The sequence below is a fragment of the Physcomitrium patens genome, chromosome 19 (assembly GCF_059467195.1).
Source record: "Physcomitrium patens ecotype Gransden chromosome 19, ASM5946719v1, whole genome shotgun sequence".
NCBI lineage: Eukaryota > Viridiplantae > Streptophyta > Bryopsida > Funariales > Funariaceae > Physcomitrium > Physcomitrium patens.
The window spans coordinates 12,919,720-13,042,500 of NC_143428.1; the positions used below are offsets into that span (position 1 = coordinate 12,919,720).

General features: G+C 32.4%; 10 protein-coding genes and 1 long non-coding RNA gene across 20 annotated transcripts; 3 read left to right on the forward strand and 8 right to left on the reverse strand.

Annotated features, from left to right (window-relative positions):
* The first annotated feature begins 46,890 nt into the window (after nt 1-46,890).
* Nucleotides 46,891-49,394, forward strand: LOC112272652 (uncharacterized). 4 transcript variants are annotated; one of them, XM_024500626.3, is made up of 3 exons: nt 46,891-47,257; nt 47,441-47,595; nt 47,738-49,394. In XM_024500626.3, the coding sequence occupies exons 2-3, from the start codon at nt 47,580-47,582 to the stop codon at nt 49,057-49,059; spliced, it is 1,338 nt and encodes a 445-aa protein (XP_024356394.1). In that variant the 5' UTR covers nt 46,891-47,257; nt 47,441-47,579; the 3' UTR covers nt 49,060-49,394. The 4 variants fall into 4 exon arrangements, with proteins under 4 accessions (XP_024356394.1, XP_024356395.1, XP_024356396.1 ...); XM_024500627.3 differs by having other exon boundaries at nt 47,449-47,595; XM_024500628.3 differs by having other exon boundaries at nt 47,536-47,595.
* Nucleotides 49,395-49,458: 64 nt separating this feature from the next.
* On the forward strand, nt 49,459-51,931 carry LOC141044531 (uncharacterized). Of its 2 annotated transcripts, XM_073529056.2 has the most exons (4): nt 49,459-49,579; nt 49,935-50,271; nt 50,459-50,776; nt 51,305-51,931. In XM_073529056.2, the coding sequence occupies exons 2-4, from the start codon at nt 50,209-50,211 to the stop codon at nt 51,338-51,340; spliced, it is 417 nt and encodes a 138-aa protein (XP_073385157.1). In that variant the 5' UTR covers nt 49,459-49,579; nt 49,935-50,208; the 3' UTR covers nt 51,341-51,931. The 2 variants fall into 2 exon arrangements, with proteins under 2 accessions (XP_073385157.1, XP_073385156.1); XM_073529055.2 differs by having other exon boundaries at nt 50,459-51,931.
* A 14,985-nt stretch (nt 51,932-66,916) lies between these two features.
* On the reverse strand, nt 66,917-68,372 carry LOC112295960 (uncharacterized). Its single transcript, XM_024548006.2, has 3 exons — nt 68,255-68,372; nt 67,906-68,042; nt 66,917-67,534 (listed from the first exon to the last, which is right to left on the reverse strand). The coding sequence occupies exons 1-3, from the start codon at nt 68,328-68,330 to the stop codon at nt 67,256-67,258; spliced, it is 492 nt and encodes a 163-aa protein (XP_024403774.1). The 5' UTR covers nt 68,331-68,372; the 3' UTR covers nt 66,917-67,255.
* Nucleotides 68,373-69,304: 932 nt separating this feature from the next.
* LOC112295959 (ruBisCO large subunit-binding protein subunit alpha) lies at nt 69,305-73,624 on the reverse strand. Of its 2 annotated transcripts, none has more exons than XM_024548004.3 (9): nt 73,182-73,624; nt 72,638-72,854; nt 72,258-72,379; nt 71,727-71,934; nt 71,468-71,613; nt 70,945-71,251; nt 70,526-70,776; nt 69,969-70,169; nt 69,305-69,802 (listed from the first exon to the last, which is right to left on the reverse strand). In XM_024548004.3, the coding sequence occupies exons 1-9, from the start codon at nt 73,323-73,325 to the stop codon at nt 69,509-69,511; spliced, it is 1,890 nt and encodes a 629-aa protein (XP_024403772.1). In that variant the 5' UTR covers nt 73,326-73,624; the 3' UTR covers nt 69,305-69,508. The 2 variants fall into 2 exon arrangements, with proteins under 2 accessions (XP_024403772.1, XP_024403773.1); XM_024548005.3 differs by having other exon boundaries at nt 72,638-72,888; nt 73,182-73,613.
* A 2,504-nt stretch (nt 73,625-76,128) lies between these two features.
* LOC112295962 (calvin cycle protein CP12-2, chloroplastic) lies at nt 76,129-77,345 on the reverse strand. Its single transcript, XM_024548007.3, has 2 exons — nt 76,896-77,345; nt 76,129-76,348 (listed from the first exon to the last, which is right to left on the reverse strand). Exon 1 carries the CDS (start codon nt 77,306-77,308, stop codon nt 76,928-76,930), a length of 381 nt encoding a protein of 126 aa, XP_024403775.1. The 5' UTR covers nt 77,309-77,345; the 3' UTR covers nt 76,129-76,348; nt 76,896-76,927.
* Nucleotides 77,346-83,785: 6,440 nt separating this feature from the next.
* Nucleotides 83,786-86,926, reverse strand: LOC112295761 (uncharacterized). 2 transcript variants are annotated; one of them, XM_024547690.3, is made up of 6 exons: nt 86,456-86,926; nt 85,756-86,046; nt 85,169-85,495; nt 84,898-85,013; nt 84,399-84,482; nt 83,786-84,164 (listed from the first exon to the last, which is right to left on the reverse strand). In XM_024547690.3, exons 1-5 carry the CDS (start codon nt 86,786-86,788, stop codon nt 84,425-84,427), a joined length of 1,125 nt encoding a protein of 374 aa, XP_024403458.1. In that variant the 5' UTR covers nt 86,789-86,926; the 3' UTR covers nt 83,786-84,164; nt 84,399-84,424. The 2 variants fall into 2 exon arrangements, with proteins under 2 accessions (XP_024403458.1, XP_024403456.1); XM_024547688.3 differs by having other exon boundaries at nt 84,849-85,013.
* A 3,530-nt stretch (nt 86,927-90,456) lies between these two features.
* LOC112296154 (uncharacterized) lies at nt 90,457-92,430 on the forward strand. Its single transcript, XM_024548404.2, has one exon. The coding sequence runs from the start codon at nt 90,651-90,653 to the stop codon at nt 92,238-92,240; it is 1,590 nt and encodes a 529-aa protein (XP_024404172.1). The 5' UTR covers nt 90,457-90,650; the 3' UTR covers nt 92,241-92,430.
* On the reverse strand, nt 92,418-94,694 carry LOC112296155 (uncharacterized). 2 transcript variants are annotated; one of them, XM_024548406.3, is made up of 2 exons: nt 92,991-94,694; nt 92,418-92,845 (listed from the first exon to the last, which is right to left on the reverse strand). In XM_024548406.3, exons 1-2 carry the CDS (start codon nt 93,967-93,969, stop codon nt 92,778-92,780), a joined length of 1,047 nt encoding a protein of 348 aa, XP_024404174.1. In that variant the 5' UTR covers nt 93,970-94,694; the 3' UTR covers nt 92,418-92,777. The 2 variants fall into 2 exon arrangements, with proteins under 2 accessions (XP_024404174.1, XP_024404173.1); XM_024548405.2 differs by having other exon boundaries at nt 92,418-92,848; nt 92,991-94,625.
* A 3,237-nt stretch (nt 94,695-97,931) lies between these two features.
* LOC112295804 (uncharacterized) lies at nt 97,932-100,102 on the reverse strand. Of its 3 annotated transcripts, none has more exons than XM_024547761.3 (3): nt 100,052-100,102; nt 98,854-99,329; nt 97,932-98,537 (listed from the first exon to the last, which is right to left on the reverse strand). In XM_024547761.3, the coding sequence occupies exons 2-3, from the start codon at nt 99,239-99,241 to the stop codon at nt 98,362-98,364; spliced, it is 564 nt and encodes a 187-aa protein (XP_024403529.1). In that variant the 5' UTR covers nt 99,242-99,329; nt 100,052-100,102; the 3' UTR covers nt 97,932-98,361. The 3 variants fall into 3 exon arrangements, with proteins under 3 accessions (XP_024403529.1, XP_073385138.1, XP_024403530.1); XM_073529037.2 differs by having other exon boundaries at nt 99,657-100,102; XM_024547762.3 differs by having other exon boundaries at nt 99,508-100,102.
* Nucleotides 100,103-100,219: 117 nt separating this feature from the next.
* Nucleotides 100,220-100,709, reverse strand: LOC149987401 (uncharacterized). Its single transcript, XR_016498563.1, has 2 exons — nt 100,577-100,709; nt 100,220-100,361 (listed from the first exon to the last, which is right to left on the reverse strand). It is a non-coding gene; the product is annotated as an uncharacterized LOC149987401 (long non-coding RNA).
* A 17,589-nt stretch (nt 100,710-118,298) lies between these two features.
* Nucleotides 118,299-121,633, reverse strand: LOC112295844 (putative inactive receptor kinase At2g26730). Its single transcript, XM_024547845.3, has 4 exons — nt 120,454-121,633; nt 119,457-120,295; nt 119,035-119,336; nt 118,299-118,899 (listed from the first exon to the last, which is right to left on the reverse strand). The coding sequence occupies exons 1-4, from the start codon at nt 120,924-120,926 to the stop codon at nt 118,519-118,521; spliced, it is 1,995 nt and encodes a 664-aa protein (XP_024403613.1). The 5' UTR covers nt 120,927-121,633; the 3' UTR covers nt 118,299-118,518.
* Nucleotides 121,634-122,781: the final 1,148 nt, after the last annotated feature.

Genomic DNA, 122,781 nt, shown 5'->3' on the forward strand with positions numbered 1-122,781 from the left:
AGACTTCTTTGAATGTGAATTCCACCTTAGCATTTAATATACGTTCTTCCAACACCCCTTTCAAATTTGTTGCCGCTTCAATGTCAGAAAGTAGCTTATAGGCAATTGATTTGCCCTTATCTTTTGTCTCCGTTGTTTTTTCTCCCAATGATGATGAGGTATTCTTTACAGGCAATTCTTGTGAAGCTGCCTCCCGAGCCTTATCTCCTCGAGTTTGCCTCTTAAAAGAATTTCCTTCTCTAGTATCATCAAAATTTCCTCATCTTTTTTCTACCATCAAAGCTTCATGTTGGCTCTTAGCAATATATGCATGAACTGAAAGAGACTCAACAGGATTCTCCCAACCTGTTCTTCCTCGTATTGTAGTTGCAGTTCTCAATATCGCTTCTCGAGGTAATTTCTCTTTTTGTATTGTAGAAACGGTAGAAGCCCAAAACTCACTAGTTTCCGTACTTCCACCAATTGCATCATCTACTCTAGCACCATAACTTGCACTTTCTCGTACTACTGTTTCATGCTCTTTTAAGTAATCTTGAACCAATGCTTTCATTCTTCCCTTGCCAAAATTGGTTTGAAGAAGATCATCCCTATCTTTCAATGCTATCTTCCCATCTTTCTAGCAAATAATTCCCTGCCGTATCATATTATTAAATTCATTGCAATCTTTTCTAGTGTGTGAAGCATCATCACACCAAATGCATCTTTGTACATATCCTTGTTTTGAAACATTCTTCGAATTATTTAGAGAAGTATTCTCTTCAAGTCTTGCCAATTTGATTTGAAGATCTCGCATTCCTCGTATAATTTCTTCCATACCCATATCTGCTTTCTTTGACAAGGATGTCGAAGGTTGAACTGTAGGCATTGTCGGTGGTGTTGTACGTACTGGAGCTTTGGGTGCTTGTACTGTTTTCGGAATATTGCTCCTATCCTTCCTCTTTTCTTTTTTTGTAAGCAACCCCACCGCATCTTCAACGTTCTTCCACTTTGTTGTCAATCCTTCATCTTCTTCTTTGTCTTCAAGAAGGGGTTCTAATTTCTCTTGCAATTCTCCATCAGCAGCTTGAAGAAATAGATCAACTTTGTTCGGCTCCAATGTTAATTTTTCTACCTTCGATAATTGAGAGTATTGCCTCTCAAATTTCCTTAGTAGCTCTGTTGCTTGCAAATTCTTATTGGGCCATTCAATCCATCCCAGAAACAGCTTCTTAGTAACGCGATCAGCATCTTCCAAGAAATATTCGTCTTTCAATGCATGTGAAAAATTCTCCCATGAATTCCCACAACGATCCGTAATCGATGTAATGTGGTCCCTTATCTCCGATATTGTGGCAAGTTCAAATAGTGCAACCATTTTTCTCTCAGAAACCCGATTTAATTCCATTTCACGAACATAACATCTTAAATATCTTGAAATATTCCTCCCATCAAATTGATCAATTTTATTGACCACTGCTTGCAATGCTTTGGTTGCCAAAGCTTCCTTTCGATCATTGCTTTGTTGTTGCTGCATTGACAATGAGAAGGCTTGAAGCAAACTAGCAATAGACGGATCCATGTGCATACCTTGTCCTTTAGAAGACTCCCCACCTGAAACTTCTCCCAAAAATCCTTCAAAATTTTTATTTTCGTTTTCCATAAAAATAAAGATAAAATCAATCGAAATCCAATACCTTTCACCTGAAGCTTTCACGTCGGGTTCACCACTTATGTCATATTACGTGCTTTCCTGCTCGAGAACGCGCCGGGCGTCTGGCTGTAGAAGGTAGTATGGAGATTCGCCGATAGTCAAGCAGTCTATCAGTTTTTGACTGCTGGAATATAAATGACTGCAACAATGTACCGTAAATCTATACGGGTGCTCTTCGACTGCTTGTCGAAGTCCTTTTTGCCCCAGCCGATAGATCTCTAGACGTTACAGAGAACCCCGTACAACCCAAACTGTTAACCTTCAATACTGCTTTGTACTTACGATCTTGTATCCACTGACTGTCTTGTTAGATTAACCCAATAAATTTCATTCACTCCGCATACTCAATCCTATAGACACCCTTTTAATCCTTCAATCACAGACGTAACTCGATTTCACAAAACAGTCAAGAGTATTCAAACCCACTTCATTTAAAAATCCCGATTCACCATTACAACACTAACTTCAGCAGCGATTGCCTCAGTCTTCCCAAAACTCTACGAAGAAGAAAAATCCAAATTCTATGTCTTTCCTTCCCCGACCCAAAGCATGAAGCTCCTCTCTCTAATTCCCTTGATCTTCAAAAACCTCCAATGAAAACCAAACTGGTAACCTTGCAAAAGCTTGAAAACTCGCTCCCCCCCCCCGATTTCCTCTTAAAAAAAAAAAAATCCACACCCAAAACTATATCCCCCCTAACCTTCCTCCGAATTTCTTCAATCTTCCGTCTTAGATCCGGAATTGGCTCCTACCTCAAGCTTGGATCCGAAATTGGCTCTCACCTCAACTTGGATTCGAAATTGGCTCTCGCCGCCAAGCTTTCTCCTCCGTTTTTACCTTTAAAAAATCCATTTACCGAAAACAACGTTCCTTGAGACGGCACTGAGAACAGGACAGCCTGAAACAGAATCGAACCCTGTAATCGGGACCACATTGAATCGCCCAACCAATTCAGGTCCTATATTGGGAAAGATGCCCGTAGTAACCTGGATGTTCCCGTAATTGGGTCAAATTGGTCCTCGCGTCAGATTGGCTAAGACCCGTAGTAAGACCTGGATTTCCCGTAATTAGACTGCACTGGGTTGACCGGCCAATTCAGGTCTCATATTGGATAAGAGGACCCGGATTGGATTATCGAAATTGGATCCAATTGGCTCCTCGAACCCGTCTTGTGAATTGGTCCTTCTCTTCCTGCCGGCTCCCGTTATTGGAATCGAATGGAGCATTTCAGTATGCCCCGGCCGACTGTAACGGAGTGACTGAACCTGACCACTCAGTATTTGTACTGGAGTTGGTCGATGCTCCCAATATTCGAGGTAACTAAATATTAATAAAATTCTCCTTTCTTTTTATTTTCACTGTATAATCGTGTTACAACACGACAACGTGAGCGATCGCACAATGAGCGTGGCTCCATAATCTACTTTTAGGGGCTTTTCGGGTGCGGATCCCGATCAACATTTGTCTCAATTTTTGACAGCATGTGTAGCCAATAATGGAAGAATTGAAGATATTTGGTTACAATGGTTGCCAACAACCTTATAGGACATGACGTTTGAATGATACAATCACCAACGAGTGGGTCAATTTTTGAATTGGGAAGCATTGAAGAATAAATTTTTAGCCCATTTTTGACCAATTGGTTTTGAAGAACGTCTTAGAGAAAAATTAATGAACAACAGAATGGTATTAGGAGAAGCGGTACAGTCATATTATGGTCATGTAGCAGATATACTTCGAAAATGGCCAAATAACCAAATGTCAAAATCGTTTGTGTTGTCCATATTAGTTAATGGACTACACCCACCAGAATTGAAGATGTTTGTAAAAGAGGGCCAATCAGCCACCATTGCATCATCTCTTAAGCAAGCAAAAGTATGGGAGGAATGTTACTATGATCAAAACTTAACAGTTGAAGCCACCATGATTCCATCTCAAGGAGGTTATCAAATGACAAATTGGAATGACACATCGGAAAGTTATCTGGGAAGGAATGATTATGATACAATTCTACAGAGAATAGTGGATGTCGTTCCATTACACGCTGTACCACCATCATCATCACACCCATATGTGCCTTATTTTGCATATCAAAAATCAATACCTACGAAGGAATTGCCAAATGCATTGGTATTAAGGGATCCCAATAAGTCATTGCTCTTAACATTGACGAAAAAAATGGATGAAATGGTTGTGAATCTGACTAAGGATTAAAAAAAAAAAAAAAAAAAAAAAAAAAAAAAAAAAAAAGCATAAACCAACCAATACGCGTTCCAATGCCTAGTACAGCAATTATAATGGGTAAGGTCATTTAGTAACAGAATGTCCTTCACCACCCCAAATGACTGTATAATGTACCTTTCGCGGGGGCAAGTATATTACTACTAACTGTTGGAATTTATAAAAGCAACAACAACTCAGTAACTAGGTAATGATCCAATCGACTTTGTGAGACGTTAACCAAATTCAGACAGAAAATAGGTTTGGCTAGAATAGAAATCGTTCCAATAAGCCGAATAGAAGTTTTTTCAAATTTTAAAATTTGATATACAATCAAAATACGAAACCAATACTCAATGAATGGTACAAAACCAGCAAGGGTATTCCAAATATCAATCTTTTTAGCAATCAAATTCGGATTCTGTAGTACCCACTCAACAACCGAGATCATTTATCCATCCGACCTGGAACAGATCGAGCCGATACATCCCAGTAGATACATCCAATATTCTTGACAATATTGAAAGGAGACCATTTCGATGTTATCATTGTAGACAAATTAGACATTATGCTAGTAAATGTCCCAATCTAAGGGCCAGTGATGACTATGCTCCAATATGCAGAAATTGTAAGCAGTTTGGTCACACTTATCAGCAGTGCAATGCACCCTTTAATTATAATTATCGGGACCAGCAAATGCAAACAAGCCAACCGGCGGAGGATAAAGATCTTATTCAACAGGACTCACCAGTACATCGTGTCAAGGTAGTGAACGCAGTGCTTATCAGAGGTCAACAAAAAGACAAGAATCTAATTCAGGACTTGCATGAACCAATCACAGGAGAGCAAGTAGCACCGTCCATGGGACTAAATGAACCAATATCAGTATTGGAATGTATCCAAATATTGAGACCTCAATAGACTGAGGAACCCAATTCAATTCCACATGCCAATTTATCGAGACCATTAAGATCGATCCCAACTGACCAAATACCAATACTTGTATAGCCCAATAAAAGATCTTATGCATTAAAAGAACCTTTAGTTGTAGAAAAGTTGGCAAAGTTATCAACGGCAATCCCAATCGCCAAGAAGGAATTGTTGCCAAATGAAGTAAAATCGAAACCAATGAAATGTAAAAGAACATTGAGATTTACTCTCAATATAGAATCCTACAACATTTTGAAGGATTTGGATGTTATTCAGCCTTCAATTACAATGAAGCAACTTTTGGTTGTAGCACCGGAATGTCGATCTACATTGAATTCAACGTTAATACGATGAAGATCTCGTACTAAAGAAATTCACGAAGTTAACTGAAACCCAGATCGGGAAGCACCAATAATCGATGTATCAATTGATGGCATTTTAATTCTAGGGATACAAGTAGATGGTGGCTTTAGTGTGAATTTAATGAACGCAAATACAATGGAAGACTTGGATCTAAAGCAATTGCTACCTATGACATTGGTCTTGTGAATGGCAAATCATAGTCGGATAAAGCCAATGGGAATCTCATGCAATATTGCCACTGTAATCACGAGATTGACATACAAAATCAAATATATTGTATTTTGATTACAGAGTTCTACATTATCATATCTCATTTTATTGGACAGACCTTGGCTTTATCAATCCAAAGCTAAGAACGATTGGAGCCAAGGCACATTGATAATTGAAAAAGGCCATGACTAGATTGTTCTACAGATGTACCCAATACAATATCATGGAAAATCTCAATTGCCAAAATCAGAATTTACATCAGACAACGAGAGTCAATCGATTGAGGAAGATGACGATGCTATAGGTTCACCGCAATTTGGGGTAGAACAAAACACTTCAACAGCAAAAGCATGACTCTACCAATGTGGAAGTCTCAGTGAATATTTACTGCATCAGGAGGATGCGACTAACCCGGATCATGTTATTACCGAATGGATGACCAGATATGATGTCAATCATGTGAATGCAATGAGGTCAGAAATGAGCAATCAGCTCTTGCTCTCTCCTATGCAAGATGATGGACCAATAGGCAATTTTAAATCGGTAGTTGTGGAAGAACTTGTTTTCTAGTCTATGAACTTAGGCACCCATGAAGCACCCTAGAATATAAAAATATATACGGGTATTCAAGGTAACAAGTTGAGTAAGTAGAACGAATTCTTTCTCAAGCATAAATCGTCCTTTGCTTGAACGTATGCAGATCTGAAGAGTATTCCAGTAACTATGTGTGAACATCATATTATTTTGGAGAAAGATGTTATGCCAGTTTATTTAAGACAACATCGACTTAATCCAAAATATTTCCTTTTAGTAAAAGAAGAATTGGATAAACTTCTCGACATGGATTTTATTTATCCTGTTCCACATAGTGTATGGGTGTTGCCAATCGTGATGGTATCGAAGAAGAATGGAAAAATCAAGATATATCAGGATTTTTGAAAGTTAAATGCGACTACTAAAAAGGACTATTTTTCGTTATCATTTACAGATAGTATTTTTGACATAGTGGCCAGACATGAATGTTACTCATTTTTGGACGGATTTTTGGGATATAATCAAATTAAAATTACCGTAGAGAACCAGTTGAAGACTACATTTACCACAAATTGGGATATATTTGCCTATAAAGTAATGCCATTTGGGTTATGTAATGCCCCGGCTACTTTTCAACAAGTAATGATACAAGTGTTTCAAGATTACCTACGTTTATCAATGGAGATATTTCTAGATGATTTCTGCACCTTTAGCACAACGGCTGAACATCTAGCATGTCTAGATAACTATTTGAATCAATGCAAAAAGTTTGGAATATCTCTAAATTCGGAGAAGTATCAATTTGGCATACCAACGGGGAAGCTATTGGGACACATTGTCTCTATTGACGGTATCGCTATGGACCCCGATAAAATTACTCGTATATTGGATTTACCAAAGCCAGATACAGTGTAAGGCGTGTGTGGTTTCATCGACCATGTCAGCTACTATCGGTGTTTTATTGAATCTTTTGTGGTTATCTGTCAACCGTTAATCAATTTGTTATAGAAACCCCTGTCAGACGGATCTAACCCAATATGGATTGAAGACTGTACTTTGGCATTCGACAAATTGAAATGGAAATTGGTATCTGTTCCAATTCTTATAACACCTTGTTGGACAAAATTGTTTCATGTCTATGTGGATGTATCCAATATTGCTATTGGATCCATTCTCAGTCAAAAGGATGAAAAACGATTAGATCATCTCATATATTATGCGAGCCGACAATTCGTTGCTGCAGAACAAAATTATAATACTACCGAGCAAGAAGCCCTCGGAATGATCTACTCTATATAGAAATTCTGCCACTATCTACTTGGATACGCATTTGTGTTCCACGTTGATCATGTTGTATTTAAGTACATGATAAATAAACCTCAATTGAGTGGAAAAATTGCTCGATGGGTGTTACTTCTCTAGGAATTCAACTTTACGATTAACGTTTGATCCAGCAAGAAACATGCCAATACGGATCACTTATCCTATTTATCTAATATACAAGGTAATGAGCCAATAAACGATGCTCTTTCGGACACACAACTCTTTGTTGTGGATGTCATTACATCCGAATATGATAAATTGATCCAATATCTAATATTTCAGACTTTTCTAATTTCTTATAATGAAAAATAAAAGAAGCGTCTGATTTTAAAAAGTGTGCCATATATCATGATTGGAGATGCCTTGTACAAACAAGGGCAGGATGGAATTTTACGCTGTTACATCTTTCAAAAAGAAGTTTGTACAATTTTGAAAGGATGTTATTTGGATAGCTGTGGAGGAAATTTTACGGGTGATAGTACCGCACGTAAGGCTTTAATGGCTGGATATTGGTGGCCAACAATGTTTTCGGATGCACACCAATATGTTCGTCATTGTGATCCTTGCCAACGAATTGGTCGCCCTACAGGAACTTCTGTAATGCCATTGGTACTAATTTTGGCATATGCACCATTCAAAAAATGGGATATTGACTTTGTAGGACCAATTGCACCTGCCTCTCGAAATGGACATAAACGTTATATTCTAGTAGCCATCGATTATGTCACCAAATGGGCGGAGGCCATCGCAACAAAAACTGATAATGTCAATACCATAGCAACATTTTTATATGAGAACATTATCACTCGTTTTGGTTGTCCGAAAGAATTAGTTAGTGATCACGGAAAATATTTTATTAATGTAACAATTGAAGCATTAACAGTGAAGTATGAGATCAAGCATCGCAAAACTACACCTTATCATCCACAAGCCAATGGGCAGATAGAAAAGACCAATGATATCCTATGTAAGATCTTAACAAAGACTATTTCAGGAGCGGGAACCGATTGGGATACTAAATTATTTGCAGCTTTACGGGCATACCATACTACATATAAAGTAACTACCAATTCTACCTCATTTCAATTGGTATACGGTTAGGAGGTAATTCTACCAATTGAATTGGAGGTCCAAAGTTTACGAATTGCATTGGATGAATGTAAGGGAGACAGAGAATCTCTTCAATATAACTTAGTCCAATTAAAGAAATTGGATGAAGCTAAGGCTATGGCTCTCTTGATCATGGAAGCTATACAATGCTGCAGAAAGAGTTATTACAACAGTAAGTTACAACCAAAATATTTTATGTCTAATGATCTGGTACTACTTTATGATAGCCGCTTTCACAATTTTCCTGGTAAATTTCAAGTATGATGGCATGGACTATATCGGGTGGTGGAAGGATTCCCTAATGGTTCAATTCAATTGGAAGATTTTTTCAGAACCCACTTCACAACATGCATGAATGAGAACCAGTTACATTTGTATTATATGTAAATCCAAGATGGGTTTACTCAATAGAGGGAAGGAGTCTCCGTAATAATGATTACTCGACAAGATTGAAAAGGTTATGATAGCTAGAATAGGATTGATGGTTAGTTTTGGGTACTAAAACTGACTAGTGAGGAAATTAGACATTCTTGATTAGACATGAGATTAAGGTACACTAGATTAGACGTTCTTGATTCAGATCTCGAGTAAGCAGTTAGAAGCAAGGCATCATAGCAGATTTTATTGTTACAAATTTCAGACATTGTGCTTTGAATTGTAAGCTTTACGATAGTAATAAGCAATAGTGTTAGCACGAGGAAGTATTCAGAGTTTGATTTTCACAATGTCGATGGAAAGAGCAAAGAGAGTACCAAAATGATCGAAAAGTTGCCGCAATGTGAGGTCTAAGTGCGATCTGGGATCGCCGTCTCTTGTAGTTATCACCAACATAGAACTGATGAAGTTAGATATCTGTTGGTCATTGAAAAGGCAAAAAGATTTTAGAAATGCTTAGTTATTTACGTTTTTGGGAAGATCGGATAAACTACCACCAATTGATGTAGAACAAGTGGTAGAATATATAAAAAATTATGATCCAGAGGATGGTTCGAGTGTGATAAGAGGAATTCTAATTGGAATAGATGAGAATATCTTATATAAGGTCTTGCATTTACCAACCGGAGAGCTTGAGGTAGGAGGAGACGCATCAAATGACTTCAGGCCAGCAAGCTACTTCAAAAGAAGAATGTCGTCTCTCGAGTGAAATCAAGGATGGAAGGTATAGGAGGCACGTACGCCCGAACTTATGAAATAGATATGGTTCATTCAGAAGTGGTTAGCATTGAATCGGCATACTACCTACCTGGCAAAGCGATTACTGTTTTCCGCGATAGGAACACTGGAAGGCATGGTATTCAATTGGACAACTTATGTGGCCACAAGGATACATGTAGAAATAGGAGCTAAGTTGAAGACGGGAAAGTTTGCTTGACTATTATGTTCCAATTATGTAATTCGGTCGACAATAGAGATGATGACACCAATACCAATTCCAAGAGAAAGCAACCAATTAGAGTTTCAACGGGATGTAACAGAATGGTGGAATCTTAAGAAAGTTATATTGGGTCAAATTTCCTAGCTGTAACTTATGGTGAGTAAGCTTGAAGATGAGGGTAGCTTAAAAAGGTAAGTGGAAGCGAGCAAGAAAATAATATTGGAGCAAAATTACAAAATCAGGGAACAAGAACAAGTCATCAAGGTAGAATTAGAATCCAAGATACGAGTGAAGCGTGAATTAGATGAGAGAGTGAAAAATTGGTCAAAGGAGAAACAGAGGATTCGGCATATCCTGGAAAATCAAAGGCAAGAATTACTACAAACTCGCAAATCATATAGATTAAAATAGGAGAAGATGAATGCTCAGTTGAAGATAGCACAAGAGAAGAAGGAGGTATTGGAGCTTGAAAAGAAATAATTGGATGACCAATATCGAAATAAAACGGATAAGCTATAGGTAGAAATTGTTGTTTTGAAGGAAACAGAAACGAAATTGGAGAGTGATTTGGTCAGTATTCGTCAGTCATAGACATCTGCTTCAATGGGTGTAAGAATTGAAAAATTGGAAGAGAAATTGCAAGAGCAGCAGTAACAGCTGGAAGCTAAAGATGCTAAAATACTCCAATTGGAAGCTTAGGTTCGAGAATTTGGAACGTATAATGAAGATTTAACAACTCAATTAAGGGCAGAGATTCAGGACAAGTCAAAAGAAGAAGATATAGTGTTGGAACAAGACCAAATGGAACCAGTGCCAAAAATTGAAGAGATTGAAAAATCCAATTAAAAAAAAATTTAAAAAAATTTAAAAAATAAAAATAAAAATTGGTTTTTTTTTATCAATATTGTGTTTGCGGAGATGCTACACAGTTAGGAGTGGGGCTATGTAGAATAAGTAGTTATTTTTAGAATATAGATAGCTAGTGTATAGTGTAAACATTGATAGATAACTACTAAAAAGATGGTTCAGCAGGTAGAATGGATGAATAGTTAGAAAAAGTAGTTATCATCCATAGTATAGGAGTTGGTATCTTGGGGTAGTATAATGAAGATGGGAGAGAGGAAGAAAATACCAGACTATAATAGTACTGAGCTGGGATAAGCTTGATGCTATCTCTTCTTCTTAATTTTCTTGTTTCTTTTGTGTTAGTGTTGATTCTAGTGAAGAGAATTAATTTAATGAATCAATGTTTGATTTATGAAGTTATTTATGGATCACTATTTATCAATTATTGTCAAAGATTGATGATGTATAGAAGTTTCCAGTCACTATTTATCGCAAGGTTGTGAATTCAGTGGAGAGGAATTGTAATCGAAGGAATTATCTCGATCAGATTCTATGGATTGGAAGTTATTCATTCCAGGGTTTGGGTTATGCTTGTGTGTGATTCTTTCTTGAATTGCTATAAATCTACCTTCTTAAGATCTTAACAACACTACTTTAAAAATGGACAAAGTGGCATATAGGCAATCAATGTTGTCACATTTGTCCATATTTTTTATAAGACATTATTGCCAAATTTAAGAAAATTAAATATATATTTTTAATTTTTATTATAGATAATTTCATAAATTCTATGATGAATCAAAAGCTATATAGTAATTCTAATATTCTAAGTTCTTAGATACTTTGATTAATTATTCAATTACTATTTCTTTCAAAGTAGCTATTGTTATTTTTTATTAAAGTCATCAATGCTTACTCAATCTACTTTTTATTGCTAAAGCTTGATAATATGATTGAATATGTCTTGTAATAATATTATTTTATTATATTCTTTTTTCTTTTTTCTTATCTAGCTTTAATATTATAGTACTAATTTTTATTACAATCACAAATTTCTTGTATTTGGAGTAATTCTAATTAAAACAAAGACGTCCACCATCTTGCATTCTTTATGATTTGCCTACCTTCTTCCAAGCAACTAGCTCACTTAAACTTTGGTTGGCTTCTCCATTATACTTTATTCTTATATGAGCATTCTATATCTACTTTAATACCTCTTCTCATTTTTAAGAGCTAACCTTAAAACTATTGATTTATTTTTCTCAATATTTTGGTTAATTCAATAAGCTCTTATAATAGGTACATATCTTATCCTTTGATATTTAGCTCTCTATAAATTGATAACTTATCAACTGTTATTTTTTTCTTTCAAATAAATAAATATTTAAATTAATTCATCCATCAACTTCTTAACTCCTTGAGGAATAAAAAATATCATATTGATATTATCAAAAATAATAAATTGATCAACTTTTTTCTTCTTTTTTTTTTTCTTTCTTTGAATTATTTTAATTTTCAATATTTTTTTATAATAATCACTAAGTTAAGATGTAATCTACTTCATTCAATGGTTGGATCGTTTAAGATTGTTCTAAGCTATTTTTTAAGAAATTTTAGTTTTCATTGTCATGTTGTTTGTAATAATATTAAGACTAGTAAATTTAAATATTCTATTTTTTTCTTTATTTTATTTTTATTCTTAATCAAGGTACATGGATTATTCTACTTAGCTACAACCTTAGAGATAGTCCCATCTTCCATGCTTTTTTAATTTTCTATATAATTTTTTATTCTGAATTTCATTAGAGGTTTGTATTTGGATTGTCATATGATAGAATTGACTACTTTAAAAAACCTTTTTGATGACGTATTAATTTTTGATCTTATAATCTATAAGAATTGACAACCATCGATCATTGCAGATATTTGTCTCACTCCCTTCATAGAAATACTACCTAATTGTCATGAATATACACATATAAGCTAGTAATTATCTCTATAAATAAGTAGAAGTAGATAGAAGTAGATAAAAGTAAATTAATTCTATAATATCTTCTAAAGAAGCTTCTTAAAAGCTTCATAGATACTACTTTAACTTTATAGGTATCCATTATTGATTTTTAGGTTAAAAACGTGGTCAAAAACTTAATCATGTGCCACACATATTGATAGCTTAAAGAACAAGCTAACTATGTGACGCACATATAGAAAAACTTGCCTTGTAAGTCAAGGCATGTATCCTACAAAATCAACACATATTGGGGGTTCTATAGAACATCACCACGTAGCCCCTAGTTAGATAGTATATATAGAGACAAGAATAAAGCATTCTTCACTATTGTCAACTCCTTTCTTATTTCTAGTCTAGTTTTAAGAGTCTCAAGTTTTCTTGTCTTTTGCTAATAAGCCATTCCAATTTATTTTTAATATATGTACTTCCTTATTTCTATTTTTTTTACTTTTTCTTTGAGATGGATTTCATTAGTTTATACATCATCTTACAGTTTATGTCCTTGACAAATTGACAAGAGTATACTTACAATATCAGAGCTTTGTCTTCTCTTGATTAAGAGTGGATTATTTCTTTTTCATGATAAGACATAAGCATATTAGAAGTTATGGATAACCTTCTTTTAAATTGATATTATTCTTAATATTTTCTTTGTCCTCAAGTCCTTTTTTTTACTTATCTTGAGTGGTATTAGATATTTTTTTGAATGTAATTATGGTAGAATTTGTTGAAATAAAGAGTATAATAGCAGAAATATAAGAATAAATGATGAAGTAAAAGCTTGCAATGCATCAACTTAGCTTACCACCACAAGGATCAACAAGAATGGTATGAAGTGAGGATATAGAGATGATTAAAATTACATCAATATCTACACCAAATCATATTCTTCTACCCACAATGGAACATCCTTCAAATATTAGAGAATCAAGATTTGCCCTATTTGAGAAGTTTGATGGTAGAAGATCTAAATTTTGAGGATTTATCAATCAAGTATAGCTTTTGATTGAACTTCAACCTCAAAGCTATCTAATTCCAAGATCACAAATTAGATTCATTGGTACACTTCTTTCAAATTTAGCACTATCATGATTTTCATCCTTTCTTGAACAACAAGATCCAATATTAGATAATTTGGAGGCATTTTTTGTGAAATTTTAGTCTATGTATGGAAAAAATGATACAACTCGTGTTGCAACCAACAAGATCCATATTTTGCAATGAGATAATTGATCTATAATATTATATGCTTCATAGTTTTGACAACTTATAACTGATATTAAGTGGGATGATGTTGCACTTATTAACCAATTTTTCTATAGATTACAATATGACGTAAAGAAATTGATGCTCAACTTATTTAATCCTCAAATATTGAATGAAGCAATTGACTTTGGTGTGAAGTGTGACAATCAACTTATTAAATTTTGATTTGAGAGTTGCTCAAGTGGGCCTCAACATTACTACAATTCAATAGCAACACCAACATTTCTTCAATACATACATTCAGAAGTAGAGGATATGCAAATTGATGTACTACGTTTTAAACCTCTTACCGAGCAAGAAAAGACTTCTTGCCATTAAGAAGAATTGTGCTTATATTGTGGAGAACTATATACATTCCTCAATATTATCCAAAGAAAAGACAAAACTACAAAATGAAGAATATAGTTGTCAAAGAAGATAATGTATTATAAAACAAATTTGTCCAATTACAATAGGAACCATGCGGTTGGAATCTTATATAATTTCTAATGATGGTCCTATTCTCTCCTCAAAATCATCTCCTTATTATATAATAGATGTGCATTTAGGACCTAATAATTATAAAGCCTCTGCCTTAATAGATTCAAGAGCCTCAGCTTGTTTCTTAGACAAAAAATTTGTTAAAAGTTATAAAATATTGTTTGTACAAAAAACTAAACATGTTCATATCGAAATCATAGATGATTGTCTATTGTCTTTTGGAGATGTTATTCATGAAACACTTCCTATACATATAGCAATAAATGGTCATAGTAGTTGCGTAATATTTAATATAATTAGATCTCCCTCTAATCTAGTCATTTTAGATTTATCATGGTTAGAAAAGTATAATCCTTACATAGATTAGATTTCTCGTACTCTTAACTTTTTTAAAGCTATAACTAAGAGTGAAATTAATCTAGCAGAAAGTCATAAGTCTAACACAATAAAACCTGTATTTGTAGGTGCGAGAACTTTCTTGCATGTTGCCAAAGAAGAATCACCTTGTGTTATTTATGCCACATATTTCTAATGATGCAAAGACTTGAAGTGGCATTCTAAGTCAATATCAAGAATTTTAAGATGTATTTGACAAGAAGAATGTAGATATTCTTCTAGAATATCATTCTTATGATTGCTCTCAAAATCGTAAGAGATGTCCAATACTTTTTGAGCTTTGCAAACTATTATTGGATCTTCATCAAAGATTTCTTTCAATTTGTAGCTCCACTTACATGTTTGACTTGCAAAGATAAATTTGAGTAGACTAAAGAAGTTGAAGTATCTTTAAAAGATTTGAAGCCAAACTTTATTTTTGTATCAATCTTGTACAGTATCGACTTTTCTAAGGCATTTTTTATAAAAATAGATGTATCAAACTTTACTTTGGATACCATATTATCAAAAATGGAAACAGATGATAAAGCTCACCTAGTAGCTTTTTATTTTAAAAAATTTTACATAACCAAGATTAACTATGAAATCCACAACAAAGAGCTTCTTGTAATTATGGATTTATTTCAAGAATAGCATCATTATCTAAAAGATGTTTTCAATCCAGTCACTATTTATATGGACCATAAGATTCTTGAATATTTCATGTCAGCATGTATTTTGAATCATCGCCAAGTCCATTAGAGCATGTTTTTATTAAGATGTGATTTCAAGATCATATATTGATCCAAAAAATAATAAGGTTTGTCATATGTTCTTTTTAGATGTTCTTATATTGTACCAAAAGAAGGACATGATCCTTTTTATCAACAAAAAATGATTTTCTTGAAGCCAAAGCATTTTCATCTTCAAGTAATGAAATCAACATTGACTGTTGATTCAACCTTTGTGAAACAAATTCAATCAAGTATGTCTTTTAATCTTCTTGTTCACAATATCAAGAATCTTTCTTTTAAGTCCTAAGATAATTCTAAGTTTGAATTCAAAAATAATCTACTATATTATGAAAGTCGATAATATGTTCCAAAATAAAAAGTATGATTATTTGTTCTTCAAGTACATCACGACTTTCTAGCAGCAAGATATTTTGGATACAACAAGACTTTGAAACTTATATTTAGAGATTTTTAGTGGCTACAAATGTAGAAGGATGTAAAAGAATTTGTTCAATTATGCAACATTTTTTTAAGATCAAAAACTCCCCGTTATCGACTATATAGACTTCGTCAACCATTATCCATTCCAAAACAACCATAGTATTCTGTTTCTATGGATTTTATCATGGTGTCATACTGTAATTGCTTATAGTATGTAAAATTTAGTTAGAACATATAATGTGTTCATAAGTCTTGGTGTATGTTAGAATGGTTAATAGATTAATTTAAATAAATTAGATATAAAAAACTTTATTTTTAATTTTATCTATTATGATTATGATATTTAAAATATTATAGGAGCTAAATATTTAGTATAAAGCCTTAAGAAGAGATTAGAACCTAAAGATGAAAATCTAAACTAGTAGGAGGCTTATTGGAAGGGATGAAAGCAAGGCATGGTTGGATGAAGGCAAGGAATGGAGATCTTCATTCCTATTGATCAAAGGCCATGTCCAATGGGCTTCAAGGAGGCTGCCCGAGGCCTTCTTAGGAATTAGGGTTTTCTTTTCAAGGTATTTGAGCATTTGAGGCTAATGTTAATAATTTTAGGTTTTTGGATATGGATTTGATGCAAATTTTATGTAATTTTGGAGTTTTTATGAAGGAGTTATTGGTGCCAAAGTTAAAGTATCAATTTCATACCTACTATCACTCTTTAGGACATAACACACATTTATAAAGAACAACAAAAGATTGGCAATTAAGGTTAAAGAGAGCACTTTTTCAACTACACTTTTCATATAGTATTTGATGAATTTGGAATTTAGATAAAGAAGTTATAGAGAGTTGAAGTCAGTGCATCCAAATCAAAGGTAGTAAGTAAGTGATTTTATTCATAGTAATGGTTGGAGCCATATCTTAAATTTTTGGACGAATTTTTGGCTCAAATCCTCAAAAATAGATAGATTATTGTATTAAGAAGATATACATATAAATTTTGTAGTATTTAAGTACTTTATTTGTGAGATATAAAGAAAATTGCATGTACGTATATAAATATTAGGATTTGAAGCTACTATTAGGATTTTGATAATATCTTATGATCTGCAATGAATTTGTAGTTGAAATTTGTTATGGTAGTTTTTAGAAGTACATCAATACTTTATGTAAAATTTGAGTATGTTTGAACGATCCGATTGGAAGATATGAGTTTTTAAAGTTTAAAAATAATACTTTATAAGAATATATAAGGATTTAGAGTTTTCTTTTATCATATTTTGGATGATTTTGGGAACTTAAGACTTATAAATTTGGTGTAATTGCTCTTAAAAGTATTATACATATATACAAATTTGGTCTTTCTTATCTCAAGACTTGATTGAGCAATTAGTGGCAGCTAGGAGCCTAGTGCTTTCTTGAGGCTTAACTTTCTATATCCCAACAACAAATCTTCCAATTTCATATTCTTATGACTCTATATTCATGATAGTAGATTATTTTACTAAGATGGCACATTTTTTACTACAAAAAAAATCTATTAGGGGTGAAGAAATAGCAAAATTCTTTCTTCACAACATCTATCGCTATTATGGATTATTCAAAGATATTATATCACATAGGAGAACTTAGTTTGTATTAAGATTTTGATAGACTCTTTTTAAGATTGTAAAAGTAGATATAAAACTATCTTTTTCATTCCATCCTCAAACTGATGGATAAACGGAGCATGTTAATTAAGTTTTGGAGTTGTTTTTAAGATGTATCATCAACTATCAACAAGATGGTTGGACAACTCTTTTACCTTTCATAGAGTTTGCTTATAATAATACGTTATATTCTTCTACAAAATAAATACCTTTCTTAGTCAATTTTGGTTATTATCCACAATTTGATACTTTTGACTTTTCAAAAGTTGATAATCTTGAGGCAGAAGATTTGGTAAATTATTTGTCAGAGCTACAAGCAACAATAAAGGCATAATTAAAAGAAGTTCAACAACAATAAAAGATCAATGCAGATGTCTATCGAAAGGAATAACCACCATTCTACGTGGATGTCAAGGTATGGTTACTTTGTCGTAATATCAAGACTACTCATTCTTGTGATAAGTTGGACTATCGTAAGCTTTTATCATTTCTTATTTTTATACAAATCAATCCAATTGTATATTGTTTACACCTATTGAAGTCAATTAAAATCCATCTAATATTCCACGTGTCTCTTCTTGAACCATATAAGACAGTGGACATAGCAAGAAGAAGAAAAGTGCCACTTCCTCTTATAGAAGTAAATAATAATAAAGAATTTGAAGTAGAAAAAGACTAAGACTCAAGGCGGTACCAAAATAAGTTGGAATATATTGTTCATTGGCACGGTATTGTATTACATACTATCTAACTTGAGAACGCAGCAGACGTCTGGCTCTAGAAGATAAAATGATGTTTTGTAAGTATCCAAGTAGTCTAGTAGGATTCAACCATCTAAATACAAAATATTTTGGATTTCAATGTAAAAGCTTTATTCCAATACAAAGTACTTAGAACCCTATTTTTATAACTTTTGAATATTATAAGGACAGATTCTTTTGTTATTTGTTATTTTTTATTTTTTTATTTTTTATTTTATTTTTTTTATTTTTTTTTAAACCCTAATCCTAGACAGCGAGCCCCATCAAGTTGTAATTATCAATCTGACTGTCCCATTGTTGTGAGACTTCTACCACTAGTATCTTTACAAGTCTTCTAAATGTTCAAGAAGTTCAATCCAATCCAACTTACAGATTGCAAGAAAACACTATAAATCCACACTGAAGTCCCTTGACCATCGCCTAAAAGATTGATGATGAGTTTTAACTTATAATTTTTCCTTCTATGATCATTAATTCCTATTCAAATTTTGTGTGTAGCTCCGCCTTTAAGTCCTCAATTTACCGCATCAAAATTCACCTTATTCCAACAGATAGATCTCAGATATTACAAAAATCCTAAACAACTCTAATATGCCAACTTCTAATACTTCTTTATACAAATGATCAAATATCTTCTATCCGTACTGTAAGACTAACACAAATTTTTGTATGCACTTAGTATATTCAACCATCTAGACACCTCTAAAATTTCAATCGTAGATGTCTCTCCAATTTTATAAAAATAGTCAAGAGTATTAACCTTTACTTTATTGTAAAAATCCAATTCACCAATACAAACATTGACTTTGAGCAATGATTGCAAAGTCCTCCCAAACCCTATGAAACCTAATTCTATACCTTTCGGAGGAGCTTGAAGCTAGCTCTCCGACCCCAAAATCTTGATCTCTGAATGCCCTCTTTTTTTTTCTCTCCTCTCCTTTAACTCCATGAGGTTCCCTATTCTTCTGCCTTAGACTCCGAGTTGGAACAACAGACCCGCCTCCATGAAATTCTTGCCTCTACGAGGATCTTTTCATGGAAAAGATGTTTCTCCGAAACGGCATAGAGAATGGAAGAGCTTGAAATGGAACCAAAGCCTCTGTATTCGAGACCTCATTGGGTTGCCCAATCGAGTTAGGTCTCATACTGGGTAAGAAGCCCATACCAGGACCTGGATTGAATATTCTCGTAATTGGGTCAAATTGGCCCTTCACATCAGACTCACTCAAATATTGAATTGGTCCTTTTCCCTTTTGCTGACTCTTGATAAGAACGGCTCGGACTCATTCCACCCGATTTATCGGAGAATCTTGAGGACCTCGATTTATCTCCTCAATTTTTCTTGCCTTTAGATCTGTTGATCTCAATTATTGAAATTAAATAGAGCATTACATTATTGATAAGTATGCCCCGACTACTTGTTATTCCCACACACTAGCATGTAATTATCACTACCTCTAGGATTGAGACATTCACTAGCATAATGATCAATCTATCTACAACGAAAACAACGAAGTGGTCTTCTTGCACCCCCATCAGGCATATTGGGTGTCTCCACCAGTATATACCTATTAGGCTTATTCTATGTAGGGTTAGAAAATGATCCTAGTTGTCCCGTTGGTGCGGAGGGTACTTGGTTTGATGACGTCGGTGGAACATACGCTGTTGTCACGTTCGATGGTACAGCTTGCAATGGGGTGACATTAACTGGCCCCTAAATATTGGCACTAGAATTGGCCACTGTTTCTAACATCCAAGATGACTAAATATTAATAATATCTTTTCTATTTATATTTTCACCATATAGTTGTATTGCAACAGGACAACGGATACAATATTAATGAATGTATATGGAAGCAAGCAAAGAATCTTGCAAATGTAGCAAAGAAGGTGGAGGCTTTTCATCAACGATATCAAGATGAAGACCTTTCTTATAAAAAAAATAAGATCTAGGCAAGATGACATTCTACTTTCAATCCTTGTTTGTAGCTTCTTTGTATTTGTGACGATGTAGAGATGGAGAACCAACTACTAGCACAATTTGATTAAAGAGCCTTTGTTTGCTAACCTGCCAAATGAGATATTGCAATTGTCAAAACCTTTAAGTTGACACAATCAAGATGAAGATCTTCACGAACGACATTTTTTTCCTTGAATAAATGGTGAGATACAAAGCGTTTGATATCACGACCTTGAAAGAGACTCCTAATATTTGGTAACTTTATTAGAGATAGGAACAACTCCTAATCATGTTCCAAATATTTTATTTGAACGAAGTTATGAAGGCCTCAACAATGACCAAAAAATAAGGTGGTCTTTCCGCCCTAGTATGGAACACTATTGATAGTTGAAAGGCCTTATCAACCAACTTCAAAGAGAACAAAGATCTGAGTATGTGGCAAATATAATTTGTCACATCATAGATTTTTTTAACATATGATAATCGCTCTTCGTGGAACTCGACCCTTGAAGGGGAGATAATGTCATGAACATATACATGTAAGCCAATAATTACCTATATAAATAAGTAGAAGTAAATAAAAATAAATTAAAATAAATTAATTCTATAATATCTTCTAAGAAAGCTTCTTAAAAGCTTTATAGATGTAGCTTTGACTTTATAGGTGTCCATTGTTGACTTTTAGATTAAAAACTTGTTCAATAAGTTAACCATGTACCACACATGTTAATAGCTTGAAGAATAAGTTAACTATGTCGCACACATATAGAAAAATTTGCCTTGTAAGTCAAGGCATATGTCCTACAAAGTCAAGACATATTGGAGGTTCTATAGAACATCACCACATAGCCCCTAGTTACATAGTATATATAGAGACAAGAATAAAGGACTCTTTACTCTTGTCAATTCTTTTCTTGCTTCTAGTCTAGTTTTAAGAGTCTCAAGTTTTCTTGTCTTTTGGCAATAAGCCATTCCAATTTCTTTTTAATATATGTACTTCCTTATTTCTATTTTGTCACTTTTTCTTTGACATGGATTTCATTGGTTTATGCATCATCTCACAGTTCATGTCCTCAACACTAATGCAACTAAGATTTTTAGCAAAAGAATATTATTTAATTATCCATCAAGTATATTTTTGATAATAAGCATAGAATTAGATATATTTATAAGAAAAAAATAAAAAAATAAAATAAAATAAAATTATAAGAATCTAACTTGACTGAGCTAATAATAGCTCTAAAATTGTACAACAATCATGACTTCTATAATTTTATGGATGATTACTCTAATTATAATCAAATAACAATAGCTCCTAAAAATTGGCATAAGATTGTATTTATATCACTTTTGAAATATTTTAAATATGTAATAATATCTTTTGACTTATACAAGGCTCTTTCAATTTTATAAAGAATAATGACCTATATATTCTTATACTTTCTTCAAAAAATTATATTAATTTTTATTGATGAATTTAATTTTAAAATATCAAATAATAATCACCTTAAAATCTTTTAATTTTAATTCTAATGTTGCAAAAAAAAAATAAAAATAAAAATAAAAAAAATCAAATCAAATCAAATCAAATCAAACCAAAAAAAAATCATTTAATAATTATAAAGAGATTTTTATTATAATATGTCATTTTAAAAAAGAAAATAATATGTAATTTTAAAAAAGTAGAGATTATTATAAATCTACTATCTTTAAATAGAATAAAATAAATTAAAAAGATTTTGAAATACATAGATTGGTACCACTACTTGATTGAATCATATTCTATCTATGCCTCACTATTGACTAATTTTTTGAAGAAGACTATCAAAGTTTAATGGACCTCTGAATGTGAAGTTGTTTTTGATGTAATTGAAAATAAATTTCTATTATATTCTTTCTGCTACCATCTAATTAGGTTCAATTTTTTTGTATCTATTAAAATACTTCTAAATTGGCAATAGGTAGTATTAAGAATTCTCTTATTTAATAGAATGAAGAAAGACATCAAGAAAGAAATTGATATAATAAAATAAAAAATGAAGTTTCTTAGATTTGCAAGAGTAAGATACTACATAGAGCTTTGTTATTACAAGATGTCATAAAATCTAATACATTTAAAAGAATAAAAACAAAAAATTTCTTTTAGAGCCTTTATTTCTAAAAATTCCCACAAAGAGCATTATTCCTTGACTTTGCTTTATAACCAATCAATAGAGTCATTGTAGGAAGAGTTATTGTTCTTCTTAATCTCCTTCCATTTATAGCAATTAAGAATTAGGTTCCAAACTATAACATGTAGTGTCTTATGTCAATTAGATGATAAGCATTTAATCTATTCTATTGCATTTGTTAATAAATAATTAATAGATATTAAACACAACTATACAACCACAAAACAAAAATATTTAGATGTGGTCTTTAGTATCAAAAAATTCCACCATTATTTTTTAATGAAGAAGTTGGTCTTCTTTGTGAATCATATGGCTCTTAAATATATTATGAATAAAATAGAATTAAATAATAGATTACTAAGATGGATGTTACTTCTAATAGAATTTGATTATAGAATGTAATACAAATTGAAAAAGTAATACAAATTAATTAATCACCTCTCACAATTATTTATAACTATAGATATTCAAAATATAGATGATAAACTTTTCTATTGTCTATTTGTTCCATATTATGATCACACTAGTACAGTTTAAATATATTGCTAATTTTTTTAATATTTAAATACTCAATGCTTTATCAAAAAAATAAATCCTAGAAGATTAGAGTAACTATTATTCATTTTGTTCTTATATCCAAGAAATTATATTACTATAAAATTGACAATATATAAAGATGTTATCTTATATATAAATAAATACCATTTTTTTCAAAATTTTGTCACTTAAGTGCTTGTGGTGGTTATTTTTATAGTTAATTAAAATTCAAAAATTTCTTTAAATTAGCTATTTTTAGCCTATAATATTTTTGAATTTAGAATCTTTTATAAGATCTTGTAATTCTTGTTAACAATATGTATGCAATGATTTAAATCTCACAATGCTTTTGATTCCTTACTTCTTCTTATTCTATTTTTAAAAGTGGAATATAGACCATAGTAGATTTGTTTATGCTACTTCTTCATATGAAATACAATATATCATTGTAGCTATAAAATATTTGACCAAGTAAGCAAAGAAAAAGTTATTAAGATAGTAGATACTAACAAGTTGTCATATTTTGTATAAAAATGTTATAGCTTATTTTAATTATCAAAAAATCCTTATAAGTCACAATTATATTTTTTTTAAATAAGGCTATTAAAAAAATAACCACATTATTTATCATCAATCATAAAAAGACTATTATCTATTATCTGTAAATAAATGATTAAAAAAAAATCATCCAAACTTTAATTTGGATATAAGAAATAATTGTGATAGATTCTAAGTATAATTAGAATCTTAAGCTTATTTCTATTTTTTTGGACTCATCTTACTAATTACAAAAAAAATCATAAAGGCTACACTTTTTTTTCTTGGTATATGGAATAAAATCCAATCTACTTGTAGAATTTAAAGTATCATCTTTATGCATTTCTATTGACAAATAATTAGATACTTTTTAGTCTTTGAAAGAACTACTAAAATATTTAAAAAGACTAAATGAAACTTAAAGTTTTTCAATCCATTATATAAAAATTATTTAGAAGAGAAGAAAGAAGATATCTAATAATATAAATAAATAAATAAATAATCTTATTCAATGGATATAGAAGATGGTCCAGATTGCTAAAAAATTATAATTTTTAGCCAAACTTGATGCACATTAGACATAATCATATTTTTTAAAAAATATTTGATAATAATTTAGTCTACTTCAAAATATCAAATAGAGAATACATTCTTATACAAATTAATGGAAGTTTTGATAAGAAATATAAGATAAAAGCTTAGATTACAACAATAATCTAGTCAATCATTTTTATAATTGTTCTAGGTCAAATCTATAGATTATTTTTATCCTTAGTGTATTATATCTATATGCTCAAAGCAAAGATGGCAAGCATTTTTAAGTATTATTTTCTTTAAGTCATGGTTATTTTCAATGTAGCTAATACAATTGGATCAAATTATTAAGAATTTATAATCATGTAATTCTTAATAAAAAAATTTGATAGAAAAACAGATACTATTCATAATTTAGCTAATAATTAACTAAGAAATTTCTAAATATAGAAAAATATTAAATCAAATACAAATAAAAAAATTATTTTTTTTTTAGATCAAAATCTAAATGTTTTTCTTCTTAGATTTTATTTCTCTAATAGATTTTAGTATCAATTTTTATAATTTTTTCTACTCTTTTCATTATAGATTGTATCAAAAGAAAGAATAGTATTATCTCTATTCTTAAAAATAGTCCCAATGGTTTCCATGTATAAGTCCTACCAATAGATTTTAATTAGTAGAATTATTAAAAATATAATTTTAAGTTATTTAAATTTTATTATTCACATTCTATCTTTAAAATATTATAATATATATAAAACAAATTTATTTTTTATATTATTATAAAGATTTAAAAAATAATTAAATAAAAATATTTTTTTATTCTATTTTTTTAATAGAATAAAATGCAATAAATAGAATTTGATTAGTTTTATAGTGTACAATTGTTTGATTACACTTATTTCATTTATTTGTGTTATTTTTCTTCTTTATTTTTATTACGTCTTTCACTTTATACCACCAATTACAAGCAACTCTTAATTAGAATCATCTTATAATTTGGTATGAGTAATAAATTTATGCTTACACATTACCAAAAAAACTTTAATTTTTTTTACCACTCTTCTCAACAATAATCTATAATGCAAAATTTTATTAAAAACATAGTTGAAAATGAATGATTTTTGTTTTCATTCAAAGATATTACTACATTTATATCTATATCAATATATTTCATTTATATTTGATATATTTATCCTAATATTTTATCTTATTAGTGGTATATCAAAAATAATAATAAAAATAATTGAAATTTATACTCTGTATTCAATACACACAATAAAATTTGCAACAAAGATTTAATGCAAGTTGCTTTAATATAAAGAAGTATTATATATATATATATATATATATATATATCTGTATGTGTGTATTAAGATTTTTCGTAAATATTTGATATTGAATTATGTATTATCAAATATTTGGTATTAAACCATATATTATTAAAAAAATTATTTCTACTAAGTTTACTAAAGCATATGAGACTATTTATTGAATCAACCAAATATTCTTCTAAATTCGTATTAACATTATGAATTTCTAATAAAAAATAATAATAATAACTTCTTTCAAAAAAAAAATTATAATAATTACCTTTAAAAAAAATATAATTATATTGAAAAAATTAATGAGTCTTTCTTTGTTAAAATAGAATAATATACGTCACATGCACTACTACAAATATATATATATATATATATATATATATTTATTTATTTATTTATGATTTAAGATAAATATAGAGATGCATCCAACAATCTAATTCATGATTTGTGATTATTTAGATAATATGTGTACATCAATACCTAATGAGTGTATATTTTTTTTTAAAATATTAATTATTGATATTTATTGAAGTTAGGTAGGTAGTAAAGTAATTGAAGTAATCTGTTAGTTGTAATATGTTTTAAAGTTTAATATAGACTAAATTAATTTTCATCATTATTAAATATTAGTATCTAGTAAAGTATATTGTTTGTAATAAGTAGTATTTTAGCTTATTTAAGTAGTATATTTATTAATTGGACTACTTAACTAAGGTCAATTTAAAAGTATTAAACCAACAAAGGTATTTAGACTAATAGGATTTGAACAATAAAAGGTAGGTTGGAAATATCCAATTCAAGTAATAATTAGAATTCTTAAAGTTTGAGATAGAAAAAATTAGATCAACTACTAACAAAAAATCAATTAGCTACTTGCAATTATTTAAAATAATATAAGTAGCCACAAAGATCAAGAATTACATGTGCATACAAATTTGACAAGAGAAAAAGAAATTAAAAAGTAATAAGTGCCTAGTACAAGGCTAAATATTTTATTACTGTTTTTATTAATATAAAAATTATCTTTAAATTATTTATAAATTTGGACTATTTTTTCAATTCACTAGTACATCATTTTTATTTTTTTCTATCTAAGTTTAATTGTTGTAGTCTTTATTGAAGTTAAATTCTATGTTATCAAACTCAAATTAGTAATTGGTGTAAAATTCCTTGGAATAAAAAATTTATCTACAACTTATCAACTTTGATATAAGAAGGGTAGTCATTAGATATTATTACTTAATATCTATCAATAAATCTTATTAATATCTATCTCTTCCATACTATTTATTACTATCATAGATTTCCAATTAATATTATATTTGATTGAGAATCTTAATATGTGCCAAAGTTTTGGATGACGTTTTTTAATATTCCAAAAGTTGATATTAGTTATATTTGAATTTTCCATTAATGTAATGTAAATTTGATGTTACTCTGGTATATTTGATGGTACATTTATGTAATAGTTGTAATGTACCATCAAATATATTAAAGTAACGCTTGTTGTTTTGCTCTTATTAGTGTAGCACAAGGCAGCATTCCTTCGTCTTCTTCTTCATCTCGCATTTGGTCTCGATCCCATTCGTTCGGTATGCAGGGCGAGGATGAGCCAGGCTTGCTGGAGCGGCAAGGACGGATCCATTCTTCTTCGTTGTCCTCGTCCTCGTATCACCGTCTTCTTCCTTAGATGCTGCTGCTGCGAGTGGGAAGCTTTTGTTTGCTAGTGTAAATGGAGGTTCATTCCCTCTCTTTCTCTCGCTTTATAGTGTGTGGACTCCGTGCCAGATTGGGAGGGCGATGGATGGCACTCTAGACCACCGCCGAGGAACATTAGCTATCGCTAGGTTCTCCACTTCACCACCTTCACCACGCTGCGGCAGCAGAGCATCCGCTACGTCCCTCCGCCCATCCATCCCCACCCCCCCCCCCCCCAACTCCCATCATTTTAAGCTTTGCGCATTGATTCCCGAGCTTTGTCCAGGCAATGATATGCTGTAACCTAATTGCTGTGAGGAATGTACCAAATCACAGCGACACGCAATCATCACCTTGCGTTATCCAGTGCCGACATTTCCGGCCTTTCTTTTTCATGGAGATAAAAGCTAACCCTAATTGTGGATTTTGCCGTTTTCTGCGTGTCTGCATCCCCTCGTCGTGCATCAATGCTACGATGCTTTCCCAAGATTCTTCCAGGTAGGCTCTGCTCTGCTTCGTCAGCAATACGATGCAATTCATTCAGACGTCAAAGCCGAGGTTTTGCTGCGTCGGAAATCATCTTTGATCTCATTTCATCTCATCTCGTCTTCTCCATTGTGAATCTTTCAAAATCCTCGGAATGCGTTACTTTGATCGATATAATAAGCAATACATTGAATTTTGTTGCAAAAAATATATATTTTTTTTTTATTACACACCTTGTGGAAATAATTGAGAGATTTAAAATATCGAATCTTGTTCATCATGTAACTAAGAATTCATTTTCTTTTTTTCCTTTTTTTAAATTTGAATTATAATTAAGCAATCATAATAAAAAGATAATTATACTTGTAAACAATATATTTGATGGCTTCTATGCAGTGTATATATATATATATATATATATATATAAATATGCAAATATGCATTTGGTCCCCTTGATCAACTTTAAAATAGCACATAAAAGCAAACAATGAAGTAAATAAAGAACAATATAAATTGGATGAATACATAGATGAATAAATACATACAAGCATATATTTTTTAAACTATTTATGATATTAAAATAATATATAACAAAAAATATATAATAAATATAATGTAAAATAAAAGTATATATATATATATATATATATATAATTTCTTGTGATGATTTGAAATCATATAATGTTTTCATATGTTCAACTAAAATAGAATTTTCATCTTTTTAATAGTAGAATATTCAACAATCATTTTAGAGAAACTATTATAGTGAAATCACAACTACAAATTGAATATTCTATCACTTTTTTTAATTTACTGATTTATTGCATTATCAAAATTATATTTTTTTATTTTGATTTTGATTTTTGAAAAATATGTTTCTCATATGTATTCTAAAACTAAAACATATATATATATATATATATATATATATATATATGTATATATATAAGTTTATAATTTTATTTTTTAAATATTTATATTCTTAAAAATAAAAAATCATAGTAAAATTTATTTTAAAAATAAAAATTTATACAGTTTAAACCTAGTAGATTAATGACTCTTTAGCACGTCAATACTAAGCAAATATGTTATTATAGAGATTGTGAGAATTCTTCTTATTTTATAAATTGTAATAATTGTGTTAAGTAGCACCTGTGTCTATAGTTGAATAAGTAATTATAATATGAATGCATAACAAATTATCATGTTTATAAAAGTATCAGATTCTATTTGCAAATATTATGATGAATATATGAACTAATTCATAAATAAATTTTTTCATCTATCAAATATTGATGGAAAGAAAATTTTAAAATTATTATTCTCAAACATAATAGTCGTATATTTATTTGCTAAAAATTGTATATACTTAAATAGATACACATACATAGACAAAAAAAAAAAAAAAAAAAAAAAAAAAAAATCTTGTACATTATCTAAAGAGTGTTCTAATGATAAATAAAAGTTTGAACATTTTTAAAAATTAAGACTATGTTAAGTGAATTTTAATGGAAAAAAAGAGGGATAAATTGTATTACAACATAATTTCTTATATATCTATGAATTTTATTTAATTTTTTATGTATATACAATTTTTAGAAAATATAATTTGATGCATACAAAGAACATTTATATATATATATATATATATATAGGGACACATACTCACACACTAAAACAAAATATCAAAACAACTATGTGTTTTGGTTTAAATACATCATATGAGTTTTAAATTTAAAATTTATAATATACTTAATGAAAATAAAATGTTATATATTATTTTATTCATACAAAGTATCTAAACTTATTGAGTATTTATTATGTAATATATTTTTAAATTATTATAACATACATTAATATTAATTAAAAATAAAAAAATAGGTAAAATATAAATATACATATATACATAGATTATAAAATAGAATAGAAATTCTCTCATAGAATGTTTTAATGTCCAAAATGTCTTTGATGTAGTTTCTCCCCTATTTTTTTCTTAAATTTGTTTCAATTTTGTTTCTCAACAAACACACCAACAAGATAGTTCAAAGGTGGCACGTCCACCCACCACACTCACAATTCCCAAATTTTATTTCCTTTTAGATGGCCTCTCTCTCTCTCTCTCTCTCTCTCGCTTTGACAATGTGGCCATGAATTCTCACCAAAGAGGACCACAAAAACACTCAAACGTTAGAAGAGTCCTGGAGTCTACCTATACTTGATTGGTGCAGCAAACTTTATGTGGCCGGAGGATGAAGAAAGGAAGGAAGGGAGGGACCCCACGAGGAGTTAGCCCCAAGCTTCCTTGGTCTTGGAATGCACACATACCCCTCGCCCATCATAATAATAGCCCACTGGGGTGGGGGATTCTGCGTGGAATCTGTCTTATCCGCTGGAGCAACCCACACGGCCCTCATTAAAATCCACGTCTGTAACCGTCGCCCATCTCGAAGCGGAGGGAGGGGGGGACCGCTCTGCTAGCTCAGCACGCGGTGCTGGGATCGGGCGCCTCTGGTGGAGGACGAACGAACCGAAGTAGATGAATAAAATATGAAACTTTTCGTCTAAATAGATGAAAGTTTTGGCCAGAGGGTTTGACGACAAGGGAACGAGGGGCACCAGTTCTCAGCCAATTGATATGAGAACGAGGGAACGGGTTGCCGGATTTGGGGCCTGCAGATTATCTGAATAACCCGCTAGAATCGTCCAAAATTATCCTTTCCGGGTGGGAAAAAGCTTTCGACACCCGTGCCGCAAATGCGCGCTTCTTATCTTGAAGCGATTTACCCCGTGCGGCGTGGTGAAACTAGAAAAATTACCCTCGGTGAAAGTACGAAAGGTGATTCTACCCTCCACCACTTTTTCCAAATGGGGCGTGGATTCAACCGACGAGTTTCGACCTCCGGGTTCTCACCCCATCCCCAGGCTTGAAACGAATGATTTGGTCGTCGTTCGCTTTTTCATTCGTTACTAATGCTTAGAACTCGTTTGTGCGAGGAGGATCATTGAGTCATCAAATCTTCATGAATGTTACTTTGGCATTGAGAAATGCACACTTCAGGATAATGTTTTGTATTTAATTCCCGAGGATTGAATTTTTACAAAAAATATATATTCTGGATATTGTATACTGTAATGGGAAATGATGTTGAAATTCAAGTATACACAAGAATAAGAGAATTATTTTACATAGTAAATGGATGAGATGAATTTCAAATAGAAGAGACTTCCCTTTTCCTCTATAAAAGTTGTATGTAACTAATCACATACATAATCACAAAAAATAATAATAATAATAAATAATAATTTTATTATTGTTATGTGGTGGAATTAATTCATTTTTATGTTTTCTCATGTTTTGGTTTTGATTATTATATTTTTGATTAATTTTATTTTTAATGAATCTATAAACTTGAATACATTTTGGTTGCTACATTCAATACAATATATCTTCAAAAACAGATACATACTAGTAAATTTCAGAGGATATTATCAAACATCTATAGAAACAATCCAGTTCGTTGTCATTTCAAAAAAGGAAAAAATAAATAAATGAAAGGGAACATTCCCTTGGATAACATCACTTGTTGAAAATCTGGTCCAAAAAAACCCAAATAAACAAAAAAAACAACACAAAACAAACAATCGACGTGATTTTAATTTTTAACTCGCTTAGAAGTTGTTCAGCAAACTTTTGGATATATTTTTTTAATATGTTCCTAAAAAAAGAAAACCCGAATATCTTATAATTAAAGCACAACTTGTATAATTGGACACAACATCAAATGGCATGCCTAAACTCTCAAATATCACTCAAAAGGTATAACTATTCGTATGTTGTTGAAATATAATTATAGCATTTGTATGTTTAGTTGATGAGACAAAAAAGGCCCAAATTGACCACTTTGTGTGTTCTCATGTAAACCCCAAATCGACTCAAAATATTCACATCGCTTCACACCCCCAATATTAACTCTTTTCCCTAAAACTGGACGGTTCCCTTGAAAAAAGGAGGGCGGTAGGCTTTTGCATTAAGGAGGGGGTGGGGGGGTCAGTACCACCTTAGCGGCTTTAGGCGCATGAGCAGAAAGGTATCACCTGAATACCAGGCCAGAAAGGACCCTTCCAGGTCGTGCGCGGCATTAGTATTCGTAATTATGTTGCGACACACAGCAGCCCCATCAGCAAAGTTTAATATCTCCTACCGCCTCTCCTTTTTCTGAGAAGTCGCTGTCTGCTCGAGGGTTCGGCCCCGAATGTCCTTTTTCCCCGCCTTTTTGTAGAGCGGCCTTAGGGCTGGCAGGCTTTTAGGTGGGGGGTCCTTAGGCCGCGCGATACCTTTACATTGAGTTGGCTCAATGTGGTTGGAAGTCGGACGACACAGTCAAGGCTCCGTGATGGCAATGACCACTCTATATCCTAACTCAATCTCACTCATTGGCCTCAATTAAATTTTGCTGAAATTCTAAATTTGTCATAGTTGCGGCTCCAAACACTGGTGGATTCCCCTTTGAACAAGTTTTTAATGATTCCCAGCTCAATCTTCTCTACAAGTAGCATATACTTTTTTGTGGGTTTACAGATATAATCCCCCCCCCTCCCCGAAGCCTCTTTATCTGAATGGGATGCTTGAAATTGCTGGATGAGACTCGTCGATTTGCGATGTCATGTACATCTATATATATATATATATATATATACTCAAATGCAAGAAATCAGCGATAAACAGTGGACATGACAGCATTTGGTTTTGTATGTTTTTTATTTATTTTTATTTATTTAAGCATTTTTTGTTTGAATTGAAGTTTGGTAATTTTTGGAATATCAAAAACTGAAAGCATAACTTAGTTTAATCAATTTTTTTGAAATACTTTAACTTGGTGATTTGGGGTGAGAACAATAAAGAGAAAAAAGAAAAAAGAAAAAAAGAATAAAGACTTGGTGTATAGTATATACTAAAATAATTACTCTAGTAACATTCTATAAACAGAATATTACTCTTTTATAATTAGATTAATGCACGCAACAAGTCAGCATCTTGTATAACAATGAATAATATATTGTAGTTATAATTAGTGTTTGTGTAACATATCTTATTAAACAGAGAGTGATAGTTTAAATTTCGACATTACAACATTATATGGCCACAATGCATATTGAAGCACATTGAGATCTTTTTCATGAGGTACTGTATTTGGGTAATTAAATAAATAAAGAAATTTATTAATATATATATTAATATTTTAATTAAGTAGTATTTCGATTCAAGTAATTTCTACAATAGGCTATTGAACAGATGAGAGGCACATCACATACTATAAAGAAATATTTTACTAAGTTCATTTTTAGGAATCACACGTCCACAAACACGGTCTGATGTTTCCGTCACCAATTCATTCGTCATATACAATAAACAGAAAATAAATAAAACCCATCACATTTTGTGATATTTTATCGTATTGATATATGTATGTACACATGGATACTATCTTAAGCTAGATGAATTATTACATCGAAACTAAATAATCGAGGGACTTAGAAAAAGTGTAGAGTCTCCACATTGTATTATTTTTTTATGCTCAATGACAATAAATCCTTCTATTGCATGTAAAAAAGACATCGAACGAACGTTAAAAATAGGTTAGGGGACTGTCTTGGAACCACACAACTGTGGTTCGTGACGCGAGGGAGGGGGTTTGGATAGATGAAAGACGTTATAAATTGATGGATGAATTTGTGGCGATCTGGATGAGCAGTGCGTTGGCTAATCTGCGCGGGTCTCAGTGAATTAGGGGATGATGGGCAGCAGTGGTGGTAGGGAGGAGGGGGCGGTGACATCACCGGTTCAAATCCCCGCAAGTACCCGTGGGACTCATTACTCATGATCAATCCATGACCATGTACGGCCCCCGGACCCGTCCTGGCCTCGCCCAGGGGGGGAGGGAGGGGGGGGGGGGTAGAATTCATTTCAGACTAATCCACATCTCAAGGTGGTGGCCCGGCCCGGTCCCGTCCCGCTCTGACCTGACAGAAAGGAGAGAGCGAATCTTTTCAAATCTTTGTAGAATCTTCGATTTCCGTGGACTGGTAAAAACAAAAAAGAATATTTTGCAAACGAGAGAACTATATATATATATATATATATATACATATAGTGATTTTTTTATTTAATAATAATATTAAAAATATTTTTATGTTTTCATATGTATATATATGTATATATAATTGCAAGGGTCATGACAAGAAACATGATACCAAATTGCTTGGTATCATATTATATGGTTATGATAATTTGTATTCATGTTCTTAAAATATATGTATACTTTACTTTATTTACTATAAGTATTAAAATTAACTCTAGCATCCTTCCATATATTTTTTTGGTTATATATATATATATATATATATATATATAACTTATATAATTATTATGTTTTATTAAGTGATGCAAAGAATTTAAAAGATATATTTTATATTAGTTTATTTTGCATCTTGCAAATAAATTGACTATTTTTTTTTTATGTATATAGAAAATGTAAAATAGATCTAAGTTTTTACTAAAACAATCCATCTATCCTAACCACTATGAAATGAAATGAAATGAAATGAAAAAAAATAAAATAAAAAATAAAAAATAAATACTTAGATTTAATTTTCTATTATTAGATTTATAACCAATTAAAACCAATCACATTTATCATAATTATTATATTCTTCAACAAAAGTGATTCTATTTAATAAAAATATAGAGTTATTTAATATATATATATATATATATTCTCTCTCTCTCTCTCTATATATATATATATTTATATTTATATTATTAAAATGATAAAATTATCAAGCAATCTTATTAACCTAATCCATTCAAAGTATATAAACTACATATATTTGATGTTTATACATAACTGCATATTGTTCTTACATTGTGATTATGAAGTGTTGTTAAGGACATGAATCTTAAAGAACTAAAAGTTCAATAAATTCTTGTGTCACTTGAAAAGACTAAAAAATCACTCAAAGATGGTATAATATTAAAGTAAAAGACTATTACCAAAGATAAGAAGATTAAAAGTCTTGAAACAAGACTAAAGACTAAAAAAGAGTTGATAAGAATGAAAAAGACTACACTCTTGCCTTTATATATATTATCTAAGTAGAAGCTATGTAATGACGTTTTATAGAACATTTGATATTTGTCAAACTTACAAGATACATGTCTTAACTTGTAAGACCAATTTTATATATGTATGCTACATAGTTAGCTTGTACCTTAAACTACTAATACATTCAGCTCATAGCTAACTTGTTGGCCAAGTTTATAACCTAGCAATCAACTATAAATATATGTAAAGTCAAAGTCACATCTATAAAGCATTTAAAAAGTTTTTCTACAAAATATTATCAAATTTATCTACTTTAATTTATTTTTGTTTATTTTTATTATTTATATAATTATTAAAAAATATATTCATGACATTATTTCTCCTTTTGGAAACAAGATCGATGACAAGCATTGATTACACGTTGATGAAGCCCAAAATGCAACAAACTTTATTTGGAATATATTATGATTTTTTATTTTTTAGTTTTTTATTATTTTTTTCTTTCAAAAATAGTTGATAGGTCCTATTAGCTATCAATAATATTCAATTTGAGAGCATGAAGACTACCATGTTATTTAATTTTTGTTGGAGCCTTTGTAACTTCCTTCAAATAAAACATTTGTAATACCATCAAGATTTGTTTCTATTTCTTATAAAATTACCAAACATCGGAAGTCTCTTCTAAAGTTGTGATACCAAACACATTGTATCTTGTCATTTATTGAAAGAAAAATATGTCATTTTTAAAGATTTCTTATATTTATTACATTGTCTTGAAGGTTATGACAATCCTAATATCTTATTTGATAAGTCAACAAATGATAGCTCTTAAGTTGAATCTACTAATTATTGGTTCTTCATCTCTTTAATTCCACAAATATATAAAATTATAAATAAAATAGAAGATAGAATAAAATATTTTTTTAACCATATTTTTTATACCAAAGATTTATTATTCTTTATCTTGATTTTGATAGATGTCATTGATGAAAAAAATCAACATTTTTTGTTATATTTGCAAGATTCTTAGTAGGCTCCTAAGTGCATTCATTAATATCAAATCCATGACAATGTACAAGATATTCTAACCTACTTTGGTGTTGCTTTTAGTCTAAAACTTCTTTGATCTTGAATTATTGATTATTATCCACTTCTATAGGAAAAGTTATCATTTGTCTTCTTTCGAAGATATTCATTATTTTATATGACTTAAGAAGAGACATGTAAAATAGAAGATGAATCTTCATAGACTTAAATAGATATAATCAATAAGCAATTAGATTGATTTATTTATAAATAGGAAATAATCAAAGTATATGATAATCCAACTTGTTATAATAGTAGCTAGTCTTGATATTGTAACAATATTTTGTCGTCAATCCAGAATTAAAGTTGCTCCTTGCAATAAGCATCTATATTGGTCTTTTTTCATTCTCAAGCTTCTTTTAATTGTGCTTTCATTGTTTTATGTAGCTCAGATAAATAATTTGTTAAATCTTCTATTTCAAGATTATCAACTTTTGAAAAGTTAAAAACATCAAATTATGGATGATAATCATAATTATTAAAAATAAATAAAATTTTGAATAGAAAAATATATTATATTATTATAAATAAACTTTGTGAATGATAAAAGAGTTTTCCAATCATCTTATTGATAGTTAATGATATACCTCAAATTTTGCTCAAAAACTTAGTTTATATGCATCATTTGTCTATTAATTTGAGAATGAAAAGTCACAAATAGTTTTATGTCTACTTTTAAAATCTTGAAAAAAATTCTCTAAAATCTTGATACAAATTGAGTCCTTCTATCCAATATAATATCCTTGAATAATCCATGATAGTGATAGATATTATTAATGAAAAACTTAATTATTTATTCACTTGAAATAGATTTTATATATGATATAAAATATGCCATCTTATAAAAATAATCTACTATCATGACTATAAAATTATAAGAACTTGAGATTAAGATGTTCATGATAAAAATCTATAAAATAAAAAAAACCATGATTGTTCTAAAATAAGTAATGGCTGAAGAAGTCCATAAGGTCAATGATAAAGAATTTTTGATCTTGAACAAATGTTACATGATTGTATAAATTCTTTGATTGCCTTTATATTTGAGGCTACTAAAAATCTCTAGATATGACGTCTAAAGTCTTATTATGTTTAAAATGTCTAATTATTGAGAAGTTGTAATAGGCTTAAAGAACACATAATTGTAATTTGTTTTCTACAATATATATTTAAAAAATATAATAGATGATTCTTGAATTCAAACTTAAAATAGCATAAGACTTAGAAAAATACCTCAAAAAGTTGACACAATATAAAATTTATACACAAATAAATGTTATCTTAAAGACTTTAAAAAAATATTTGGTTTCTTTGCTCTACTTAAGTTTATTTATATAGGTTAAATATTTAAGAAAAGTCACAATTAGATTTTTTTTAATGAAGATTTATTAATAATAAGAAAATTTTAAAAAATATTAAATATTTTATATTATTTTTAGAATATTTTAATTTATGATACTCTGAACCTTCAAAATAAATGATACATATTTATGATATTGATCTTCTTGAATCTTTGATAGTCTATACATATCCATAATGACTTTTCTTTCTTCTTTATAAATAAAATACGATGTCCTATTAGAGATTTTGAATGGCATATAAAATTCTTAAGTAAGTTCTTCTCAATGTATTCTTTGAGAGCACAAATTTGTTTTGTGATAACTTTAAGATTGGTCTAAATGGTGATTGAGCTCTTTCTTGAAGATCAATTAAGCATTCATACATATGATGCTTTGAAAAAAAATTATGTATTTGTTTTTTCAAAAACATCTTGATAAACTTGGTATTGACTTGGTATGTTGCTTGTAGTCTTTCTACTATTAGAAATGGATATGGTATATATAACAAAATATGACTTTTTTTTTGTAACATGCATAAAAGTGCTTGCATCTACCAATAAGAGTTTAATTGTATTGGACTTATGGATTTCTATTTAATTAAGAAAAATTTGGATTAAACTATGAGAAAAATCAAGATTACAAGAAATTTATTCTTATAAAAGTTTATACTCTTTTAGCCATGATAATTCTAAAATAATTGAATTGAAAAGAGATCTAATGATATTAAATATTACTAAGCTATTATGATATCTAATTGCTACATCTAAAAGAGTATTTTTATAGATAATATCTCCAAAAGATAATAAATGACTATTTATTACTTCTATATGTAGGGATTTGTTTTTCTTGTCTAAGGATATTTCTTGTTTTTTTGACAAAGTCTTTCTTTATAAAATATATTAAGGCTCTTGAATCTAATAAGGCAAAGACTTTGTGATTTTTTGGTAGTAAGTAAAATTCTATTATAAAAGAAGATGAGGGATCTAAAGAGAGAATATGATCTTTAATAGGTATTATACAAGATTTCAAATGCATAATTCTTATTGTAATTAGTGCAATTTGTTTTTTTGACACATTGTCTTCTTTGGCAACCATGATCTTCATATTATGATTATGTTGCTTTTTTTGGATGATGTTGAACAATGTGCTTGGATTCTCTATAATATAAGCAAAATCCTTCTTAAAAATATTAATTCTTTTCTTATTTAGTAAGAAGTTTGAAATATACTTTATCAATTTGAATAAATCTAGCCTAGAAGAAGTACCTTATAGAAGCTTATAAGCTATCATTATGTCTTGATTTTTACATTTCTAATTAAATCTATGTTTTTGGATATCAATGATAGATTATTGCATGCAATGTCTTGAGCAATAAATTGCTTTAATAAGTTTGCTTTTGACATTGTCAACAATATATCCTTGACATTGTCTTTCAACCCATATTGAAATTGATTGATAATGACTTTTTCATTTCAATCCATGTTGTAATTAAGATTTTATAATTTAGCAACATATATTATGATAAATATGATCATTTTCATAAAAAAGAGTTTGGATTTTATTATCCTCTCTTTATCACTTTTTCCAAATGTGATTGTAAACACTTCGAAAAATAAATTTAAATCATAGAAAAATTCATGAATTTAGACAATGATGAATCTTTTTCTATCAAAGGTATAATATAAGAAAGAACGCTCCTAGATAAAAATACATATATATATATATATATATATATATATATATATAATTTGAATAAATCTATTAAGATATTGAAAAATATGCAAACTTAGATAGAACTTCACTTGTTTTAGAAATCTTCAAAACTTTGATCTTATTCCATCAAACGTCTTTGGCCTACTTATTTTTATCTTTCTTGTACTTATAGTAACAAGGCTTCTTAAATTTAATTGTGAACTTGATCTATTTGCTTCTCTCAATTGCACAATTTTTTAACATAGATTTAAAACTTTATTATTGACTTCTTCTACAGGTGTAGGAATAATACCTTCATAATTCAATTTAAAAATACATAATATTTCAACTCTAATATTATTGATAAGCTCTTGAAGATTTGTAATAGTTACAAATTTAATCTCACTTTCACTAAGGGTATTATTCATAATTTTTTCTTCTACAAACAATCCAAAAAATTCAAAAGTCAAATTAGAAGAAAGTAATCTATAACTTCTAATATCAAAAAAAAAAAAAAAAAAAAAAAAAATCTACAAAGAAGGATAATGTAATTTTTTAAAAAAATAAATATTATAAAAATAAATATTAATTTAAAGATAGATAGTCGGCAACCTTCAAAAAATAACAATAAAAGTGAAGTAATTCACTCACTTTTAAAATAAAAAAAATAATAAATTAACATTATTGTCAAACTATCGAGGATATGAATCTCAAAAAATTAGTAGATCAATAAACTCTTATGTCACTTGAAAAGACTAAAAAATCACTCAAAGATAGTATAATATTAAAATAAAATAATTATTGCTTAAGATAAAAAGACTAAAAAATCTTAAAACAAGACTAAGGATTAGAAAGGTATTGATAAGAATGAAGAAGGTTTTGCTCTTGATTCTATATATACTATCTAAGTATGAGCTACATAGCAATATTCTATAGGACCTTTGACACGTCTCCAACTTGTAAGGTACATGTCTTAATTTACAAGGCTAGTTTTCTATATGTGCATCACATAGTTAGCTTGTACCACAAACTATCAATATATGTCATATGTGGTTAACTACCAAGTTTCTAACCTATCAATCAACTACAAATATATACAACATCAAAGCCTTGCCTATAAAGCTTCTAGGAAACTTCTGTATAAGATATTATCAAATTTATATACTTTAATTTATTTCTATATATTCATATTATCTAGATAATTATTGGAATAAATATATGTGTCCATGAGAAGTACCTTGAATAACAAATCTACATATAAATACTAAAAAATAAAATGACTTCTATTAATCATCAAGACTTATGATATATGGTGGTTGTTAAAATAATTATCCAAGTAATCCTTTATTTTTAAAGCAATACAAAACATATTACAAAGCCAATTCACACACAAATTATATATATATATATATATATATATATATATATCTATAATATTTTTTATTTTTTATTTTTTTTATGTTTTTATTGTTGAATTATTTGATTGATTTAAATATACTATACATCTATATTTGCTCTATCAAATTTTATCTCAAAAACTTATAGAAACTATTTTCTTATTTCATGGTTTATATCTTTAACACACTTAAGTAATTATAGTTTTTTTTTCTTGTTTTACAAGTTTATCAAATTGTAAGTTATATCTTTATTATCTTATCATATTTTTTAATAGTAACAAGATAGTTATAAAATTTATATCTTTTGATATTATAATAAATTTACATCTTTTGATATTATAATAAATATATCTATATAATACTAAAGTTATCTATATATTAGATTTTTAAAAAAATCATATTTTCAATGCTTCAAAAGATCAATAGGATATGAAAAGTCCTGAACTAAATACTGAATTATGTTTTTAGCTAGGTAGTAAACCTGGAAAATTAATTATTTAATTCTTCCAATACATTCTTGGTTTTGCAAAAATTCATGACTAAGTATGAATTAGATGATTTAAAATTCACATTGGCAAAACAAAAAAACAGAGAATAAAGACAATGTTAGATTATTTTTATAAAAATTTATTGATTAATTAATTAAAATTAAAAAACATAAAAGATCTGATTTTATTTACTTATTTCTTACCAATGATTATTTTTCTATAAAAGTGATTATTTCTTCAAAATTAAATACATGAATATAAATACTACAATCTTAACAATGACAATTATGTATATAAGAAAATGTGAATATATATTAATTTTTATTAGTATTTATTTATTTATTTTTATTAGAAGTGTTGTAGACCAATATATCACCAAGAATAATTTAAGATAATAAAAATGTATTCACAAATTTATAATTTATACAAATAAATAAATAAATAAAATTTATACAATAAGTATCTTTAATATATAATTTAATAAAAATAAATAGAAGTACATAGAAATATATTAGGTTAATATTGTTTTATGTATGTATGTATGTATGTATGTACATATATATATATATATATATATATATATATTAATAAATAAAAATCAACTGTAGGTGATGCTGGGTATGCGATGTAGCAATAGAAACTTCTCATAGAAGCTTCTACCTTTAGAAGGTCACCATGCACAAATTCTACAACTTTAATGCTTGGTCCAAAAGTCCTATTGTCCTTTAAAAGTTTTTACAAGGTCTTCTAATTCACTAATATGTTAAAGGAAAAAAAAAAAAAAAAAAAAAAAAAAAAATTAAAAACAAGACTTAGGTTATTCTTTCTCTTGTGCATATTTTTATTTATTTTTAATTTTTTGCTGTTATTGAAGATTCTATAATTTCTTTGTAATTGATAATAGCTATTCTAATTCTTTTGTTTTTCATAATTGTATACCTTATTTGAATTTTTTGAATTTTTTATATTCCTTTTATTTAATAATACGTGATTATAATTTATGATATTTAGTTTGTGTAGATTCATGTCCCTAATGCTTTGTATAAAAACTAATATTACATAAAGTGTATTTCAAATTAATATTTTACAGTGAAAATTTTATATATATATATATATATATATATATATATATATATATATCTATAATATTTTTTATTTTTTATTTTTTTTATGTTTTTATTGTTGAATTATTTGATTGATTTAAATATACTATACATCTATATTTGCTCTATCAAATTTTATCTCAAAAACTTATAGAAACTATTTTCTTATTTCATGGTTTATATCTTTAACACACTTAAGTAATTATAGTTTTTTTTTCTTGTTTTACAAGTTTATCAAATTGTAAGTTATATCTTTATTATCTTATCATATTTTTTAATAGTAACAAGATAGTTATAAAATTTATATCTTTTGATATTATAATAAATTTACATCTTTTGATATTATAATAAATATATCTATATAATACTAAAGTTATCTATATATTAGATTTTTAAAAAAATCATATTTTCAATGCTTCAAAAGATCAATAGGATATGAAAAGTCCTGAACTAAATACTGAATTATGTTTTTAGCTAGGTAGTAAACCTGGAAAATTAATTATTTAATTCTTCCAATACATTCTTGGTTTTGCAAAAATTCATGACTAAGTATGAATTAGATGATTTAAAATTCACATTGGCAAAACAAAAAAACAGAGAATAAAGACAATGTTAGATTATTTTTATAAAAATTTATTGATTAATTAATTAAAATTAAAAAACATAAAAGATCTGATTTTATTTACTTATTTCTTACCAATGATTATTTTTCTATAAAAGTGATTATTTCTTCAAAATTAAATACATGAATATAAATACTACAATCTTAACAATGACAATTATGTATATAAGAAAATGTGAATATATATTAATTTTTATTAGTATTTATTTATTTATTTTTATTAGAAGTGTTGTAGACCAATATATCACCAAGAATAATTTAAGATAATAAAAATGTATTCACAAATTTATAATTTATACAAATAAATAAATAAATAAAATTTATACAATAAGTATCTTTAATATATAATTTAATAAAAATAAATAGAAGTACATAGAAATATATTAGGTTAATATTGTTTTATGTATGTATGTATGTATGTATGTACATATATATATATATATATATATATATATATTAATAAATAAAAATCAACTGTAGGTGATGCTGGGTATGCGATGTAGCAATAGAAACTTCTCATAGAAGCTTCTACCTTTAGAAGGTCACCATGCACAAATTCTACAACTTTAATGCTTGGTCCAAAAGTCCTATTGTCCTTTAAAAGTTTTTACAAGGTCTTCTAATTCACTAATATGTTAAAGGAAAAAAAAAAAAAAAAAAAAAAAAAAAATTAAAAACAAGACTTAGGTTATTCTTTCTCTTGTGCATATTTTTATTTATTTTTAATTTTTTGCTGTTATTGAAGATTCTATAATTTCTTTGTAATTGATAATAGCTATTCTAATTCTTTTGTTTTTCATAATTGTATACCTTATTTGAATTTTTTGAATTTTTTATATTCCTTTTATTTAATAATACGTGATTATAATTTATGATATTTAGTTTGTGTAGATTCATGTCCCTAATGCTTTGTATAAAAACTAATATTACATAAAGTGTATTTCAAATTAATATTTTACAGTGAAAATTTTATTATATATATATATATATATATATATATATATATATATATACTGAACATATATAAAAATACAAAAATTTCAAATTTCGTAAATCAAAATTATGTTTTATATGGAATACTAACTTGGGATCTGTTCATATTTTGAAAAAAATTATTTTTATACAAAAATTATATTTTAAAAAAAAAAAACTAACATTAAAACTTATTTACTATTAGAATGATACAAATGTAGTCCTTTGAATGATGTAGAATTATAGATCATGTATATGCATTTTTTGCATTGTTTAAAATTTTGATATTAGAGTTTGATTTTTTGTAGAAATTTTATGCAATCTAATAAATTTGAAATAAATGAAGTAGGTTTTGGGAATTTTTTTTTTTAAAATACAGGTACTTTAACCATTCTGAAGATTGTTGCTGAATCATAATATTTGCAATGCATATAATATCTTTAGTCTTCCAATCAATTCAAGAAAGTTTTATAACTCTTTGTATGATAAATAATTAAGACATTGAATTGTAAAATGGTGATTTTAGGATTTATTATATGAAGTATAGTTTTAGTATATACATACATATTAAAAATATTATTGATATTTTTAAAGTAATATTTTGTATAAAATTTAATTCATATGTTATACAAGCAAGCCTCTTCACCAGATTGCAAGTTGTATGAATGTTCCAAAATCATCCATATCAGTTTGTAACTTTTCAAGTACCTCATAACGACTTAAATAATTGTAGCAATGAATGAATAAATAAATAAATATACGGTATTTTCTATTTTTAATATTATCGTTTTAATTTATAAGAATAATAACAATATATATTATTATTAAACCATTTACTTTATTTAAGAATCATTAAAATGATTGAAGGATGTTATATACTTTACTGAAAGTGTTAATAATACAAAAAATTGTTCTGATATCATCAACTTGTAACTTGTATTATAATAGCTCTTATAATTTTTCAATTCCAATACATTAAGTTTTTATATTTCTCAAAAATACATATAAAATTTATATAAGAACCATGGTAATTTTATTTTTTATCTTTTTATTTTCCAAGTCATTGATTCATCCAAATAATTTGTCTCATAGCATTCTATTCTTTAGTTGACACAAACTTTATGCTTTTGTGCTTGTAAATATTGTTATTATAAATGATATTTTTATGAAAATATTTAAAATCTTAAATGATGATTTAGAGTCCCATTTCTGTTTAATTTGTTTTGTTTTGTTTTGTTTTGTTTTTTTTTGTTTTTTAAATGTCATGGATACTCTTGAGAAAGAAGTGTACAACATAAGGTTTTAAAATTTAACAAAGATGAAAATTTCTAACAATAAAGTGAAGGTGTGATATTTTACAATTGAAACTCTTAAAAATATCACATTCTTGTGAGGAATTTGTACCAATTTTGGAACTTTATTTTATTATTTTCAAATATAAATTTTGTTGATGAAGATTATAGGCAAATACAAATGCAGTTTTTGTTTCATTTTATTTATTTATTTATTGTGTCCAGACATAATTTATAAGTTGACATTGTTAGTCAAGGTCAATTCATCACATAGGTAGTCTTATGTTGTCCTTGCTTGTTGTAAAGCATTCAATACTGACAGAATAACATATTCTTATTCAGCAGATAACTCAATAAAATTCAACACCCACAAATTTACCAGTTAACAACACTATTACATTTGCATTGACATAAGAGAAAAGACTCATCTGTCATCAAATTCTCAGTATACACATATCAAAGTTGAGTTTGATCTAAAATGGTTAAAATTGTGGGGCCTACAAAAAAAACACTGATGACCACACATAGACACACACAAAATGTATGAGCACACATGTAGTGAATTTGTTACTAAATATGTATAGTTTTGGCATCATTGGAGTTTCATAGGACAAAATTACATGACTCAGATTGGTTTGGAAATTGGGTTGGTCAGAGGCAAATGCAGAGGATGAAAAGGGGGTTTTACAGTAATTGCTGCTACAAACTGTCACAAGGTAGAGGGTCATAAAACCATAACAGAATTGAAATTTTCGGGGAGTTATGCTTAGATTCAAGGTATCTATTCTGCAGGTGCCTGATTCCCCCCCTTGTAATGGAGTCTGCCTTGCACACCTCCCCACACACCCACAAAATTCAGCATCTGCGCAGGAGGGGGGGGGGTGGAGGAACTGCACAATAGGTCGGTAGGTAGGTACATATGAAGAGGCTGAGCTGGGCTGGGCTGGGCCAGACCACGGTGATGGGGGCCATTCATTTGCACCAACCAGGTCGCTAAAGGGGCACGGGACCGGGGCTGAAGGCAACGCGTGGGAGTGTCGTCGCGAGCCTCGTGCTCTTGCGTGCAGAGGAGACGACTCTTGACAGAGGCCGTTGCGGTACAACAGATCAATGAGCACCATGAGCACCGTAGCTCAGATAAGCCTCGGAGCAGCGAGCGGGTCACGGGCAACGACCCGGGCAGCAGCATGAGGTAGAGGAGCGGGAGCTAGAGGGGCAGGGAAGTTAATGAGCTGGTGGCGTCGCATGTAGTTCCTGCTGGTCTGCAGTCGAGTCCACTGCGCACACCTGGTAAAAATTGCAGCGGATATAACGACGGGAGGTACTTTTTAGATTAAATCCCAAACCTGAGGGAAAACCAGTCTCCATCACTGCAATCAGCCTCCGCAGACCCGGTGAAATCAGTCCTGAAATCGAGGACTGAGCCTGCCGCAATGCGAGTTGCGATGAGGGTTAGATCATGGAGCTCGAGTGTGAGTAGGAGGGGGGGTCTCATGAGAATGTTTTGGACTGTGGAAGAAGGCACAGATTGGGGATGAGGGAGGCTGAGAAATCGTTTTCGAGGAAGCGGGAATTTGTCCTCGGGAGAGAAGGGGTTGGGTGTTATGGTAAGGCTTGTGCCACGTTGACGCCACAGCGGGGAGTACAGACCGCATGTCGGAATAAAGCACGCACGTTAGAAACATTTGGTAGGCTGCAGAAACCAATAATTGTGGGAGGAGGGTGGGAAATTGTTTTTGCCCTGCGGGGAATGAATGATTTTTTGGGACCAGTAGGTGGTGAATCGGGCGGAGGTTGCAGGGAAGGGGGATGAATGACTTTTGTTTGAGTAGGGTTGGGTGGCGTTGGGGGGGACGGGGACGATGAACTCGTCGTCTGGATCGTCCTCGGTCGTCAATCGTCGTCGCATGAGGTGTGGGCTATCTTTTGGTTGGGCTGCCAATACGCGTGTAGCGCGTCGTACCTGGGCCCTGGCAGCACGCCCCCTCGTTCGCTAATCAGATGGAGGCTTCGCGGAGTCGCACGGCCGGGATGCGCGCGCATTTACTTTTATCGCACGGTTGATCCGCGCCCACGTGAGTTCCAGTCTTCTTCTTTGTTCCAATGGGAATGGAGAAGGCTTTTCTCCAACATTGCCTCTCCGCGTCCTTGCCGTTTCTGTGCACTAGTCTTCCACTTCCACAGTTTATTGCTGCTTTGCCTTGTACTTGGTGGGAGTTTCTGCAGCTCACAACCAACGCACAAAGTCGTCCTAAGCCCTCCCAAGTAAGGCTTTGCGTGCTGTACTGCGGCTCCTGGCTCGTTTTCTCCCACCAGTCCGATCTATCGCTCTCTTGTCTACCTTGTAGAACCAATCGTCTAGCTATTGGGTTTTGATGACCTTTTCTTACTCCGTCTCGACCCCCGCTCCTGTTGATTGAGAGCTTGGGTGTCTCCTCTGGTGGACGGGTTGTGTCGTTCCCCATGTCCTTATCGACCCTGAGCGCCCTCACTCCAGGCCGTCCACTCCTGTCGGTGTGCTTACTGTCAAGCTGTACCACAATTGGCACTCTGCGCATGTGAAACACAGCTCTCACCTTTCAGCTTCCAGACAACGGTAACATCCCTGCCTGTGTTTGCCATGATGTTCCCCCCCCTCCCCCTCCTGCGTCCTGTTCATGTCCTTGTGCGTAGTGCTGGCTCATCCCCCCATCTCTTTCTGCCTCGCCACTTGCTCGGTCACGGTGACTCACCTGACGGCGACTGAGATGATCGAATGGTGCACTAATTGTGGAAGTAGGTTAACAGCTTGTTCATTGATTAATGAGGCCAAAGTATCAGGAGATGTGTAATTTCGTCCGGCTTGAAGAGGTGTCATGGGAACTGTCGTCACAGGAGCCGGCGGATGCTCACATGCGGGACGTCTGTCTTTGCAGTGAATGATCGCAGCCTTCGGTAGGTCTTTGTTGCAAAGCTGGTGATCGATCCATCACTGTTGTATGGGAAAAATGTTTGTGTAGAGCAGTCTCAACTTCTGGAGTCTGAAGCCTGCGTCTCAAATCTCGGGCTGATGGAAGGGTCAATTCCTAATTTGCAGGTGGGGCGCGTGTACCAGACAATCTGTCGAGCTTCGGGCGTGACATCCGCTTCCATCCCTGGGAGCAGCACGGCCAGCTTGCGTTCACCAATCAAGCTGGACCCTCAAAGGCCCAGGGTTACATGGTAAATGTACAGACGCCGTTGATGAGTGTAGCTGTCTTAGGTCACGGCGATTGGGCCATGATTCCCAGTAGCTCCAACCATGAACAGCAGCAGCAGCAAGCGCAGTTACAGCAGCAGGAAAAGAAGGCAAGCCAATTGTTTGCGCAGAGGGCGTTGCAGGAGCGGCGACTGAAGCCTCCAGATCAAGTTATTGCGTGCCCTCGCTGCCAATCCCTTAACACCAAGTTTTGTTACTACAACAACTACAGCCTTACGCAGCCCCGACATTTTTGTAAAAGTTGTCGCCGCTACTGGACTGCAGGTGGGACTTTAAGAAATGTTCCAGTGGGCGGAGGGTGCCGTAAGAATAAACGCACCAAGCCGCGTACTCCGGAGGGGCAAAATGGTAGGACAGGTAGTGCAGATGGCGACAGCATGTCTGTCCCGGTTCTGCAGCATCCTGGATTTAATTCCACTAGTATTGACTTCTTGAGCTCCAGTGAAGGTTCTGCGTTTGGATCAGCCGATCCATCCATGCGCGCGGATTCACCAATGTGTCAGAGCACCGAAGGAGGGCTGCCGATGTTCCATCCAGGGGCCCAGTCGTCAAGTATAGCGCAACATCAGCTACCTCAACCATTCGATAGTGGCATTCCTGGCTTGAATTTCTTTAGGAATGCGAATCGAGTACCAGGGACCACATTGAACTTGCACCCCACATTTCAGATGCCCACTGGGGACTTGAGCGAGATGTTCGACACGTCAAACGCGCCGAGAGTTGGGGCGCTCTCGACCCTGAGTGAGGGCCTGGGTACTTTCAATATTAATCCCAAGTCTGGGAGGGACCAACAGTCTTTAATGAGTCTGGAACGGTGGCAGGCTGCATCTAAGCAACATGCACCGAGCGGAATCTGGGGATTGCCAGAGATGGCTCAAGCGCAAGCTAACGCGGACATGAGCAGGCACCAGGATGCGAAAGGCAAGATGACGCTCGCGATGGCACCAGCTTCGGGGATGGATGCTCCAAAGAGGAGCCAGCAGCAGCAGCAGCAGCAACAACATCAACAGCGGCCGACTCCATCATGGGAACATTCGAATCCTCAGGAGAATCCTGGATTGCATTACGAACAGCAATCCGAACAGAATTACTGGAGGAACCCCGGCGGATGGCCATCGACTGAGGCGTTTCAATCTTCCGGCGGTGGACAAGCGTTGTGAGATGCACCTGTACAATCTTATCTTTAGTCAGACTTTTCCTCTCACTCTTTTTCCTGAACAGAGTACCTCTTGTGTGTACTGGAATTAAACCAGTGGTACTCGCTCAGTGCCAAGCACATCAGCTATAAATGTAAATGCAGTCGGGACGCCATATTTTTTGGCTTCCTTAGATGCGAGAGCTTGCAGGTTGCGCACTCCGGCGAGCCCCCTGCGCGCGGGTTTCCTCTTATAGATCCTGCGCTGTACCTTTTAGGCGATATCGCCCAATCTCCCTCCCCTACCTTTTTTTATTTTTATTTTACATTTTTTAAAAAAACCTTCCCTATTAAATTGAATCATATCACGCCAAAACACGCATTATTGCGAGTTAAGGATATCGTATGTGCTTGTTTGTTGGCAGTTCAGAATTGATTACACTTTTGGATTAGTGCTCGGTAGCTTGTATCTTCATGTCGATGTCAGCTACCATCCGCAGCCTCTCACTCGATCATGTACAAGTGTTGAAAATCGATGTGTTGAGGTGGAATATACATGCTATCGTAACCTATGATGCCCACGCATGATGAATCTTCACTGGATCCCTCTGAATGAAAGTCTCTTCTCTGGGTAGGTCATGCATTTTTGGCTGTTGAGGTAGGGCCTTGGGAAAAGCCCGTGACTCTCACATGATTTGCTTGTGATAAGTCAAACTCTTGTGCACATTCACAATGCTTTTTCATCGTGGAAGATGAGAATGTTGTCTTGTGAGTAATCAACAGTGCAATAGGTTTCTAAATGCCTGCATAGTCTCTGTCACTTCGTCTCTCTTTGAGCACATGGGTCTGCCGACTCATACTTTTGGATTTCTCCACAGACGGTTGAGTGGGTGCATACAGGTACGAAGAAATGCGAGCATGAGTTGTCAGAGTAGTAGGGGAGGGATGTGTAAGACTAGGACCAAACTGGCAGAGCGTTTTTCAACAACGGACTGTGGTGTACCCGAGCGGTGTGGCAAGATGTCTGAGCGATAGAGCGTGGTATATGCCCAAATCTGCGTGCGGCGGATAAGACAAAGCCAAACCGCTAGAGGAGTGGGTACACACAACCCAACCTCTCAAAGACTTAGTAGCAGTGCTGCATCGACCTTCTCAATATCCCAAACCCCTGACCATGGCTTCGGGAGATACGTACTGTTTTCTTCAAACGGAGACTCTTCTCCATCCACAAACGCACGTACTGCACTATCCAGCATGCTATTGTTCTACGCAAATAGAAAAGCGAATTTCCACAAGGAAATCTACTCTTTCTATTTCCATTCAACTCCTCTGAGGGTGCTGTGTCGCATCCGTCCAGACTTCTCCCACCCCCTGTAGCGACGAGAATTTCGAAAGACTTACACAATGCATGTCCTCGTGTAAAGGTGAGAAAGTCGCTTGTCAAAAGCTGGCCAAGTCAGGAAGTAAACGGTGTCAGAGATGCTGCAGTGTGCCGTCAAGAAGTGCGGATCATGCCTGTTGTTTTCAAATGCTATATAAGGAAACCATGTCGGCGGAAGCAGATTTTTCAGAGAAAGCAAGAGCCTGAGCAACATAGCGCCAGGCGTAGCCATGGGATCCACATACCTTTGTCGACCCGGCCGCACAGTAACAATTCTCTGAAACTTATCTTTCACAGCACCGTGATGGCTGTGCTTACGCCGCCGTCTGCAGCACGGTTGAACTGCTTGACCTGCGACCTGGTAATCCCCTCTATTTTAAATCCCTATTCCTTCCATTATATGCAACAACAGCATTGCAATCCACAGAACCAAACTATTTATAATATGTAAGAGAAAATGATTCTTTTTGATTCTCTGCAACTTACCCTCCCATGAGTAACCTGCAGCGACACAGTATGTTCGGCATCTCATCTGCATTCACAGCTCTGCAGCTGTTGCAGAACCAATCATTCACATACCCTCAACTACTCCTTTTCCTTCGCTCTACATCATCTTCTACAACTACTACTTCATTACAGTAATAGTAGTAGCAACAGTGATTGATAATCAGTGATAATCGGTGATTAGGATCAGATTCGAAATGTCGTTTTCTGTTGTTGAAAGTTAGTCTGCACTGATTGAAAGGGCCTTTCTTGTCAGAAACGAGGTAACGCTGCTGCTCCGCTATAGGGTAAAGGTTTCAGGTTGTTGCCAATGTGTGTGTGTGTGTTTGTGTGTGTAAATATACAAGGAAGTAGAAAGAAGGCTTTTGACATTGATGGCATGCAGGGCATCTTCAATGAATGGGCTCTCCTTCAAGTTTAGCTACATGAGGAGGCACAGAGCTACTCCAAAGCTCTCATTCTTTCTTTCATTTCTTTTCTCTTTCTTTCTGAAGTTTTCTTCATTTTCTTCTTCTTGTGTGATCTGCTGTGTCCACTGCAGTGGGAGCCATGTTTGTTTCTGTCTGTCTGTCTGTCTGTCTGTCTGACATCGTTGTGGCTTGTGTGGGTTTTGAGCTTTCCTGGTGGACAAAGATCTGTCCATGGAGGGGACTGTTTCCACTCATAGCCTTAGGTTCCAGCTTTTATATCCAAAAAAATGATAGTTGAAAAAGGGGGGAAAAAAAAAAAAAAGAGAAATGAGAAGAAGAGAAGAACAAGGACAAGGGAATAAAAAGAAGTTGGGTTTCTGGTACACCAAAACCACCTATTTGATATTGGTATATGGCAATGCATATATGATATGGGTAAAAAAAAATAAAAGGAGTGCACGTGAAAGTTAAACAAGTGACATGAAGATGCGCTCTTACTGGTCAAAAAGTTTTGTTGGCATTTTAGGATATTTTGCATATTTTTGCAAGTGTATGTGATTTTATTTTATATCTTATATATATTTGTGTGTGTGTATATATATATATATATATGTATATTCTTTTTACACTAAACACAATAGGAATTTTGGTTTCTTTGACCATATTAATAAAATTAATACACTTAAAAATTTACAATATAACTTACAACAGAAGACTTGGTTTTCTATTTTTTTTTTCTTTTCTTCTCTACAATGTTTTAAAAGAAGAATTTGAATTTATTAAAATAAAATTAGATATAAATAAAGAGTCCAAAAGTTATTTTTTTGAATTTAATTAAATAATATATATAATTTATTATTATATAATATCAGAAAAAATATTAAAAGTATAATAATTATATAATGTAGTAATTTTATCTAATATTAATATAAAAGATAAATGATTTCAGTTATTTTTTTGTAATATATATATATATATATATATATATATATATATATATATAAAATAAATTCTTGTAAAATAATAAATCCTCTACATTAATAATTTATGGCAGTTCTTAAGATTAATGCTAAAATAGTAAACTGTAAATTTTATAGTACTATTTTTTGTATAGTTCCAATACTAATATAAAATGCATAAAATGATATAGCATAATTAAAGAAAAAAAAATTTAAAGCAATTTGTCTCAATTGACAAGTTTGCATTTCTAAAGCAACTAAATCTAAATTATACACTTTTCTTAAGTTGGTTGTCTTATCTTTTTCATTTTGCAAAGTTTTTTTTGGCATTTATAATAGATCCAATAATTTTTAGGGCTTAATTAAAACTATTTTTTAAATTATTGTCTAGATTTTTTTTTATCACCTTTGCCTCCATCTCCTCCAACTATGCCATGCTCCACTACCATAGAATCCACAATCTTATTAGCATTAGTAGTATAATTTTTTTTTTTTTTCTTGGAAATTAAATAAGTTTTAGACGTCTATTGTATTTGCATGTTATAACCTTTAGATTTGAGATTGAAGCTTTTAACTTATCTAAATTGGTGTTTCAACAATTATCTCAAAAATGACATTTGGATCAATCAACAAAATTAGTCATTCTAAAGGAAAAAAACCACTATCACCTATGCTTTGATATTTGTGCAATATTTTGTCCTAATGTTGTCACAATTAAAAATGTTAAAGAAATAAGGATTTTAAAACTTACCAACAATTTAAATTGATAGCATGTGCAAGCCATCTCTATTGGTGCAAATCATAAGTATCAACTATTTTTTGCAAGCTTTGCATCTCTTCAATTCTTTAATTGGAAGTGATTGGTTGGTCTTAAAATAATTAAAAAAAATATCCTAGCAATCTATTGCTTACATTACTTATAGTTTACTACCTCCAAAAAATACTCCTTTCTTTATTTTAAATGTTAGGAGGATATGAAATCTCTAGTTGCAAAATGCACTTACAATTACATAACTATTTCTACAACAAAGGTTATTATTTGCAACAATATCAAAAATCAAACATAATAATTTAAGTTCTAACTCAAGGTCCAAATTTAATGATATTGATGTCTATAATAAAGTTTTTAAAAGTGTAGTATGTCAAAGAAATTATTAATAATTTCTACAAAAAGTTAATCCATATTTTTTAAAAAAAGAATCAATATTAGAATTTATTTTATTTTCTTTTTTATTTTTTTTATTATTTAAAAGTTGGTAGTTTTTAATCTTTAAAACATGAAAATAAGAAATAAGATAATCTATTAACTTTTGAAATAAAGAAAATATAACAAAATAGTACTCATATTAAGTTATTTAGAAACAAAAATTATAATTTTTTTAAAAAAAAACCATACATTCTTATGATACTTAAAGAAAAAAATTAGATAAATTGAAGATGGATATAAGATAGAAATTAGAATGACTATTGCCAAATATAAAGAGACTAGAGATTCTTAAACTAAAATAAGAATGCAGGAAAAGCATTAACAAGACTAAAAAAGGCCTCATTCTTGCCTTCATATATACTATCTAATTGAAGAGCTCTATGGCAATGTTTTATAGGTCATTCAATACATATCCAACTTATGGGATAAATTACTAACTTGCAAGGCAAATTTCCAATGTGTGTGTGCTACATGGCCAACTAATAAAACATGTGGTCAAATTATAAAATAAGTGGTCAATGTGTACAAGATATGACCAATTTATTAGCTAAACTTTTAACCTACTAATTACTTATAAATACTTATAAAGACAAATCCGGATCTATTAAGCTTGTCTAAAGCTTATTGACAAGATATTATTAAATTGACCTACTTCTACTTACTTCTACTTAATTCCTCTTAATTATTAATGTCAATATGTTTATGACACAATGTTAGTAATAGAGTGTCTTTTCTATGAGTGCGTAGTATAGTTTATAGCAACATTTTATTGCCATGTTTATATTATTTAGTTCAAAGCTATACATTGAGCATGGATTGATATTTTCTAAAATTTTGGAAATAATAGCTTAACTAATTATTATACATTTTTTTAAATCAATAAATAAGTTCTTTTTTGGTTGTCTCTTGTTGGTCTTGCTTCTACTTATAGATGGAATTTTGTCTTCATCAATGAGACTAATGCCTTTTACACCTTGAAGGTACTCTTTTACCATGCTAAGAAATTGTTGTTGGTTGTAGATAGGATTTTGAGACAATTTTTAAAGTTTTTGGCATAGTCTAGAAGAAAAATAAAAAACGAGATTCTTTACTATAATAAGCCTTTTAAAGTTATAAGATAGATTTAGTCTCAAATATATTATTTTATAGAGATTCTATTATAACTATAATAAAATATTAAATCAATCTATCTAAATTTTAAATCACTCCATTGTATAAATTATAATAAAATATAATTACTACCTTTATAAAGATAACTAGAAAATTTGGAATTTTTTTGATAAAATTTGGTATTAATGATGTGGTCTTATTTTTTTTAATTTTAAATCACAAAGCTTTGTAGAATATCAATGATTCAAATCAAATAAAAAATTGAGTAAAAAACTGAGTCAATTATTATTGCTTCATGGCTTCTTTTAGTTGGCTTGGATTTCTTTGTAATGGAAAGTTTTTCAACCCAAATGACCTATCTATTATTTCAAATAAATATTTTTAGATGTCCCCTCGCTAGTGGAATAATATTCTAGTAGAGATAGCAATTGTAATTTATTATAAATCTTGTAGATGATCAATTAAAGATTTAGATAAGTATATTTAATTTATATATATATATATATTAAAAATTAATTCTAATACATATTATAAAAATATTTTTGAAATAATTTACTTAAACTAAATAAAATATTTGAATTATATAAAAATATTAATTTATTACTTACAACTTATTTTATTTTATTTAAAAAAACTTAAATAAATATGATTTTAATTTAATTTAATTTAAAGTAATTTATTATTTAAAAAAATTATTATTTTATTTAGAATTATAAATAATTAGATGATAAATTCAAAACCAATTTAGAATTCAACAAACAAAGTATCTTTTAAATGTGCTTTAAATTACAATCATTTTAATTAAGATTTTTGTAATAGAAATTATAAAATTTTAATAAATTATGATAGTTAATATATCAAAAGATTAATTATATAAGTACACTTTAAAATCTATATTATTAGATTTTTTAAATAATATTTTATAAATATTTTAATGATTTTATGATCATATTATATGATTTCAAGTAAGAATTAATTTATTGAATTAAAAATTATTAAAATTTAAAAAATTATTATCTTGAGATATGTAAATTAAAATTTATTATTTATTAACTTTTTAATCTTCTAATTGGTTGAAATTCAAAAACCTCACTTAGTTAGTTTTATACTTTGAAAAATCAATCCAAATGTCTTAAGAGGGAAAATAAGGCGTAATATACTTTTTTCTTACATGGAATGAATAGAGTTAGTCGTTGGAATTTTGGTTGGTTCCATCTTAAGATATTATTCTTAAAAAAAGTTGATAAATTATAACAAAAAAATACTTTATAAACCACTATTGATTTTTTTTATTATTGTTTTAGTTGTTTCATACGATTGTTTGAATAAAGATATGAACAAACATATTTAGTCATATAATAAAACATCAATTTAGCTCACTTCATGACTTCTTCTTACTTCATACTATACTCAAAAATCAAGGTTTTAACATGCATAAAAACTCCCTTTACCAACTCAACCTTGATCATAGTCATTATACAACAATGAAAAACAAAGCACTGGTATTGTACTTCTACTGATAATTCCTTCAGACTTTGACACATTCCTTAGTTTCTTTACATTAGAAAGATGTACAAAAATATACAAAAATAAAATCTTGGTCAGAATGTGTCCTACATTTACAATGTCGTTTAATATGAGATTGTTGAGATGCAAACGGAATGTGGAAGAATGCTGGAAGCATCCCTTTTGTGTCCGGAACAGAGCAATCTTTTGTAACACACGCCGCAATCAAATCCTAGTGTTTACAGGAGCAATTATGTATGTGCAAGACGGTGTTGACAACGTGCTCAGAACAGCGATTTTGGCGATAGACGACGAAAATGCATGCGGCACCGGCACTGGTGCGATCATCGAAGCAAAGCTGCACGATCTAGATGTTTGTTGACGCCACAGCTGGTCACTGGAAGCCTCGGAATTCGTTGTATCCGTGTGTTCTAGAACTGAACATCCGATTGAATATCTGACGTCGAGTGATCAGATTCATTTTCTGGAAGGATTGGAACCGCCTGTGTGCACTGAGTCGATGTGAAACATTCAACCTGCTTGCTTGAAGTACACTGCACTCCACGTCAATCTTTACCCAACAAGAGCCGTAAAATGACCTGGCAGTTGCATCTTGTCTGCTAGAAATGCATGGAAGGAGAGGCGCATCGATACAGGGAAAGAACCTTCGAGTTTCGTACAATGTGGCAACTGTTCGGCGCTTTCCAGGCAATCTCGAGAACGTTCCGCAGAGATGCACTTGGATGTTTTTAAATCACTACGATGAGATCGAAGACTGCTGTGAGAGATGAACCGTCGCTTAGAAGCTGCTGATGGAATTCATACCAAAGAGAGTCGATAATCGAGAAGCCACATTAGATTCTTTGCTCATGGCTTCCGAGATGCAACTTCGATCTCTCACACAATCTCGAACTTCATGCACATCTGCCAATTGGAGTTGAATCTAGAATTCCTTAGTCCTTCATAGCATTCGGCTGGTCGATCGAGTGTGGGTTGGCACGCTGTCTACAGTAGGAATTTCTTATTGAAATACTCGTAGACTAACATCGAAATTTCTAGTATATCTGATTGACTTTTCATATCTATTTATTAATTTATATATATATATATATATATATACATACACAGTATTATTGTTGAAAGGCAATGGTGCCTATCTATGTATTTGTGTGTGTGTGCATTCATCCATATCCAAAGTGCCATTCATGCAGTCATTCATCATGTAATTGTTCAAATCCCTATTATGTTTGTAGGGAGTGATCTAAGCTAAAATATAGGATTGTTAGGAGGTACAAGAAGATGTAGGATGTGACATCATCCTACATGGCTAAAAGATTGATTAGTGAACAAGTTCTCTTTTTGTTTGTAGGAGTAGCAATGAAGGGCAATACACAATGCCACTTTGTAACCTTAAAGACTTATGCTTTGCACTAATCCTAATTTTTATAACAAATTCTTCTATCAATATTTAAATGTTTGTTACATTGCTGTCATTTTCCAATCCCACAAGTATTTAATTTTAATTTTGTATTTCCAACAATCATATATAAATTAAAATACAACTAAAGTTCCTACTATTGATATAAAATAATATGCATTGCATACATGCCAAAACATATTAAGATCATTTTATAGTAGGATCCAATTTGCACAAGTCATACATAGTTATTATAGCTACCTTGTAATCTAAAGAAGTTATTATATTATTCAATAAATAATTTAAGAAAAAATATATTAATTAATATAGTTAATATTGTAAGGTATTAAATGTATTAAATTAAAAATACCTTATAATACTATAATAATTAACAAGATCTTTAAAAAAAGATAAAATTAAATAAATAAATATATATATATATATATATATATATATTTAATTATGAACACATTATAACATAAAATAACTCCAACTATATGTTGTCAAGGACATGAATTTTGAAGAAAGAAATCCTTAATATACTCTTGTATCATTCAAAAGAACTAGAAAGTCACTCAAAGATGATATGATATTAAACTAGAATGGCTATTGCCAAAGATAAGAAGATTAGAAAGTCTTGAAAGAAGATTAAAAATTAGAAAGGCATTGATAAGAGTGAAGAAGACTTCATTCTTGTCTCCATATATACTCTTAACTAGGAGCTACATGGCAATGTCCTATAGGACCTCCAAAACATGTTGACATTGTAAGATACATATCTTAACTTGTAAGATAAGTTTTCTATATGTATGCCACATAGTTAACTTATTCTATTATGGAATAAGTTAATCAACACATGATTAACTTGTTGATCAAGTTTTTAACCTATCAATCAACTATAAACACATATAAAGTCAAAGCAATGTCTATACAACTTCTACAAAGCTTTTCTACAAAATATTATGAAATAAATTTATTTTTGCATACTTCTATTTAATTATATAGGTAAACATTAGAATAAATATGTATGTCCATGACATTATCAACCCTTCTAGAGACAAGTTCTATAAAGAGCAGTCTTCATAGATTGAAAAAATCCAAGATGGAGCAAATAAAGTTTGCTATATATTCTGATCTTTGTTCTCTTTGAAAATAGTCGATAAGTCCTTTCAGCCATTAATAATTTCTCATACTAGGACAATTAGACTATCTTATTATTTGGTTGCTATTGAGGTCTTTGTAACTTCTTTCAAATAAAACATTTGGAATATCATTAGGCCTTGTTCCTACTTCTAATAAAATTATCAAATATTGGGAGTATCTTCCAACATCGTAATATATTGTATTTTTCCATTTATTCGAGGCATGACATGTTCTTCAAAATCTTCATCTTGATTATAGTGACTTGAAGATTGTTACAATTTCAATAACTCATTTAGTAAGTGAGCAAATGAAAGTTTTTGAATTGAATCTGCTGGTTGAAAGTTCTCTATCTCAATAACATTACAAATATACAAAAGCTACAAATAAAGATAGAAGATAGAATGCTATTTTTTTTGGATCTTATTTCTTTTGTAGTCAAGAATTGATATTCTTTATCTTGGTTTTGATGGATGTCATCAATAAAAAGCTTCAATTCTTTTTGCTGTATTTGCAAGATTCTTTGCTAGCTTTCATGTACATTTACTAATATCATATCTAGGCCAAAAAATAAGATATTTCAACCTATTTTGGTGCCACTTTGAATCTAAGACTTCTTCCATCTTGAACTCTTAATTATTATCTACTTCTATAAGAAGACATGACATTTGTCTTCTTTCCAAGATATTCATTGTTTTATATGCCTTAAAAAGTGTCATATAAAATATGGGATAGATCTTTATAGACTTTGCTAGATATAATTAATAAAAAATAAGATTGATTTATTCACAAATAAAAAAAGGTCCAAACCTATAATAGTCCGACTTGTGACAGAGATGAGTAGTCTTGATATTACGATGAAATAATCATACTTTGTCTTTTGCATTGAATTGTAGTTGTTCTTTACAATAGGCATTTGCATTAATCTTTTGTCATTCTTGAGTTCATTTTAACTGCGCCTTTATTATTACATGTAACTCTGACAAATAATTTACCAAATCTTTTGTCATAGGATTATTAACTTTTGAAAAGTTAAAAGTATCAAATTATGGACGATAACCATAATTGGCAAAAAAAGCTTTTTTTTGAGTAGAAGAGTGTATTTAATTATTGTATGCAAACTCTATCAATAGCAAAAAAATTGTCCAATCATCTTGATGATAATTGATGGTATACCTCAAATATTATTCCAAAACTTAATTTACTTGTTTTGTTTGCCTATTAATTTGAAGATGAAAAGTTGAAGAGAGTTTTACAATGACTCAAGAAACTATTTCAATATTGTCATATTTTAGAAAAAATGGTGTATTATAGATGAATTATAGTAAATAATGAAATGTGATTTGTGTAGCAAATAAATTATTTTTTTACAGCTATCAAACAAGCTCAAATTCAAAAGAATCCATTAGATAATTGTGGAGCTATGACCAATTTAATTTGGAGTAGTATTAAAATATTTTTTTGAGTGTAGTATCTAATTTTTGGATTCTATCAATGACTCAATATTATAACATTCTATCATCATCAAATTTACTATAACAATATTATTATTAATCTAATAACATTATTAATGCTTACTAGCAACTATAAAAATACTATTCTTAATTACAATTTTTGGCAAAAATATATTCTAAATTACCACATTTTATGATCTTTTAGAATCTTTTGTAAATTTCTAAAACCTTCAAGATACTTATAGAATCTTCCGTAATCTTTTAGAAAATTCCATAGGCTTCTAAAAGCCTCTATAGACTTCTAGAATCTTCTTTAGACTTCTAAAAACTTCCATAGAAAGTACCATAGACTTCTATAACCTCCATTATAGTACAAATAGGAGTCTTTGGAACCACTTTTGCTATCAATCTTATTCTTTGTCTTTAATCTTGATATATTTTTTTTATCTGATTCTTGTATCCTTAACAATTCCTTAAATAATTATGAGATCCATTCTTCGCTCTCTCTAAGACAACATCACCTTTGTTCTTCTTCATTTTCAAAAATCTTATAGCCAAATTACTTCTAAACTTGGTTATAGTAAAGCTACTATTTCTAAGCTAACTAAAAAGATCACTTTTAATAGAAAGAATCTTAAATTAGGTGGATCAAAGAAGCTCATTGTAGTAGATGAAAGGACAATCATTTGCTAAATCAACATTATTAAGGCTAAAAATACTTTTGAGATTGCTAAAAATCTTAACAATATTATCAATAAACTTGTATCAATTCAAACTATTTGAAATATTTTTAAGAAATAGATTATAAAAGTCATCATGAAGAAAAAAAAATACTATTATTTATCTACCATCGAAAACAATGCTTGGATTTTGCTTTGAAGTATAAGGAATAGACTGTGGAAGATTGAAAGAGGGTTATTTGGTCACATGAGATAAAAATCAACAAATTTGGATCAAATGGCAGAAAGTCGCTATAGAAACAGAAGGGTTAGTCTTCGCTTGACAAGAAGATCCAAGAAATAGTTAATCATGGGAATAGAAATATAATCATATAGGATTGTATGGAATGGAATGGAGTTGAGAGGATGGCAAAGATTGAAGAGAGGATGGATGCCAAGCAATTCATAGAAATTCTTAAAAAAAACGTGCTTTTTAGTATGAAAAAATCTGACATTTTTGAGAAGGAGTTGATTTTTCAACAAGATAACAATTCCAAGCATAATTCAAAACTAGCATAAAAGTAGTTTAATCATCATGGGATTAAAGTAATGGTTCGGCCTACTTAGTCTCCTAATCTTAATTCCAATGAACATCTTTGAAAGCACCTCAAATGCTACCTCAACACCTAAAAGATAAAACCAAAAAAAATTTTAAAATTATGGAAAAGAATAGCTATGGAATGGAATAATATTAAAGTAATTTTGAACCAAAAATTAATAGAAAGTATGTCTAGGAGGTTAGAAGCACTTCTTAAGGCCAAAAGAGGTCCTATAAAGTACTAATATGTAATTTAATAACATACTCAAAAAATTATTTTAATATTATTTGAAATTGGATTGATCATAGCTCCACAATTATCTGATGGATTTTTTTCAATCTTAGCTCATTTAGTAGCTATAAATGAATATTTTATTTGCTATAAAAAACATATATCATTATTTATTAAAATTTATTTATAATATACTATTCTTTCCAAAATATATCAATATTGAAATAATTTTTTGAATCATTGTATATTCATATTTAAAATCTTGAAAAGAATTTTTCAAAATCTTGATATAAATTGAGTCATCTTATGTAATAAAATATCCTTAGGCAATCCATCATAATGATAGATATTATCAAAAAAAATCTTAGCCATTTCTTTACATATGATAGATTTTGTATGTAATATAAAATATGCCATCTTGGTAAAATAATCTACCACCACAAATATAAAATCATACAAATTTGAGATTAGAAGATCTATGATAAAATCCATAGAAATAAAAAAAACCATAGTTGTTCTAGAATAGGTAATGACTAAAGAAGTCCATAAGATTGATGGCAAGGAGTTTTTGATTTGAATAAATATCACATGATTGTACAAAGTCTTTGACTGCCTTCCTTATATGAGGCCACCAAAAATCTCTTAATATTAGCTTCAAAGTCTTTTGTATTCAAATTATTTGGCTACTAAAAAGTCATAACAAGATTGAAGAACATGTTATTATGTCCCATCTTTTGAAATATATAATCATCTCTCAAAATAGAGTAGGTTGTTTTTGAACTCAAACTTAAAAATATCTTGAGATTTAGAAGAATTATTCTTAATATCATAGACAAGAGGATCAAAAGACATATTTGAGTGAATTTTCTTGATAAAGGTTGAATCAATAGTCAATGTTGATTTGATTGCTTGAAGATGAAAATACTTTGGCTTCAAAAGAATTATTCTTTATTGATCAAAAGATACATTTTTTTTTTTTATATATAAGGTAAGAACTTCTAGAAAAGGCGTCTGACAAACCTTGTTATTTTTTGGATTGATAGATAATCTTGAAATCAAATCTTGATAAAGATATATTCCAACAAGCTTGACAATAATTCAAAATACATGCCAACATAAAGTACTTGAGGTTCTTGTGATTTTTACATATGATAATTGAACTCAAGGTACCTTTTAGATAATGATGCCATTCTTGAAATGAATTTATGATTGCAAAGAGTTTTTTCTAATGGATTTTATAATTAATTTTGACTGCTGAAAATTTTCTAAAATAAAAAGCTACTTTATGGAGTTTTTTATCTGCTCTCATTTATGACAATATTAAATCCAAATCAAAGTCTGATGCATGTATTTCCATGAAAAATGCCTTAGAGAAGTCAACACAATATAAGATTGGTGTAAAAATAAACTCTTTTTTTAAAGCATCAAACGATGCTTTGACTTCTTTATTCCACTTAAGTTTGCCTTTACAAATAAAATGTGTAAGTGGAGTTGCAACTTGAAAAAAATTCTTAATGAAGATCCAATAGTAATTGAAAAAGTTCAAAAAGCATTGTACATCTCTTACTGTTCTTAGAATCTTCCAATCTATCATAATTTAGATCTTTTTTGGATCCATCATTAGTCCTTTATTGAAAATGATGTATCTTAGGAAGTCAACTTGAGTAGTGTGGAATACATACTTTTTTAACTTAGTATATAATCTTGCATCTTTAAATTTTTGTATCACATGACAAACATGAATTTCATGTTCTTTTATATTTTTAGAGTAGATTAAGTTGTTGTCCAAATAATAGATGATAAAATCATCAAGAAATTTTTAAAAGACATCATCTATTAGATGTTGAAAAGCAACTAGTGCATTTAAGAGTCTAAAAGCCATGAAATTATATTCAAAATGCCCATATCTAGTTCAAAATGTAATTTTCTATTCATCTCTTTTTTTAATGTATACAAGCTTATATATTCCTTGTAGATCTATTTTTATATAGATCTTTGCTTGATTGAGTTGATCAAAAATTCCTAAAATGAAAGGTAGAAGATACCTATTTTTTATTGTAATCTTGTTGAATCCTCAATAATCTATATACATTTGCAGAGATTCATTTTTTTCTTCATAAATTAGATAGGAGCTCTAGTTGGAGATTTAGAATGACGTATGAAGTTCTTAGCCAAATTCTCATCAATGTACTCTTTGAATGTAGCCAGCTAATTTTAAAATAAGTTATAGATTGGTCGAAATGATAGTTGAATTCTTTCTTGAAGATCAATGGAATAAACATAGAACAATGCTTTAGAAGAATATCTCCATTCTTTTTTTTTAAAAATGTCATAGAAATCTAGATACTAAGTTGGAATACTACTTGATATCTTATCACTATTAAAAATGGGCATGGTATATATATCAAAAAATGACCCTTCTTTTGTGGCATTCATGAAAGCTCTCGCATCTACCAATAAGGATTTGGATGTATCAGACTTATATATTTTTACTTGATTAGAAAAATTTTGATTTAAATTACCAAAAAATTAAGATTACAAAAAATCCAATCTATCTTAGGATTATATTTTTTTAATAAAGATAATCTTAAAATAATTAAATTACATAGAGATCATATTATATTTAATATTACTATGTTATTATGATCTTTAATTGTTACATCTAAAGGAACAATTTCATGCATAATATCTCTAAAAGATAGCAAACAACCATCTATGACTTCTCCATATATAAATTTAATTTTCTTGACTAATGATATTTCTTATTTTTTGACAAAATCTTTATTTATAAAATAGATTGAGGCTCTTGAATCTAACAAAGCTAAGACTTTGTGATTTTTTGGTCCTAAATAAAATTCTATTATAAAACAAAATAAAGGGTCTAAGAAGAAAATAAGATCTTTACTATGAGCTATGCAAGATTTTAGTTGCACAGTCTCTATTGTAGATAAAAAAACTCGTTTTTTGACATATTGTCTTGTTTGGCAACCATGCTTGTCATTTTGTGGTTGCTTTGTTTTTTTGGACAATGTTGAAAAGTGTGTTTAGTTTTTCTACAATATAAGCATAAATCCTCTTAGTATCATGAAGTCTTTTTTTTGCTCTGTGAGGAGTTTAAAACATACCTTATTAATTTGAATTGATTTTGGCCTTAATGAATAAATTTATGAAAACTTGAGAGCTATCGTCATTATTTGACTTATTCTTCTTCAGCCAAGTCTTTGTTTTTGACATCTTTCAAATAATCAATTGTCATATGTAATAGCTTGAGCAATAAATTATTTCAAAGATTGTGCCTTTAATATTGTCAATAATAAAAATTTCACATAATCCTTCAATTCATATCAAAATTGATTGATATTGGATTTTTTATTCCAATCCATGTCGCAAGCAAGGTTTTGGAATTCAGTAGCATATATGGTGGCTTATTGTGATCCTTACTCTAAAGATAAGAACTTGATCTCTACTACTCTTTCTTGATTACTTTTTCCAAATATGGTTGTAAAAACTTCTAGGAATAAATTCAAATCATAAAGGAGCTACAAATTCTTTTCTATTAAAGGTGTTAAGTAAGAGAGAGCACTCTAAATAGAAGTGCACCTATAAATCCAAATTAAGTAAATCCATCAAAGTATTGGAAGAGATGCAACTTTAGATAATGCTTGATTTATTACAAAAATCTTCAAAATTTTGATCTTATTCCATCAAACTCCTTAGGCATACTAATCCTTGATCCTATCATACTTGTAGAAGTAAAACTTATTAGATTTGGTTGTAAGCTTGATCTACTTACTTCCTTCAATTATACTTCTTGATGCAGACTCTAAACTTCTTCCATAGGCATGGGAATAATACCTCCATGATTTACATTGCAAATACATGAGATTTTTATTCTTAGAATATTGATAAGCTCATGAAGATTTGCAATAGTTGCAAATCTATGTTCACTTCCATTGAGAGTAGCATCCATAATCTTTCCTTCCATAGACAGCTCAAACAAATTCAAAAGTCAAATTAAAAGAGGGTAGTCTACAATCTCTAATATCAAATGAAAATTTCCACAAAGAGGGATAATCCACTCTTTTTAAGAAAAAAATCAGTGTTAGAAAATAAGATTATTTATTTAAAGGTGGATAGTCCATAACTTTCAAAATACAACAATAGAAATGGGATAATCCTCTCATTTTTATAACAAGACAGAAATTGGAAGTTATATATATTTAGAGCTTCTAAGAAGCTTTTCTAAAAAATAATATGAAATAAATTTACTTTTACCTACTTCTACTTAATCATATAGGTATATATTAGAATAAATATGTATGTCCATGACACATGTCCTTTGAAATAATATCCAATTCTAGCCTATATCATAGTAATGTCTCTAAAACAAATCATGTTTTTGATGTTGAACACCTATGAACTATCATTGTCAAATAAATATTTTTTTATGTACTTTTAGACTCCAACATTGCTTCTAAAAAGATAAAAATAATAATAATAATATCAACTAAAACATTGAAAATAAAATAAAATAAAAATAGTTTCATATTTTAATACAAACAAAACAAAGAAAAAAATAGTTGATTGAAGAATCATATTCACGATGCAACTAAAACAAATAATTAATTGAAAAATCTATTTTTAAAATGCTACCAAAAAGATTTTTTCTTTGAGAAAAAAAATGCTCAATATGCTAATAATACTAGACACATCTCTCTTTTATATATAAAAAATTTACTCTTGTACATAAAAAAAATAAATGAATAAAAATAAAACTGTCACAAATCCTTTTTAGTAAAATATGTATGTATTTATCTACATATTTATATATTAACCAGAAATTTTTATTGAATGTTTCAAAAGTATTCTTTGATTATTTATTGTGTGGTATTAATAAAACATATGCTTATAAAACTCTTGGCTACATTGTTTATTAAGTCATGTAACCCTAGACCCTAAACTGTAACTGCTAAAGTTTTCCTTTGATAGTAGGGATACACTAAGATTTCTGTTTAGCAAATGGTGTTAACTCATGTTTTGGATTTTGCTTTTTATCAAACATTGTATCCGATGTGTGTATGTTTGAGCGATGGTAAGATGGTCTCCATCAAAGCTTCACCTGGTTTCGACCTATGTCCTTACATCATGCAAGGCTTCATTTTCCTTAGTAGCTAAGATGAGCAGTTCCTGAAGAAATGAATGCTTCCAACCTTCGTAGCACAAGGGTGGGCTAAAATGAGAATGCGGATACAATACTGAAGGAAACGAAGTAGATGATGTCGACCCGACTCCACACAAATACAGGTATGGTTGATCCGTTTAAATCGATTTTGAGATAATATCCAGCCGAACACGTTTAGATTGAACAAAGCCAACAACTCGGCTCCCTTTCGTAATGAATAATCCTAAAATGGCCCGGTTTCCAAATTTCTATAATTCTTAATACCATTTTCAATGACATGCCTTCTACCTGTACGTGCCAGCATCATAATGTCATGCTTCTGTCTTCATCATATTCCCGATCAACAAGCCCATAGTTGCATTCAGAAGAATGCCTTTTTCTGGTCACAAACATTGACAAAAAAACGCAGTCCTGCTTGCACTATTTTACAGCCTGCTCGTCCCTGAAGAAGCTAGCACTAAACTAGTTGGTGACCTCTGCAGTAGCCTTCTCTGAATTTTTGGAGCTGCTAAGATGGCTAAAGCCAGGGTGGGGTTTTTGTTGGCTGAATGCAGGGTGGACGGGAGGGCCACCAGTTGGCTCTACGTGCACCCATTTGCGACCTGTCAAAGGATCTTTCGCAAACTTTACCTGCCCACCCGCAAGTGCAAACAAGGTATGGTCTCGGCCCATGCCTACAAAATCGCCCGGATGAAACCTAGTGCCTCGCTGCCGGACAATGATATTTCCCGGTATTACCTTCTGCAAGAACAGAGGAAAATTCAATATGAGTTGAAGTGTTCGAAGCTGTACACATCACATAAAAATTGGAGGAACGAGGCTCAAGGCGTGGCTATGTCGTAGACAAAACCGCGCAAAATCATTGCGAAATCAAAGAGCAACCTACCCTAAAAAAATTTAAATTCAGTCGTTGCATGAGTAAAATCAAAAATGCTAAATCAATCACGTGCCGAAAGAAAGACACATGACAATAATGTTCTAATTACATGTACAGCAAGAAAAATTGATTTTCTACGAGAGAGAGAGTTGAGGAGATAGCAAAATAAAAAGACGAAAAAAACTAACAAATTGTAGACCTACATATGGTTCAGACAGACGGCGGATCCTCTTACCTGTCCTCCATACTTCTTCACTCCAAGGTTTTTAGGTAAAGAATCGCGGCCATTCTGAGTCGAACCTCCGGCTTTCTTCGTAGCCCACCTTCTGAACAGCAAAGACGCAGCACCCACTCCTTCACCCCCTACCACCTCTGCCAAGTACAAACAAATTCACCGAATTTTCCAAAGCACGCATCCGAAATTAACGAAAAGAAAAACTCCCATACTAACCCCAAGGAGAGCTCTTTTTTCGCGTAATCGATCCACAGGAAAAATCAACTGCACTTGTCATTCTCTAGAACATAAACCTACGGTGTCTAACTCAAAAATCTCACAAAACCGAAAAGTAACAGCTGAAACATACCAGCGTTGTAGCTCGCGGGGCCGAGCGACGATGCAGCATCTACGAAGCGCTTAGCAAATTGTGCAACCCTGGCCATGATCGATCGATCGACTGGGCGCAGCAGACTGGAGACCTTGAAGAATTTGTACCCAATGAATTTTTTCGCAGGTAGACATTTAGGGTTTTAGCATCTTGCACTGTCTTGCTTCGAGAGTCCGGACACGAACGCCGTGGTTCATCCTTAGCCGACTTTTTTTATTCATCCATTTTCGGAGACCATTCCGTTTCAGAACTTGTTCACCTGTTCGGAATCTGCTCTTGAAGCTTTTGGACGTTTGGAATCTAGGTTTACTTATCCCACTATAATTTCCACTTGTCCTTCAGAATGTTTCAGTGTTCTTTGTGTGATCACTCCACAAATACATGATTTGAGGAGTTTGTTGTTAAATGAGCGATGCAGTTTGAACTTCCAGAGGGCTTTCTCTACTTGTATCAAAATGCATGGCTACTTCAATCAACGGGAAGCAAGTCGTTCTGTGTGTTTTTGTGAAGATCTCTCAACGCCATAAGATTCTGGTGTCTGATGTCTCAAGTTGTGCACATTTGTATTTCCATTGTGCAGTGGACAGTGATACCACGCTGAGCAACCGATGTCTGGGGAACAATATGAACGCCCCGGATGAGTTGATGCAAATTCATTGTAGAATGAAGCACAGGAGTAGCACTAGAAGAGACAAATAATTCCAGCATACTTTCAAAGTCTTCATGATGAAGCACAAGGGACACCAACACATTTCCCACTTGACTCTCTACAACAGCTTAAAATCTGGGGCTACTAGTGAGGACTTCAGGTAGAGATAAAGGCGCAAAATCAATGTGCTTCAAGGTTACATCTTATGCATGCGTTTGCAAAGCCTGTATTTAGTTTAAGCCTGCAAATTCCTGACACGAATTATCGAGGCAAAAGAATACTCTCACACAACATTCAAGAGCATGAACTATCGAACCCAGGACATTAAAAGACAGTGATCCTGAACTAGTTTCACACGCCACTGCAAACGCGAAGCTATCTGCAACCTATATTTTAGAGAATTACAAAGACATTTGATAAATTTGTATTCGTAGAGTTATAATCAAAGTTATCACTGCAATCTGAAATCTCGCAACCTATTATGGTGGTATACCTGAAGTTGCCGGACTGCCCACAGGAGGATAAAAATTGAGACTCCCAAGGCAAGCGCCAAATCTAAATGATATCTAGGTATCTTCAATCTCCTAATATCCGAGTTGAGGCATTCCAGGTAGTTCAGAGACGCCAGAGGGTTGCTTTACCTTATCAAACACAACGGCTTGGGTGCTTAGAACCATACCAGCAACGGAGGCAGCATTTTGTAAGGCACACCTGGTAACCTTTGCTGGGTCAATTACACCTGACTCTAGAAGGTTCTCGTATTTGTCTGACATTGCATTGTATCCAAAAGCCCACTCAAGATCTAATATCTTCTCGACCACTACATCGCCTTCCACCCCTGCGTTGCTTGCAATCAGCGATGCAGGTGCTAACAATGCCTGCAACCATTCCAAATGGGAAAAAGTACCCCTTCTCATCAGTACATAGTGCGTGTAAGCTACTGAAACCAATACCCATCTGATGTTAACTCAAATACATCCGAGATGTTATTTGATTGTAAGCAACGTGGCTAAATTAAAAAACCTTGGTAGTGAAACTCCTGACCTTTTGCACAATATCAGCTCCAAGCATCTCCTCAGGGTCTTGGAACGAGATTTTTATACTTGGCACGAAGGATGATAAATGAACAAGGGCCGCACCGCCACCAGGAACAATGCCTTCCGCGATGGCGGCAAAAGTTGCGTTCTTAGCATCCTCAATTCGTAGCTTCCGATCCACCAACTCTATCTCAGTTGCACCTCCAACCTGAGCAGCAAAACGTTCTCAGGTTAAAATTTTACCTCTTCCTGCAGTTGAAATTCAGAAATGATAGATGAAAAATCCCCTTTGAGCACCAAGATACATTTCAGAGTGAACAAAGATCTCCCAGTTTAATTTGGGCAAAAAGCCTGTAGTGAAAAATGAACGAATAGGATACTGCATCCAGATAGAATGCATCACATCATGCTTCCAAGTGACAGTACGATTGTGAAAGAATTGTTCAATAGCTAAATCATCTTTACCAGCTTCAGATCGTAAACAGTAATTACATGGTGATGTGGAAAAATGCCCGTGTTTCCATTATTATGTTATCAGAACAAGGGCATGGCTGCTGTAAATACCTTAATAACAGCAACACCGCCAGATAGTTTGGCAATGCGCTGAGAGAGCAACTGTGCTTCTCTAGAAGATGATGTCTCTGCCATTTCCTTCTTCAATTGAGCAACGCGGGCCTGAATTTCTTCTTTAGTTGCGTTATCAGAGATAATGATAGTTTTTTTATCAGAGATAGTAACTTTTCTGGCCACTCCTAACTGGTAGACGGAAGCGTCTTCCACAGACATCCCGAGATCCGAAGCTAAGAAGTCAGCACCTGAAGACAACTGAGCACAATGAAGACGACTGTAACAAAGACACATCGTATTCTCCACATCAAGACGTGTAAAACACACTTCGTTTTAAGATGTAGAGCTGGAACTGAGTTTCTACTTAGATTTAGACGAAAGACGAGCAGGTGATATTCAAATGAGTGATGAAAAACCTGTCAGAATTGCAATATCTTGAAGAAGCGCTTGTTTGCTGGGTCCATATCCATGAGCTTTGATTGCAGCCACTTTTACAATTCCTCGCAACTTATTCACTACCAATGTTGCTAGCGCTTCACCAGACACATCCTCCGCAATGATTAGAAGAGGAACATTCAACTGAGTGGTTTTCTCAATCATTGTTATGATCTCCTTGATGCTGGTAATAGGTGCATCTGTAACAAGAACCTTGCAGTTCTCAAACTCTACTAAAAGCTTCTCCTGATTGGTGACGAAATGAGGAGATAGGTAGCCCTTTTCAATCTACAAAAGGAGTGAAACTTACCAAGTCATCATCTTATCAGAGTACCTTGCAATTCATAGATTCTTGAGGCCCAGCAGATAAATATGCACCCCGGGTATAGTGGTGAACAAAATTTCATCCACTGGTAGAAATAGGTCAGTGAATCACAGAAGCAGCATGCGAAAGATTACGGTAGTAAGTTGCTGAAACAGTTCAAGCAATAATACCAGACTTACCTCCATGCCTTCCTCCACTTTGATTGTTGTCTCAAAAGAGGAAGAAGATTCGATTGACAAAACACCATCGGGCCCAACCTTCTCAATCGCATCGGCAATCATAGTCCCAACAAAATCGTCATTCCCAGCAGATATGGAGGCTACAGCTGTACAGAACATGTCAGAAGAATACTCTTATGTACTGATAGGACCAAACACCTGAAATATGAGCTAGTTATACTCACATGAACCTGACAAACGGATTCATTCATGATTCTACCTTTAATGTCATCACGGCCTTGCACCGGACGAGACTGCCTCTTGAGCTCCTCAATAAGAGCTGAAATCGTCTTGTCAATTCCTTTCTTAATAGCTATTGGATTGGCACCTGCACTGACATTCTGGAGCCCGAGTTTTATGAATTCCCTTGCAAGCACACAGGCAGTAGTGGTACCATCACCTGCAGAGTCATTTGTCTTGCTAGCAACCTGCAAACGTACAAAGAGTGAAGAAAATCTATGTCACTTACTTAATTTGAGTTCCACGAGTTATGACACAGCATTACTTCTAGTACTACGGACAGTTAAAAAACTCCAGTGTGGAGCATATGAAGGTTATAATAACAAAGTAAGAATTTCTGTTTAGACAAATTTGCAATTTACGTCATGGAACAAGCAGATCAAACAACTTAATGGGTAATCCTCCAAGTCAAACCGAATAAGCTTAATAAATGAAGAGGACATTAAGTAAATCATTTATGATTGACCCTGAGAAATTATGCAGGTTGAGAACAAGCTTGTATGTGCATTACCTCTCTGATAAGAGCTGCTCCCGCATTTTCTATTGAATTAGGAAGATCAATAGCACGTGCAATTGTGACACCATCATTTATCACCTTGGGTTCGCTAGGATCATCAAGAACCACATTACGTCCTGTACTCATATCAATCAAGCAACACCAAATTTTAAGTAGAAACACAGATGACCGCTTCATAACTTAAAGATCGTCACGCAGCGGGATGTTATCACTGTCCTGAGGAAAAGAAATAAAAGAAATAAAATAAAAAAAGAAAAAGAAAAAAGAAGAAGATTACGGCATCAACAAGTGCAACAAAAAACAGATAAAAACCTCCTAAATGTGAATTCTCATCATGCTGCCAAAAGACAATGAAAGAAGAGACCTAATATCACCTCGCGGCCCTAACGTAACACCTACAGCATCCGCCAGCTTGTCAATTCCTGCTTGAAGTGCTGATCGAGATTCTTGGTCGAAGAGAATTTCTTTAGCAGCAGATGTAACAACCAATTTACTATTGTTGCCCCTCCGATTCCCAAGATGGCTATGCCTAGGTACGGCAAATAGAGTGCAACGTTGCAAGTATGCAGTTATTCTCTGACTTTTCTTCAGCTGCATCCCCAGTATGTGGAAAAAATACAGAAAGCTACAAAGATAAGCACCACATCCGATATCAAATTGATAAACACTGCAAATACTCACACTAATGACTTCAATACCGGTATCTAGGTACATCCATCGACAAGAAAACGCGATTATCTGCTCTCGGATAAGACATGTTTGAACCAATATAAGGCGTGATTCCTTTCTGGGACAAGAACTAGGGCAAAATGTGCAAATTACACGTGAACTAAATTATTTCAGTATAATGAAATTTTCAAATAAGTTAAACTACAAAGGATAGAGATAAAAGATGGAAATTTTTTCAAGACCACAAACCTCAATTTGAGAGGCGGCGCATATCAGGGGGATAAGATTCAGCTCCCTCTTATCACACCCTGTCTTGTACCGCATACACCCCAAAACAAACGATGATGATTTTGCAGCCGCAACAGGCATGGGTTGCTGATAACATGCTGCCATTCGGAACCTCTCTTCGACAAGCTCCGATTGCAACCCACGAATTCCTCAACAATCACCTAAAAATCACTGTCGAACTACCAAGTCTGTAAGGGCGGAGTGCTGGCATTTGCTCAAAACATCATTTGTTGCCCATTCTCATTCAAATTAAACGCAGAAAATTGCTACAGAAAGACTAGTGGTGCATTAAAACGCTAATGTATGTGCCAATTATCAGAGCCTTGGACAAAGTCGCAAGAAATTCATGAACAGACAGAGATCAATCCGAAGTGCAACCGCAACGAACTTCTCACACTGCTGCGGAGCTTCTCTCGCGCAGGTTGTTCGAGACTTATACCTGTCTATATACCCGTCAGGGGTATCAAAGTTCATAAACAAGAGTATCAGCCTCGGAATGGAACTCCTCACACAGGGTATTAAGAAAACCAGATAGGGTATAAGTATGAGGTTCAAGCGGTCGTCTTCCCGCTCAAAGATGAAAGAGTGTTGAATCGTATTTCCTCACCGACAGAAACCCGTGGCATTGAGTAAAACATTTTTACTGATTTTGATTTTAATTTCTAGTTTTGCACAAGAGACATCTCTGGTGCTCTATTAAAAAAAAGAATATATATAGGAGAATGATAAAAAGATTCAGGATTTTACTAAATTTACCCACCCATTCTAATCATCATTAAGAAAAAAAATGACCTCTAGATTCATTTCTCTACTACTTAGATCTGAAACTAGTGAAAACCAATCACATTCATCATGATTTTCATATTCTTCATCATGGGTAGGTCAATTTAGTAAAAACCTCTATCTATTTTCCATACCTTATTGTGACCTAATTGTGACCTAATTTTTGTTAATGTAAATAATATATCTCCTTCAAAACCTTGGAAAGAAAGACCTCAACTTGTTGGCAATATCTTATTTGTTGTGATCCCAACTCCACAATACTAAATTAAATGTAGAGTTTACTTTATAATTATTGTGATTTACATGTTTTATCTAAATATTACTTATGATCAGATATTAAAGTTTACAGTTTTGTCAATGTGGTAGAAAATGGCATGTGCTTACTTGGGAACAGAATGAAATTATATTATCCTTTTCAAGTCAACATAATGTAGTGGAAAAATAACTTATATTTACTTGTCTTATATATTTTTATGCAATTTTAACTTGATGCATGCATAATTATGGTCTTTTGAAAAAGATTTGGATTAAATTTAAAGGACAATTATCAAACTTATTTATTCCAAATTCTATTATTTAATGTGATAATCTATAATTAATTAAAATTCATTTAATCCTTGAAAAATCACTTATTTTTAGTTTAACAAATTACTTTTATCTACTAATATATTTTACAAAAAAATTATTCTCATAATTATTAAAAATGTTTTAAACTATATAAAAAAACTATAAAACTTTATAATAATTTTTTATTATTATTATTATCTATTCTATATTTTTAAATTATAAAAATTTTAAAAATGTTTTAAGTAATTCATTTTTTAAAACCTAATAATGTAAAAGGATTTTTTGTAATAACATATGAATTTTAAGTTTTGGTATGGCACAAAATAACTAAAGATATCAAAAAATTAAAATTAAAATTAAAATCAAAAATCATATGGCTACAATAGCTTTAGTTAAAGGGGGTCTTTTTACTTCAAAGACAAGATGAGAGGCTGCAACTTTTAAATCTTTTAATTAGTTGAATTCAACAAGCTCAATTAGTTAGATTTATACTTAAGAAAAATTAGTTCAAGAGGTTGTGAAAGAAAAAGTTAAGGTAGAATGTATTCTTTTTCGCATAGCAAAAACAATATTGACTCAAAGGATTTTAGGTGGGCTAAGAGGTGGTTTTAAAAAGCTTTGAAAAGCTACATGAAAAATCACTAAAAATCACCATAAAATTTTAAAATATTAAAAAAAAAAAAAAAAAAAAAAAACTCATTTTTTTTACACTTCTTATAATTGTTAGAATCAAGATATCAGTTCATAAACCTAGATTTCTAATGAAATAATATTTTGATTTGTTTTAAGTCCTCTTTTCACTTTATACTATATCTAAAGGTCTAGGCATCTAAAGAAGAGTTTCTTTTCACTGAGAGTTTCTTTTCAATAAGTGTAAAACCTTGGTAAGGACTTAGGATTCCAAAGCGGGCTTTTCAGTACAAAGATCTCCAAAACATGTTTTTTCTTCATATATACTTTAACAAAAATTTGACCAAAAAATCCTACAATGGTATGTTTTTCTAAATGTGTTGTACAGGTTTTAATGTTGTCACAGAATTTATTTAAATGTATTCCAAAAAAGTTGAATATTGTTGAATTATTTACTTAGGAATTGCTACAGTCAAACTCTCCTGTTGTCAGAAATTACCAAACAGCAGAAATAATACTGTTTGTTGACGTGAAAAAAAATTTACATGTATAGTGTGTGATGATACAGTTACTTTAAATATTATTGATGCAGTGGATGAGATAACAACTATTGATTTGCTATGGGGTATTAAGAATTACAATAAATGATGTGTAACGTATGTTGTACTCTTTCAATCTGAAGAGGTATTTGATGAAAATTATGTCCTCTGATGTTGTTTTAATTGCTAATACGCAGCATTGATGCGGAATATCGTCTTCGTCACTATATATTTTGGGAGTACATGTGTGTCAGGATTGTGTACCTATGTTTTTTTAAGATTAACACCGCAAGTGAAGAAGGCAAAGAAAACAGAATCACACCACTTCATTTCTAAGACAGAAAGAGATGAGATATGTACGACACAATAATTCATTACATGTTGCGAAGTTGTTGATCTTAGAAAGATTAACTGAGATCTGGGTCCATAGTTGCAAATGAACTCCAGAAATTCAAATTTAACAAACAGGAGAGATATTCATACATTACAGAAGGAAAATCATCTGAAATCAACTCCAGATTAATTGAAAGGTTCTATTAACACTACACTACAGTGCTCGAAATACGGGAAGGTGAGGCTCTACACGGTTGCCCTAGTCACCAATCTTCCCTGCAGTCAGGGGCACAGTCATCAGAATGAAGCAACTGAATTTCGTGAAAAAGCGCAGAAACCATTCCGAAGAGTGGGCACAGTGCACGTACTTTAATGCAACTTTCTGTCATGTTTTACTATCAAGCTTCGAGAGAGTTAACTAAATATTTGTGACCTGACACTAGTCCAGTTCTTTTAAAATGTACTGAGTGGGTTAAAGGACTTGTTGTAGGGGGACTCCAAACGCTTGGGAGTTCGACATCAGAACTCGTGATACTTGTGGACTCTCTTTTAAGTAGAGAATCCAACTTATCATACTCGAAGCTAGAATAGGTTCAGAGTTTACCATGAGCTCGGTAAACTAATACCCACAACAGTTGTATTAGATAATCTTTTGTGACTGATTAAGTCGTTCAGGAATTCCCAACAGAGGTACCAAAAATTTCAGCAGAAGTTATACATAGCCCCTGCCCTGGTCGAAGGCACATGCCGCGAATTCACCACGATCTGACATCCAGTTGACTAGTAAGAGCTTGAAGCCAAAGTTTCAGGGGGGGACACTTACGAGATTTCAAGGCAGTTTAGTCGGCAAATTCCTCAGGTGTTGTAGACGCGGCACTCATCGGCTTCGGGGTTGTCATTGCAGTACTTATCGATAGGATCCTCGGTCTTGGCCTGCTCCTTGGCAGCAGCCTCCACCTCGTCCCACGCGGCCGCGCACTCCTCCGACTGGTTGTCACCCGCGCAAACCTCCTGCGCGTCCTCGATCTTCGTCGCCACCTTGTCGTCAGTGTTGATCGCGGGGCCTGACGACCCAGTGGGCGTGGCCATGCACACAAGCCTCAGCCGCGGTGCGGCGCGAGTGGTGGTCCAGGCACCCTGAGCTTGGACGCGGGGGAAGGAGACCTGGGGAGTGAGCAAGGAGGCGGCGAGCTGCGCGCTCGGTGCAGCCACGGTAAGCATCGCTGCAGCAGCCATTACCGAAACTGATACACAGACGCACACTGTTCGGAAAAACTAGAATCAGATAATGACGAGATCTACGAGGGCTCTCACTAAGTAGGAATCGGAGAGCTGGGTTCGGCGTCTAGGGAGGAATCAGTGCAAGTGGTGGGTGGTGGCATGGCATCCACCAGATAAGGTGGATCGATCCGCGACCAAACGATCATCGGAGACGACACCGGGTGCTTTTTTCCTTTTCCGCGACGCCGGCACTGCGAGTCACTTTGCGTGAGCTGCCGCGTGGGTGCATGCGCGTCTGTAATTGGGCAGTGGGAAGCCTCTTTCTTATGAGCGATATTTTGATTTCCTTTTGTTTTTCAACAGATATTTCACATTTTGTATCTGTTCACTTTTGGTGAGAACAGCGACATTGTAATATCAAGGATAGTAACATGTTTGAGATTCTTCATTGTGAAGGTGGATTTGCACGTTGCTTGAACATTCTGTAATGAGTTACTACTCTTCAGTTTTTGTTGCATGAGGAGGGTTTGTAGTGGAACTGTTTGAGGTAGTTGATCAAATGCATTCAGTTGCAGTGATGTCTTAAAGATGTGTTTTTTTGTGGTGCAAAATTCAAGTTGATATTCTTTCAAGATTTGGAATGATTGAATATTAATGAAAAGGTCAGGCTTTATAATAATGTTAATTTTTAGATGGATCTCTTGCAAAAAGAAAAAAGAAATTTTAAGTGTAAAAATCATGTTGAAAGTTTGTGCAACAACCAATAACATTTGAATCATGCAACAAAAGTACAGTTTTTTTTATTTGTGTAAACTTCAAAATTCTAATAACTATCAATTAATACCAAGTAAAATTTTGCCTCACAAATAAATCATTATTATTTATAAAATACAACATGATGTAAGGAAATTATTTTAATGTTTCAAAACATTTGATTTGGTATCAAATGTAACAATATTAGATATGATTTTTTAAAAAATATTATATGATTTTAATTTGATATTTCCATAGTTTTATAGAAAATGCCATTACTATTTTGAATACACAATCAAAATTAATATATATATATATATATATATATATATATGTGTGTGTGTGTGTGTGTGTGTGTGTGAATTACTACTTTACAACTTAAACATCTTAAAATAAATAAAAATCAAAATCAAATTACAATAAAAGATTGTGTGGCTAGAGTTTTGTCTAATATTATTTTGTAATTGTCTTGTGTTATCATCTAAACCGTTTTCTTGTTTTAGAATAAAAATTTATTTAGAATCTAAAGATTATGCAATTTCTATCTTTGCATTTTTAGACCTTCTACTTGTTTTCTACATATAGGAACCATTAACATTAAAAAAATGTATTTGGAAAAAAAGAAAAAGAAGAAGATTACATTTATACTTGCACAAGTCACAAATTGTAAATTTTTATCAGAATTTAATATTTCAAATCTTTTATACAAAACAATTTTCATAGAGTCATAATAATACAATAATATTAATTGTTATTTTTTTGGCTTTTTCCTATTTTTTCGTTTAGATTTACTATAACTATAGGAAATATAATGTTCAAATAGGTTTTTGTAATGTTTTTATTTTTATTTTATTTTTTATATTTGATAAAAAAAACCAAATTAAAAAACATATTTTAGGTTTAAAAAGTCAAATCTTTACTTGCAAATTTAGAGAATTTGTACAAGTTGCAAAAATAAATATGTGAAATAAATAAATGAAACATTCATGCAACATCAAACTTCCAACAATTTTTTTATATAATATAAAGATTATGGAAATGTATTTGAGAAGTCAAGTATGGATTTCCTATTTAACTATTAACTTTATAATTAAGAAATATTTTTTTAAGAAAGAGACCAACTTCCATTTGAATCAATTTACAAGTTGTTAAAAGCTTAGTGACTTTCAAATAAAATACATAGATAAAGATTTTGAAAATAATGTTGTTTGTCATATAAAGTCTTAAGCAAGTATATCAATCTTCTTTGCTAAGAAATAAAATAAATCTTCAAAAATCATGGTAAATAATATTATGTTCAAAAATTATTTACAGATTGTTTTTATTAATTGTCTTTGATATTTGAACTAATCGGCTAGTGAAATAAAACTCAGATATTTGCCAAAATTGATCTATGAAAAGCACACAATCTACAAAGCATCTAGAAAAGAAATAAATAGTTAATGGTGTTTTTTTTAACTAGGTATAAACATTGTTCATTTTGTTCAAACCAATATTTATGTCAAAAATACAAAAGAGCATAAATAGTATATATATCTTGTATTATAAAAAAATAAAACAAAAGATTATACTTCTTTGAGTTTAGTAAAATTTGCAATATCTGAAAAAAAGATTTCAATAACCCACTGTTGGCTCAAATAAAAAATGAAAAAATATGCACACGCAACCTCAAAAAACAGAGACAAAAATAAAAATAAAAAACAAACAAAAACAAACACACAGATATTCTTAAGAAAACAAGCCACAATTTTCAAAAAGTGAAAATAAGTCTTGCAATGCACTTAAAATTTGTGTATAAACTAAATAACTTCAGAGAGAGATGAGTAACACTCGTGCTATTAAAACAAACACTCATGTGCACAAGTAGACGTCATGATTCAATGGCAATCTTCACTACGGTACTAGTACTGCGACGCTGAATTAAGTAGTGTTTTTATGGTGCAAGAAAAACTAAAGGATTGTAGACTCTCATACAGAACTCCCAATTGAAAAAACTTGAAGCAACAATGACCGAAACAAGCAACCGTAATGCAGAAACTTTAACAGTAATCTCCACTACACCAATTCAGGTAGTGGACTTGGAACCAGGATCGAAACTTTAAAATAACAAGGTGTATGCTTCCAATACTTCCAAGTTCAAGAAGATGCTTCATCAGAGGGTCTAGGAATTACAAGAAACTAAATCGACCTTAGTAAGTTCAGATCAAATTCTCCTTGAAAAGCTGCTTGAGCAATAACACAAAACAGCAAACTGTATCTGAACGCATTCCTTTTCTCGAAGTCCAATGTGCAATCCTCCCACGAAGGGACTGAGGGCTACTAGCTCGACCCAAAACCCTAGATCTAGCCGTCAGGATACTAGTTTCCTATCTAATTTTATATATGAAATTTCCAGCAACCCAAGGACTTTCCTCAGTGTCAATATAAAGATAACATGGTTTCATAGGCACTTGGAGTAGGGTATCTGTGTTTGAACTGTTAAGACCTCAGCATAGCACTTAGTACGTTAAGTAGTGCAGAACTTTAAAATCACGTTAGTTAGCATTCATGGAATATTTTAGTGTAATGAGATTCCTAATGTCCACGAGACTGCTATTTCGACCTGAAGGAATCAAGTACAAGAGTGACATCTGGCAGTGACAAAGTAGCTATTGAAACATAGAAAGCATACTCCACACAAGTAAGTTAGGACCAGCAAGGTTGCACTATAACAAATAGAGTGTGGTATGAGATAATTCTTCCCATGCCAACCCTTTCCTTATATACTGGTACCAAGGTACCAAAAGCTACAATCCATATGGGATATCTCCTAGGACCAGCCCTCCCCTTGTACTCTAATGTACTATAGACCAGCACCCTACCTTATGGGATATCCTTAACAACACTTGTACTCTAATGACCATTAGCAACTACTTAAAGAGTTCTATTCTCAACACTCCCACTTTGCTATTGGTCAATTAGCTATCAATCCTAATGCCTTACTCAACTTGTTGTGTCCTTCTCTAACTAAGGCTTTTGTCAACAAATCAGCCATCATGTCTTTGGTTTCACAATACATCATATCAATAACCTCCATCTCTATCTTCTCTCTTATGAAATGATGCTCAATATCAATGTACTTAGTTCTTGCATGATGCTTTGGATTCTTTCCAAAAGCAAGACATCCTTGATTGTCACACCTCAATGGAGTAGCTTCAAATTGCACAAGTCCAATATCTTCCAATAACAACCTCAACCAAATTGCCTCCATTGCTTTATGACTTGCTGCCAAATACTCCGCCCCTATTGTGGACCTTGCAATGTTTGGTTGTCTATTGCTATTCAAAGATATGGCTCCCACTCAAACAAAGAATACATAGCCCATTGTTGACCTTCAATCGTTTACATCTCTCTTAGTTCTAAGCACCCACTTACATCCAATTGTTGTGGAAAGATGTGGTTCTTTCACCATTCACCTTGTGGTCTTCTCTCACGTGTTGGATATCTTCTTTCATGCAAAGAAGATGAGCCTTCTTGCACCTCTTGCTGCCTTGTATGACTCATGGAGTGCTTTCTCTTACTCATTTGTTGGTATTCTTCATCTTCATTCTCTTCATTGTCCTTGTTGTATCTTGCTGGAATTGAAGTCTTCATAGTATTGGGCTCTTCTATCATGGCATCTTCCTCTTCTTCTTCACTTTGAGAATGCTCTTCTTCATCTTCTTGTTTGTTTGCTAGAATTGAAGATGTGTCCACAAACACACCACTACTCCCACTTGGACACATCTCTCACTTTTCACTACCACTCATAGATGGTGTCCTCATGGATCCACAAACATTCGAATGCACAAGCTCCAGCAATTGGTTTGCTCTTGTTGAAACTCCTCTAGGAAATGGTGTCCTATGTTGTTTGCCTTGAATGCATCCCTCACAAGCAAGATTCATCGTAGAATGGCCAAGGTCTATGCCATTTACCTTGGATTGAAGCCCTTTCATGCTTTTGGCATTCAAATGCCCAAGTCTTTGATGCCAAATGCCCATCTTCTCTTCATTTGATGGAAATTCAGCAAAGGCAGCAACCTCCACTCCATTGATCCTCTTGCAATTGATAATATAGAGATTGCCATTCCTAGTCCCTTTTGCTACTTCTTTGCCTTCCATGGTTCTCACAAAACATCCATTCATATTAAATTGCACTTTGTATCCATGAGTTACAAGTTTACTCACCGAAAGGAGGTTCTTCTTCATCTTTGGCACATGCAACACATCCTTGAGAGTGATTCTCTTGCTTATGCCCTTCACCACCACCTCCACTACAATGGTGCCTATTCCAATGGCTTGTACCATACAATTATCACCTAACCAAACGTTGGTTGCTTGAATTGGTTGATAAGTGTTAAATGAACACTTGTATGGAGTCATGTGTTTGGTACATCCGGAATCCACAATCCATTTGCTCATATCAAACATGGAAGGAGTTTGTTTTGCCATGAATGCAAAGTCTTCACCTCCATGATCATGAAAAGCATTGTTGGCATTCTCTCTTTCTCCTCTCTTTGCCTTGAAACAATTTCTAGCAAAATGGCCTGGTTTTCTACAAATGTAACAAGTTTTAGGAGGATAACGTTGAAAAGGGGCACTTGCCTTACTTGGTCTTGTAAATAGTGCTGATTGCTCCCCAATAGACTCCTTTTGCTTTCTTTTGGTCACTTCATGGGCTAGTCTTGCCGTGACATAGTCCAAAATGAGGTCTTTCTTTGAAATGGACTCCAATGCCACAATGAGGGAGGAATAGGAGTCCGGAAGGCTTGAGAGCAATGTCATCACAACATCTTCTTCAAGTAAAGGCTTGTCAACAACAGCAAGTTGGTTTGCAAGTGCCTTTACCTTATTTACATGAGCCATGAGATCTTCACCTTCTTCCATCTTCACGGTGAAGAACTTTTGCCTTGACCATAGCACATTGGAAAGATTCCTACTCTCATAGACATTGCAAAGAGTCTTCCATGCATCTGCTGCTCCTTTGCAAGAAATGACATGAGCAAAGTTGGTTTCATCTAAGTTGGTGGCAATTATGCCAAAAGCCTTCTTCTCTCGTCTTTTGAAGTCCTTTTGCTCCTTCATGCTTGCCTCTAATCCAGGTGCCTCTTCCTCCTCACATACTATCTCCCAAAGATCCAATGATGCCAAAAGTAGCTCCATTTTGGCCTTCCAGTGGTGAAAGTTGTCACCTCTAAACTTTTCTACCATTCTTAAGCTATCACTCTCAAAAGATGCCATCTCAAGCTACAAGTAGGTCCAAAAATCTCTTGATTTGGAGTTGTAATGCAAAAGATATGACTACTCAAAGATTGCTGAACTACAAACTCAGAATTCGCTGTTTTGCAACTTTTTGCATACTTTGAGTCCAAATCACGTCTAAATGGTGGGAAATGCTATGTCATGTAATTCTATGGCTTTCAAACATCTCCCTCACATCATCTCACTCAAAATGACTCAATTTCTCATAAAACTCTCAAATACTAGTGTTACTTCAGCAAAGACACTATCAAGGTCTTGCACTAACCTCATACACTCACAAATCCAGGAGTAATGACTTCAACAAAATACTAGTAATACTATACCATAAGATCTCAACCACCAAACAAACAACAAAGAAAATAAAATGCAAGAACAATTTACTTGGTAAGAGAATGTGGGCCCATAACTTATTGAAACATAGAAAGCATACTCTACACAAGTAAGTTAGGACCAGCAAGATTGCACTATAACAAATAGAGTGTGGTATGAGATAATTCTTCCCATGCCAACCCTTTCCTTATATACTGGTACCAAGGTACCAAAAGCTACAATCCATATGGAATATCTCCTAGGACCAGCCCTCCCCTTGTACTCTAATGTACTATAGACCAGCACCCTACCTTATGGGATATCCTTAACAACACTTGTACTCTAATGACCATTAGCAACTACTTAAAGAGTTCTATTCTCAACAGTAGCGACTGGATAACTACTTCGAATACTGAAGAGATCCACCGAGGAGAGTTCCAGCCATGACCAAAAAAGCGCCACCTTGTAAATAGCAGCGTCCTGCCTCCTCATCCACACGGACAAGGAATTTAGCTCCCCGTTCTGATGCCTGCTCACAACCGAAGCATGTTTTAATAATTGCAACCCATAAAAATATTCTCTTGGATAGATTAGTCACTCTCATCAAACCCAGTAAAGTTCAGATAACCACCTCTAAGCATCGTCTTTAACAAGTAAATCTCTAAAATGAGGATGGACAGAAAAAGTTTGAAACGAAAAACTAAATAAGCTACTTTCTTGAGACAAATCAGCAGAAAGTAACACATAAGAGCAAGGTACTAACTTGGTATGCATTCAATTCAGTTTTTTTCAATTTGGATGACCAGTACGGTCCCAGAGCGCAATGTGCACTTCCCGTTGCTGGATCCTGCTTGAAAAATCCGATCATTGCTAGATTTGAGTACTCAAAGAATGCAAATTTTAGAAAATCAAATTTGAATCTGACAACAGAAATTCACAAACTAAACATCGAAAATTTCCAGTACCTAACCCTAGAGCCACCCATCACATCATCGTAAACCAAAAAGACTCCACCAATCTACAAGGCGTGCTCAAATAAATAATTACTCATTTATCTCCCTGAAAAAATAGAAGATGCCTTCTAGATGTAACCAAGAAGAATAGTAAAGCATTACTGATGAAGCTGCAACCTCATGTGCAATAAACTAAAGTGATTCTTTTGCATATATTAGAATAAATAGGTGCTCAAAACCCGCGCCGTCATAATCTGTACCTCATTAATTCCCATTTTAGGACAGAAGAAGCGCGATATGAAGTCATACTCAGTATTTGCAGCTGCCAAGGCTGTAACTATTACACCACCGCGACCAGGGAAGTCCACCATCTTTTCAAAGTTGGGGTTCAAATTCTCTACATCCTCACTGGATTGCAGCTCTACCTAGACAATCGAACAGGCACAACATTAAGCCAATCCAGTAGTAATCCTAACAAAAAAGCACGCGTGATGCTTACATTTCGAGCAATACAAAACAATGAAGCCCCAATGAAGGGCACATCAACACCAACTGAATAATAGAAGTGTGGGATTCTCACCAGATAATCACCCACGTCACTTCTCCCAACCCATCTGATCTCGACCCCACCTAAAGCCTCCGAAAGAAGGGACGAGTCACTGCAGGCGGTAGGCGGTGACGAAGGAAAATCTAGTTCAACCACGCCCTTGTCAGATGGTTGTCTTCTCTTGGCAGGTTTAGGGTCTCTTTCGTCTGGTGGTGGTCCATCAAACTCCTGATAACCACTAACCTTGTTCGCTTTCAGGATACCTGACTTTGTGTGAAACACTACTGTATTTCCGTCCACTATCCCTGATGAGAATAATAAATGTGCAGATGCCAATGTTGCATGACCACAAAGGTCAACCTACACGAAATTTCATAATCATCAGTGTCCTTCCCACTTTTAAATAGACCACAATATGTGATGTAACAGTCAAAGAAAACACCACTGACCATATTGCAAAAGGATATAAATAATAAAAGCACTGTAACAATTACATGAACGCTTACCTCTCGAAGTACTCCTATTAAGGATCGCAATTGCTTGTCTAGAGGAAAAAGAGGAATACCAGCAGCATTTTAATAACCAAAAGGAACAAAACGCCCAGTCATAGAAGGGAGTACCTCAGTCATCGGCGTAAACCAGCGTAAATCGAACTCATTGTCAGCAGGTGCTGGAGTGAACGATTTCACAGCTTTAAGCTTTTTGCCGCTTTCATCTACTTGCACTAGGCCTTTGCGCTTCTTCGGTTTCTTATCGTCGCTCGGGGGATTAATTCTCTTCACCAGAAATGCAGTCTCGGCAAGGTTGAACTCACGTGCAACCACTTGCATCCATTTGTCGCTCCTTGGATAAGGTAGGTAGCATACAGCTGCTGGATTTCCAGAAAAGGGCCGATCTGCAAATGCATTGATCTGTCGATTCATCACCAGTGTTCAAGACTCATGAGCTTGGGTACCAATTTATGCTCCGATTGCACAGTATTTGAAAAAGTGCACTAAGGAAGCAAATCACATCAGCCAAGAACGTATTCTCGAGGTTTTATGTCTAGGGCAAGCAATGTTCTTAGGGAGATAAATAGATACAATGCACCCTTGGTCTGCACCTACTGAAACCCGATATTCTTTGGGACTTCGTCACTCGAATTTGTGCTCTAACGCATCTCTTCCTATGGCCACTTCGCATCACCGTCCTCTACGATCATCTTTACATTGATTCCCACGCTCAGAGAGTACAAAAACGAAGTTTAAACCCTAAATCCCGTGCTTAAACCTTCGGAAGACTGACTATGCGTAAATTGACTGGAATTGTTGAACGCTTCACCTGAGCATAATCGACTTCATCAAACAGCTCCTCAACGTCCACCCTCGCTTCCAAATGATACTTCTGAGCCACTTTCTCTAACATCATCTGCTCACGAATCCGCAGGGCTACCTCCTCCGATTCTTCCACGGGCGAGGTCGATTCAAGGGAACTCATCACAAGCCCTCGCCTCCTGTCACTTCCGGCTCGTCGAGGTGTGGCATTGACGGTAAACGAGACACATTCTTGTTGAGAATTAGCAGCAAGAGGCAATGCTTTCGTGCCGCGAACGGTAGAAGAAGAAGAAGATAAACAGGGATTGAATGAGAGCTTGGTACACAGGCAGGCTGCCATGGCGATGCGCCACTTTCAGCTCCCAAAATCTCAATCTCCTGTGCCGACAGGCAGTGCCAGGATGAGGGAATTGATGGAGAGAGAGGAGAGGCCTGTAGAGATCAAAATCAGTCTCACTGAGCTCGCAATCGTCGCAACAAGAGAGACTGCGCCTTCGAAACGGGTCACACGTTCAACATCATCGCGAACTGGCGGAAGAACCGACGCGAGAATGAAACAATACTAACGAATGTGTCCTCGTCATCTTTGGATGACTTTTTTGGACCAAGAATTTTGATGAGAAATTTTAAATTTTAAGGGAAAATATTGTATATACCCTTGAAATATGTTGAAATATCCCTTGTATTCTTGATAATGGCAAATATATCCCATACTTTTGTAACAATTGCAAATCTACCCTTAAACTTGATAAAGTATATCATAATTTCAATTATAAACGAATCTAGGGCCCAAATTGCATGTTGCATAGATTTTGGCGTGACACTTTTTGGCACAATTTGAGCCCATTACAAACCAGATGCCAACATTGCCACCACTATGGCAACACTTCCAATAGCTCTTTATAGTATGAGCTTGCTTACTCTGAGGCCAAAGGCAAAGTGCAATATATACAAAAATATGTAATTTTTTTTGTAAGAATGCTTATATATATATATATATATATCAATTATGAGTTCAATCTACACAATATAATATATGTAGATAAATTTATTTAAATAGTTTCTTTTATTTAAAAAAAATCAAATTTAATCAAATCATTTTTTTTAATACTTATAGGTTTTAATACCTAATAATAAAGTTTCAAATTAATTTTCAAATATTCACTTAAGATTATTTTATGAGAAAAACTACTACAAGTTATAATTATAAGGATGTATACTAATGTTTGGGTCTTGAAGACTTTTCTTACTTTGTAATTAAAGCATATAAATGCTTTAATGACTATCAATGATATACAATATAATAATTGGTGCTTGTTCTAAATTAATCTATGAACATTTGTTTCTTAAATAAATAGAAGACGTTTGTAGGAAAAATCCGACCATTATTATTTATCAAAGATTTTCTTTTGAAATTGTAGGATATTTGAACCTTATTGAAACATTAAAGTTCTTTTAAGAGTGTTTGTATCTGCTATCTCACATTTATAGTGTGAGTGGTTGATATTGCTCTAACAAACATGTTTGCTTCATGGATGGCACTAACTTATGTTTATTGTAATGGCCTACCTTAGCATGCTTCTCTAATGTTTTAGCTAATATATAGAGCCTTAGTATTTCTCTACATAATATAGAATTGGATTTCATAGGATTTGGGAGGACTATTGCGATCATTGCTAAAAGTCAATGTTTGTATGGGTGATTTGGGTTTTTTTTGCAATAAAGTTAAGGCTTGCTTTGTTATTATCAAATAAAGTTAAGTCCAGCTTTGCTATTATCAAATAATCAATCGTCACATCATTGAGAAGTCATCATATTGAACAAAAAACAAATGTAATGCAGATGTATAGAAACTCCATGTTAAGTATCTTCAAATGCCATAATAATCAACAAAAGACAATTGGGATACATTTTCTTTGGTTCAAGTATACACTTTCTTTTGAAGCATGTTCTTATACACAAAATTCAACACCTCTTTAATTCAAAGTCATGCGTACATGTAGTTCTCTATTTGTGAACAACTTTATCTCTTTTGTACTTCTATTGTAACACCTTTCTCTTCATCTACTTCAAGTATTGGATTAGCTTTATATGGTCTCCAAGTAACAATCTAGTTTTGCTTACATTGGCTTCTGGCTTGAACTGCCCACTAAAGATGCAATTCAAAAAGCTATGCATCCTTGGTAGGAAACAAAACATGAACTAAAAGAAGACAATTGCAATTGGTCGACTCTTTGCACTTTGCCCTTCGCCTTGGAATAAGTGAGCTTGTAACTTAAAGAATTATTAGAAGTATTGCCATGATAGCAACAGTGGCATCAACATCCAATTTGTAGGGGGCCCAACTAATACAAAAAAATGTCATGCTAAAATCTGCACAATATATGGTTTAAACCTCCGATTCACATAAAATAGGAATAAGATTATACCTTGTCAAGTTCAAAGATAGATTTATAATTATCAAAAAAGTTAAGGATATATTTGCTATTATCAAGAATACATGAGTATTCTTAATATTTCAACATATTTTAGAGACATATATAATATTTTTTTCAAATTTTAATTAGAATTTTAGGTGACCTATCTTAAGATAGGCTTTGAATCTGTAACTAAGCATTATATACATATATATAGATATAAATATATATATATATATATTTTCTTCTGTTTTTTAACAATTGGTTCTCAATGATGTATTCTTTACGATAGTGATTTTTGATTTAATAAATAAGGTAAATGTTCTTTGAAAAGAAACAATTTTTTGATAACATAATGCAGTCCTCATGGTATGCAAGGATGTTATTGAAACCTCAAAAGAAGTTGAATTAAATTATAACAAAGAAAATGATGTTGACTATTGTCAAAAAACATGTAAATATTTTTTTACATTTACCAGCATTGAGATGCCTCAGTTACAAAATCGTTGGTGTGATTCTGTTGGAAAATAATTAATGAATCTGTTGATTTATTTATTTTTAACAAAAGTTGTTCATTTTGTATGAAACATCATCAACATGCATCAACTGCTTTGAATCATGGAATAGAAAATGTTCAATCTTTGTTGCAAATTACCTTGTACAATTCTGAAATACAAATCAGCCACAAAATTGGTGATTTTTGCATAACATTAGAAATGCTTGTTAAAATACTAAATTTCCTCAGATTACTTTGTAAATTTTACTTTCAACTTAGGAAAAAGAAAATACCAATGTGCCAAATCAAAATAAATTCGGTTTTTGAGTTCAATACTCTCTCTCTATATATATATGAAACAATTAAGTAGTTGATAATTACAGTGGCTAGATACAAAAAAAATTCACAATCCATTTTTCTTATATTATTTAAATTATATCTAATTTATATCTAAGTTGTATAAATTGTATAAATTCATCACTTGTTCTTGAAAATGAAATGTTGTTTGAGCTAAAAAAAAAGGTGTATCTGAACATCAAATAAGGGACTGTCATTTAAACATTTCCAAAGTCACTTCAATAAAATTACAAGTAATAAGAATCTGAATTCAAAACAAAACAAAAACGAAGTCCACTGCAAAATCACAGTCTGATGTTGGACCCCTTTGAAATCTTGTAATTAACTAATTTCTGGGTTTTTGGGTTTTATTTATTTATTTTCTTGTATGTTTCAACCTCTGTCCCTTTTCTTGGTTTTTTCAGCGTATCTTTTCTTTCCTGCTTGAGCTAAAAAATATATTCGTATTATATTTTTTAAGAATAAGATAAACAAAGTGTCCAAAAACTATACTACAAGTTAAATGCAAATATTTAATATTGTAATACATGTAAGGCTTATCGTTTCAAAGTCCAAAACTACCGACTCAGTTTCGATGACGTGGCTGTTTGCAATTCGCGCACTTTTCTAAGACACGCGTCAGACGGGGACAGGTGGAGACCCGTACATCTGCTGCTGAGGTGGCGCCGAGGGGTTTCCGCCAACCCCGCGACGCGCCATCTGGAGAGGTCGGGAGGCGGGGGAGGGGGGGGTGTTGAGTGGTGAGCGATGCGCAATTGTGTTTCCGTCGATCTCTGTGGCGCGGAGCTCACCGCGGCGGTTGCCAACCTGCTCGCCTCTCCCCCATGAGGGGGGTGGGGATCAAACCCAGTGATAGTTAAGTCTTGTTATAATTTCGGGGATTACCAGCTGCCTCCGTTGCAGTTGTGGAAGCGAGAGAGTTTGTGATAGCCATGGCGAGAGCGTCTGTATGTTGTCCATCTCCCTCCACTCCCTATTTGCGTGCTTTTCAATTGCACAACAGTACGGTCAGTAGCCAACATTGCCGAGTCCTCCATGTGTGTGGAACACGCGGATTGGAACCTGTGGTGGTCAAAACTTCGGTGGTAGGTGGAAGGCAGAAGGTAATCAAATTGTGTTTCTCTCTGGTTTGTTCGAGTGCAGATTCTCGTCGGTTTTGTCCTCGCAGATCGAGTGCAAGTTCTTGGAACGGTAGGGTTAGAGGTCCTAGGGACAGCAAGGGGAGCAGAGGAAGGAGGGTGGGCAGTGGTATTTCAGAACACCTCACAGATGCAGAGGAATCTGATGAAGACGCCCAAGTTTCCACCAGTGGGGCCTCCGTAGACACGAAGCCACTGGAATGGATCCAGCGAGCCATGTGCTTCGAGGAATCAGGCAAATACTTGGTTGGTCTTGCGCTTCCTGGACTGGCCCTACCTTTGGGGCTGGAGGGTCCTCAATCCTTTGCAGAGGCGCTTGGGGTATTAGCCGCAATTGTCACAGTTCACGAAGCGGGCCATTTCTTAGCTGCAAGATTGCAAGGCATCCACGTGACGCAGTTTGCAATAGGGTTTGGGCCACCAATTGCGAAGTTTAAGAGCAAGAATGTGGAGTATTCTTTGAGGGCTGTACCACTAGGGGGATATGTGGGGTTTCCAGACGACGACCCGGAGTCTGTTTACGAGCCTGATGACCCAGATTTGCTTAAGAACCGCTCCATCCCTGAGCGCGCCTTGGTAATCTCCGCGGGCGTCATAGCCAACATTATCTTCGCCTACACGGTTCTCTTTGGACAAGTTGTCACAGTAGGGTTGCTTGAACAGGAGTTTCTACCCGGAGTTGTAATACACGTAATAAATCCAAATTCAGCTGCTGCTCTTGCAGGAATTGAACCTGGGGACGTGGTAGCTGGAGTGAATGGCCACCTTCTTGGCACGCGTGAGGCATCTGTTCGCGACCTTCTTCAAACCATTAAGGATAATCCGCAGAAGAAGCTCAATTTTCTTGTAATCCGGAACGGGTCGGAGCTTGTCAACTTGGACGTCACACCAAACAGAGCCAAGGATGGTGGGGGCCGAATTGGAGTGCAGCTCTCAGCAAATTCAAAAACAAAGCGGGTGAAAGCTGCCAACTTGGCAGATGCATCCCTAAAAGCAACAAAAGAATTCACCAGATTACTGACAGTTGTCACGGATGGTCTTAAACAAGTGTTCTTGAATTTTGCGCAAACTGCCGACAAACTCTCTGGTCCGGTAGCCATATTGGCAGCGGGTGCAGAAGTAGCCCGAAACGACATTGCGGGGCTGTTTCAGTTTGCTGCTATTGTTAACATCAATTTAGCTGTCGTGAACCTGCTGCCCTTGCCGGCCCTGGATGGTGGTTATCTGTTTCTCATTGCTCTAGAGGCGCTGCGAGGGAAGAAGCTACCTGAAGGAGTGGAGCAGGGTATTATGTCGTCTGGTTTTTTGTTACTGTTGGCTGTGGGCATTGTTCTCATTGTCCGAGACACCTTAAACCTGGGCATTATGCAACCAATGTTGTAGGGTACTGTAGAATATTAGTAAGAGCAGGGCAACCCTGATTTTTATCTGTCTACAATTGTCTACATTGGCAACCATCGTTCAGTGAAACTCTTGTACATTGCTACCATTTTTCAAAACACAGTTTATATACAGGTGACTTATTGTATACCACCTTATAAGTAAACAATAGAACTCTGATTGTGCAGAACAATACGTAGAGTATCGCTCTAAGAAATTTTGGATTTTTTTCATTACTGGTGTGAAAAATATTTTCTCCCCATTTGAAATTATCGTTACAACCTCGTTGAATAACTTTATGTACCTAGCATCTTCAGAGATGAACCTTGACGAGTTTTTCAATCTTCAATTATATCGCTAGTGTCACCACGAAATAACCTACTCAAAACTTCTTCGTGATGCAGACATTAAAGAACATCCTGTGTGATGCTTTCTCTAGTGTAAAATAAAATATGCACATATATACACCAATAGATAAGACATTCCTGAATAGCCGCTTCGATCTTCATACTTGTTATGCACACATTGAAAATCAAATCCTCAGTCATGGACAATTGTATGCACCAACTCCATGGATGGCCGCTCCCCAGAATCTTCGGTTATGGACTCTGCTGATCACATCAAAGGAAGAGTTATTAGAGAAGTGAGAAATCTATCAAATTAGCCAAACAACTCCAAGATGGTATGCGTACAATAGAACCAAACTGGTGGAAAAAGAGCCATGGTTCTAGTGCTAAAGGAATGAGAATGCACCTGAAACACTGGACAGAGTCTCATTGCCAAGGACTGCATCTTTCACTTCTTGCATGGCTTCCATTACTTCCGCCTTTACTTCTTGTGCAGCTTCTTTCACACTCTTCATCAATCCCTTCCCTTCCTCATCTTCAAGATTCTTAGAACTGGCAGACTCCTGCTCTAAAACAACCATGCGGACATCCTGCATATTCTCATGATCCATGGTGTTGTGTTTGAGAACAGCCTCCTTTACTGTCTCTACAGAACGGGTGAAGATGTCACTCACACTCTCCATTACTATTTTCTTTCCGTGCTCATCATCACCCACATTGCCATTACCAGATTCCTGATCCTTCTCAACCACATTTGAGACTGAAGGAGAGGTTTCCACCACATCGTTGTGATTGCCAAGAACCACCCTCACAGTTTGCACAGACTGCAACACCATGTCTCCCACGGCTTTAATAATGGTTCTATGATCCTCCGCACCCTCCAGAACAGGGTCACTGTCATTGTTTCTGTACTGAATCAAGTCAGAGGGTTCTGTGAGGTGTTTTATGTTCAACTCCATCCTGTGACTAAAAACAGCGTCATCGGCATTATGGGCAGACTCTGCAGGATTCTCCTCCGCGGTTCGATCAACTCTATCCTTTCTGTCTTTTTCAGTGTTAACAATTGATGATCTCAAGTCGTCTTCGACAACGGCAGTCAGAACAGGATCACCCTGGCCAAACGGCTCTTCCATAGCCAAGGACAATGGTAAGCACCCACCGTCATAGTCGCTACTACGATCCATGCGTCCGATCACAGCTTCCTTCATGTTGTGTGCTGAGTGTTGTAGTATTTCTCCTACACTTTCAATAAGACCTTTCTCACTCAGAGTAGGAGATTGAGAAACTGGATCTTGCAATGGAGAATGCCCATTTTCCATGGGGTTTTCACTTTTGTTCTCTGTTCGATCAACCACGTTCTCTCGAAACTTTGAGAAATAATCCATGCTGCTGCTCAAGATGTGCACTTCTCTGCGGCTCCTTGTAAGGTACTAACCCTATCTTAGCTCTCAGAAACTTCCTTTGTGGCATCAATGCTATGGATGCAACTCGACACTCCCTCCTATAAGACGGAAAAAGACCAAGAGCAATGCAACACGCCAGGTCAATCACAAGAACCTTTCGAACGTTGAAACCACTTATATCGCGAAGGACAATGCAGAGGTGGCACCTACCTCTAAGAGCAGCAAACGAAAACACAAACAAAGTCCCTAGTTGATGTGGTACACAGGTAGGGAGTCTACCCCAACAGAGTGAACCAATCCTACAAAACTCCTTCACAGATCTCACAGCAACTTCGACACACAATGTCACCACTATAAATGCCCCTCGTCTACAGATAGAAGTTGGACACTCACGCCAAAACCCCAGTTACGAGGATTGCAGGCTTCTGAGTTAAAGCCAAAGATGCATATACACATCAAGCATTCCAACTCTCGACAAACGCAGCAACGGGGATCCAAATGGCAACCGTGTGTCCACCCAATATTCACAACTCCACACACCCTTCCCAAAAAACTGGAGCAAGGCAAAAAATAAAAAATGCGAATATCCAAATCTCTCACATCGGTGCGCAAAAGAATGCTGATGTATACTTAGAGACGGCGGTGACAGAACCGAGATCTGAACCGACTACTTATACTCGAGCTCAACATGGTGCTGCCAAATGCACACCAAGGTGGCAACATGGCACGTATGCCTTAGGCGGCAATAGCCGCTGCCGCGGTCGTCGGCCCGGCCATCCGGGGACGGCAGACAGCGGCACCTGGGCCAGGCCAACGGTTATAGAACCTCGTCACCAACATTTGTTCCCTCTTCTGCAAACGTCTACAGAACTCGTTCCCGTGGTCGTTCCCAGAAAGGAACGTGTTCGCCGTCACCGTTCCCTCGTCCTCCGCGTCACCATCGCTGATGCGCTGTCAAACTCCGCGAGACTGTTACTGGGGTAGATATTTTGGCAGCCTGCCACGTCGGATTGAGCGGTTGCTTGCCTGATGTTACCGATTATCCGCTGGACAGATCAGCTTGGACACCGACTGCCCATGCCTATGTAGATATTTTGTTGTGTGCACTGACTTGGTCTTCAAATGTGTGTATTACTACTTTAATGAACAAAATTTCTAGAGCTTCACGCTTGTTCTTGTGAATGCTTTGCTTTGAAGCTACAAAGACCCCACATGACGTGCTTTAAATTTACATTAGCATAATCTCTACAAGATTAAATATGGTCATCAAATGTTTGTTATTGTTGTTGTTATTATTTTAGGGAATTGTTAAATTGACCCATGCATTTACTAAATTTACCCACCTATCCTAACCATCATAAAAAAGTTCTCCACATCTGGATCTAGATTGGTTGGAAACCAATAAAAAGAAAATGGTTAGTTTTGCAATCAATGATGATGGGTGGATTGATTTAGTAAATGCCTGGGTTGGTTTAACAATTCCCTTATTTTAATGTGTTATTGAGTTTTGTTTCTTTCAATAAAAAATTATTTTTAAATTTTTGATAAATAATCCCAAAATAGAGTGTCATAGTAATATTAAGATGGATACATTTTAATATAAGATTAATCATTTGACTTAATTTATAAATTCAATAGGTTTTAATTTCTTGATTTTACATTGTGCTTTATTGATATAAGTAGTGATAGTATAACTTCACCTTCTTATTAAGGTTCCATTCAATTTGGATTTATTGCATAGAGAAAAATAATGTTTTTGCAAGAAAAAACTTTTGGAACACTTGTAAAAAGAAAAATAGTTTAAATTCAATTTAAGTTTGAAAATATTCTCATAGATTAGAGAGAAATATTTGCAAGCTATGTAATCTTGTACATACAAGATTAAATATGTAATATGAACTAATAATTTAAAACAAAATTTTCCTTTATGTCAGAAACACTTGTTAAATTTTGATAATTTTAACTTTTCATATTAAAATCAAAATTTTATGATTAATAATATACAAAATTTCTAAAAGATATTACAGAACATGAGAGAAATTATATTAAAGATTAGTTTTATTAAGATACAAAAGACTTATTAGGTAGAAGATATCTTCTATTATCTTCTATTATCTATTCAACCAAAAGTTATCATAATACTACACAATAATTTAAAACTAAAATTTTAAAAGTTTTTTTTATACCTTTTGGTTGATAATAGAAGCCTTATATTATAATTAAAAATTTTCATTTCTTACTAGGATTTATTTAGTTATTTATTTATTTATTTATTTTTTAGAATTTTAGGTGCTTACAACCTCAATGTGCTTTTTCTTTACATTTTTAGATTATAAACGAATATGCAGCAAGGTTGTCCAATGATACTTATATGTTTTTTTAAATACCAGAATAATTATTAATTATTTTATTGTATAATATATGTTTAAAATCAATCAATCAATATATTAGTCAATTTTTTTCTAATATACAAATTTCTTAAATTAAAGTTTATAAACGTTTTTGAAATGATGTTTTTAACTAATCTTTATTTTGATAAATTAATTTAAAAAATAAAAAAATAAAAAAAAACAATTGTAACCTACAGGTCCAAAATATATCTATTACATATATTAAATATATATTTTTTTTGGTTTAAGTTTTGTTTATTAGAATCATGTCTTTTAGCTTAAGAATTCCTATCATCCAAACTATTTACAAAAATCATAGAGTGTCTCAAAAGTTTAGGAATTCTCTTATATTAAAATTTCAAAAACTATTAAATATTATAAATTATTTTAGAAGATTCTATAAGCTTTTAGAGGACTATAAAATATTTTTTAGAAACATTTAGAAAACTATAGAAGAATCTAGAGGATTCTAAAAGTTTTTTAAAAATGGTACAAATAACTATAAGGATTCATGAGTTTTAAAAAGTTTTAGATCTTTGAGATTTTTTTTGATGCATTTTTATGATACTAAGTCTTATTTGGAGTGTTAGAGGGAATTTTAGGAGTTGAAGAGATTTAACTTTAGAATGTCTATATAGAGTCTTAAAATCTCCAACAATTTTTTTTTCTTTAATATAGTTTTTAAACTAACTATAATAGCTTTTACCAGTACAACTTGCATAGTATAATTCTTGATTTTTTTTTTAAAATATTAACATTTAGAAAAAGTATTACGAATTTCTAAAATTTTTAGAAGTTTTCACATAGTTTAAAATCTTTAGAATTATAATTTGAAAAAAAATATTACTAATCTCTTTTTGAGATTTATAAAGTAACTTTAAGTTGTAAATCAATATCCTATACCATGTAAATTGATATCTTTTGCTTCTTGTTTTTTAATTTTATGGTGTAAGTCTTCTAAGTATTATTTTAGTTTTTTTTAGAGTAGAAAATAACATCTTGTACACCAAATCTATGCAAAACCATTTTTCTATTGAGTTTTTTTTTCGAACCTTTTAAGAAAATGAACCATTATAGTAATTTATAAAACATAAATATCATATGTAATCTCAGATCAATTAGCACTAAAATTTTTATTAAAATAATATATTTTCAATTTTAGCAAGAACATTCTATTATCTTCCTTCAAATTATGTTTTTCATGATTAACCATATACATGTATAATATTTGATAAAGTATGTAGAAGTTTTTGTAGATTGTTGAAAAAAATTCAAATTATTTAGTTACAATTTAAAATGATTTGTACTAAGTAAGGAAGAGAAGTTATTTAAAATTCCTGACCCCTCCCTCAAGTCCAAACTTAGTCATCTACTGCATTCCAATACAAAAATTCAACAGCTTTTAAGTCAGAGTGTCGCTTTACACATGTTTCATTTCATTTATCAACAGCAAATGGGTAAGACCTCATTTGTTTCAAGAAGGAAAATACCAAAACAAAAACAAACAAACAAACAAACAAGAAAGGAATTCAAAGTTTGAGAGATCACAAGGTGTCGCAATAACATCCTGCCTCATGTCTTTCTAATGTTTCGATTCATGCTTTGATGCAAACTCCAAGACAGTGCAAACTGACATCTCAACAACTTCAATTCATGGCCAGTTGAAAGCTCCTCCTGGCCAGACTTGACAATCCGCTATCCTTGTCATGCTCGGTGCTCTAATCTCGACAAAGACAGTTCCTCAACTAAATAGTGCAAGTGTTGCCTGAAATCTTAAATGGAGATGTATGGACTTCGAAAGTTCACAACCTCACGCATAGACCCACTAATGGTTGAACCTGTGGACATCAGTGATTGTGGAAAGAGAGAGTCTATTCAGTTGTCTCTGAGAGGACTTATAATCAACCGCAACACTTGCACACTCATCCCACTGCGAAGTGCTATCCTCTGAACTCACAAGACAGTCGGGAGCAGACAGATTATGCTACACGTTGTTGAAATGAGGGACAAAGGTTTTACTAGACTCGGTCTTTTTGAGCGCGACTTTTTTTCTGATGTGCCGCACTAGCATGATGGACCCAACTACAACGAGTGTGACGATCACGCTGACAGTGACAACAGATGCAGTGTTCAACCTTTTGAAGCGGTGCTCACGTTTTTCTGCACATAACCAAATCCACCTCAAAAACAATTCAGCACTTTATTCCTAGCAAACAAAAAAAATACAACCAAATACTCTTGCTGAATTCTACTGCTACTTGAGAATTGCAGGCTTTTTTGTGGCTGTTCATTGTCAGTTGATTGTACTGAAGTGGAAAACTATGGAAACGATGGCGGAAGTGGTAAGATATAAACCCTGTGATAAATCTCTTAAAACATGAGTGAATTTGGCCTGACTTCTAATATGTGCTATGACAGATTCTGTATCCAATAATGCTTCTGGCATCGAGATTACCAAAATCAGACTCCGACGTACCTATAAGATAGGTGGGACAGATGCTGCAGAGGTCAGCATTGAGGTTGCATAGCTGGGGTCGCAGTATTGCTCGTTCTGGGCCTGGCTCTGCAAACTTTGAAAAGAAAGTGACCTTACAAAAACACGCTGGGGATTTTGACCACACAGCATCAACACTACTGCAGCATTCGGATGAGGGAGTATCGAGGGTGCCGTTCATGAATTCCGAACATGCACCCAAGTTAGCGTATGCCGTCGTGTTCGTGCAGGGATCTTTTTCAGGCACCGTGAGCTTTGTAATGATGTTGGTGCAGTTGTAATTCGGTGTAGCTGCTGGAGCTTGAGCGTCAACAACGAACAGGAACGTCACAGCTGATGTTAACATCACGAAAAACCTCATGGTCTGCATGCTGCCTTCAAATTCACCGAGAAGATCAAGTGAATAGATAATCACTGACAGCACTCGCCTCTTGAATCCTAGAGCAGCGATACCTCACCTGCAAATAACTCGCAAGTTAATCATCCTAGACGAAATCCGCCATCAAGGGAAAAACATATCCAAATTTGGTCCTAAAATCTACCGACAGGAAACTTGAATCGACCTATCTGAGAAGCAATGGAAATGTAAAATGAATGAGCGGCCTTGACGTCGCAGATGAGCACAGAAACTTTTACCGTGTATACTCAGTGGATCACCGAAGCTATGTAATTCATGCTCTAGACCTCTTTTCAAGCATACCATTTGCTTCTCAACTACCCGCTCGCTACACAGATCCTCAGTTTAGTTAAGACCCTCAAGTGCACTCTCTGACAGAAGTCAATACCGGTTAAAGGTGACCGTGAACATTCCTTCGGAACGTCAATCACGCTAGACTGAGTAAGCACCTTCTAGCTTGAGTTTCAATGTCCATGACTAGAGAGTAGATGAGCTCAACATGCTTTTCGGACACTAAGTACTTCAACTCACAACAAAAGTACTACATCAACTCCCTCTTTATTCTGCTTTACTTAGTGTCATCGAGTAACTGGCATAACCAATCGATTAATTCAAGCACAGCTGTGTACAAAACATGCCAACAAATTCATGGATGACCAAGCAATATCTCGTTGCACCACATGCAATTGAACACAGTGCTAAGCTTAGTACAGCAGATTTACAAGGAACAACAACTCTTGAAATGATCCTAACTCATCTCCGCATCTAGTTTGTCCTCAATACCTGTTAAATTGAAGACCATGGCAACGTCTCACTCTTGAGCGTGCAAAAAGTACACAGCTTCTGATTCGTGTAAGGCTACTCAAGTTGTATTAAGCTTCGAGTTTCCGCCACCCACTTCGACTCATGTGCGTCGGTCCAGATCGCCGTACCCATCTTGTCAGAATGATGATGATTCGGATTACTGAAGTTCTTCACATTGAAGAACTCTTCTTGTAGGCGACCTGCAATCCAAGAACACCGTGGCACCGGAAAGGCCTCGGAGAGCATCCGTTTGCGGCATATAGTTAGTCACAAGTGGAATCCTACAAAGCTGTAAGATTATCACAAGAGTAAAAAATTAGACATCGCAGTTGCTCTCACTCACAAATCTACAACTCAAAAAGCTTCCACCAAGTGCGGCGACAATCAAAGCTACCAACTATCAGGTTGAATTTCTGGTCTTGCACAATCTATTGATGAATATTAGGTTTTAAGAATGCAGCAGCCCTATGCTAGTTTGTTTTGTGGTTTAATGTATTCAAATACCAGCAGTAAATAAATTCTCATCACATTCTGACATCACCCTGGCAGGATTAAGAGGCGTAGACTTTCAATTCCCGACGGCTTTATGAAGATTGACAAAGAATCGCGTAAAGGACAGCAATGCTGCTAGCAAATTGACTGTACAGGCTGGCTCAGTCTTCCATACAGTTGAAACCTTCAGGGCAGATATTACCATAGCACGAGACAAAGAGTTATAATCTATTGCAGCATGTAGCACCTGACAGTACTGGATCATGGTAGGTGTCCTGTCCCGTTTGCTCCTCATGGGGTGTGGTCGACGTTTCGTTTCAGGACACTCATGATAACTTTTCATTCGATGTCTGCATGTTAGCATTTACAGTTCTCTCTGCCAAGGAACCATAAGTATCGGTCCCTCAGTTCCAAGCTCATTTATAATATTCAAAATCACCGATGCTCAAATTCCGGTTTCTTACAAGTGGCCAGGTGCTGCTCAGCCATCGTGTTCAATAACACAGTTCTCCTCACTTGAGCATGCCAATCTAGCTCTATCTGCTGGCATAACAGCAACTTCATATTTGAAATCAAGTAAGAACTGGGAATTACCTGGGAAGAGTCTCTTTCACGGCGAAGCGACCTGTCAGTGCACTCTGCACGTGATCTTCAGAGGTAATAGACAATAAGCATTAACAGCGTTTCTCCATCCTTGTGATTAGGTGAACTGTTTATTGATAAACTCTGATGGTATGGACTCTACCCATTTCTACAGGCTCTTACACTACCGAGACCTAGGATCCAAACTAACTCTTCAATTTCAAGACGCCAAGGAATCCAATGCTGGAATATATTTGTCAACTTCAGTACCAGGCTAAAGATTAGTCGTGATGAGAAGTTTATATAATACAATTTTCCACTGCAGTAATACAAGTTTCTATCGTAATGCAAATGAGGGCCGCCTAGACAAAAGGAAGAAAAAAAGAGTATGGGATGTTGAGCGAATATGCCCGGCAAATAGTCTAAAAGCATCCAAAAGACGATACAAAATGAAATTGGGAGGGAGCTGGTCGTTTCAATCTCTGAACAAGGAAGGAGCATCAGAATCATGCCATCCCAACGGGCGGGTAGCAACAGTGCTGTGTCTTTCAGTACTAAGACAAGAGGTTGTGCAGCAGAAACTGTGTATTTAGGCATCCCTTCTCCTTCAGTGTTCGATATCACAGTGGGAAATAAAATGGGTTTCGCAGGCTGGTGAATTAAATTATTGTTCGAAGAGCAAGAAGAACTTCAGTAAGAGAAGGTGATGCATGACTATTGTTTGGACAAATAAGTTTCCCACCGATCACTCGATTAGATAAAAACTAGTTTTCAGAGGAATCCTGAATATATTTGTGGGCTGTCAAATAGTCTGGCGGGGCTTGCAGATGACAGAAAGTCCTTCGACGGCTCTGCAACTTCTGGAAAGTTAACACTGCACCATGTCAAAAGCTTGGTGAAAAAAAGTTCAGAAATGATAGATATTCAAGTCTCATTCACAAAAATAAAGAGATCAAAACTGAACTGGGACTTCATCAGAGTGTTCATGTATTCCAAAGCAGTGGACTTGCAGGACCTTTCATTGGTACACATGTCGATTATTTCAGCACTGTTGGTCTAGTATGCATCCAAATCAGTCTACAGTAAGCATGGCCAGTTTCTCAAATCTTCTATGCTACCTGAGTTTAACCACTAAACTGTGCATTTTCTATCACATCACTATGTGTTTGTGTGTATATATGTGTACAAATATATATATATATATATGGCACAAACTGCATGGACCCGATGCATTGATAGAAGGGGTATGTGAACCATTTTAAGCTCTAATACCCATATTGTTGGTTGGGCTTTAAAAGACAAAAATTGGGATAATATTTGTAAAATTGAACTATTTAGTCAAGCTGCATCCAATATACAAATGATTGTAGAAAAATAGAATGACATCTTATATATATATATATAAATTATTATTGATTATTCAATAAATAAAGCATTCAATTTTAATTCTTTTTAGTTTTTTTTTTTTTTTTTTTTTTTTTTTTTTGTATCTTTCTTTAAAATATGCATGTATTAAGTTAAATTATTTTATATGAAATTTTGTGTATATTCATTACTACTAATTTTTCTTTTTAAGGACTATAATATTTATTTCAATCTAGATGTTTTTATATATAGATATATTTCAATTATTGAAATAATTATGTAAAAATAAAAAATAAAATGAATTACCTTATAAAAGATATTATCTTAAAAAAAATTAGTAGTGGTCCAAATATTAGCTTTTGGAATATAGAAGGATCTATTTATAGATAAACCACCAAGTTAAGTGCCAAGAAATAAGATCAAAGGAATAAAATATCTACTAGGAAATATCTAAAGACTAGGTAAGAATATAAAGTATATACTACAAAATATCTTTATGACAAGTGAGATGCCAAAGGATCCTAGAGACGTAAAATATATGCTAAGGTATATCTTTGATATATATAAGGTGTTAAAAGATATACTTGGTATATATATTGATGAATATAAAAGTCAAAAGATAAAAGTTATCTTCTAAGGCAATAGCCACTAACTATAAGTAATTGGTGTTAGAAGTAAGATTTATCTTACTTTTCTTTGTGTACAACCTTGTTGATGCTATATATGGAAATTTTTAGCTTGTACTTTTTTAAAAGATTATGAATTCATTTATTTTTACTTGTGGATTTTAAAGTTCTATGAAGTCTTTATTATTATGAGAAATAGATCATATTATTATTGCTGATATTGGAATTTAGAATCTCTTGATTTTTAAAATTACATATTGTTGTAGATGTTGGATTATTCTTATTTGTTTTTAAGTAGATTTTTGAATTTGGAATTTATTTGACATCTTAAAGTGATGATTTAGAATACCATTCTTCTATTTTTTTTCATTGAATTAAATCTTTGGCAGAGTAACTTTGTGCTTTCATATGATAAACAAGCTTAAGATATTCAAAAGATTTGTTATAGTACTAAGAATTGATTTTTAAATATAAAAGTCATTGAAGAGTGGCAAATGTGATATGAAACGTTTATATAGTTCATAAGACTTATAAGAAGTCTTAAAAGTGAAGTTGAGAGTGATTTAAGAGTAAAATTACTAGTTAATTCGTAAAAAAAGGTATTTATAAGATTTTGAAGCATTCAGGTTTTTTTTGATATTCTTTAATATGTCTCTTTTTCAGATATGGCTTCAAATAAAGATGAAGGCTTAAGGATCATAATTCTTTTTAGAAAAGACAATTTTTATGATTACAAGAAGAAAATAGAACTTTTGTTGGTCTCTTTAGATTTTTGGAACATTGTAGATAAAAATAAAGAACTTCTAAGCCTCCGTGCTAATATGAAGGAGAAAAAGGGACTTCAAATAATGTAAAAAGAAGGCTTTTGGTATGATTTCTATCAATTCGGATGAAGCCAAATTTTTTGACATTATTACTTGTAATAAACTAATAGAAGCACAAAAGACTCTTTACAATAATTACAAGAGCAATAATCTTTCTAACATTCTATGAATAAGGAGAAAGTTCTTAATAATAAGGATGGAAGAAGATAATGTTCTTATAGCTCATGTCAACAAGGTAAAAACTCTTACAAATCAATTAATAATTATTGAGAAGCTGATAGATGATTATGACATTATTTTGACCTTATTTTTAAGCCTTTTGAAGTCTTATAATTATCTTATTATAGCGTTGAAGTCCATCAAAGTGAAAGAACTTATATTAGATTATATTATGATAAGACTTGTTTATAAAGTGATTAAAAAGAATAAATAAATAAAAGTTTGATATTTTTTTATAATAAGATAAAATAGGCATTCTAATTAATATAATAATATAAGAAGTAATGTAAAAAACTTGCTTCATTCATAAAAATTTATACCACTTTGCACAAAATTGCTATAAGTCGAAGAAAAGAACTAAAGGAAATATTAAAAATTCATGTGATGAATTTAAAGGAGATGATTATACATTCATGGCAAGAAAAAAGTACCTCGATGACTGCCATGTCAAAGGAGATTATTAATTTGGATGCTACCAAGTACATGACTTTATATAAGTATTCATTTGATACTTAAGAAGAAATTCTAGCAATAAGAATTTAGTTGAGAGACAATTGCATAGTACAAGCTATTGAAATTGGCTCTATTGTAGTATAAATTGTTGTAAAGGATCAAATCAAAAGGATTAGATTAAAAGATGTATCAAAAATAGAAAAAAAAAAAACCTTTTTTAGATGAGTAAATTTATATCAAATGATTTTAAAGTTTAATTTAATATAAATGGGTGTTTTGTGAAGACATTGAATGGACTTCATATTGCGAAAGACTTTAGAAATAGCAACTTCTACTTCATTAATTGTAAGAAGGCTAATGAAGTTGAAGTAGCAACATTTGTTATACTTTTATAAAATTAAGATAAATTTGGTATTTGGTATCAATATCTTAGCTATTTAAATTCCAAAAGTATGAAAGAATTCTGATTCTTAGTAAGTCACTTGAATCTTGGTCAAATATGCAACAATATTATGATTCTTACTTATAAAGGTTGTATTTAATGCAAACAACAAAAACTTTATTTCCATTACATGCAAGCAAGTATTTGGATATTCTACATTTGAATATTTGTAGAGCTATGAAAATGCCATGAATGAAAGGAGCAAGATTCTTTTTCACATTTATTGATGATTTTCTAAAGGTGTGGATTTTCATCCATAAAGCTAAAAGTGAGTGTTTGCCAAGGTTTAAGGAATTTAAGGCATTTGAAAAGAAGTAATATGAATGCAAGATCAAATTATTGTATATAAACAATGGAGGTGAGTATTTATTAAAGAATTTTGATAAATTTTTGAAGATTCAAAATATTGTAAGACAAATCTCTATTCTTTATACTCTACAAAAAATAGAATTATTAAAAGAATAAATAAAATAATTATAAAAATGACAAGAAATATGTTTTATATTTAAAATCTTAGGCATAAGTTTTGAGTAAAAGCGGTAATAAATACAGTGTATACAAGGAATATATACCTTATAAGTGCATTTACATTAATGACTTTAAAAGAAGATTGAAATAAAATAAATTAAAATAAATAAATAAAATCTTTTTGTTTCATACATGAGGAATTTTGGATGTATTACTTATACAAAGGTATTAGATTGTATAAGATCCAAAATTGATGCAAAAAGTATAAAATGTAAATTTATTGAATATTGAGAAAGTACTAAGTCATATAGGTTAATTTGTTTATACACCAAGAAGACCATCAAAAGTTGTGATATTAAGTTTTTGGAGCATAAGAATGCTTGTGAACACTTAAAAATATATGTAAGTAAAAATAATAGTATATTTATAAATATACCTTTAATTTCAACAAAGAAAAAAAATAAAGACAATGAAGATGATAGAGATATGAAAGAAGATAAAGAGCCATAAAAAATAATAAAGAAAGTATTTACAATATCTAAGATCACCAATAAAAAAAAGAATGAAGATGAAGATGATGATAGTTATGAATACCAATCTTTAACAAGCTTTAAGGAAGAAAAAAAGCTTAGAAGTGACCATGGAGTGCATTTAAAAGAATCTTCTTAAAATGATAAGAAGTATCTTATGAAAGAAAGAAGACTATTTGGTGAATGGTAGAAGAATCACATCTTTCTTGAAGTAAGTGAAAAGCATGCTAGTATTGTACTTCTTACTAAAATTTTGAATTTGTTTAATGTAATAAAGTCTATAAATGCTAAAAGTAAAAAAAGACTATTGAAAAAGAATAAAAATTATTCATGGACAATAGAACATAGAAATTAACTAAACTTCTACCAAATTTATTTTCAATTGCTTGTAAATAAGTATTTAGAATCAAAAAAAATATAATGGACAGTATTATAACATATAAAGTAAGATTAGTTGATAAATACTACTCACAAATTTCTAGTATTGATTTTGATGAAATATATACTTTTGTAATCAAGTTCATGACTATTAGAATTATTGTAGCAATTAGAGCAATAATAGACTTGGAGATACATCAAATGGATGTAAAAAATGCTTTCTTGGATGAAAAATTGGAAGAAGACATCTACATAGATCAACCTCAAAGATTTGTTGATAAAGACAAACAACACTTTAAATGTAAGTTGAAAAAATCATTATATGAGCTGAAGCAATCACCAAAGATATGATATCAATATATTGACACATTCTTTGTATATAAAGAATTTACAAGGAACGAAGTTGATTATTCTAAATATATGATAGAATAAAATGAAGACTAAGGACAAGAAAGACATTGACAAGAGTGAAGAAGGCTTCATTCTTACCTCCATATATACTCTTAACTAGGAACTATGTAGCAATGTCCTATAGGACCTTCAAAACATATTGACTTTACAAGACATGTATTTTAACTTGCAAGGTAAGTTTTTTAATATGTGCAATATAATTAGCTTGTTTTGTAAGCTATCAATATGTGATTAACTTATTGATCAAGTTTCTATCCTATCAATCAACTACAAATACATGTAAAATCAAAGCAACATCTATGAAGCTTTTAAAAAGCTTTTCTAAAAAATATTATGAAATAAATCTACTTTTATCTACTTCTACTTAATCATATAGGTAAATATCATAATAAATATGTATATCCTAATATTACCTTCCATTTTAGGAATGAGTTTCATGAGGAACAGTCATCATATATTGAAGAAATTCAAGATGTAGCAAAATATGTTTGTTACATACTTTGATCTTTATTTTCTTCAAAGATGGTTGATAGATCCTCTTAGCCATTGATAGTATCCTATACTTAGGTAGAAAGACCACTATATTATTTGATTGTTGTTGAAGCCTTTGTAACTTCCTTCAAATAAAATATTTAAGAAATCGTTAAAAATCATTCCAATTTCTAATAAAATCACCAAATATTGAGAATCTCTTCTAAAGTTGTGATACCAAATACATTATACAAATGTAAAAAAGTATCAAACATAAGTAGAAGGTAGAATTCTATCTTTTTTAGATTTTATTTCTTTTATAGCAAAGATTTACTATTCTTCATCTTGATTTTGATAGATGTCATTAATAAAAAAATCTCAACCTTCTTTGTTGTATTTATAAGATTCTTTATTGGCTCCCATGTGCGCTCACTAATAGCATATCTATACCAATAAATAAGATATTCTAACCTATTTTGGTGCCACTTTGAATCTAAGATTTCTTTTAGCTCAAATTCTTGATTATTATCTACTCCTATAAGAAAATAAAGTGACATTTATTTCCTTCTCGAGATATTCATTGTTTTATGTGTCTCAAGAAGAGACACATAGAATACAAGATGGATCTTTATAGAATTTGATACATATAATCAATAAGTAATAGAATTGACTTATTCACTAATAGGAAAAGATCTAAGTTTACAATAGTCCAACTTATCACGAGCACAAGTAGTCTTAATATTGCAACAAAGTAGCCATACCTTATCACTTACATTGAATTGTAGTTGTTTTTTGGTATAAACATTTGCATTGATCTTTTGTTATTTTTGAGCTTTCTTTACTTGTGCCTTCATTATTGCATGTATTTTTGACAAACAATTCACTAAATCTTTTGCCACAAAATTATCAACTTTTAAAAAGTCAAAAATATAAAATCATGGATGATAACCATAATTGGCAAAAAAAAGGTGTTTGTTGAATAGAAGAATGTATCAAATCATTATATGCAAACTTTGCCAATGGCAAAAAAATTGTCCAATCATTTTGACAATAATTAATAATATAACTTAAATACTGTTTTAGAACTTGATTCACCTATTTTGTTTACCAATCAATTTAAGGATAAAAAACCAAAGAAAGCTTTATATCCACCTTTAATATCTTGAAAATAATTTTCTAAAATCTTGATATAAATTGAGTCCCCTTATCCAATATAATATCTTTGAATAATTGATAATAGTGATAGATGTTGTTGAGAAGAAGCTTAGTTATTTCTTCACTTATGATAGATTTTGTATATGGTACAAAATATGCCATGTTGATAAAATGATCTCTTATCACAAATATAAAATCATATAAACTTGAGATTAGAAGATCCGTTATAAAATCCATAGAAACATAAGATCATAGTTATTCTAAAATAAATAATGGCTAAAAAGGTCTATAAAGTTGATAATGAGGAGTTTTGGATCTTCAAAAAATATTAAATGATTATACAAAGTCTTTGACTGCCTTTCACATTTGAGGCCACCAAAAATTTCTTGATATTAGCTCCAAAGTCTTATTGTATTCAAAATGTCTGACTGTTGGAAAGTCATGACAAGCTTGAAGAACATGTAATTGTGCTTTGTCTTTTAGAATGTATAATTGATCCTTGAAGTAGAATAGTTCATTCTTCAATTCAAACTTGAAATTATTATAAGACTTAGAAGAATTATTCTTGATATTATGAAGAAGAGGATTAAAAGACATATTTGATTGAATTTGCTTTATAAAGATTGATTCAATAGTTAATTTTGATTTTATTGCTTGAAGATGAAAATACTTCAAATTCAAGATAATCATTTTTTGTTGATCAAAAGTTACATTTTATTTTTTTGATGCAAGATAAGAACGTCTGAAAAGAATATCTGACAAATCTTATTATTTTTTAGATCTATAGATAATCTTAAAATCAAATCTTGATAAAGATATATTCTAACGAGTCTGGTAATGATTCAAAAGATATATCAACATGAAGTACTTAAGGTTCTTATTATCTATATATACTATAATTAGACTAAAAGCACCTTCTAAATAATGACACCATTCTTAAAATGAATCCACAATTATAAGAAGTTCTTTGTCATGGATCTTGTAGTTAATCTCTGCTGCTAAAAATTTCTTGGAATGAAAAGAAAATTAGTGGAGTTTATGATTTGCTTTCATTTTTGATAAAACAATACCCATAGCAAAGTTTGATGCATTTGTTTCCATAAAGAATGCTTGAAAAATATTGGCGCAATACAAAATTGATGTAGAAATATATATTATTTTTAAGGCTTCAAAAGATGTTTCTATTTCTTTGCTCCACTCAAGTTTATCTTTACATATCAAACGTGTAAGAGGAACCACAACTTGAAAAAAATTCTTGATGAAGATTCAATAATAATTGACAAATTTCAAAAAACATTGCATATCTCTAACTGTTTTTAGAACCTTCCAATCTATGATAGTTTGAATCTTTTTAGGATCCATCATTAATGCTTTGTTGGAAATGATGTATTCTAAAAAATCAACTTGAGTAGTGTGAAATACACACTTTTTCATCTTTGCATATAATCTTGCATCTTGAAGTTTTTGTAACATATGACAAATATGAAGTTTATATTCTTTTATGTTTTTAGAATAGATTAGAATGTTGTCTAAATAATAGACAAGAAAATCATCAAGAAACTCATAAAAGACATCATCCATAAGATGTTGAAAAGTAGTTGGTGCATTGTGAATCCAAAAGACATAATAATATATTTGAAAAGTCCATACCTAGTTCAAAAAGTAGTCTTCCATTTATCTCCTTTTTTAATACAAACTAAATTGTATGCTCCTCATAGATCTATTTTTGTATAGATCTTTGTTTGATTGATCAAAAAGATTATTTGGTCAAAAAGTCTTAAAATCAAAGGTAAGAAATACCTATTTTTAATAGCAATTTTCTTAAGTCTTTAATAGTCTATGTACATTTGTAAAGATCCATCTTTTTTCTTGATAAATAAGATAAAAGTTCTTGCTAGAGACTTCAAGTGGCATATGAAGTTCTTAGCCAAGTTCTCATTAATGTATTCTTTTAGTGCAATCAACTCATTTTGTAATAAATTATACATTGGTTCAAATGGTGGTTCAAATAGTGATTCAATTCTTCGTTGTAGATCAATTGTACAATCATAAGATTGATTCTTTAGAAGAATGTCTGAATTTTTCTTTTCAAAAACATCCTAAAAATCTTAATACTAGCTAGGAATAATACTTGATGTCTTTCCACCATCAAAATGGATGTAGCATATATAATAAAAGATGGCATTTTTTTTGTCACATGCATAAAAATTCTTGCATCTATTAGTAAGGATTTGAATGTATTAGACTTATCTATTTCTATTTCACTATCAAAATTTTAGATTAAACTATAAGAAAAATTAAAATTACAAAAAATTCAATTTATTTGAAGATTATAATTTTTTTAATTATAATAATCCTAAAATAATTGGATTAAAGGAAGATCTTATCATATTAAATATTATTATACTATTATAATCTTTGATTGCTATATCTAAAGAAATAGTCTCATAACTAATTTCTCCAAAAAATAACAAACAACCATCTATGACTTCTATATGTTCAAGTTTAGTTTTCTTAACTAAAGGTATTTTTTGTTTCTTGACAAAGTCTTTGTCAATAAAACAAGCTAAGGTTCTTGAATCTAATAATGCAAAGACTTTGTGATTTTTAGGTCCTAAACACACATCTATTGTAAAAAAAGGTGAAGGATTTGAAGAGAGAATAGGACCTTTACTAGGTATTGTACATGATTCCAACTGCTCGATGTTATATTATATGTTATGTGAAAATATTGTGTTTATATGTTTGATATACAATTTACTAAGTAACATAGTAAGAGTCATATTAGTAGATTTTAATTGATTATAGAATGTAATTAGATTACTACTTTAAAAAGATGTTGTTTAAAAGAACTACTTTTATAATTTACATAACTTTATTTTCTTTTGATAGTGGCTTTTAAGATTAATTTTAGTTGATAGTAATTTTTACATATTTAAAGTTACCTTTATTAGATATTGGTGATCCTTGAAGTCTTATTTTATTTCTTTTATTTGATGTTTACGGCATGTATTATATCAATCTTATTAGAAAAAGGCTTGGAGAAGGGTCTTGGTAGCAAAAAGAGAAGTTAGGGCATCCATATGGATGAATGGAGATAGATGGTGAAAATCTCTATTCCTATTGGCCAAAAATCATGCCCAATGGATTTCTAGGAGACTGCCTGAGGCCTTAATAGGGATTAGAGTTATTCTTTCAAGAGTATTTGAGATTTAAAGACTAGAATAAATAGGTTTAGGATTTTGGCTATGGTTTTGGTGAAAATTTTGAATAATTTGAAGTTAATATGAAAGAGATATGGACACTCAAAGTTATGGTGATGATTTTGTATCTTCTGTCATTCTTTTGGACATAATGTATGCATACAAAAAGAAATAAAGGATCGGCAGCTAGGATTAAAGAGAATATTTTTTTGGCTATACTTTTGACATATTGTTTGATGAATTTTAAGTTAAGATAAAGGAGATATTGGAGGTTAAAGTTAGTGCTTGCAAATCTAAAGGTAGTAAGTGACCCGATTCACTAGTGGTTGTGTTTTGAGCTATATCTTGAGTAATTTGACAAGATTTTGGCTCAAAATTTCCAAAAGTGTGTATAATTATGTTAATAAACTTTGTGCATAAATTTTGTGGAATTTAAATTTTGGATTTTTGAAATATAAAAAAAATAGTACTCAAGTGTTTATAAGTAAGGGTTTAGAGCATCTACTAGGATTTCTAAGATGCCAAAAGATTGGTAGGAATTTTACGGTTTATTTTTTGTTTCATAAAACTTAAAGGTAATAGTTATATTATATAAAAATTTGAAAGAAACTGAACAGTTGGATCAAGGGATATAAATTTCTTGAGTGAAAGAAAAAGAAATCTTTTGTGAAAAAAATATATTTCAAAGGAGTTTTGTTACAATTTGGGCATTTTATATAAAAGTGAAGAGGTTTTGAGAGCCACGACTTTGAATATAAGTTAAAATTAGAATAAATCATTCATTGGAGCTTAACCAATAAGTTAAAATTAAACTCTCTATAGCTAGATACCCCATATATTTCTAGATTGTAAATCACGTCATATGACAATGGTTCCTATTATAACTAAAAAAACTTGTTTTCTAACACATTGTCTTCTTTGGAAATTGTGCTCCTCATTTTGTAATTGCATTGCTTCTTTGGACAATATTGAGCAATGTGCTTAGCTTCTCTATAATATAACCATAAATCCTTTTGATGATGTTGAATTTTTTTATACTGTGTGAAGGATTTAAAACATAATATATCAATTTGGTTTTATTTTGGCTTTGATGAATAAGTTTTTGAAAATTTAGAAACTCTTGTCATTACTTGAATTATTCTTTTTTAGCAAAGTCTTTATTTTTAACACCTTTCAAATATTTGATTATTGCATGCAATGGCTTAAGCAATAAATTGTTGCAAAGATTCTATCTTTGACATTGTCAATAACAAATCTTTGACATTAACCTTCAATCTATATTGAAATTTATTGATAAAGACTTTGTCATTTCAATCCACATCACAAGTAATATTTTGGAATTTAGTAGCATATATAGTAGTTAACCATGATCTTTGTAGTAAAGATAAGAACTTAATCTGTGTTCCTTTTTTTTTATCAATTTTTTTGAATGTAGCCATAAACACTTCTAAGAATGAATTTATATGATTAAGAAGTCGCAAATCTTTTTCCATTAAAGGTACAAATCAAGAAAGAACACTTCCATATAAAAGTGCACCTATGAATCCAACTTGAATAAATCCATCAAGGTATTGAAAAGAATGTAACTTTAAATAGAGCTTGACTTATTGCACAAATCCTTAAAATTTTGATCTTGTTCCATCGAACTTATTCAGCATATTAATCCGTGTCCTTATCGTATTTATAGAAACAAAACTTCTTAGATTTGATTGTGAGGTCAATTTATTTGCTTCTTTCAAGTGCATAACTTCTTGTCATAGATTCTGAAGTTCTTCCATAGACATACAATTAGTATTTTTATAGTTGATACTCATGATGTATAAAATTTCCACTCTAAGAGTATTGACAAGTTTGTAAAGATCTGTAATAATTCTAAATCTATTCTCACTTTCACCAAGTATAGTATCCATGATTTTTTCTTCTATTTTAAATAACTTAGTAAATCCACAAGTCAAATTAGAGGAGGGTAGTCCATAACCTCTTATATTGAATGAAAATTTCTACAAAGAAGGATAATTAGCTCTCTTTAAGGAAAAAAAAATTAATATTAGAAAATTAAATAATTTATTTAAAGATGAATAATTTTTAACCTTTAAAATACAGTAATAGAAGAAGAATAATTGACTCACTTTTAAAACAAGAGAAGAACAAAAAATTAGCACTCTTGTCAAACTATCAAGGACATGAACCTCAAAAAATTAAAATATCAATATATTCCTGTGACACTTGAAAAGTCTAAAAATCACTCAAAGATGATATAATATTAAACTAGAATGGTTATTGCTACACACAAGAAGACTAGAAAGTCTTGAATCAAGACTAAAGACTAAAAAGGTATTGAGAAGAGTGAAGAAGGCTTCACTCTTACCTCCATATATACTCTTAACTAGGAGCTACATAGTATTATCCTATAAGACCTCCAAAATGTGTTGACTTTGAAAGACACATATCTTAACTTATAAGACAAGTTTTTTATATATGCGCCACATAGTTACCTTGATTCGCAAGCTATCAACATGCAGTTAATTCATTGATCAAGTTTCTATCCTACCAATCAACTACAAATACATGTAAAGTCAAAGCAACATCCATGAAGCTTCTAAAAAGCTTTTCTAGAAAATATTATGAAATAAATCTACTTTCATCTACTTCTACTTAATCATATAGATAAATATCATAGTAAATATGTATGTCTATGACAGGATACAACCTTAGATTGCTAATAGTCAAAAGATTGGATCTTGGAAGGTAAAAAGACCTACCTATGGATAAGCCATAAGATTAGAGGTGAAGAAATAAGATCAAAAAAATAAAGAATCTACAAGAAAATATTCAAAGATTATAAAAAAAATATAAGCATATACAATGAAATATCTTTATAGTAGATGAAATGCCAAAAGTTCCTAAAAACATAAAATATATACTAAGGCATATCTTTGAAATATGTGAAATTCTAAAGGATATATTTGATATATATATATTGATGAATGTAGAAGTTAAAAGATAGAAGTTTTCTTCTAGGACAACAACAACTACCTATAAGTAATGAGTGTTAGAAGTAAGAGTCATCTTATTCCATACTTCTCTTTATGTGCAAACTTACTAATTCTATGTGTTGAAATTATGTTTCTTCAATATCAATAAGGTTTAGATATTTTTAAGTCTTTCAATTTTAGTAAAAAAATTATTATAAATAATATTTATTGCCATAATAATTCTAAATATAATTCATAATACTTTTGATCAATAATCATCTTATATGAAAATAAAATATTCTATTAATATAATTTTTTAGCTTCAAAGTACTTTTAATTTTTTATTTAATTAAATTTCTTTTTTTATATTGAATTAAAAAAATAGAATTTTAATATATTATTATTTTTAATTAATTAATTATCACTTTATTGTGTTAAATAAACCAAATTAATATAATGTCTATTAAAGCTTATACTTTAAGGCACATTATTTTAGTTAAATTAAACTTATATGTAATATTCTACTTTCTTTGTGAAAAGTCAAATTATGAATAAGTTGTGGCAACTGTAAAAGTTCTCTTCTAAGTTTCAAAATACAAGTTATTACCTATTTCCACAATTTCTAATATTAAATAATTAATAGAATGAAAAAGAATCTATTTGAATAAAAATATATTTTTTAGTTGTAACACAAATATTTACAAATATAGATTCAGTAAATTTAAAACTTATAACCACTTATTATATATAAAAAATTATTATTAAGAAACCAATATCATATATTAAATCAAGAATTTAAATATATTATAGCTTATGTTTAAATCACTTCTAAAATACATAAAGATTAAAGATAATCTTTTATACAAATATTTATTAGTTCTGATTTTTTTTAAAAAATTAAGTTTTTTTTAGTATATTATTATTATGTTTTTATTCTGTGGTTGCAAATTGAACTTCTTCTTGATAATTTTTATTTGTTACTTTATATATTTTTTGTATTGCTTAAATTGATCTTTATTAAATCTAATAGATTTTTTTGAATGTCTGTTTTTATTTTCAATTCTAAATTTTATTTTATGTTTAATTTTTATTTAATTTTATTTTATTAATTTTTTTTCAAGCTCCATATTATTTTATTATTGCCTTGATTGTAGTTTTATCACTAATCTTTCTAATTTCTTTAATTCTAAATCTTATTATATGATTTTTTTAATTGATTTTTTGATTTGAGATTAATATTTATTTTTCTCAATTGCTCTTTGACTTCCAATTCTATTTTTTATTTACTATAAAAAAAATTCAAATTACTTGTATTTGATATACTTCTATAACTGTTTTGGCTATAGTAAAAAATATATATATATATATATATATATATATTAATGTTAATTGTTTTTCAATCACTTAATGATATTTTTAAAAAAAATCTTTTTATCCTACTTAATTACATATATATTGTTTCTAATTCATCCTCCACTTTTAGATTGTGCCTCTACTATTATGAAAAATCTTTTTAAATCTTTCTAAGCAAAGAAACATTATATAGATAGATTATTATACTTTATTATGATAGTTTTTTCTTTTCTTTTTTTTCTTTTTTTTAAAGAAAAAACTTCTGATGTCTCTTGAATAGATAATTTAATTTCACCTAGCTTTTTTGAGCTATTTAAGTTTTAAATGGCTTTTAAGTCATAATAGGATCCTATTTCTAAAAGATATATAGAGTTACTATTGCATAATATAATTATAAATTAGCATCTTCTTTGTTGTTTCTTTATTAGTTTTATTTTAAATAAAAGTGGCCATTATCAATAATTTCTTATTAGAACCAATAAAATACAAAAGAAATATTAAAGAAGGAACTAATGAAGTATGGCATTTGATGATTAAAGTTTAATTCATTAGTTTTAAGTACCAAAAGCCTATGTTTCTTGTTGATTGTCTTCTCTTAGTTTTTATTCATCCAAAGATTTAAAATCTTAATTGTATTTTTTTCAAATAATGATATTTACCTTTAAATATATATATATATATATATATATCTAAAATAATTTATATTTTGAATTTTTTTTTTGTTAATTTAAGAATTTACATCTATAATATCACAACTAAGATGGATGTAGTACTTCCCTAACCTTTTGAAACCTTATTACTTACTTAGCCACCATGGCTTTAAAAGGTGCAAACTTATAATTTCAATACTTTAATTCATTGCTTTATTTGTACTGCTGTTTGACATTAAAAATTAGAATCATAATTTAAATAATTTAATCCTTACAAGTACTTATTAGAAATTCGTTACAAGAATAAAAAAATAGCATAAATTTCTAAAAAAAAGAAAAAAAAGAAAAAAAAGAAAAAAAAACCTTCATAGACAACATAATTCTTCTTAAATTGCAAAGATTTATTTACAATCAACCCACTGCATTTTCAAATTATTTGGTGGCAACACTTAAAAATTATTAGAATTTTATAATATTTAGAATATAATAAGATGTAGGTTATGCATACACACATATACACACACATCCTTATAAAAAAATAAATAGAAACTTATTTGAATAAAAATTAATTTTAATGTTATTATAAAATATGTAATTAGATAATAAATGAAAATATATAATAAATTTATATATATATATATATATATATATATATACACATTCACTTCTTATTATAATCAATTTCTTGAGATCAAAAAAATTGTTGACTATATAGTGTAGGTTAAATTTTGTGGTGCATATTAGAACTTACAAAATTGTTGAATATAACCCAAAGTTGACTCTAATGAGTTTGTCTATAAGAAAAGTTGATTGTACATATTTCAGAGAGGTTAAATTCTATTCATGGTACTAATTATAATAAAATTTGTCACTGGACTCCCAATTTAATCTATGCAAATACTTTGAAGCATCAATCAATAGCAATATAAGGATATATATATATTTTTAAACATATTTAAATATTTATTTGAAAACAAACTTGTATAATAAATTTTATTTTACTTAATATAAAAATAAGTGGATTTTAAATTAACTTTATTGTTTTATTATAATAGTATTATAAAAAAACATGTATTTTTAAATAAATTTTAAATTTTAATAAGCATAAAATTATAATATCATAATTTTTTTTATAACATTTAATTGAATAAGTGCTATGGAAGTTGTTTGCATGATAGGAGGAGGTGTTTGAACCCAAAATGTCTCAAATTTGATTAATTAACTTTAAATCCAAGATATTGCATCTTCTCGTGAGCTTCTCTTGCCTTTGGTGTCCATTCCTCAAGCTACACTCATCCACCTTTTCTCAGGCTTGAACTACTCTCCTCAGACTTCCAAATTAAGTAGACATGCTCAAACAAACAAAAAAAAAAATTACTCAAACTAATCAATCAAATGAACCCAGATTTCAAACTGATTGTATGTATATTCTACATGGTACATACCTTAAACCTGGAGATATCGACACAAAACATACAGATTAGTCGAGGGATTAAAGAGGGCGATAACTGTTTCCGTTAATGTACATTTGATACAAGCAGGTGGCCGAGTGAAGATTGCTGCATACCATTGGTACTCAGTTTTTGACCAAGTCGGATCATAAAAGCAAGAAGAAAGCGAACTGAGAGATTGGCTCGAATCCTATAGGTCAAATAACATAAATGCTACGAAGTTTTACATAATTTCCAATGAATTGGAACAAAAAAATTTATCTTGACACTGGTCCTAATACAGGCAACGGCCATAAGAGGAATGATTCTTCACTACAAATCGTGAAGACGAGGAGTTTCTCAACAATAACATTCTGGAACCACAATGCCCAAGCGGACGCGAGGAACGCCAACGGAGTTCATGAGATGCGGGGATAAGATGGGCGGCTCTGCTGCGGAGAATCTCTGTCACTACCCCTGAAGTGTTCCGATGCACTTTCATAATATCGCGATGTCTCGTCGCCACTGTCTGCAATGAACGGATGCACATCCTCAAGCATGGTAAGCACGTGCTTCATCTTTGGGCGCCGCTCAGGTGCACGATCGACGCATTGCATTGCGATCTGCAGCATGGCCACCAGCTCCCCTTCGATGTTCTGGTGCCGCATCAACGCAAGGTCGAAGACTTCCGCGGTCCATTGTTCCCGCACAACGCCTTGCACCCAACGTGGTAAGTCGATTACTTCATTATTGGCAGACGCTTGGTTGGGTGATTTCCCTGTCAGAAGCTCCAAAAGTATCTGCAAACCAAAGGCAGGGCTAGAATTTAAACACGATCTCATGAAACAGCCAGGGCTTGTGCATAATTTTGAGACATAAATAAAATAAAAATAAAATAAAATAGAGCTGGGTATCCCTCAAAGTGAGAATCTAACCACTCCAAAGCTAAAGACATCCGACTTCTGTGTCAATCTTCGCGATGTGGAGTTCTCAGGCGCTCGGTAGCCAGCTATTTTAGATGTACTACTCGAAGCACTAAACAGGTGCACTAGCCCAAAATCAGAGATGCATGCTTCAAGATCTCTATTGAGCAGAATGTTGGTGGATTTGATGTTTCCGTGCGCAAAATTGGGACCGCCGCGTGCATGCAGGAATGCAAGTGCTTTCGCAGCTCCAATTGCAATCTTTATTCTGGTCAGCCAATCCACCGATGCACGACTGTTGCTACGTTGATTTCCTGGCAAGCGCAACGAACAAGACGGCCAGTGAAAGGTATTCAAAGCAAACGAGGTTGAGCTCCAAAACAAAGATACTGAAAAAAGTGGCTTGGCTACAGAGCATCAACTTGGTCACTTACCATGCAGAAGAGCAGCGAGACTGCCCATGGGCATGAAGTTTGAAACCAAGAGCTTCTCATCACTGGAAAAGTAATAAGCTCGGAGCGGCACTAAATTCTGATGATGTAACTTTCCTACAATCTGAATCTGAGCCTCAAATTCCTTTCTGTCGCTGGACACATTCTTCAGCCTCTTCACCACCACAGCGGTCCCATCCTCCAAGACCGCCTTGTAAGCTGTCCCCAGAGAACCCTTGCCCAAGACCTCTGCCGAAGCCTGGAACAAGTCTTCGAGGTCAAACGAGACTGCGGAGAAGGAAACTAGTCCACGGGTCCCCTGCTTCTCCACATCTGCACAGGAATAGCGTTCTTCTTGCACTCCATCCCCTTTCTCGACCGTCTTCTGAAGAGAAGAATGCCGAGACCTCTCACGAGAACCCTCACCCTTGTCAGATACTGCGGCATCCAGCAGACCTTTATTTGGTCTGCACAGACACACAAGGAGACATGCAAAAAGAGCCAGAATGGCAATTCCCCCCAGGATGATTCCCACGATGGCACCTACTGATAAGCGCTTGCTTCCTGACGCTGGAGACGATACCAAGGGGCCCGGGGAAGCAGACGGACAAGCTCCGTCGAGAGGACACCCAGACAAGCCAGGATTCCCGAGGAAGGACGCAACAGGGAACATGGACAGAGATTCTGGAATCGGTCCAGACAAATTGTTATTGGCCACATCAAACACCGTCAAATTCGCCAAATTGAATGGTGGAATTCTACCGGAAAAAAAATTGTCGCGGAGATTAAGTAAGCTGAGCTGAGAGTATAACCTCAACACTTCTGGAATGGTGCCATTCAACCTGTTGGCAAAATAAACACATCCCACACATGCAGTCATGAGCTTCACCTCTACCTTCAGAAAATATGAACCACATCAAGACATATCCAATGCCCCAACGTAACATAATAAAGCAGCTTAAATGTAACGCAAGCAAGAATTGTCAAAATAAATGCTCACCTATTGTATTCCAAGCTCAAGTGAGTTAGGCGCGGCATGAGTCCAGTAAGATTTTGTATTGGACCAGAGAAGTCGTTTCCGGAAAGAAACACTGATTCCAAGTTGTTGCATCTTCCAAACTCGTCCGGAAACGATCCTACTAACTGATTATTCCGCAGGCTCACCACCCGAAGCTCCGAGATCAAGCTCAAGCTCCCTGGCGGTATAATTCCCCGAAGTCCTGCGCCTGGCAACCGCAACTCTGTGACTCGATTCTCGAAGCAGGTTATGCCTCTCCAAGCGCACACCGAAGTTGCATTGGTCCATTTCAGCTGCGTTCCTTGAGGATCGTGGTAGTTACTAAAGATGAGAAGTGCCCTAGTGTCAGCTTCTAGATCTTGCCCTGCGACCGAAACAACACTGAGGATCACTAACAAAATACTTGTCAGCGTCCCGATACGCCTCGACTCGGATGCACACTTTATCTCAGCCATTTCTAGCGATTGGAGCGACACACTCACAAGCCTGCACAGAAAGGGAAGATCATCGTGAATCCCTACTTTTGCAGAAAAGTAGGAGCTGCTCGCAAACAAGAGATGATATCCATTTGACTCTACATTCACCAGCGTGGATCCTCCCGTCTGTCTAACATATCCAAGTATTTTCACCGACTTCAACCTCACTGAATAATAATCTATCCCTCCTGGTAGAAGCCCAGCATTTCACCGAAAGTCTCCGCAGCACAAAATGGGACACGACGCAGTTCTCACAGCAATGCATTCTTCAGGCGCGAGAAATCTCCTCACACTCTCTCAAAACCCAACCCTACCAACACCTCATGATAAAGAATCTCGCCCAGCGATGAAAAGTCCCGACCCTACTCCCCACTTAGATGCGTCGCATTGCATTGCCTGAGCAGATTCCATCTCTCAGATGCACGCAAACGCTGCAACTAGAGCTGCAACAGTCACCGAATTCATCAAAAACACGTCGTGTACACTCATCAACGTAAAACACTCTGCATATCCTCTCAGGAGCCGCTCTCCGCCGTGACTGACTCCCACGAGCAGCGTCGGCCTGGGTGTGAGACAAAACGCGCTACAGCGATTCAACAGCCATTTAAGGGTCCACGGCTGTTTCCAAATCCAGCAGACTGTGCGGAATCAGTCGGCGCGTGGTGCCTGCAGATAGCTTCCGTCTCCTAAATCGCGCCTGGAAGTGAACGATGATCGACAGAAAAACGAATTCAGATTCTTCGAGCAATCCATCCATGCCCTAGTCCTTTTGAAGTGAATAGCGAAGGATTGTTCACCACGCTTTAGACGAATCCAAATCATTCGGAATGCGAGCTTTCGCGCTGCAACTCTCGGCGCTGGTGCGTCGATCCGAGGCGGCAACATGCCGCAAATTTTATTCATCCTTTTAGCGGACGACATTCGTTCGTTCGTTCGTTATTTAGTGTTCCCGCATAATTATTCTAATTCAGCTCAATTGTCATTGTCTGCTTTGATGTATTTTGATATGGTGTGTACCCTCTTTGATTGATTTTTAAGTGGGTGCAACATACCATTTATTTTACAAAAAAGGGGAAGTAGCTATCAAAACCTGGTGATGTGGTTTTCATCAATTAATGGTATTTTCAACAAATACCTTGAGCACAAATGTATACAACTTTTTGATAATAAGTGGAAGGTGGTTGCCATGCAATTGTTTGTTGCATAGAAAAGAATCGTGGTATATTGCATTTGTAGTACTTGCTTTGGTAGATTCATAGTTTAAATTGAAGGGATTTTTTTTCTTGTATAATACTTAAATGCTACTAAGAATGAATAGTTATTCAATATAAATTTATGATCAAAGTTGTTATTTGTACTTGTTTTACTTGAAATGTATTGTACAAATAATTAAAAGAAGATTTGTAATATGTTTTAAAACACATCATGAATCTAAAATATCATATTCATGTCTATATTTAATTTCTATATATTTTGGTAACAAAAATTAATTTAATTAATTTAATCCAACAAAGTATGTATATATATATATATAGAAAAAGAGAGAAATTTAAGCTATTGAGGATTGCAATCTCTAACACATCTCTCTATTCCTTTGTTTGTATGTTCCCAAGTTCCCTTGTTTCTATATTCTCATATTCCCTTGTTTTCTTGTTTCTATATTCTCAAGTTCCTTAATGCCCAAGTTCCTTTGTTCCCAAGTTTTTTATGCTCTTTGGTTCCTATATTTCCATGTTCCTCCATTCCCAAGTTCCTTTGTTTCTAAGTTTTCTAAGTTTCATGCATTCCCTTCTCCATAGCTAATCAAAAGACTTCTTTGTATCTTTGAGTTATA

Bases quoted from the DNA above. Each gene is read 5' to 3' on its own strand.
- LOC141044531 (XM_073529055.2), top strand. From the start codon at position 50,209: ATGGCTTCGGGAGATACGTACTGTTTTCTTCAAACGGAGACTCTTCTC. The intron at 50,272-50,458 runs GTACTGCACTAT...CCTCGTGTAAAG, and splicing joins TTCTCCATCCACAAACGCAC to GTGAGAAAGTCGCTTGTCAA.
- LOC112295960 (XM_024548006.2), bottom strand. From the start codon at position 68,330: ATGGCCAGGGTTGCACAATTTGCTAAGCGCTTCGTAGATGCTGCATCG. The intron at 68,043-68,254 runs GTATGTTTCAGC...TGTACTTGGCAG, and splicing joins CCCCGCGAGCTACAACGCTG to AGGTGGTAGGGGGTGAAGGA. The intron at 67,535-67,905 runs GTAAGAGGATCC...CTGTTCTTGCAG, and splicing joins TGAAGAAGTATGGAGGACAG to AAGGTAATACCGGGAAATAT.
- LOC112295959 (XM_024548004.3), bottom strand. From the start codon at position 73,325: ATGGCAGCATGTTATCAGCAACCCATGCCTGTTGCGGCTGCAAAATCA. The intron at 71,252-71,467 runs GTAAGTCTGGTA...CTCCTTTTGTAG, and splicing joins AAGTGGAGGAAGGCATGGAG to ATTGAAAAGGGCTACCTATC. The intron at 70,777-70,944 runs GTTTTTCATCAC...AGTTGTCTTCAG, and splicing joins AGATATTGCAATTCTGACAG to GTGCTGACTTCTTAGCTTCG.
- LOC112295962 (XM_024548007.3), bottom strand. From the start codon at position 77,308: ATGGCTGCTGCAGCGATGCTTACCGTGGCTGCACCGAGCGCGCAGCTC.
- LOC112295761 (XM_024547688.3), bottom strand. From the start codon at position 86,788: ATGGCAGCCTGCCTGTGTACCAAGCTCTCATTCAATCCCTGTTTATCT. The intron at 84,483-84,848 runs GTACAGATTATG...TTTTTCAAGCAG, and splicing joins CTAAAATGGGAATTAATGAG to GATCCAGCAACGGGAAGTGC. The intron at 84,165-84,398 runs GTTAGTACCTTG...GGTTGTGAGCAG, and splicing joins CTGAATTGAATGCATACCAA to GCATCAGAACGGGGAGCTAA.
- LOC112296154 (XM_024548404.2), top strand. From the start codon at position 90,651: ATGGCGAGAGCGTCTGTATGTTGTCCATCTCCCTCCACTCCCTATTTG.
- LOC112296155 (XM_024548405.2), bottom strand. From the start codon at position 93,969: ATGGATTATTTCTCAAAGTTTCGAGAGAACGTGGTTGATCGAACAGAG. The intron at 92,849-92,990 runs GTGCATTCTCAT...TGATGTGATCAG, and splicing joins GACTCTGTCCAGTGTTTCAG to CAGAGTCCATAACCGAAGAT.
- LOC112295804 (XM_024547761.3), bottom strand. From the start codon at position 99,241: ATGCAGACCATGAGGTTTTTCGTGATGTTAACATCAGCTGTGACGTTC. The intron at 98,538-98,853 runs GTACGTCGGAGT...GGTTATGTGCAG, and splicing joins CTGTCCCACCTATCTTATAG to AAAAACGTGAGCACCGCTTC.
- LOC112295844 (XM_024547845.3), bottom strand. From the start codon at position 120,926: ATGGCTGAGATAAAGTGTGCATCCGAGTCGAGGCGTATCGGGACGCTG. The intron at 120,296-120,453 runs GTGAGCATTTAT...TTTTGCCAACAG, and splicing joins TTGAGCTTGGAATACAATAG to GTTGAATGGCACCATTCCAG. The intron at 118,900-119,034 runs GTTAGATTCTCA...TTTGGTTTGCAG, and splicing joins ATGTCTTTAGCTTTGGAGTG to ATACTTTTGGAGCTTCTGAC.